Source organism: Papio anubis, chromosome 9 (genome assembly GCF_008728515.1).
Source record: "Papio anubis isolate 15944 chromosome 9, Panubis1.0, whole genome shotgun sequence".
Lineage (NCBI taxonomy): Eukaryota > Metazoa > Chordata > Mammalia > Primates > Cercopithecidae > Papio > Papio anubis.
The window spans coordinates 29506940-29619757 of record NC_044984.1 but is presented as its reverse complement, the minus strand read 5'-3'; the positions used below and the strand labels follow the sequence as shown (position 1 = coordinate 29619757).

Below are 112818 nucleotides of genomic sequence, written 5' to 3'. Positions count from 1 at the left end.
AATAGCTTTATTTTTTACAATCCTATGACATCACATACTGTGTTTTTATACTCTTAATCTTTCCTGTTTGCACAGTTAAATTCTTTAGCTTTAATGATCAGTGTTCCATTGTGAGCCTTATGATAACTATGATGTTATTTTATGTATTTTAAAGGTGAAACAATTGTTAGCATATACACAGGTATGGTGACTTATCCCTGTAATCACAGCACTTTGGGAATCCGAGGTGGGTGGATCACTTGAGTGCAGGAGTTAGACCAACCTGGGCAACATGGTGAAGCCTGGTCTCTACAAAAAGATACAAGAAATAAGCTGGGTGTGGTGTCGTGCCCCTGTAGTCCCAGCTACTCAGGAGGCTGAGGTGGGAGTATCACCTGAGCCTGGGCATTGAGGCTGCAGTGAGCTGTAATTGTGCCGTTGCACACCAGCCTGGGCGGCAGAGTGAGACCCTGTCTCAAAGAAAATAAAACGTTCGTCTGTATCACTTCTCTGCCAAATACTTACAAATAATTTTGATGAAAAATTTAGCTCTCTAGTTGCTCTATTTGCTACTCTATATCAGGGGTGTTCTTACTGACAACTTTTTGATTAGGGCACAGTAGCTTGGTTCTCATTTTTCAGCTTTTGGGCAAGTGGTGACAGCTTCCAGGTACAGCTCACTTGCTACCAGTGCAAGATACTAAATGCTAGATTATAAAATATTTGTATTCAATATTAATACTAAGAGGACTTAGCCTTACTAATTCTGTTTCTCAAGCATTATTCCTTTATTCATTTTATTTCAAAGACCCCAAACTTTGGTAATGATTAGTCTTTCAAATATTTGGGTTATCTGATTTGTATCTGACTCTGGGACTACAAAGATGAATGACATTCAAATATTCAGACACCTCAGGTATGTCCATTTCACCGAGAGCAAGTCTCTTCTTTAGTTATTCATTTAATTTTTATCACACTTTTCCTGCCCTCTGTCTGAAAGTGTTACTATTCAAAAACTAGATTTTTGGATCACTTCTTTAACTTTCTTATCTTTTCTCGTTTCTGATTTTTATTGGGAGATTTCCTTGACTTTATCTTCCTACCTTTTTATGAAGTTTTAAATTTTCATTAACATTCAAAATCTCTAAGTAGACCTGTTACCCGAATGTTCATTACATACAGTTGTCCCTCAGCATCTATGGGGGATTGTTTCCAGGACCCCTACAGATACTAAAATCTGCAAATGCTTAAGTCCCTGATACAAAAGGGAGTAGTGTTTGCCAAAAACCTCCAGACATCTTCCTGTATACTTTAGATCATTTCTAGATTATTTATAATATCTAATGCTGTGTAAATGCTATGTAAATAGTTGTTATACTGGATTGTTTAGGGAATCATGACAAGAAAAAATGGTTTGTACATGTTATGTATAGAAGCAAGCATCCTGTTTCTCTGAATATTTTCTATCTGTGGATGTGGGCAACCTGTGGCTATGGAGGGCCAACTGTGTATGTATTCTGTTCTTGTTTCATGATTGCGTTATTTTCTCATTACTCTAAGGATAGGTTTTTAAAAGATTTTTTGCCCTAAGTAGTCCATTTACTACACTTTTTCTATTCCATTCACTTATCTGCATTGTTCTATTTGCTCAGAATCTTGTGACTGTTTAAGAATGGAGTACCAACCCCACACCTATTGGGGGTCATCCTGGAAGGGTGTCCAAGAAAGTTGGAGACTCCAACTCTGGTGTGGGGTGTGGGGTGAAAAGCAGGTCAAATTCAGGTTTCAAGACAGCCCAAGCTCAGTACATTTTCCTGTCCACTGCCTCAGTTTACCTACATTCAGAAGATGGTCCAGGAAGAGTTGAGCAGAGTTGGCTCCAACACATTAGGGTGCTAAGAGCGAAACAGTTCCAAGCCTTCATCTTGCTGTATGCCAAAATCATTTATGTGTATCTTGAGAGATGGGGATGAGTGGATAGTGAGTGCGTGGTGGAGCTCTGAGGGGCCCTGTCCAGAACCCCATCTTAGCTAACAATTGTTTCACCTTTAAAATACATAAAATAACATCATAGTTATCATAAGGCTCACAATGGAACACTGATCATTAAAGCTAAATAGGAGGACTTCCTGCCTGCCCATGGCCCCCTCTGGCCCTCACTTGGCATGCACAGGTCACCGTCCATAGCAGTGATGCTTCATTGGTCCCAAGGTCTAGGTGAAGGGGAGAATTGACCATCCTATCCTAACCTCCTGGGGCCTTCATGCTTATGTTCTTGTTGAAACACAAAGCCCTCGAGATTCATGTAACTGTATGATGGAGAGAAAAAAGTACCTAATGTTTCCCCCAAAAGACAGTATATTTTGTACTTTGTAAAGTGTTTATTAAAATGAAGGGGAAAAAACAGAAAAAAAAAAAAAAATGGGTCACCAAAAAGATGACTGGAAGCTTGAATGTAAAAGGTAAGGCTTACTCATTTGGGGCTTCATGATAGCATTATTTTTTGTCAGGGTAGGGAACACCAATGTAGGGGTATGGAAGAGCATTATAAGTGGGACACAAAACGCAGAGGCCATAAGGATAATTTAAACACACAGAATTTATTCCCACAAGACTTTTGATTGGAGGAAAATATCAACGTCAAAAGACAAAATGGCCACCTGCAGTGGGAGGAAATCAATAAATAAAAAAGGGCAATGGATGTGAAGAGGCAGTTAATACATGAAAACATTTTCAGTAAGCATATGTAAGGTTTTAAGGCACATACTTTGGCAAGCATGTGGGGAAATGGGCATTCATGCTTTAGTTTGGAATAAGTATATTTTTGGAGAGTAAATTGGTGATGACTGTTAAGGTAAAACACACACACACACACTTTTGAGCCAGAAAACACACACACACACACACACTTGACCTAGAAATTCCACTGCTAGGAATTTGCGCTACAAAATAGTAGAACAGAATTGATAACATCTCATTTGTCTGAAAAATCTTAAAAGCATATATCTGATTGCTTGAACTTTTTTCTTTTCTGGTAGGAGGTACAAGAAATTTGAAGGTGTTGGCTTTAAGGAAAGGGTTTGGGACTTGTTGCGGGAGGAAGACTTGCTTTTCATTCTGAACTTTACTGTAGAACTTAAAAGGTATATATCACTTTTTTTGTTAAAAATTTTAAACTAAGAGATAAAATGGTAGATTGCTATGACACCTACTCTTCCTGTCTTTCTTTGGATAGAGTTTGAGGGTTTTTAAAATTATCAAGTCTGAGATAATACTTTAAAAAAAAAAGCCTAAGTATTTAAAAGCCTAAGTATTATCCACGTTACACTAATTTTTGCATTTCACTTAATACTTTACAAAGTACTGCCATATATGTAACTTTTTTGTTGTTTGTTTTTTGAGATGGGGTCTCACCCTGTCCCCCCAGGCTGGAGTGCAGTAGTGTGATCATGGCTCACTGCAGCCTCGACCTCCTGGGCTCAAGTGATCCTCCTGCCCCAGCCTCCTGTGTAGCTAGGATTACAGGTGCACACTACCACACCCAGTTAATTTTTGGGAAATTGTTTTTGTTTTCATTGTTTTTGAGACAGAGTCTTGCTCTGTCACCCAGGCTGGAGTGCAGTGGTGTGATCTTGGCTCACTGCAACCTCTGCCTCCTGGGTTTGTGCAATTCTGTCACAGCCTCTCAAGTAGCTGGGATTACAGGCATGCACCACCATGCTCAGCTAAGTTTTTGTATTTTTAGTAGCGACAGGGTTTCGCCATGTTGGCCAGGCTGGTCTTGAACTCCTGATCTCAACTGATCCATCTACCTCAGCCTCCCAAAGAGCTAGGGTTACAGACATGAGCTACCACGCCCAGCTGTTTGGGGGGTTTTTTAGAGATGAGGTTTCACTATGTTGCCCAGGCGGGTCTTGAATTCCTGGGCTCAAGTGATCCACCAGCTTCAGCCTTCCAAATTGCTGGGATTATAAGCATGAGCCACCAGGCCTGGCCCATATGTGTAAACTTATTTTTTCCTGACAGTGGCCCTGGTGAGGTGGATATTGTTTTAGGGGATAAGAAAATGGAAACTCTTGGAGACTGACTTTCTAAGGCCATTATCAGAAGTGCTGAGTTAGAGTTAGCTCTCTCAAGTCCAAATACAGTGCAACATTCTCTGCAGTATCTCCTTTAGCTCTCTAGTGCTGCAGCTGTTAACGTATTTTCCACTGCTGTCTCACTCATATGCTTTTGGTGCACTACGGCAAAGTAGACACTTTGTGAACTATACCAACCATTCAGTTGAGGTTGTCTTAAGTCATAGTTTCTCAAGAGGTCCTGAAGCTGAGGAAGAGGATAGCCTCTTTTTCAATATGAAAAGTGGAAAGCCCGAGGAGATGAAGAAACATCTTGAAGACAAATTTACTTGAAAGTAAATATTTTTTCTTCTGTCCTAGTTAATACTACTATTTGTACCTTGCATCCTTTCCCAACACTGCTATCATTGTAGCCTCTGGAGAAGAAAGTTGCTAGCTTCTGTTTAGAAACTTTGTAACACTGCTGTAACTCCTATTACTTTAGCTTATGTATCACTGATTTTTTGTTTTTTAAAAATTCCTCTTAACAATTTCTATGTATTTCATATTCTCTCTATATTATATATATAAATTCATATATATATATATGTGTATGTATACTCTCTCACATTTACAGTTGACTCTTGAACAACATGGATTTGAACTGCGCAGGTCCACTTACATATAATTTCAACCAAATGCCAATAGAAAATACAATTTTCGCAGGATATGGAATCCAAATATAAAGGAGGCCTGACTTTTTGTATCCTGGGGTTCTGCAGGGCTGACTAGAGGACTTGAGTATACACGGATTTGGGTATACATGGATGTCTTGGAACCAATCCCTTGGGCATACGAGCAGCTGTATTTCACGTGCTTATGATATAGACCTCTGCCAGTATAGACTTCTTTTTTTTTTTTTTTTTTTTTTTTGAGACAGCATCTCACTCTGTCACTCAGGCTGGAGCCCAATGGCATGATCTCAGCTAACCACAATCTCTGCCTTCTGGGTTCAAGTGGTTCTCCTGCCTCAGCCTCCCAAGTAGTTAGGATTATAGGCATGTGTCCCCACACCTGGCTAAGTTTTTGAATTTTTAGTAGAGACAGGGTTTCACCATGTTGACTAGGCTGGTCTTGAACCCATGACCTCAAGTGATCCACCTGCCTTGGTCTCCCAAAGTGCTAGAATTCCGGGTGTAAGCCACTCACCCGGCTGCTCAGTATAGACACTTGGAGCAGAGGTTTTTAATGATAAACTTGATAGTATTTAAGAGATGCATTATTAAACTTATAGATAGGATTTTTAAGTGTTGGTTTTTAACTCTCATTTTCTCTTTATGGATTAGATTCAAGCTTGTTAACACACACCAACAGATGAGCGGCTGCCAACAGATGGGGAGGACAGCTGTGTGATATTCCATTTAGATGACTAAAATGTTAAATCTCAAAAAAGTCCACAGTATCAGCGCTTGGAGTAAAATTTACTTGCTGTAATTTGAGCTGTAATCATGCCAGTTATTCTGTATGCTTTATTTCTAGAGTAATGCCATCCACTTCTATGATGTCAACTGCCCTATGTGCACATAAGACTTACAGCTCTCTTAACTCCATCCCTTTATTTCTTCCTCTTCCACTGGCCACAGCTTCCTGCCTCCTCACTCAGCTCATTGATGAGTTGTTCACTGGAAATCTCTAGCCATGTAAACTATAAGCACTTCTAGTTCAACACATCCAAAGGCTAACTCATCTTTCCTCCAAAATCTAGTTATTTTTCCCTCGTTAACGACTTCCATAGGTCATAAAAGCTTGAAACTTTAAAATTGTTCTTGACTTACCTTAGTTACTTTTTATACCTAACCCATCACAAATTACTGTTGATTCTTCCTGTGAAATGGCTTATGTCTTTTGACCTTCATGCCTACTGTGGATATCCTGTTTTGGACCCCTTCTCTCTCACATGTATTCATGTACTTATTCAGCCAGTACTGATGGATTGTTTATTATGTGTGAGAAGATGTCTGATTCGGCAATTTTCGATAGGGCCTCTCTTCTCTTAAATAGACTACAATGATGTATTTATTGCACATGTCCCATGGGTTTATCTCATCTAGTCCCCACAACAGTTCTTGGAAGCAGATGAGGAAACAGGCACAGAGAGGGGAGGCATATTTCAAACCATGATAATACAAGACAATATCACTGGTTCAAATTCTACCTGAAACGAGCTGAGGGCATCAATAAGTATAGAAATCCTCTCCTTATGCAAAGTGAAAAAAATGATTCAAACAATGAGTCATATGTAAGTTGAACATAAATTACAGTTTAGGGAAAGCCATTTTAAGACAATTGCCAAGAAATCTGAGAGCAAAATCTGAGAGCTCATGGCTTTTTCTGATCTTTCCTATTTTCTTGGCCACCCCTAATTTGATGGCATTGTATTTGAATAACTTGTCTTCAGTGAGTCTGTCCAAAACATTCAAAGTTTTCATGGGAACATCAGCTCTTTTTAATCACGTACTTTGGGTAAAATTTTTATTTTGATATAATTGTAGATTCACATGAAGTTGTAAGAAATGATACAGATAGATCCTATGTACCATTTTTCCAGTTTCCTTCAACAGTAACATCTTGTAAAACTACAGTACAACATCACAACTATGTACCATTTTTCCAGTTTCCTTCAACAGTAACATCTTGTAAAACTATAGTACAACATCACAACTGGGATATGGACATTGATACAGTCAAGCTACAGAACATTTCCATCATCAGAATTCCTCATATTGCCCTTTTATAGTCACACCCACTTCCCCCTTGCCACCACCTCCACTTTAACCCTTAGCAACCATAGATCGTTCTGTATTTTTTTAGTTTTAAGAAAGTTATATAAATGGTGTTCGATAAGATGCAACCTTTGGGATTGGCTTCTTTCCCTCAGCATAATTCTCAGAAGATTCGTCAATGTTGTTGCACGCATCATTCCTTTTTGTTGCTCAGTAGTATCCCATGGTATAGATGTACCATGTTTATTTAACCATTCACCCACTGAAGGATATCTGGATTGTTTCCAGATTTGGGTTATGATGAATAAAGCTGCATATACACTCACAAAGTTTTTTTTTTATGAGCACAAGTCTTCATTTGTCTAGGACAAGTGCTCTGGAGTGCAATTGCTGGGTCATATGGTAGTTGCATATTCAGTTTTTTAAAGAAACGGCCCAATTGTTTTCAGAATGGCTGTACCACTGTACATGTTACCACCAACATATAAGTGATCCAGTTTCTGTACATCCTCACCAGCATTCGCTGGTGTCACTGTTTTTGATCTCTCCTTTTATGTTATTGGAATAACTGCTTTAAGTCTCTCCCTTCTCCAAACTATCATCTTTAGTGCTATCTGAGTTCAGTTTTAGACATGTGCCTTAAGTGATTTGGGGGATAGATATTGGTAGAAATGTAATAGGCATTTGGATATATTTAGTTTAAGGGAAGAGACAGATCTGATAACCAGTTTTGTAAGCTGTCTTTGTTTAGTTGATGGTTAAAGTTATATAAGTGGATGAAATGACTGAAGAATGGGTAGACGAGAAAGAGAAGATGGCTGAGGACAGAGTCCTGAGAAGCGTCAAAGAGTTGGGCGATTGAGTAAACAAAGGACTAGGAATGTATTCTGTAAGAGAAAACAAGAAAAGAGGTAATTTAAAAATATTATGAATTATGATACCAGATATTAGAGGCTGGGTGTGGTGGCTCACACCTGTAATCCCAACACTTTGGGAGGCTGAGGCTGCCAGATTGCTTGCGCCTAGCAGTTCAAGACGTCTGAGAAATGTGGTAAAACCCTGTCTCTACTAAAAATAAAGCCAGGCGTGGTGGCATGCGCCTGTAGTCCCAACTATTCGAGAGGCTGAAGTGGGAGAATTACCTGATCCCAGGAGGTTAAGGTTGCAGTGAGCAGTGATCATGCCTCTGCACTACAGCCTAGGCAATGGAAGTGAGACACCCTCCCCCAATCTCTCAATCTCTCTCGATCTCTCTCTCTCTCTCTCTCTCTGTCTCTACATACACACACACACACACACACACACACACACACACACACACACACACACACGAGAGAGAGAGAGAGAGAGAGAGAGAGAGAGAGAGAGAAAACTTAAGATGAGAACTAAAAATGTCTCTTGCATTTGGTATGCCCCTAAAGGGGTCGGTGTTCATCTTTGCTTGGCAGTTTTAGTGGGAAATGATGGGGAGAAACCTGGGGATAGGTGGTTGATGCATAAATAGGAAGTAAGCTGACACAATGAATGAAGACCATTCTTTGGAATGAAGAGGAAAAGAATGAGCAATCATTAGCATTACTGAAGATTATTTTTTTGCTAGGGGAAATGTTTTTAGGCCAAGGTTGAATCAGTGGAGGGAAAGAGGCTGAAAAGGTAGGAAAAAAACTTACACATTGTCAACAATGAGCACATTATAATGACTAAAATTTATTTTAGTGAAAAAATGTATTTAAGAGAGGAGAGATTTATGGAACAGGGTCCTGGAGGAGATGGGAGAGAATTGGGTTCAGACTGGAGAGGAGATGAGAGGGGTAAGCAGAGATGAATTTGTTGTTGAGTTGAGCCTGAAGGCTTTGCTCATCTTTGCAGGGTTCGGTGAGAAGGCGTAGGGAGCTTGAGAAGAGTTCTGAGAGTTGAAACGCCACTGAGGGAATGGAAAATGGTGCTGATTAAAGGCAAGGAATAGGATGGTTGTGTCTGATTAAAGAACACATATTTGTAGTGATGTCAGTTTGCACAGTGGGTCAAGGCTAGAGTTAAGAAGCTGAATTGGGGGCTTAATAGCAGAAAATGATGTGTAGTGAGTAATGGATAGACTAAGAACTGAAATAGTGATTGAATTAGAATATAAGCTTAGAATTTTTGAGGAAGAGAGAAATGGAAGAATTGGTTCTAATTATAAAAGAGGATATTGGAGTTAAGATTTTCAGAGGTAAAAAAAAATTTTAGACAATCATGATGTCCAAGAGAGTGGTTTAGTGAAATAGTGTTTGTTCATAAGACTCTGTAGTGCTAAGGAGTTTCTATTTTATCTTGAAATTGATGAGAAATCAAGGAAGAGACATAGCAATATTAACCTTTCAGAAACTTTCTTTTGATGACAGTGTGAATAATGGATTAAAGAGGGGCAATACTGGAAGCAATTAGACATGTTAAATTCACTGCGAAGCACTTTTGCATCCAACTGAGGGGGAAGCTTTCAAGCCACCAAGTTTTCAGCCACATGTTTTCTACTCTGTCGATTGAACTCAGTTAATTGACCCAATCTATCTTAATTACCTGCTCCAGAAAAGATCATGTCCCCTCAGCTGTGTTTTGCCCACATCATCATCTTTACTAAATATAATTAGAACCCTCGCTTCTGGCTTAACCTCAGGAAAAACTAGCTCCTTAATATTTTCATGCCATTGAAATTGTGGCGCCAGATATGGCCACAGTGGATAGAAATAGTATAACTTTTCTCCTTACCTTTCACTACATTTTTGAGAAGGTCTGAAAATTTTTCATAAAACTCTCAGGCATGTAATTTTCAGTTTCTGTGACCTTTATCTTTCTGAAATGGGAGAGGTTCCCTTGTCCCCCTCACAGGGCGTGCATGGGGGGTGTGGCTCGCTTCTTCAGTGCCCCGCTGTTCAGACCTCTAGAGGCACATACAGAAGGGAAGGCTGTGGAGCTCCGACCCCTTGGCAGTGTCTACGGGTGAATGTTTACAGCTCCTGAAGCCCCAGTGGGTGTGTGTTACAGGCTGCTCTTTTAGTTTGTCTAGAGGGAGCTTGTGTTAACCAGCTCTATTAGACCTTCTACCTTGTCGCAAGGACAGCAAGCTTTATGTATCCTGGGTTCTTGCCTTGGTATACCAGAAGAATTGGATCACACGTGGGCTTGGAGAATGAGTGCAAAGTTTTATTGAGTGGAAGTAGCTCTCAGCAGATGAGGGGCCCAGAAAGGAAATGGTTTTCCTCGGGCTCTTTTCCGACTGCCCGGGCCAAACTCCGCATCGTTCTGCCCGTGGATGGTCTGCGGATGTGTCAGCGAGCTCCTCTTTTTCCACCCTTATGCTCCTCTGGACGTCTGGCTGCCTGTGTGCCTGCCTGCTAGGGTCTGGGGTTTTCATAGGCACAGGATGGGGGAGTGGCAGGCCAGGGTGGTCTTGGGAAATGCAACATTTGGGCCCGAAGGCTGGAGTGCCAGTCCTCACCTAGGTCGGTGGGGGTGGAAACCCAGCCAGGGACCACACTCTCCTCTACCCGGCACTTCACTTCCCCCATCCCTATTATTTAAAGGGACCACGCTCTTCTATTCCCAGCACTCCCCTATCATTTCTACACTGTAAATTTTTTTTGTTTATATTTGTCTCATCTCTCAGGTTGTGAGTTCCTTCACATTAACTTGCATGGAATTCATCTTGTTATAATGTGGTACCTAAAAATCCTAGTACTCTGGTTCAAAAATAAATGTTTAACAAATGTTCAGTGAAAGCGAATGAATGAATGATGACTCCCACACACGGAGGAACCCTGCTCACCTGTAAGGTACATGATTTGAAGGTTCCAACAAGTCTGTCTTGAAACAGGCCCAGTTGCGATGCCCATACAGTTCTCGGACTAACAAAAAGTGTCACACCATCCAGATATGCTTAATTTGGAAGCAGCTGTAAGGAGACTCCCGGCCAGCTCAAGTTTCCTCATCTGGCAAGAGGCGGGAGGCTGCTAATCGTACGGAAGCATGGCGGCCGCCTGCCTGAGTTCGGGAGCGCAGATTCCTCCTCGGGAAAGAAGCCGAGGCCGCTTTCCGTACAGCAGCATGGCGGCCGCCACCTGGAGGCGGTCATAGCATCACGCCAGGGGAAAGAGGCCGCCGTAAAGGAAGCTCTGCTTCCTCTTCTTCCTTCTCCCGCCTCCCACCGGCTGTCGTAAAAGGGTGAATGGAGAGCGAGTTGTGGGGGGGAAAAAGGGAGGACAGGGGGCGCGGAGTCAGAGTGGCGCAGCAAGTGGCCGCAGGTGGCGACGGTGGCGGGGATTGGGGTGTGAGGTAATCCAGGGGTCGCGGAAGAGGAGGCTGAGAGGGTCAAAAGAAAACTAAAGCTGCAGTCCGGCCTACTGGTCCGGGGGCCGCGGAGCCCCCACCCGGGGAGATGGACCTCAACCGGATCATCCAGGCGCTGAAGGGCACCATCGACCCGAAGTTGCGGATTGCAGCCGAGAACGAACTCAACCAGGTGAGGAGAGGGCCTTCGGCGCCCCTCTTCCGCCTGAGCGGCGCCCCTGCCGGCTGGCCGGGCTCCCCCTCCCCGGCGCCCCTCGTCCTCACCCCCACCAGGCTGGGGCTGACGCCTCACGGCGGGTCCCGCCCTCCGCCCCCACTGACACCCCCCCCCCCGGTCCAGTGGAGCAGGGCTCCCGGGATCTTTGCCGAGCAGCTCGCGCACCTGTTGGCCACCTTTGCACCTTTTCGTGTCGTCTTCCTTCTCCAGTGCAGTTTGTTCAGCCCACTTGCTCCGCAAGAAGCAGTTTTTGCAACCTGTGCTAGTGTTTTCAGGATGCGATTTCTTTTCCTTAAGTGCGCTGACTTGGGGAGCAGGTGGGAATTTTACTTACAATTCAAATCTGAGTTCATCTTTTCTCCAAACCCAGCCCTTTTTAGGTGTTGCTGTGGAGCACTCTGCCCACCACCTCCTCCTGTCGGGTTGGCAGGACTGTTTTGACACTGATTGGCCGAGTTTTGCGGAGCGCTGGGCAGTGCTGTTGGGAGAGTGCTCTGGGGAGAACAGGCAGTTTTCATGGTGGTACTGCTTTATCTAAGACACATTAAACCAAGATGTGTTTGGAGAAATTTCTTATAAATGCTAAAATGTGTAAGACTTTTCTTTTTTCCTCCGTCTCTTGTTCTTCCTGATTAGCCTTGACGTTTTTCCAGCGTTACCCCCACACTTCAAAATTTTAATGACCCCAAACTCTAGCTTATCTCTTCTTCCCTACCGGTACTTGAGAATCATAGACCCCTTACTAAAAAGTAGGAATTAAGAGCTACCCCTGGGATGGAGCAATAGCTGTTTTAGGTTGTGATAACCTGTAAAATGTAAATATTCCAAAATCAGCGTTCTCAAAGAGTTGCCCAGGACCTGGAGCTTCAGCATCACCTGAGAACTTACAAATTATGCAAATTATGGGGCTTCAGTCCAGACTTAAAGAATCAGAAACTGTGGGGGTGGGGCCAGTTGTATTTTAACTAGCTCCCCCAGGTGATTCTGTGCCTCCGGAAGTGTGACTAAAGTGTGATTGTCCTACGTAAATGTTTCTGTTGGAATTGACTTTAAAAGGCAGCTGCATGTTGGGAATCTTTGAAAGGGATTATTTTAATAGGTAATCTAGGTGGAGTTTGGAGTAGGTGTGAATGCAGGATTCCCCAGAGATAAAAAGGAGAGTGAAAACACTGCCAATGGAGAGGAGGCTGGGTTGAACTAATGCCCTAAGATGATGTATTGGTGCCTCAAAAAGAAATGGACTGTCACTTAGAATAGCGGGAAGTTAAAGTCAGTACCTGTCACAGACTTTGCAGAGTAAAAGTACTGTATGTTGGCTGGCTGGAAGAATAGTAATCCAGGGGTTAGTTAGGAAGAACAAAACGAGCTGAATTTGCAGTCTACTAGTATGAACAGGGGAGTTGGCCTGTTTATGACCCCCTTCTCACAATGAGGCCAGGTGTTCCTTTGATATCAGGTTACACTTCCCTGTCCTTCACCTAACCTTCATTTCTTTCTGATTCATCAGTATATAAGTACAGTTGATGTTATAGAAGTGGAAAAAGTACATTAGAAAGCCGGCAGAACTAGGAAACATTTAAGACCCAGTCCTATTTTTTTTCCATGGTATTTCAGACAAAAGCAGGCACATTCAGGGTGGTATGGCCATAGACTCTTGATGGTAGTTCAGTCCAAATCCATTCCATCATCACTCTGCCCTGCCCCATAGTGTCCCACCTCATCACAGACCGTGATTTCCCCAGCAATTTCTAAAGGTAGCTTATTGCTATAACACTCTTTCAGCATTTATATTTTACATAAAACATAGTGAAATGCTTTAAGGTTTTTTGAATTGGCTGTAAGTAGAACAAAATATAATGTCACCTAACCATGTAGTAAAACATGCTTATAATGATGGGTTTTGCATGCTTGTCCTTTGCCACCACTGTAACATCCGACTTTGTTGGATAAATGGGTGGGTAAATCACCATAAGTGGTTACGGTCCACCTCTTTGACTTTAGTCTAGATCTCCCCTTAGCAGTATGCTCTGCATAGGGAATGGGAGCAGCTTCTGCGGTATACTGATGGATCTGTCAATTGCCGTTTAGAAAAGTAAGCAGCTTCTGCACAATAGCCTGTGTTCCAATGGATAAATTCTCATTTGGAGCTATATATTTTTTTCAGGCCAGCATTCTTCTGTTACTAGTGACTAGTTTTCTGACTGCTATTTGTGATATTGTTTCTATGGGAAAATGTAGTTTTAGTTTTATCTCAGGATATTAAGAGTGAACCCTATACGTCTTTCTCATTTTCTATAGACCAGAAGTCCCATTAGTGGCAGCATAGAGGAATAGGAATGGGTAGGTACCTTGCTGAAGTAATTCATCCAGAAAGGTGTCGTCTTTTAATAAATTATCCTTCCCATGGCCTCGGTAGGGAAATGAGTTTTTACTTTCATCGCCAAGCTTTGGAATATCTGCTTTCCATGCATGTGTACATGCCATTTGCATTACCCTTTATTAAGATAATTTGTTTATATAATAGCACAGATATATTTATTGAGTTAATATATTGCAGATATTGGTATAAGAGTTTGTTCCCATGGAGCTGGGGATACAGACAAGTAACTTATATAATTTCAGGTCATAAGTGCTGTAAAGCCCAAGCAGGAGTGTTGGGATGTATAGCCATTCTCTGAAGAATGGCATTGAGTAGAGAGTTGGATGTTGTGAAGGAATGGGCCAGGCAAAGAACTGAGAGGAACAACGGTTCAGAAAAGGCCCTCAACTTGGCGTGCTGGAGGACTAGAAAGGTTAATGCAGCAGAGCAGTGAGTCAGAGGATGGGAGGAGACATCAGTTTTTTGCTTTGAGTTCTCATAAATGCAGCATTTAGTTAAGCAAACTGCTTATTTGCAGAAAACTTCACAGATACAAAATATCCTCAGGAAATCATTGAGAAATTAGTCTTGTTTATTTTTTAGAAACTCGAAGCCTGAAGAGGCACAAAGAAATTGGGTAACTATTTCTGAGTAAAGTAGTATGAAAATATATCTGATTTTATCTCTGAATGTTTTAGCTGGCCAAGCTAACATAGAATGAATCAATGCTGAAAGAAGACAAGGTTTCTGACATTTTTAAAAATGGCAGACAGTTGCAAAAAGGGGAGTTTCAAAATATGGACAATGGTAACAGTGTTGAAATAAAAGTAGTCTCTGCAATAGGTATATTACTTTCAAATAAGTAGCATTTATTTAGGTGTAAAGGTTATTTTGTATGTGTGGAATAAGATTTTTAAACAAATAATGGAAGTCAGTTTTTTTATGATTAGAATAAACTATATAGATGTTTTAATCTTAGATTCATGACAAGATCTTTCAGTATTTAGAAAGTTGTAAACATGAGTTACAATGCATATGTAGAAGGTGAAGGCTGGGTGAATCTGTATTAATTTTGCCTCCTATCAACTGTTGTTGGAACAAATCTGTTTTCTTAAAAACTGCTTTAAAATTCTGATGGTTTGAATTATGGATAAAAAAGAATTTGCATGCCACAGATTTGAGATCTGAAGACTACACAGGATGAAAGGAAGAACAATTATCATTCAGATGTTTTTGAAGGATATAGAAAGATTTGAAAAGCACAATGTTCTTGGATGAAAAGGATTAATACTTTAAAAATGCCAGTTGTCTCCAAATTAATTTTGTAATCAAACATTTACCTTCATAGATGCTATCCTAATTTAAAAAATGAGTAGTATGCCCAAACCTAGCTGTGTATTGAAAGGGATGCCCCCGTAGATCCAGGCTCTGAGGAGAGGGGTGGGCTAAACAGACTCTCTGGGGTCATTGTCTGGTTTGGCCTCACTGGAATTTGAGTCTTTTCAAATGAATGTCAGTGGACAAAGGCATATGTGGACTCTGGAATGTGACAGGACTGTAATATAGTCCAGGTACTGTACATCTGGATATAATGTGATCAGAAGGAGTGGATGCTCTGCATTTTTTTTGCTTTGAAGGTCCCAAACTCAGGAGCAGATCAAAGTAGAGCACACCTGTGGGGTGAAGTGACTCAGGCCACAGGGCAGAGCAGGAACTTCATCCCCACAGACTCACTTAGGTAGAGGGCAGCTGGTGATGACGGAGCGCTCAACACCGTCTCGTGAGTCACACTGTTCCAATCTGGACTGGCTTCTCTCCATTGCTCATGCTCAACTATGTAACATTATCTACTCTGTTTTGTTCTATTAGGTCTCCTATTTCCTGTAGCCTTTGTTTTTTTGTTTTCTGTTTGTCAAAAATACCATAAACAAAATTGAAGCACAAATGATCTAGGAAGAAATACTTGCCGTGTATAGGTCAAATAAAAGATTGAGATTTTAAATTCATAAATAGCTCTTAGCATTTCTTAAGAATAAAGCAAATACTCCATTTACAAAAGGATAAAGGGAGTAAGGAATTTGTAGAAAAAACAGCCAACAAAGAGGGAAATATCTAACCTCCTTAGTAATAGAGAAAATGCAATTGAGAATATTAATAAAACATTGAAGTTTCAAAGGAATGATGATACCTGTGTTAGATAGATGGACATTATCATATGCTGCTGTTGGGAGCATAAATTGGTATACTCCTTCTGGAGACCATTCTGACAATATGTTAAAAAAAATCATAAAAGTGTTCATATTCTTTTATTCCTCAGTTTCTGCTCAGGAAAATTTTTTGACTTGAAGTATTTTAGTAATCTTCATTTTGCCTGAAAGGTTTGTCTCAGTTTAAAAGTTTTTCTTCTATTTGGACAGTAATGTATTCAGTAACTGGTGCTAACTTATAAGCTACTCACTTATATTGCACTATTTTATAAAACATTTCTTTGTAATTTCAGTCCTACAAGATTATCAATTTTGCCCCCAGTTTACTTCGGATTATAGTCTCTGACCATGTGGAATTCCCAGTACGACAGGCAGGTGAGTTGGTTTTTTATCCTTTATAAATTTATTTGTAGGTGACAGTAGAATGAGAGTTTTATTTTAATTTGAAATATCTGTAATTTATTGAAATATTCGGAAGCACTCATGAAGTATTTCTAGTGACTTAAAAATTTACTTTCTTTTCCCTCAGAAATTTAGAGGTAGATACTGAGCTCTCAAATATCCTCTAGCTCTTTTTTTTCCCCCTCCTTTCCCTTCCACCCACCAATTCCTTGCCTCTGTAACTTTGCCCTTATTTTTGTTAGCTTTCTCAATTTTAATAGCTAATCTTCCTAATGTTTTATGATTTCTGGTAGCCTAGCCTCTGGGCCCATAGATTAAGACCATGAATTTATATATGTGAATTCAAGCTCTGTTACGTGGCAAATAGTGGAGGTAATGTGTTGCCCAGATGTTCCTAACCCAGGTGACTGCGGAGCAGGACTGTTTTAAATATGAAACTACTTTTAAGTCTGTGGGATCTTACGTTGTTTCATGATGTTGTATATTGTTCTTTTGTCTTGTTTTTTTATGGACTGGTCATTAGAGCCCAGAAGGTTAAAAATTAGAGCCTTAGAGTATCATGAATTTTCAGAAGATAATAAAAGCTAAAGGAGGTAAACGACAATAGCTAATTAAAAATATTTAAAAAGACTTGTTATGTAAGTGACATATACGCATAAGTAATTTGGACAATTTAGAAGAATACAAAGAAGGAAGTAAAATTACCCAACATTCATCACTCAGAAATGGCCATCACTACTCAAAAATGACCATCACTACTCAGAAATGACCATGATTAATGTTAGGTGAACATTAGCCTTTCCATGTGTTCAGGTAGAAGGATCAATGAACAGTTCTATAGAAATGGAGTCATAATCTACATGCTGATGAAAGTATTTAATTTTATTTGAACATAGAATAAAAAGATAAATATTAAGCTTTGGGAAGATTTGTAACACTATATATGATTTCCTAAAAGATCCCTTTGTGGTTAAGATAAAAAAGAAAATCCTATGGAAAAACACTGATGTTGGAATTATTTTTTGCTTTTATAAGGTTTACAAGACTTCTATGTAAATTTTTGAAACCATAATTTGCACTTGTTTCATCTTTGTTTTATAAAATAGGGCTGTTCTGAAACAACATTTTGTTGAATGGAACCTATTTTAAAAACCTAAGTGTTTATAGGGCCATTGTAAAGTTCCTATGAAGCATTTAAGAAATAACATTTTAAAAGATCTTAAAACAAGTTATTACATTAATGCCTTCCTTTAATGACATGGAAACATTAGAGAAACATAGTTTATATCTTACATTGTTCTTCACACACCCAAAGATGACTGCCATCAGCTTTGATGCATGGTTCTCCAATTCTTTTGTTTATATTACACGTGCTATTTTACAGTTTCCTTTTTTTCATTTAACCATGTACCCTTGAAGATTGCTCCAAGTCAGTGCATATACATACTTCATTCTTTATAACAGCTGTGCAGTATTTCTTTATATAAGAATTACCATGGTTTACTTAAACAATTTGATATTGATGGATATTTCCGTTATTGTCGTTTTTTTTTTTTCATCGTTGATAGAAGCAGTGCTAAATGAGTATCATTGGATGTGTATCTAGGTACTTATGGGAGTATTTTTATAGAATAAATTATAAAAAGGGGGAAATGCTAGGCTAATGGATATTTATGACATTTAGAATTTAGAATCTTCTCACTAAGTTGCTTTTGCTTACATTTTCTACCAGCAGTGCATTAGAATGCTAGGTTCCCCAAATCCTCACCAACTCTGTACAACTTAATGAAGTTTTGATGTAAAATGTAAACAGCATTGAAAGGCATTTTTTTCTTCATAATTTGTTTTTTTCGTAATTTAGATTTCAAATCTGTTAACTACCTTATAAAGTTTATCTTGGTGATTATTTCCTAACTTATTAGGACAACCTTCTTAGGGCAGCCATTTTTGTCATAGAATCTGAAATACATTTAAAAATTCTACATTATAACCTAAATTTAAGTGGTATTTATAAATTTTCTGCTCTGTTTAATCTATTATTAAAATATAAGGATGCTTCAAGACACCCAGACAGATAATTTATCATCTTTAGCATGACACTTAAAAAAGAATGTTGTGATTTTTGCTTTAAAAGAAAGCCTGTATAAAGCTGTAAAAAAATTATGCTAATGTTAAGTGGAAATACATCTGCAAAATACTTTTTCTCTTTTGTTTGTGGGCAATATAAAGTGTTCTTGCTACCATCAAGCGTGCTGACTGGTGAATGTCCTTTCTTAACCTTACTGTGAGTTTTCAAGAAACAGGAAAAATTCAGTATTTTGATGTTGCCAAGCAAAACAAAAAAATTTGGATGTTTGGTCTGCTGCTTTTCTTTTGAGGTGTTGATAAGCATAATAGCATTATTAATATTATATTCAGTGAAGGAAGCCTATCTTAAATTTAGGATAGTTATGATCTGGAATGTCAAGTCACTTTTGTTTCTAATTTTTTACTCCTTACCTCTGAAGAGAAGAGACTCTTTAGTAAAATTTCTCTAATATATGTAAATTTAGGCTCAGAAATGTACTTTCTTCAGTGCATTTTGGACTTGCTATGAGAAGCAGAGAGTAGTTTGGATTTAAAAGTGGTGGTTGAGAGGTATTAGACCTGAAGAGGTCATCAGTGGTGACAGATGTGGGACTGTCATTTAAAAAAATAGCATGGTTTTTGATTTCTGTAAGTTTGCCTCCTTCTTGTTCTTTCTTTTTGTTTGTGTTTCCAAAGGATGGACAGGGAGAAGATACAACAATTCATTCTGTGGTTATTTGTTCAGAGGTTATTTGTTAAGATTGACCTTAACATTATAGAGTGCAGAACCTAGAAATAAACAGAAAGATGCCTCTGTTTCTGATCAGTCCAGAAGCACTTTAAGAAACTTTTATTAACATTCATGCATTTTATTTGTAGAAAGCTTTGTAGTTTGTACTCAGAATGTATTTAATATTATTTTGATATAATTGACACATTTGTTGTCTAATCTAGCCTTTCACAGAGTAATAAGGGAGAGAAGAGCTACAAAATTACAATGAAAAACAGCGAGACTTAGAAACATCAACTCAAAAGCATGACATTCTGCCCACTGAGATAACAGTACTTTCTTCACTTTGAGGTTATGAAACCCAATTGACCTCTATAGTTGTGTTTCTGGGTCCAGAGCTTAAGTGATGATTCATTGTGCTGAAGGAGAAAAGTGTGTTTGTGTTTTAGAAAGTTAATTTCAACTTATGATGCTTAAAATGGTGAGTGGATTTTGTAGGAAAACTATCTTAGAGCAGCCATTTTTATCATAGAATCTGAAATACATTTGTAAAATTCTATATTACAACTATCCTAAATTTAAGTGCCATTTATAAATTTTTCTTCTCTTTTTAATCTATTATTAAAATACAAGGATGCTCCAAGACACCCAGACAGATAAGTAAGTTTAATACTTCCTTTATGAATTGGATTAAGATGACATTAGTCCTTTGTTTCTTAGTTCTGGCAAATGGTTTGTTACGTACTTGAATTAAATGATTAAAGGGAGGTTTTTAGATTATTGATTGATATGGTAACAGTTATCTTTGGTATTTTTCCTTTATCTTTAGTAATCCATAATTATCCATAATAGTAATTTAAATTTTCTTTTTAATATATTTTCAATTTTATTTTACCTAATTGTACATTTATTTAGGCATATATAAATTAGTCAGTGTGCTTTTTTTAAAAACCTATCTTGTTTGATGCACCATAATTTTTAAATTAAAACTTCTCAGCTGTAAAATTAATATTAGTAGTATTTAATGACTAAATCATAAATAAGCCCATGATTTTACCATGTCTGTATCTTTACTGTCTAAAGGTTGCTTTTTGTTTTCAAGACTAGTTCTATAGGGATCAAAATGATTTTGTGAATAATATAGTTGATTTTTCTTTTTGCAAAGATTAATCCTGTGAAATCAGGCTGGGTGTTCATGCCTGTAATCCCAGCACTTGGGGAGGCTAAGGTGGGTGGATCACTTGAGCCCAGGAGTTCAAGACCAGCCTGGGCAGTATGACAAAACCCTGTCTCTACAAAAATACAAAAAATTAACTGGCATGGTGGTGCACGCCTGTATTCCCAACTACTTGGGAGACTGAGGTGGGAGGATCACCTAAGCCCTGGAGGTGGAGGCTGCAGTGAGCTGTGATTGTGTCCCTGTACTCCAGCCTGGGCGATAGAGTGAGACCCTGTCTCAAAAAAACCCCCAAATCCTGTGAAATCAGTTTGAACTGCTGACACGTTGGTTCATATCCTTAGATCATTCATTCATTATTTTTTGAATAGTCTATACATTTTTATTGAATAGGTATTATTTGCCAGTCACTATTACATAATATAATAACTATACCCGATAAAACATGGTACTTAGTCTAGAGCCTGTGTGGTCTGAATTAAAAACAAGGGAAGAAAGAAAACCCTAACACACATCCCCCTTTATATAATTTTTGTTTTTACCCAAATAAATTGAAATCATAGATGGAACAGTTTTTCAGAACTTTAGCTACTCAAAACTAATGAAAGAGGAGCTTACAGGATGTCAAGTTCATAATTTCACTAAATTTCTTTTATGTTTTAGTTAATGTAGAACATATTGGTGTATTCTTCATGTTATAGTGCTTTTACTACCTAATTTAGCTTTTTTTTTTTTTTTGATGGAGTTTTGCTCTGTTGCCCTGGCTGCAGTGCTGTGGCATGATCTCGGCTCACTGCAACCTCCGCCTCCTGGGTTTACAGGTACCTGTCACCATGCTTGGCTAATTTTTGTATTTTTAGTAGAGACAGGATTTCACCATGTTGGCCAGGGTGGTCTCGAACTCCTGGATCAACTCAGGTGATCCACCCGCCTCGGGCTCCCAAAGGACTGGGATTACAGATGTGAGCCACTAAACCGGGTCACCAATATAGTTTTATGTTAAAAGTTAGGTGAAGAAAGAGTTGAGTGGGGAAAGAAGAGAAGCTTAAGGGAAGAAAGTTATGCTGCTTTCCAAATCACGTATCTTTATTCTTTATAGACACACACACACACACACACACACACACACACACACACAACATTATAAGTATTTACTTACATTCACTGTTCAACTGGGATGGTTAGAAAGCTTCACATTCTGGCCAGGTGCACTGGCTTCTGAGGTCAGGCTTCTGAGGTCAGGAGTTCGAGACCAGCCTGGCCAATATGGTGAAATCTTGTCTAACTAAAAATACAAAAATTAGCTGGGTGTGGTGGCACACGCCTGTAATCCCAGGTACTTGGGAGGCTGAGGCAGGATAATCGTTTGAACCCGGGAGGCAGAGGTTGCAGTGAGCCAAGATCTTGCCACTGCACTACAGCCTAGATGACACAGCAAGACTCCGTCTCAAAGAAAAAAAAAGAAAAGAAAGCTTCACATTCCTTCTTAAAATGCTGTAGCAATATGTCAGCCTGTTTCTTTCAGAAGGCTTTTGTTAAAAGTTGAAAACAATTAAAAAGAATAGAACAAAATCAGATTATGTATTTTGATAGATGAGAACATATAAAAATTTCTTGAGTTTTCCAAAAATTTTTGAAGACTGATGTTCATTTCCCTATTATATTTACAAGTAGTAAATATTTCAAAAAGGTTGGAGGAAAATTACCAATACTATAAAAAGCAGAGATACTCCAAAATGCTAGTATTTGATAGTAGCCAGTGGGAAAACAAAAAACCAAAAAAGCCACCTTCATGAAGGAAAGTAGAACTTTACCTGTTGTCACCTCAGAATTAGGCATTGCAAAAAGTGTGATTTTATGATCTCGAAGTATGTTTACTATGCATGATTTCTAGATAATTTTCCTGTCCTGTAAGCTCTGAATCTTGACTTAATGAAATATTTTCTGCTTAGACTAGCTGAAGTGAAACCTTTAAATTCTTATCCACTTGCCCTTCCTGATTTCGCTGTTTATACCTGGAAGAGTATCCATTTTTGCTGGGTTTCATGTTTAACATTGAAGGGTTTGGACTTTCATGCTCTATAAGGCTGAATTAAAGCCATTCTTTTTGGTACTGCTACATTAGCATTTTTTCTCAAACTCAGCTGCCATTTACCTGAAGAACATGGTGACACAATACTGGCCAGATCGAGAACCTCCACCAGGAGAAGCAATATTTCCATTCAACATTCACGAAAACGATCGCCAGCAAATACGTGATAACATTGTGGAAGGAATAATTCGGTCTCCAGATTTAGTGAGGTATGTGGTGCTATATCTTTAGGATTACTAGAAAGCATGAAATGCTTAGATCTGAGGGTAGGTGCTGTTGGATCTAATCCTCAGACTCCTGTTTCTTTTTCTAAAGAGGTAAAGTAATAAAGAGGGACACTCAAAGAATATTATTTTACTTAGTGGTCTTTGCATTTGTAATTCTTTGCCTCAAGATATTTTGGAAAAGATTTTGTTGCCATATGTTGCCACAAAAAGAGGTAAGATTAAAAAAAAAATCATACTTAACCAAAACAATTGTGTAAATCTTGCTACTTAAATGACCTTTATTCTTAGTAATGATCGCTTGACTTTTTTTACTACCTGCTTTTCTTTTCTTTGATACAGAGAGATTGATTCTGGGAATTTTTACCTACCACCTATCTTAATCTTTCCCTGTATTTTTATTCACATTTATGAATTGAGCATGTTTTCCTTCAGAGAAGACAGGATAGAGTAGGTATTAACTAGAAGAATTGTCTCCAGTTTTTGAAAATCATAGATTAGATGCCATAGAGCAGTAGTGTCCCTCAGAACTTTCTGCAGTGACAGTGTTCTGTGTCAGTGCTGTCTAATATTAGCCACATGGCATCAATGACTGTTGAGCACTTGAAATGTTGCTAGTGTAACTGAGGAATGGAATTTTTAATTCCATTTACTTTTGATTCATTTAAAGTGTGCATATGTAACTAGCAGCTGCTCTATTGGACAGAGCAGCTGTATAGTCAAAAATTTTGCAGTCTTAAAATTGGAGAAACAAATTCTTTTCAACACACAAGATAGTAATTAGGTATCTTTTGAAAATGCAGGGACAAACAGGTGAAAACAGTGGTAGAGGAATGAAACTTTTTAATGTCAAGAAGTTGAATATAACGTTAGCCCTGAGTATCTAATAGCCATCATGACATAAGCAGTGGAAAAGGAAGAAAGTACGATGGGTAACAGGAAGGAGAACAAGCATTGAACTCTTAAAGCAATTAATTTGTTAAGAGCAGAAAATAGGTGTACTGGTTAAAAATAAATCACTATTATTCTCATTGGTTGCCCAAATGCCAGTCATGGGACTGATACCCCTGTGGTACCATCATATATCCATTTATTTTCAAAATCTTACATTTTCAGATCTCCCTTAATCTTCGAGTGGTTCTACACAGTAATGCATGAAGGATGGCCTTTCATAACCATCCTTTGCTTGGAATGAGAAAGGACTGGGAGGATCAACCTGAAAATGAGATTTAAAAAAATGAAAAGCTTCAGTTTTATTGTATACAAATATGACATTTATTGTTTAAAGGAGCAGCTACTACTGGCACTAGAGGAGATTTTTATCTTTATTGTGGGACAGTTCTCTGTGGCTTTGCCCCTTTTATGTCCTTAAGGCTTAACTATAATCATTGTTGAAAGTTCTTCCGCCTGTTCTCAAAGTTTAGGAGTATTACAAAGGGATTTTTCAAATAGATTTGATAGTGTGAAGAAAAGGCATCATTTTGTTTAATTTTACGAGTTTAAGTGAATCTGAGTTACTGGTTGTTCAACTGAAAATGCTTTCTTTTTTTTAGTTGCATTGTGGAATCCTAATTTTGCCAGATTTGTTTCTTAACTATTTGAAAATGTCATGTAAGGTCATATTTGGTGATATCATTGAATTGATAGTTTGTAGAAAAGAAATTTTTGCCCCTGTTTTCTTTTCAGTTTCAGTTAAAGTGGAAATCTCATTGAGGAAATGATTACTGATCTATGTTATCAGATAACATATTTTAGCATTTAACTTTGTGGTTTTATTGAAGGAATATTTTCTTCCTCTGTTCTATGTATCTTCTGTTGGCTTTTTCATTTATTTCTTTGGAAGTAGCTCTTAGGTCTCCCCTTCAGGAATTGCCTCGCTAATACATGTTTCTTTCTTATACTCGGGATACACAAATTAGTATCTCAGACTGCTTTGGATAGATTCAACATACGGTGTTGGGTTTTAACTGATAAAGGATGAGTTCAAGGTTTTGGCCCATAGAGAAGCTTCCACAATTATGTAGGCCTTCTTTGTACTTACTTGTACCATCTTTAGACTAAGTTTGTCTGTTTGAAGTGTTATTTTCTTCCCCATTTAGGATATGGTAACCAAAATATGAGATATAATAAGCTGGGAAATTTTACAGAGCGGAGGTAGATTCTTTGCAGTTTTTTGAAAATTTTGAACTATTTAAAAATTTTTTTGAACTGTATTTAGGATAAGATAGCTTGAAAGGTTTCATTCATTTTAGGAACTCATCCATTCTGTTTATTTTCAGCAAGTTGAGCCACTAAAGATGTTTTTTTAGATATGTCTTTTCCCCTATCCCATGTATACAATTATATAATACAGGTAAATAGGAGATAACAAACTTTTATGTAAAATATTAGAAGGCTTTGAAACATAGTATTTATAACTACTTAGATTTTGGACTTTTCTTCCCTACCTTGTAGAGTCCAGTTAACAATGTGTCTCCGTGCCATCATAAAACATGATTTTCCTGGTCACTGGCCAGCAGTAGTCGACAAGATAGACTATTACTTGCAATCACAGAGCAGTGGAAGCTGGCTTGGCAGTTTATTATGTCTGTATCAACTGGTGAAGACATATGAGTAAGTTGGTTTCCATTGGCTGAAGAAAGCAGCCTTGTGTAACTTAGAAATAATTAAGTTGCATAGAGTGGTCTGTTGTGGATGTTCTGCACAGGTGATCAGATTAGTCTGGGAAATGTTGGGTTAAACATGCTTAAATGTGTTTATTTGCTGCAGTTATTGAAAGAAACTTTAATGTGCTGATGGATATTGCTAACCTCTGAGACAGTGATATAATATGAAGCACTTCAAAAACTTTTTAGTTGCACAGGACCATTTATTAACAGCTTCCTTGGAAACTCTGATACAGAGATACCTTAATACTTGTCTTCTGGGGAGTATGTTAAATAAAGCAAAACATGTACTTTTTTGGATGCAAGATAGAAAATGTTGACGTTTCTTTGCTAATGACATTCTTTTCCATAAAAGCAGTTTGGGTAGGTGGAGGACTAATATCACACTTAATAGTATTGCTTTCTGGTTTCTAGGAAGATTGCTACATGTGCATATAAAGTCCTGTAGTTCTCCTTTTAAACTGGTTAGTTCCTACCTACTCTACTTACGGAATTTTTGAAAATATTTCAGATTTATAGCAATTAAAGCGATCTAAGAGCAACTAAATTTTAAACTACTTTAACTGCTCAATTTAGGGTAATATAAGAAAAAAACATTTTCTCCCATATTTGTTACGTAGTTTGTCTATTTAAAATAGCATAGCAACTTGTATTTTATAGTACGAATTTTAGCTTGATGAAAATTAATTTAAATACTAGAAACATTCATGTAGGAAAAATGCAAAATAGTCTTGAATTGCTTTAAACTAGTCTAAACTGTGCCTAAAACAGGATGTGTTATTTTAAATTTCTTTTCGACTTAATTCTAGCAATTCAAACAGAAACTGTAAGCCAATGTTAATGATTTTGTTTTGTTAGTTTTATGTATTTAAAAATATTTTCTAATTTATTATTGATAGTTCTTTGGGTGGGAAAAATTACTTTTCTCTTTTTGTCTTTGCTCATGTAGATATAAGAAAGCAGAAGAGAGAGAACCTCTTATAATAGCAATGCAGATATTCCTGCCTCGTATTCAGCAACAAATCGTGCAGCTCCTTCCTGATTCTTCCTATTATTCTGTATTACTGCAGAAACAAATTCTGAAAATCTTTTATGCACTTGTTCAGGTAGGTTTCTGTTGCAGAAAACAAATATGGAGTCCTGTATTTCTGCCTGACACATGGAAAGTGCTCAGTAAGTATCACTTATTATTAAAAATTATTGTATATTCTCCCATATATTTCTTTAAAAAATGCTTTTGAGGAACAGGTTCACAGAAATTAATTGCCCAAGATCATCTCAATGGCAGATCTGCCCCTGTGTGCATTTCACTCCAGTGTCTGAAATCATGGGTAAAGCACAACCAGGGTAGGTAAACCTACCTGCTCTAAAACCTGATTACCTGATTACTTGACTTATCTGTTCTATAGCATTCCTGCCTGTAGATTAGTTATGAGAGAAGACGAAGGTAAAGAAGAAGAGAGTCCCTCTTCTATTGGGAAATCATATTGATGGTAGTTTCTTTGCATTTGACTCAAAGCTAACAGAAGATTTAAGGCTCATTTTCCTTGGTTTAAAATACTGCCTAAAAAAAAAAAATCTGAATGCTATAAGGGATACCAACATGGGAATCCAGAAAGATGGAATATGTTTGAAATATAAAAATATTTAACATCAAATCCTTGAAAGGCTTGGGTAAATTATTTAGATCTGATTGGAGGAAGAATAATTGTTTTCAGTCTTAACTGTTTGATGAATGAATTAAACTCTGTTACATGCTTTCTAGTTGAATTTGTCATGAGAAGAGGATGGTTTTGTTGAGCTCAAAAACCAAGATAGTTTGGATCTGTCTTTGGCTTTTTATTGACTTAGATACTTAAACTGTTTCAGAATATTTTACTTTTTCTTTTTTCTTTCTCTCTTTCTCTCTTTCTTTCTTTCTTTCTTTTTTTTCTCTCTTTCTCTCTTTCTCTTTTTCTTTCCTTCCTTCCTTCCTTCCTTCGTTCTTTCGTTCTTTCTTTCTTTTTTCTTTCGTTCTTTCTTTCTTTCTGTCTTTCTTTCTTTCTTTCGAGTCGGAGTCTCGCTCTGTTGCCCAGGCTGGAGTGCAGTGGCGCGATCTCGGCTCACTGCAAGCTCCACCCCCCGGGTTCACGCCTTTCTCCTGCTTCAGCCTCCCGAGTAGCTGGGACTACAGGTGCCTGCCAGCACGCCCGGCTCTTTTTTTGTATTTTTAGTAGACACGGGGTTTCACCATGTTAGCCAGGATGGTCGCCATCTCCTGACCTCGTGATCTGCCCGCCTCGGCCTCCCAAAGTGCTGGGATTACAGGCGTGATCCACCGCGCCTGCCCCAGAATATTTTACTTTAATAAAGATTTATATTTTTATTAAAGCCTCATCTTTTAAACTTTTAATAGGCATAGTCTGAGGCAGCGTTTTTTTTTTTCCCCCAGAGCAGACTTTTTGCAGGGAAAGAGAAGGGGGAAGGAGTCAAATGTGAGAGGAGGAGAAACTAGAATACTAGGAAAATATGTTCTCACTTGTTTTGAAATAATATTCAGAGGCCAGACTTCCCTTTTTTATTGAGAGAAACAGCTAGAAATTGGGAAGTAAGACAAAGGCTGATGAAATAATTTTTCTAAAACCTCTACCTCTAATTGGTTTGCTAAGAGGACAGAATCTACATATTTTTCTCAGTCTATACTTGTTAAAAACCTGAAAAACCTCAATATTTTAAACCATTTTGGTAATCTATTATGTACTAATACATTAATATTCTCCTCTGGGAAATAGAAATTTAGAAGGCATTAGGAGCCACTATTATAATGCTGACATAAGTAAAAAGCGATAATATGAGAAGGGGCAGACAATTTTGTTTTTAAAAGTATGAGCAGCCGGGTGTGGTGGCTCAAGTCTGTAATCCCAGCACTTTGGGAGGCTGAGATGGGCGGATCACCTGAGGTCTGGAGTTCAAGACCAGCCTGGCCAACATGGTGAAACCCCATCTCTAGAAAAATACAAAAATTAGCCGGGAATGATGGTGAGTGCCTCTAATTCCAGCTATTCCAGAGGCTGAGGTGGGAGAATCGCTCTAACCCAGGAGGCGGAGGTTGCTGTGATCCGAGATTGCACCATTGCACTCCAGTGTGGGTGACAGAGTGAGACTCTGCCTCAAATAAAATAAAATTGTAATACAACAGATGTTGTCTAAGTAGCATTTATAATATTTGTACAGGGCACGTGGATATTCTATACAGAAGCTCATCCTAACCCTCAGCCTACTTCTCCTCTGTTCCCTATATCAAATCCAAATGGCTCCCAAATACACTTAGAATAAAGTGTGAACTTCTTAATATAACCCATAAAGCCCTTCATCTCCCCCACCTTCTTCTCTTATTCCTACCTTTGTACATGTACAGTCATGTGTTACTTAACTCTGGGGATACATTCTGAGAAATGCCTTGTTAGGTAATTTTTGTCCCTGTGTGAACATTGTAGAGTGTACTTACACAAATGTAGACGCTATAGCCTACTACATACCTAGGCTATGTGTTGCTCCTAGGCTGCAAACCTGTACATGTTACTGTACCAAATACTGAAAGCAACTGTAACTCAATGGTAAGTAATAGAAAAGATACGCTAAAAATACAGCATAAGATATTTTTTAAAAGGCACACCTGTATAGGGTACTTAACATGAATGGAACTTGCAGGACTGGAAGTTGCTGTGGGTGAGGTAGTGATGAGTGAATGTGAAGGCCTAGGATGTTAGTCTGTGCTTACAAATGTTGAACATTTAGGCAACACTAAATTTATAAAATTTATCTGCAATAATAAATTACCCCTAGCTTACTGTAACTTTTTTACTTCATAAACTTTAATTTTTTTTTTTTTTTTTTTGAGACAGAGTCTCACACTGTCATGTGGGCTGGAGTACAATGGCATAATCTTGGCTCACTGCCACCTCTGCCTCCTGGGTTCAAGCAATTCTCCTGCCTCAGCCTCCTGAGTAGGTGGGATTACAGGCACTTGCCACCACACCTGGCTAATTTTTTGTATTTTTAGTAGAGATGGGGTTTCACTATGTTGGCCAGGCTGGTCTCAAACTCCTGACCTCGTGTTTCGCCTGCCTCGGCCTCCCAAAGTGCTGGGATTACAGGCGTGAGCCACCACGCCCAGTCAAACTTTAAAATTTTCAACTTTTTGACTCTGTTATACTAACACTTAGTTTAAAATATTAACGTGTTGTACAACTGTACAAAAATATTTTGTTTATATCCATATTTTAAAAGGTTTTATATTTTAGAATTTTTCTTTTTTCAAAGTTTTTCATTAAAAACTAAGACACGCACGTGTTAGCCTAGGCCTATGCAGGGTTGGGATCATCAGTATCACTGTGTTCCACTTCTATATTTGTCCCACTGGAGTGTCTTCATTTCAGGGGCAATATGGAGCTGTCATCTATGATAATAATGCCTTCTGGAATACCTCCTGAAGGACCTACTGGAGGCTGTTTTAGAGAACTTAAAAAGAATAGAAGTAGAAGGAGTACACTCTAAACTAATGATAAAAAGTATTGTATAGTAAATATATAAACTAGTAGCATAGTTGTCATTACCAATTAGGTACTGTATAAAATTGCTATACTTTATACAGCTGGCAGTGCAGTTGGTTTGTTTACACCAGCATCACCACAAATATTTGAGTAATGCATTGTGCTATGACTTTAAGATGATTACTATGTCACTAGGTGATAGAAATCTTTCAGCTGTGTTCTAATCTTACGGGACCATTGTTGTATATGCAGTCTGTCACTGACCGAAACATTGTTATGTCGTGCATGACTATATATATTTTTTCCAGTTTGAGTGTAAGCTTTGTGGGGGCAAAGATTGTCTATTTTATTGTCTGTAGTATGTAGCATGTTTTGTACTGAATGGATGTGGAGACAATATCCCTCTTCTGCACCTCACAGTACAGCAGAAGTGAGCCACATATCTGTGTAGTACAAAGTGGACTGTAATTATTATGCTACAGTGTAGAGGAAAGTAATTAAAAAAAAGTTTCATATAATGAGATAAAGATTTTCATCAAGGTAGTTAAAATGGAAAGTTTGACCCTCAAAGGGGTAAGTCGTAACAATCACTCACCTAGAGTCTCATGCTGAATAAATGAGACCTCGGTGTATTCATTTTTTTTTTTTTCCTTTTAAAAAGTAGACCCAAGAAACAACTCATGGCAGGTAGTCTTCTAAATTTAAAAAATTTAAGTTCTATATATGCATATGAATCTATTTTAAGTTAGGTTGAACCATATAAGATTGCTGTTTTCATTCTCAACTGTTAGCCCTTTCATATATTTTAGCCTTACAATATACATAAAATTGTTGTTCTTTTTGGATGGGAAGAATTATTGTTCATGTTGTTGTTCTTCTGTTTTCCAGTATGCATTGCCTCTTCAGCTAGTGAATAACCAAACCATGACAACGTGGATGGAGATCTTCCGAACTATTATCGACAGGACCGTTCCTCCTGTAAGAAAAAGCTTTTCCCAAGAAAAATAGGGGTGACGGGTTTGGAATATTTCTGGTAGACTAATTCATTATCCCTGCCTGCTCTTTGAAAAAATTTACTACTATAATAAAATAAATTATTAAAATAATTCATAATACCATATTTAGAAAGCTTAGATAAGCAATTTAAATCCTACCAAAAATGAAAACTGTTTTTAAAACTTTATATTTATTCCTCTAGTCTTTTTTTTTCCCTCTGCGTCTATACACAACATATTTAATTTATAAAAGTAGTGTATATTGGCTGGGCATGGTGTCTCACACATGTAATCCTAGCACTTTGGGAGGCCAAGCTGGGAGGATCACTTGGGGCTAGGAGTTCAAGACCAGTCTGTGCAACATAGTGGAACCTTGACTCTACAAAATGAAAAAAAAAAAAAAAAAAGCTAAGTGTGGTAGCATGTGCCTGTAGTCCTAGCTACTTGGGAAGTTGAGGTGGGAGGATCACTGGTAGTTTGAGGCTGCAGTAAACTATGCTTGGGGAACAGAGCAAGACCCTATCTCAAAAAGGAAAAAAAAAAAAAAGTATTTATTGATACTATTTTGAAATTCAGTTTTCACTTAAAACTTATAAATATTTTTATGATTATCAATGCTTTTATACTTTTTTTTTTTTTTTGAGACAGGGTCTCGCTCTGTTGCCCAGGCTGGAGTGCACTGGTGCAGTCTCGGCTCACAGCAAGCTCTGCCTCATGGGTTCATGCCATCCTCCTGCCTCAGCCTCCCGAGTAGCTGGGACTACAGATGCCCACCACCACGCCCGGCTAATTTTTGTTTTTGTATTTTTTTTAAGTGGAGATGGGGTTTCACCGTGTTGACCAGGATGGTCTCGATCTCCTGACCTCATGATCTGCCCGCCTTGGCCTCCCAAAGTGCTGGGATTACAGGCTTGAGCCACCGTGCCCAGCCTATACTGTCATTTTTGTTGAATGTTTTACTTGCTGGATGTTTAGGCTTTAATTTTTTAGTGTTTTAAGAATGTACTTAAATTTTTGTGCACATATATGATTATTTTCTTTGGATAAACTAGAAGCATGTAAGGCTTTTCACTAATCTTGCAGAGTGCTCTTCAAGAAAGTGTGCCCTCAGTTACACTTTAAGAAGCAGTGATTGAGAATGCCTGTTATGGGTACACACTTAATTCTATGTTTTTCCATTTGATAGGGAAAAGATGGTGTTTCATTTTTATCTGCAATAATACTATTTTTAATTTATCAAATTAGTTCTTATATCTATTAAAATTTTGGTTTGTCTTAAAATGTGCAGCATTGTTTCTGTTGTCCATATTGTGAGACAAAGTATTTTGACGTTTAACTTACATACATAAATGCACAGAACTTAATGACTAGTTCAGTGAATTTTGACATACACTTGTGTTATCACCCAGATAAAAATGTAGAACCTCTTCATCATCTCAGAGTTTCCTGAAGGAACCATGGTGTTTTGTATTTTGTCCTCTGCTTACTTAGGCCTTTCGAAGATAGGAGGTAAATGTGAACAGCGGCATTGGTTAGTTGAAATTTACTTTGCTTATTTAATTCCTACCTAGCAATCTATAAAGTAAGAATTTTCATTTATATAGCAATCTAACTTCACGTTTAATATGACTTAACCTATATCAAGATTTATCCTGCCTTTGTTATTCGCATAAATCCTTTTATTATGCAGAACTTTAATCTGGGTAATTTTGTCCTGTTAGGAGACTCTGCACATTGATGAGGATGATAGACCAGAACTGGTATGGTGGAAGTGTAAGAAGTGGGCACTGCATATCGTAGCTCGGCTCTTTGAACGGTAATTATCTGTTTATTACATTGATGATCATACAGCCAGTATCAGTATCAGATATGATTATTTGTCTTTAGAGCCACTGAGAACCAAGAGTCACTCTGTTTAAAGCAGCTTAATTTTAATTATTGGCTTTGAGATCATAATGAAGTGGGTGGTCTTTTCTGGATCTTTTCTATTCTTCTGTGAAAAACTTGGAAAAATAACATTGTTCAGCCCATTGGTAATATCTAAGAATTATGCAAGAAGCTGCATGGTCACTCAACTCCGTAATAATGTCAAATTTAATTTTAAAAGCATTTATTGAAAAAATGTATGTCAGTTGTAACATTTTGATTTCGAATATTCACCCTTTAGGAGCTTTTGGTTTAGCAAGTGAAAGCTTCTGTCTAAAACTTTACAGTATGGCCCATGGTCTAAGTACAGGTTATCTTGATTTCATTTTGTGGCTTGTGGGAAAAAAAGGCAGTGTTAGTTTTCTGTCCCAATAGAATCCATCTTTGAATAAGGGCCTATATTTAAACTAGCAAGCATGCTGTTTGTAAAATTCACGGTATTTGTACATTGTCTTTTTGTATTTTAAGATATGGAAGCCCAGGAAATGTCACAAAAGAATACTTTGAATTTTCTGAATTCTTTTTGAAAACCTATGCGGTGGGCATTCAGCAGGTAATAAACTTATGCTTTTAAAATAGAAGAAGGGTTACTACTGAAAGTAAAGTCATTTCTATCGGAAGTAGGTTACAAACATACTAATTCATTACATATTTATAGAGGATGAAAGGACAGTTCTGGGAATCTATTATAGTGCAATTAGTTTTAAAACCGAGTTTCCAGTGCAATTAGTTTTAGAACCAAATGTCCCAAGACAGCCACCACCAGAACTGAATCCTAGATTCTGGACTCAAACCTTTTAAGTTGATAGCGGTGTAGCAGTCACCAGTATTAGATTGGGCTCTTTTATTAATTCTCTGACCTCTTTGGAGTTTTTTGATCTTCATTTCTTCACCTCTTTGTTCTAAGTTTTTATTTTAGAAGACTTATATAATATGAATTGGTATAGGAAGAGTAGTTGAGCTTATTAGACGTCAAGATTCTTAGCTGAGAACTTAAACATTTCTATGGAAGTTTGGGAACCATCCTGTATAGTGAAAATTAGTTCCTGAAACAATCCAAGTTGATACAATGTTTAAAAATTTTAAAAGCTACAAAGGACAAGTGGTGGATGAAGACTGGTTGATCAGTGTTACCATTTAAATCATATTTTTGTTTATGTTTCAATAAAATTTATTAATTATTGACCACTGGCTGTGTCAGGACCATATTGAGGAAGCAAAGACTAATTAGACATAGGAAAAAGCTTTAATGACATAGAGGGTGTTGCTAGATTTTTTTTTTTTTTGAGATGGAGTTTCGCTCTGTCGCCCAGGCTGGAGTGCAGTGGCACAATCTCAGCTCACTGCAACTTCTGCCTCCTGGGTTCAAGCGATTCTCCTGCCTCAGCCTCCCAAGTAGCTGGGATTAAAGGCACACACCACCACACCTCGCTAATTTTTTATATTTTTGGGTAGAGGTGGAGTTTTACCATGTTGGCCAGGCTGATCTTGAACTCCTGATCTCAAGTGATCCACCCAACTTGGATTCCCAAAGTGCTGGTATTACATGCGTGAATCACCGTGCCCGGCTCTAGAGGTTTTTTTTAAAAAAAGCTCTTTATTGTCAGCATTATAGTGTTAAGTACTTAGAACCTGTCGTCTTGAGATGGAGTACTCCCTTTTATGGATTATCATTTTGCCTAGTAAAATGCTTTCTAAAAAGTACAGTGCAACAATTCAGGAAGGTTGTAGTTATATAGTTGAATTTCTCACAAGTTATTTTGTTCGCTGGTGAGACAATCTATAGGGAAAATTAGTGAATAAAACCAGGACAACCAGGAAACTGATCAGCTGTCTTCTGCCCCTTTCACTGCTGTCCACTACTGTTAAACTCCTTAAGGTATCTTAAAGTTAATTTCCACTTGAAGAGTGGTGAGTCGATTTTTTTTCAGTGTCATAAACATGTATGTGTGTGTATACATGTATACACACATATAAAAATGCCATTATATCCGTGTTATAAACTCTTGGTACCATGGTTATTTAAGGTATATATTCCTGATACTTAAAAATAGTTTTCTTATCAGGGACTCTTCTCTCCCCCACTGTTGTGTGGGGAGATAATCTCCCATTTCCCATCTCCCATCACCCCTACTTTGTTTGAGCCACATCTGTATTAGAAAGAATCATGTTCAGTATCATCCATTTCTAGCTTGCATCACAGAAAGGGTTTCTACATGATGATAGGACTTCTGATAAATTTGGTAAACCTGAGTTTTAGGAAACTTGAATAAAATCCATATTCTGGATTTATAAATTCTGTACCTATTTTGAAAGAATGCTTTTTATTTATTCAGCAACTCACTTATAAGCTTGATATGGTGAAGAGCTCTGGAGACCAGGAATTGGAAGGCAACTTTCTGTAGTGAAGAAAGTTGACTAAAGGTCCTTGAGCCAGTCAGAGCTGCTTTGGTGTGGTTCTTTCCTTCTAAATAATTTTTTAAATCAGTTTTTAAAAAATAACTTCTCAGTTGTGTTGTGTTTACAAAGACCTTCTGTGATCTGAGATTATAAAAGAAAATTCTCCCACGTTTTCTTGAAGGAATCCTGTGCTATCGTTTTTTGTCATTGTTAAAATATTTCCCCATCTGAGGTTTATTTCGGTATGAAGTTTAGGGAGTTAATTTAAATTTTTTCAGAGGGCTAATCAGTTGTGCCAAAACTATTTTTTGAACAACTTTTCTCTTCCAATTTGAAGGAGTCTTTATCAGATAATGAAACATCTTTGTGCTGTGTCTTGTTATATGGAAGTTTTTAATGTTTACTTAGTCAGATCTGTTATTGTCATTTTTTAAACAGGAGTTCTAACTTGTTTTGAAGAGCTAGCAGTGCAATAGAAATTTAGACTTTGCCTGGCACTTACAATGAGACACTGTTTAGTTCAATATAACATAGATCTGTCTAATAATTAAAACTGTTTATCTGAGCTTTCTTACAAAACATTGATTTTTCTCCCAAATCTGTTAATTTTTCTCTCTATGGATTTTGAATTTGAGGTCATGCCAAAAATGCCACCTCCCCCTTTTAACCTTAAAATTGTTTATGTTCTTCTATATTTTCTATTTTCTTATAGGTGCTACTAAAAATTTTAGATCAATATAGACAGAAAGAATATGTAGCTCCCCGTGTTCTCCAGCAAGCATTCAACTATCTCAACCAAGGGGTGGTTCATTCTATAACCTGGAAGCAGATGAAGCCACACATACAGGTTAGTGTCAGAGAGCAGCTCTCCAAAATTATTCTCTGGTTAAATTAGGTTTTCTAGACAAAGTTAGTATTACTACTCCTATATTTTACATTTTATATATACATTTTACCATTAATAATTTCTAATGAGTGAAGTCCTATGTCAGATATAAAGGGCTTAGAAATTTAAGCATTTGAGAAAAGTGAAGCCTTCAAGTTTTATGAGTTGGGAGACCTGGATTCACTTGATCTTGCTTAATCTCATTAAGCCTTATTTTCTCCTCTGTTAAGGCAGATAGTGTTTTTCTGTCCTTATCTAAAAGTTGCTAGGATCAAATGAGGTATTTTGTGTGAAAGCATTTTGAAAACTTACCAGGGCTCTGCTAAGGTAGTGTTATTTTGCAGGAATTGAAGATTGATATGTGACTGTTTGTATTTTGTAGGTATGAGCAAGGTTTTTATTTCTTTTCTTGGATTGTTAAGTTTCAATAGCATCATTGTTTCTATATCAATTGTTTGCCTAAAGGTAGAATTCAGCATTGTTATTTAGCTAAAGAACAAATGAGAATGGAAAATTATAGGCCACGAATAAATAAATACTTATTTGTATACAAATAATTGGATAATTCAAGAATGTTAGGAACTGAATACCTACTGTCTCCCAAACTGTAAATTCTTAAATTTTATAAATGACATGTGAAAAGAAAAATCTTTCACTTTGCTGTTTGCTGTCCAGGATAGAATTTTAGTGTTATTACCCGTCTTACCAACAGATATCTTTTCTTTGTTTTATGTAGACATCTTAATAACTATTTGCCTAATCACTTTGATCAAATAGTGATAATTTCTTTGCAATTAATAAAGATACTGATTTCATTTGCTGTGTTCCTGTAAAGTAAGGGTGAGTTGTGATAGCATTTCTTCTCTACTTCATACTTTTGGCTTTATTTTTATATAGCTGTAAAGTAGGAATAAGAAAATGCTGATCCTTAGGCTGAATTTTTTCTCTTAGAATTATTTAATTTGGATTAAGTGATAAGAGATGATCCTGTTTTTATATAAATTGTTAGCATAAAAGGGCTTAATAGAGCATTAGTAGCAGTGCACAGAGAGGCTAATAAATACGACTTTTCTCTAACTAAAACCTACATTTTGTAGAGTAGGAAATTAGTTTTTTTATTGAAATAGAAGTAAAGAAAATTTAATTTTTTTTTTTTTGAGCTAGAGTCTCACTCTGTTGCACAGGCTGGACTGCAGTAGCATGATCATGGCTCACTGCAGCCTGGAGCTCGTGGGCTCAAGAGACCCTCCAAGATGCATGCCACCATGCTTGGCTACATTTTTATATATATATATTTGGAGATGGGGTCTCGCTATAGTACCCAGGCTGGTCTTGAACTCCTGGCCTCAAGCGATCCTTCTGCCCTTGGGCTTCCAAAGAAGTAGGACTACAGACGTGAGCCACCATGCCTGGCCCTTTAATATTGTTAATACATGCACATTTAGGACCAAAATGGAAATGTTAAAAAAATTTTGAAATAAGAACCATAATAGTAAATATAACCTTGACTTGACATTTTATACACACAGAGTTTGGAAAACTAACATCATAAAGGCTGTCAACAAATACATTATTAGTATTCCTCAAACTTGAATAGCCTATACACATTTGTTACTTTTTTTTTTCTCTCATTTTAGAATATCTCTGAAGATGTGATTTTTTCTGTGATGTGTTATAAAGATGAGGATGAAGAGCTGTGGCAAGAAGATCCATATGAGTATATAAGGATGAAATTTGGTAATTGAGATGGTTTTATTCCTCATCAGTTCCTGCATATGTAAAGTAGTGTAACTAAATTTATATTTTTAAGCAAATTTTATTACTTTGTTAAATCTCCCACGTTCTGCTTTGCATGATAAAATCTGAAACTTTGAGAGTTTGATGTTATTTTGTTGAACTAGAGAACTTGAGATTGTTGGATGTGGGGGATGAAAAGCCACCTCATTCATCTCTCTTACGGGTGCTGAAGTTCCCATGGAGCCCTCTGTTACTTACGCTGTTGTGATGCTGATCTGCAGGGATTATCCCTTTTTGTGCCTTTTGGGAGACTCATTTATAGATTGGGTCGTACTCATGTGGGAAATACTTTGGATTTCTGCATATTTTAGGGTACCCCAATTTGTTTTGCTTGCTTATCTGAGAGACTAAGTGTTCCACAAGGGAAAGAAATTTCATATGGGGGCCCCACTGTGTATGGCCCAGTTCTTTGGGTGTCCTTTTAACTTGGATCTTCGTGGAAACTATTGAATTTTGTAGGTGGCCTGATTTATTCCCTTTTATTCCCAGTTTGTATTAATTGCTTCATGGACCACTCAAGCACTTAACATAGCAAAATATTAATTTGCATACCTATCTCCCACAACTTAGAAGCTGAGGACAGGAATTTTATCTTATTTATTTGCTTTATTTTGCATTTTCTATCTCTTCTACACCTCTGCATTCCTCCACTAGTGCTTGGCCTCCAGTATGCCTTCAATAAATTTTGAAACATGATTGCTAAATTTAGCACTGCATGCTGAAAGTGCTGTAACAAAGCAGTGCTTTCCCCTTAGTTGAGCCAGGTGTGTCTAGCTACATAAGCTAAACCTACTGGTACAGATGCCAGTTTTTTGGGCTGTGTTTTTGCAGAACTTTGTGTTTATATTATTTGATTCAGTAAGTGAGGACCCCGTTTTCTCTTGGAGACAAAGTATAAGAAAAGCAAATGAATGAGAAACATTTATCATCTACTTGATTTCTTTGTTCTTTTTCTTTTGAAAATCATTATTCATATGTGTAACTTATTATTTCCCTATTCTTATGCCTTTGTTTTTCTAGTTAGTTTTGAGTGATTAGCCAACCATTCTTCTCTTTCTTTTTTTTTTTTTTTTGAGACAGGGTCTTGCTCTGTTGATTAGGCTGTAGTGCACTGGTATAATCGGAGCTCGCTACAGCCTTGACCTCCCAGGCTCTAGTGATCCTCCCACCTCAGCCTCCAAGTGTTGGGGCCACAGGTGTGTGCCACCACACCTGGCTAATTATTTTTTGCAGAGGCAAGGTCTCCTTATATTTCCCAGGCTGGTTTCAAACTCCTGGCTCAAGTGATCCTCCAGCCTTGCAAGGCATTCTTTTAGTGTTTACTTCTTTTATAATACCTATGTGTTTTTGTGATGTACAGAGTATTTGTTTAGCTTTCAGAAAGTTACCATGATTTTATGTATTCTTCATATCTGATAAGATAGGTATTAATATCCCAGTTTTTAGAAAATAAGAACTCTATGTCTGTTGATTAACAGTGGGAATTTACATTTTATTGTTTAAAAGCGGATATGGGTAACTCAAGACTAACTAGCTGAAGTGAGTTTTCTTTAATTTTTCTTTCTGTAGACTGGAATGCAGTGGCTTTGATTTGATATGTGTATCTTACTTTTGGGTAACCATAGGGAAGAACAGTTACTGTATTTTCTTTTTATATGTTTGTCACTTGGAATTATTTATGTGAAACAAAGCATTCCTATCTAAATGTATTGACTGATTAATAATAATGTTTTAGTTTCTTTTTATCTACTCTTTAACCAACATCTCCCCATTTCCCCCAATAATGTTTTTTGATTTGGTAAAAACTAACAAGAGCTCAGGCTTTGATGTTAAGATAGCGTGGGTATGAATGCTGGTTTAGTCACTTACCTGTTGTGTGACTGTGGACAGGTTACTTAACCTCTCTAAAATTCAGTGATTTCAGCTGTCAAACGGGTGATGATAATAGTTCTGGGAGGATTAAATGGGATAATACACATGAACTGACTGCTTAGCATAGAATACTAGATGCTTCTAAAACTGTAGCATATGGCCTGGCACAGAGTAAGTACAGTACTCCAAAAATGTTCTTATTATGTTTGTATTTTATATTTTGAGGTAGACTTAGATTTGATTTTATCTTTTATATTTAAACAAGGACATATCAGATACCTTTCAAGATTTCAGTTTATTATGTAAAACTGCCTATTCTGAAATTTGTGAAAATATTCATGGTATTAAGTGATATGTTAAGTTTTAGATAGGTGTATATTCAACAAATATCCATTGATGACCTGGTGAACCTACGTATCGACAGAGCCAGGCATGGTCCTAGCAGTCCCTCAAGGCTTTTATACTTGCTGTTTCCCCTGCTTGGAGTGCTTTATCCATGGATTGCTTTCTCCCTCATTTCATTCAATTTCTGCTTAAATGTTACCTTAACAGAGTTGGAGAGGCTTTCCCTAACACCTTATTTAAACTAGCACCCCATGCTCTGTCACTCTGTCTTTTTATCCTATTTTACATTTGTTTTTAACCTGACTTATTATGTGTGTATATATGTACACTCTGTTTCTTTGTCTCACAACGTAAGCTCCATGAGAACCTTTTTGTTTGATCTTTGTATCCCAGGGTCTAGAATAGTGCCTGGCACATAGTAAGAACTGAGTACATTTTTGTTGTTTTTTGATAGAGATAAAGCACTTTTTCTGTTCTCAGTGAAACATATGTGCAAATGCATTGTTTTCTTCAATATAATAGTTTGAAAGGACAACCTGTAGAGTTTGAGGAACATTGTTTTGTGCAGGAGACAACAATGTTGTGGTGCCACTGTATATCCTTAGCTTTTTAGTGCTGTCAACCAGTGTCATATGTGGGTGGTTTTATATTTTTGGTTTGGAATAGCAGCCAGTCAGGTTTAAAATCTAGAATAAGTAATTATATTTTTGCTAACATAGTTTTAACCTTTTAAAATCTCAGATATTTTTGAAGACTATGCGTCTCCCACCACAGCAGCCCAGACTCTCTTATATACTGCTGCAAAGAAAAGAAAAGAGGTATTTCATTTTTCTTTTTAAATCCAAAATAAAAGTGGCCTGTGTTGATTTGATACTCTAGTATATCCCTGGTGTTTGAGAAATTATGTTGTTATTCATTATAACTTGTCACCTTAAGAATTTTTTTTTTTTTCTGTCCTGGTGAGGGGAAAGGGTATCATGGTTATTTTGTTTTCTTAATAAATTGTACTTTTCTTATTGAGCTTATAGTTGCTTGATAGAACATAATAAAATGGCTTTATTTTTAAAAATTTGTGCATCACAGTTAATACTATAGTAAGACAAAGTTCATGTAGACTAAAATGGATTCTTCTATTTCTTTAGGTGTTGCCAAAAATGATGGCATTCTGTTATCAAATCCTAACAGACCCGAACTTTGACCCTAGGAAGAAAGATGGAGCCCTGCATGTGATTGGTTCCCTAGCTGAGATTTTACTGAAGGTTAAGATAATCAAAATTTAATTTACTTAATAACATTGTAAAGCACAGGCAAATGAGAGAATATGAAAGTTATGGTTAATTTAAAGCTGGTGACTACTTCTGGATAATTGAGTTGACAAATATCCTCCTTTCTGTCACCTATTTCTTTAATTAAAAAGAAAATTTGACTAACATTTTCAGTATGAAACCGTTGCTATGTGAAGGGGATACAAAATATCTTATTTCTACAAAATCAATATCAAACTGATCTAAGGTAATATTTGTCTTGTTTTAAAACATGCAACATATAGGTCAAATAATTTCACAAAATTATAAGTAGAAGTATATTAAATGCAAGTCGTAGTAAACATACTTGATTAGGAAGTGATTCTTACATATGAAAAAGAAACTGATAAGTTGAAATTTGTTTCCTAATAGAAGAGTTTATTCAAGGACCAAATGGAGTTGTTTCTACAAAATCATGTATTTCCATTATTATTGTCTAACCTGGGATATCTTCGAGCTAGAGTAAGTGTTTCATATTTCTGTTAAATAAGTTTCTCATATTTCTGTTATGTATCTTAAATCTTCATAAGATAATTATTCAAATAAATGTTTTTGGATAAATTGACCTTTTACCACATATTGAGATGAAATAGAGTCAATTAGAATGTCTGCCTATGGTCACATCAGCTGAATAAAGGACAGACTATTAAAGAAAAAGATTTATGGGCCGGACGCAGTGGCTCATGCCTGTAATCCCAGCACTTTGAGAGGCTGAGGCGGGCGGATCACTTGAGATGGGGAGTTTGAGACCAGCCTGGCCAACATGGTGAAACCCCATCTCTACAAAAATACACAAAATTAGCTGGACTTTGTGGCGGGTACCTGTAATCCCAGCTACTAGGGAGGCTGAGCCAGGAGAATTGCTTGAACCTGGGAGGCGGACGTTGTGGTGAGCCAAGATTGTGCCACTGCACTGCGGCCTGGGTGACAGTGAGATCCTATCTCAAAAAAAAAAAGGAAAAGATTTATGGATTTTATTTCCTGCTGGTTTTATTTCGTTTGTCACCCTAGCCTCACTTGTTGCATATGTAAAACATGCAATGAGAAAGGTGATTTTATAGCAGTCATACAATTTAAATTCACAAATGGATTTATTTTGTGTATAAAATGACGTGAAATTCTGGATTAGCTAAGAACTTGAATTTGATTTTCAGTATATTAGGTAGATTTGCCTTAGTAAAATGGAGAGATTAATAATGCATGTGAAATTGTGCTCTATGTGTATATTCTTTTAGAATCAATGTATTTTATGGAGAAATAGAAACAGGACTTTTATTCAAGAGCCTAGTATTTCTCTTTGTAAATATATCAGCACAAAAAATGTCTTGCTTAAAACAACGTATATTAACAATGCCTTGTACGCTAGTAAGCATTTTATAAAATAATAGTTACTAGCGAGATATCTGGACAAATGTGGAGTAGGGACACTGAGAGCCCATGAGCATTTTTACAGTTGGGCTCCTACCTTTGAGAAGTTGTAGGAATTGTGATTCTCTTGCTAAAAGTCTTTAGTAACTAAAATTAATTTCTGTTGATTGTGTTTGATGCACACAGAGAGTAAAATATAATAATGATTCTGTGATCTAATAGTTAAAATGTGATCATCTATACCAGGTTTAAAATTTTTGGTACCTATGTGACTGAAAAAAAGAAAGTTTGCTAAACCAGTTAGTGTAAGGGAGAATAATGTTTTACGTAAGTGTGACAAATGAATTTCAGATACTGGTTTAGAGTTGCTTTTACATGTAATAAATTAATTATGAGTTATAATATTTATTAAAAGCATAAATAGATTTTTTTTCAAAGACATATTTGGCTTCTTTTTCTCTTTCCCATGAAAAACATTATTGCATATGGGTAATTTAGAAGTAATGAAAATGCCTTACTTGTAAAAAGGGGGATGTAGAAATTAGAAACTAAGGCTACTATATTACCCCAAAAGCAAACATTTCTTCATAGAATTGATGATATGTTACTAAGAAGGTCTTATATCTGTGACATTATTACAGAATGCTATAATCCTAATAGCTCCCTACTTACCTTTTTTAATAATACAGTCTTGCTGGGTACTTCATGCATTTAGTTCTTTGAAGTTCCATAATGAGCTCAATCTAAGAAATGCAGTTGAATTAGCGAAGAAGAGCCTGATTGAAGATAAAGAGATGCCTGTCAAAGTTGAAGCTGCCCTTGCTCTTCAGTCCTTAATTTCTAACCAGATACAAGGTAAAGCCAAAATACCTTTCAGACGTTTTCTCAAATAATTTCATTTACTTTCTTCCCTAATGAGGATGCATCTCCATGTCTGAGGGTTCAGGGTTTGGAATTCTGAGGTTTTGCCCTCTCAGAATTTTGTAGTTTATTCTTGTCCTTTTTAGGTGTTGCTATTGACTGTAGTTTTCAAAATTTTAGATTAGGAAACATGTTAATCATTGTGGGGCGCTAGGATAGGCTGGGTGTAAAGAGACCTGGGCCCAGTTTTGATTTTGCTACTAACTTGCCATGGAAACCTGGGCAAGGTGCGTGATCTGTCAAGGCTCAGGTTTCCACATATTTAAGTTTAGGGGAGTTGGACTGGATGACTTCACGATTCCTTTCACCTCTAGGATTCTGATTCCCCTAGTTTTGAAAGTAGCAAGTAGTATTTCTCATGAGTGATAACAGAGTCTCATTTGTTCAGAGTGTTCTGATGAAAGTTCAAATAAACCTTTGAAAGTAAGTTCAGCTTTACAAAGAACATGAACCTAGTTTGCCTCTATTCAACAGTGTTTCAGTGGGAGGATTGGATATTGTATACATGGCAAAGGAGGGTGGTAGAGATGGCCTGGGGCAGGGAAGGGGCCCCATCAGTGTTCTGGATAGTCTTCAAGTACATGATTTTTTTATAACTTGTCCTGAGAACTGATTCATGTTTTCCAAGTCATTCTGATGACCAAGTGTATGTATAATTAGAATTTCTCAGTGGGGACTATTAGTATTTTGGGATAGTTTCTGCACAGGACAGTTCTCTCCTGTGCAGAACTTCTTATTCTTATATTACTCTTGGGGAATTGATATATTGGTGAACATTATTTTGGTACAGCTTTGTAACTTACCACAGAGCAAGTGTGTATCTAGAACCTAATTTAGGTATTACCCTGGGTCACTTGACCTTGTGACCAAATTAATTCCTTTCATCATCTGGGCATGGTAATTTTTATTACTTTTGTTTGTTTTATTGAATTAGCTAAGGAATATATGAAGCCACATGTGAGGCCTATTATGCAGGAACTGTTGCACATTGTTAGAGAGACAGAAAATGATGATGTTACTAATGTCATCCAGAAGATGATATGTGAATACAGTCAAGAGGTAGCCTCAATTGCTGTTGATATGACCCAACACTTGGTAAGACTGGGCAGTTTTATGTTAATTTGGTTTAGAAACCTTGAGTAATCTAAATAAACTCCAAAATATGGAGTTCAGTTCTATTTGTACAGTCATGTGCTGCATAACAACATTTTAGTCAATGACAGATTGCGTATATGATGGTACACTCATAAGATTATAATACTGTAGTTTTACTGTACCTTTTCTATGTTTAGATACAGATATTCCATTGTGTCATGATTGCCTGAGTATTCACTACAATAACAAACTGTACAGGTTTGTGGCCGTGGAGCAGTAGGCTATGCCATCTAGATTTGCCTAAGTACACTCAATGATGTTCAAGCAAGGATGAAATTGCCTAACGACACATTTCTCAAAATATATCCATGTTAAGCGATGCATGACTGTAACTGAAATATTGATAAAAAAATTATTCTGATATTTCTATAGTTAATTAGACTTTAATAATAATTAGGATAATTTCTTTCATCTAGAATATTCTGAAATTTTATGATGTGCCTTCTAAATTTTTAATTTCTGGGCTTTGAATGAGGAAGTTCATTTCCTTCAGTTTGGGGCAATTTATTGTTTTACTTTTTTGATAAATTTCTCGTTACTATTTTTTTTTCTGTTCTGTATTTCCTGATGTGGAGAATTACATCTGGACTGTGTCTCTAATTCTTTTGAAAACTTTTCCTCCTGTTTTCTATGTCTGTTTTTTTTGTTTCATTTTCTAAGTGATTCCTTGACTTCTCAAACTTCTATTGTATTTTTCTTTTTAGTATTACTTGATTTCACTTGTCCTTGATTGTGATTTTACTTGCTTAGTGACAACTAGAAGTTAAATATTAGCTCTCTGGATATAATAGCTAATGTAAATAGCTATACTTAAAACATGACAGGTTCTGTTATTTTAAGAAGAGAGATGATTCAGTCAGCAAAGTGCAGACTTCAAAGTTTGGGCAATGTAGACTTTAGATGTGTGACACTGCCATTTTGCTTTTATAAAGGGGGAACATAACAGTACTAATGGAATACTTTAATGTTATTTTCATAGGCTGAGATATTTGGCAAAGTTCTTCAAAGTGATGAATATGAAGAAGTCGAAGACAAAACAGTAATGGCTATGGGAATTTTACATACCATTGATACTATCTTAACAGTTGTAGAAGATCATAAAGAGGTGAGATTTCTTTGTGGTTTATGATACAATAGTGGCATTTAACTGAAATTTATGTGATCAGTGGGCATGAATTTTGAAGTCTCCACTTTTAAACTGCTACTTAGTTATCTTGCTAGGCTTTAAAAATTGCCCTCACGTTTTAAAGAAACATATTTAAATGGCTAACATTATAATATTATATTGTAATATTTGTAATTTGTAATATAATGTAAATATTATGAAGTATATAGTATATCCCTTTATATTAATTTGAGTTCAGTTAAGCATATCTGCTATGTACCAGGCTAGGTTCTTGGGGAATACCAAATTGAATAAGAAATGAGCCCAGCTTTCTGGGAACCAACAATCTAGAATTCTTGGTAGAGAGTGACAGACAGCAGTCCAATCACAGTGGCAAGTGCTAGGTGATGGAACAGAATTCTGATATAACAAGTACTGTAAAAATGGAAAGGAATAAGTGAAAGAGCTGAAAAGCATACTCAACTGAATTCCAGAATGTTATTGGGATAAGGCTTTATACAGTTATTTATCTAGTGCTTTCACATCCATCAGCTGATATGATCTTACTAATGCCACCACGACATAGATAGCACAGGTAATGGTAGTCTGTTTTGCAGAAGCAGAAACAAAGTTCAGGTGGATTTAAGAAACTTGCTCATGGTCCCAGAGCTATTAAGTTGTACATTTGGGTTTGTAGTCAGATCATTTTGATAATGTATCAGTTTATCCCCATTTAAAACCTCCAGCTTCTTCCCAAGTATCCCATGGCCTCTCCTTAACTCAAATTAGATTTTTGTTCATTGCTTCTGTGAGTGCAAGTTGACTTGTTTGGCACTGATGGCAATTATTGTTTTATAAGGTGAACACTTAGGAAGCAGGTGCTAGTACTACTTTATTTATTTATTTATTTATTTATTTATTTATTTATTTGAGACAGTCTCACTCCGTCACCCAGGCTGGCGTGCAGTGACATGATCTTGGCTCACTGCAACTTCCACCTTCCAGGTTCAAGCAATTCTCCTGCCTCAGCCTCCCGAATAGCTGGGACTACAGGTGTGCACCATCACACCCAGCTACTTTTTATATTTTCAGTAGAGATGTGGTTTCACCATGTTGGCCAGGCTGGTCTTGAACTCCTGACCTCAGGTGATCCACCTGCTCCAGCCTCCCAAAGTGCTGGGATTATAGGCGTGAGCTGCCATGCCTGGCTGCTACCACTACTTTAAATAGCATTGTTAAACCATGTAGCTGTTGGTTTATCCTGTGTTTATCACGTGCCAATGGAAGATGACTTGGTTTTTATTTATTTGTTTGAGACAAGTCTTGCTCTGTTGCCCAGGCCGGAGTGCAGTGGCATGATCTCAGCTCACTTCAACCTCAGCCTCCCGGTTCAAGTGATTCTCCTGCCTCAGCCTCCCGAGTAGCTGCCTGCCACCCCCCAGGCTAATTTTTGTATTGTTAGTGGAGAAGGGGTTTCACCATGTTGGCCTGGCAGGCCTGGAACTGCTGACCTCAAGTGATATGCCCGCCTTGGCTTCTCAAGGTGCTGGGATTATAGGCATGAGCCACTGTGCCTGGCTGACTTGGTTCTTAAAAATGGCTTGATGCTCTTCTAGACTAGTCTTCATATGCCTAAAGGGCTTAATTTTTATTTTCTTTTTCATTATTTTATTTTTGCGTCCTTCTGTATTGAAACTAGGTGGTCCTCTTGGTAACAGTGAGATGTTCCAAATTAAATTACAAAATTACAAGTAAATTTAAGGGATCGTTCTTTTGTCTTATACTTAGAACTTGTATTTTAAATTTGAAGAAACCTTAGAAATAACCTCGTCCAGTTTTCACAAGTGTGTGTGGGGCATGGAAGAATGAGCTGCAGGGATAGTTTAAAAACAAAACAGCATCATTTTGTTTTTATTTTTTCTCTTGATATTAAATTTATTTTGAATTCCAAATAATATTAAAGGGACATGTGAACTTATTGTAATTATCAAGAGAGGCATGGGTGAAAATTGAGACACACTAATACAGCATCCTTACCTAAAGACAAAAAAAACCCACCTAAAGCCTTCAGCTAAATGGCTTTACCAAGGCCATGAATAATTACAGGCAAAACCAACTGGCATCTTGGTCTCCTGACCAAGATTTTGAGCTTTAACTTAGTAAAAGCAAACTTTGAAAAAAATATATCCTTAAAAGGAAAAAGCACATTTATGAAACACTGACAAATAGTGTATGAAACACAAGATTGTGAATCTAAAATAGGTGCTTAAGCATACGCATTTTTGTTTAATGATTTTAACCTTATTGACAGTTTTTTTAAACTGGGAAATTTTGGATCATTTGAACCTTAAGACAGTGGTTTAAGTTGAATATTAGAATATACTTGACAGTTGAAATAGGACGTTTACATGAAAAATGTAACCCGTCATGGATTTTAACTTATTTTAAAATATTTAATACAAACATATGTTGAAAAATTAAAAAGATGTGAAAAGAAGATTCATTGAAATTTTACCTTCTTACTCAACTCCCCAGCTATCTAATTCTCCTCTCTGAAGTAGCTATGTTTTTCCTTTTTTTTTTTTAAAACCAGGTTTTTGTGCCCTTCTAGAGATTTTTCTGTTAACATACAAGCAAAAAGTGAATGTGTATATTTGTCTTTTACGAAAATGATAGCATGCTATACACAGTTTTTATTTGCCATTTTTTACTAATATATCTTGGTGATCCTTCCATGTCAATAAAGTTATATATTTTTAATGGTTGCTTAATATTCCCTTGTATGATGTGTCAAATTTATTTCACCAGTCCCTGTTTAGTGGATGTAATTTAACTGTCTCTTGTTTAAATGGACATTTGATTGCTAGTAATCACAAACATTGCTGAAATGAATGAATGGCTTTTTACGTGTTGTTTTGCACACATAATATTAGTGTAAAGGGTAAATCCCTTGAAGTGGAATTGCTGGGTTGCATCGTGATTTGTATGGGTAAGTTTGAAGGGTGTTGCCAACTTGTCCTTCATTGTATGTACCATTTACACTCCACAAATCAATATACAAACAGGGTCTTTCTTCCCAGCCCCATAATTGTGATCATTGCCAGTTTTAAAAGGTCAAAATTGTTAATGTTGCACTTGGAATTTGTACTCTTACCATGTATTATAATGAACATCTTTTTATAAACACAGGCAAAGATTATTAAAAAAAACACACATTTGTTTTCTATTGTATTTCAATTAAAAAAAATTAATTTTATATAAGGGGAATTTGATCTTTGTGATCCCATTTGAAAATATTTCACTTATTTTTTTGACTTCCCAATGCCCCATGCAAAAGTTTTTAATTTTTTGGTTAGATGATTTCATTTTTTTTTTATTATTATTTCTGGGCTTTGAGTCACCTTCCCTTTTCAGGATTATACAAGAATTGTTTTTATTTTTTTTTTATGGTTTATTTCTTCACACTGAAATATTTTATCCATTAGGAATTTATTTTGGTATAAAATACATGGTAAGGAACTAAATCATTAAGTCTGTTATGGATTTAACCCCCATTTCTGTCATTAGTCTATTTTTCAAAATTTTCTGAGTATTCTTGCATGTTTACTTTTTCACATGAAGTTTAGAATTAACTTGTCAGGTTACCGTCTGAAAAATGTCCTTTTGATGTTTTTATTGGCACGATATTAAATTTATATATTATAATTTTAAGCTTAATATTTAAAATTTATCTTTAGATTACGCAGCAGTTAGAGAATATCTGTCTACGGATCATTGATCTTGTTCTGCAGAAACATGTAATTGGTAAGTTCAAAGGTTAAATAAAAAGATAAATTGAAAAAATTTTAAAAATTTGAACTCAAAGTATAATTTTAGCCCTTCAGATTTAACAAGATTGACAATTTGAGAAAGAGAAGCATAATCACTTTAATTTTTGGATGTACTTTCCAGTGTTAAATATCTGTATTTTCATTTAGAGATAAAAAAAATTATGCATCCAACGAAGAATTTTTGGTTTTGGAACTTTAAAGGACAGTAATTTTAAATTGTACATTGCTAGAAATGAACTGTGATGAGGTTTAGGTGAGGTTACTTTAATCTAGGATCGAAAAATGTTTAATAGGCATTTTTAAAAATCAGAAATGTGAAATGGCTGGGCACTGTGGCTCACATCTGTAATCTTAGTAGTTTGGGAGGCTGAAGTGGATGAACTGCTTGAGCCCAGAAGTTCAAGACCAGCCAGTGCAACATGGTAAAACACTGTCTCTACAAAAAATACAAAAAATTAGCTGAGTGTGGTGGCATGTGTTTGTGGTGCCAGCTACTCAGTAGGCTGAGGTGGGAGGATCACATGAGCCTGGCAGGTAGAGGGTGCCATGAATTGTGATTGTGCCCCTGCACTCCCCTTGGACAACAGAGTGGGATCCTGTCTCAAAGTATGAGTTAATTGTCCGTTGTCTGTTATGGTATCTGACTTCTGAGTAGAATCAGTAACCAAGTTAGATGTTACAAGCTGATGGGAATTTTGTAGAGGAGGTGAGTCTTCCATCGTATTCAAGCATTTTGAAGATGCTAGCCCCACGTCATGTGGGTGTGAGAGAGATGCAAGCTGTGTAGTACTCAGATAGAAGGATGCAGGAAAACCATGTCTCTGATTAAGAGCAGTTGTCTCCAGGCTTTTTATTGTTCACTCTTAGTAAAAAGTTGAGCATGCACTGCTAATATATGTGAATAATATTTTAAGAGTACTTGAATACAACATGGTAGATATAAACAGTGGAATACTATTCAGCCTTAAAAAGGAAATCCTGTCATTTGTGACAACGTGGGTGAACCTGGAGTACTTTATGCTAAGTGAAATAAGCCAGGCACAGAAAGACAGATACCACAAGATCCCAAACTCATAGAAAGAACAGAATTTAGTAGCAGGAAACTGAGGGAGGGGAGATGTTGGTCAAAATGGTGACCATAGTTAATAACAATGTATTATATACTTGAAAATTGCTAAGAGTAGATTTTAAGTGGTGTCACCACGAAAAGCTATGTGAAGTAATGGATGCCAGATTTAGTCATTCCACAAAATATACGTATTTCAAAATGGTGTATACTTCATATATACAATTTTTATTTGTCAATTCAAGGTATTTTTAAAAAGTACATCTTTCAATAAAAAGACCAGTGGTTGCCAGGGTTTGGGGATGGGGGAGGGGGCAGGATGAATAGGTAGAGCACAGAAGTTTTAGGCAGTGAAACTACTCTGTATGATACAATAATGATGAACAAATGTCACTATACATTTGTCAAAACCCTTAGAGTGAACAATGCAAAGAGTGAACCTTAATGTAAACTATGGCCTTTAATTAATAGTAAAAGAATTTCTGAAAGTTCTGTTTTGGCTTATTTCGCTTAGCATAGTGTGTCCATCTCTGTTGTTGCAAATAACAGGTTTTTCTTTTTTTTAAGGTGGACTAGTATTCTATCATGTATAAATACCACATTTTCTTTATCTGTTCATCTGTCAGTGGACACTTACGTATTTTCATATCTTGGTTATTGTGAAACATGCTTCAGTGAACATAGGAGGGCACATTATCTCTTCAAGATCCTGATTTTAATTCCTTTGGATATATACCCAGTACTAGGATGACTTGATCATATGGTAGTTCTATTTTTAATTTTTTGAGGAACCTCCATACTGCTGTCCACAGTGGCTATTTTTACTCTCTCACCAAGAGTATACAACAGTTTCCTTTTTCTCTACATCCCCTTCAGCATTTAACTTTTGTCTTTTTGATAATAGACATCCTCGTAGATATGAGGTGGTATCTCGTTGTGGTTTTGATTTGCATTTCCCCCATGATTAGTGATTTAAAATATTTTTTTATATACGTTGGCCATTTTTATATAATCTTTTGAGAAATATCCATTCAGTTCCTTTGCCCATTTTTAAGCTGGGTTATTTTCTTTCTACTGAATGATTTGAGTTCCTTATATGTTTTGGATACTAAATCTTCATTTGATACAGGTTTTAAATATTTTCTCTCAGTTTGGAGGTTGTCTCTTCATTCTGTGAATTGTTTTCTTTGCTATGCAAAAGTCTTTTAGTTTGATGTAATCCTATTTTTCTGTTTTTGCTTTTGTTGTGTGTGCTTTGGGATCATATCCTCATATGACAAAAAAGAAAAAAAAAAAAAATCATTCCTCAGACCAGTGTTCCAAGTTTCCATGAAGCTTTTCCCCTGTGTTTTTATCTAGTAGTTTTATCATGTCAGGTCTTAAAGCTTAAGTATTTAATTAATATCAAGTAGATTTTCGTATATGGTATAAGATGAGGGTCTAATTTGATTTTTTGCAAATGGATATTTAATTTTCCCAGTGCCATTTATTGAAGAGACTGTCTTGTCTCCATTGTGTGTTTCTGGCATCTTTGTTGAAAATTAATTTACCCTAAATGGGTAGATTTACTTTTGGGCTTTGTGATCGGTTCCATTGGTCTGTGTGTCTGTTTTTATACCAGTGCCATGCTAGAACTTTTAGAAATTCTGTATTTAGATAATTCATTTTTCAAATGATTTCCTTACGTAAATTATTTCTCAATATTTGTAATTTCCATTTTATTTTGCTAGCTTTTGAAGATATCAAGTTTTAAGTAATATTAGAGAAACTTTAATGAAGTTTCCAGGGTGAATGCTGGTTTTTATAAGAGAAAAACCTTTCAAGTTAGACTTCTTTGCTCAGTGATATGGTAGGAACTATTTGAAATTTTTGTTGAGGTTTGTGTTTCCTGGTTGTACGTGTAGATATAATTTACTTTTGACTGAGAATAATGATATTCGTGAGTATAAGAACATTTCCTTTGAACTCTTCTACTTTATAGTGGGTTTTATTGTCTTGATTAACTTGAAGAATACTGTATGTTTTACAGGTTTTGTAAATTGACAGAATACTGCCTGGTGTATAGTTGTTAGTAAAAGTATCAATTTGAGATAGGTAGATACTTTAGTCTGATATAATTGAGCTCTCTAAAGAATATTATTAATTACTTGTACATTTTAAATCCTCGACATGAAAGAGGAATGATAATCTATTCCTTCTTGTATCTATTTCTAATACAGTTTTGTAAATATATATAATAAAACAGAAACAACTTTATTTTTTCAATAGTATAGGAAAGTTTAGTGAAAACATTTTTGCCTTGCCTTATTGAACAGAGGGGCAGATCTTGGTAAGAAATGGAAGGTGGCAGATACATAGCCGAAGATACAAATACTGAGAAAGGGAAGTTTATGAGTACATTGGATAGAGGAGGACTATGTGTGCGTAGGTAGTCTAAACCCTCCTCTGTGTGGTCTTTGTTTTAACTTTTGCTATTTCCTAGCATTCTAACTAGAGATTTTCTTCCAGAATTCTATGAAGAAATTCTTTCCCTGGCATACAGTTTAACCTGCCACAGTATTTCCCCTCAAATGTGGCAGCTTCTAGGTATACTATATGAAGTGTTTCAGCAGGATTGCTTTGAATACTTTACAGGTATGGCTTTGACCATATAAAATTTTTGCTTTTCTGTGTCTAGATATTACTTCCTGTCGACACCTGAAATAAAAACACATACGATTCCAATATTGACCAGAAAATGTGTTTATTTCCCGGTCACATGAAAGCTGGGGCTATTGTAGCAGTGTTTTTCAGACCTAGGTATATAGGCAGAGGAGGTAGGCTGTATTTCTTATGGAGTCTTAAGTTAGTTTATGACCAGAACATATATCCATATGTTAATTTAATAAGTATCTTATGGACACCAACTATATTCCAAGCCCTATTTTAAGCTCAGTAATCCAGCAGTGAGCAAAATAAACAGCCTTTTCCCTTGTGAAGCTTACATTCTAATGGAGATGATGGGAGGGTAGGGAATCACTCAGACAAATGAGCAAGAAAATATAAAATATGTCAGATAGGGATGAGTGTGCAGTGGAAAAAGGGAAAAAATTCAGCACAATTGCTTCATAAATGATGAGCATCTTAGTCTTTCTGCTTTACATTTTCCCCATCTATAAATATACAGCAGACTTATTACTTTCATTTCTAGCCTTTTGTGGTTGCATGGGAAGATACTAATGTGTGGGTGCTACAGAAATGTGGTTTCAGTGGGAATAATTTATTTCTATTCCTGTCACTCAAGTCTCATTTGAATTTTTGATTTTTTTTCAGATATGATGCCTCTCCTCCATAATTATGTGACAATAGATACAGATACCTTATTATCAAATCCAAAACATTTAGAAATTCTTTTTACAATGTGTAGGAAGGTAAGCATGTCCTTATCTATTGTTGCAGTGGTTCTTGCTAATGTTTGCCTGTTTTGCTTCAGGATACTTTTTCAGTTTGTTTCTTATACATTTAGTTCTGCATTATCTTCATCAACATACATTCTTTCATTTGTATTTTCAAAAGGATCTTTGGGATTTGAAAGTTTCATATTGTGTGTTGTGCTTATGAATGTTTGCCACTTTTATATCTGCTTTTTACTTTGTGTTTTTTTCTTTTGGAAATGAATTTTCTACTTGATTAAAGAAAAGTGCTAGGAAAATTAACCACACATTTTGTTAATCAGTGACAAATGGAATGATCTTTTTTATTTTTTAATTTAATATATATATTGGAAGCCACTAGATGTAGGTAACCTGAGCATAAACAACTTAAGATAAAAATTGTAATAGTTGGAAAAGCATCATTTAACAAGAATCTATACTGTACAACCTACATAATGGCTACTGTTATCCTTATACATAAACATGATTGTCTACCATGTTGTCTTTGCCACAAGATAGATTTGGCCCACTATTGGTTATATTTTGGGATCTTTGGCTAAATAACGTTTTTCTTCTCCTTTAGGTAAATAAATAAACAAATAAATAAATGTCTGTATACACACACACATAAATGTGAAACTGAAATTATATTGCATAAAGCTGGCAGGCAGATTTTATAAAGCTGGGATAACCAGACACCAAGAAGTTTGGCCATAGAGTTGGGAGTAAAATAGCTAGTGTACAACGCCCACAACACATTTTTTTTTCCTCACTAGAAGGAGTGTACCCAAAATCTGGTAAGAGCTCTGTACTGATAATCAGTAGATCTGGTTTAGGTCTAGGTCTTAGTTTAGTTCTAAAGAGTCAGGGAAATTTTGGGAAGTCAGTAAGCTTCTTCAGGTATAAAGTGAAGGGGCTGAACTGTGAGTTGTAATGATTCATTTACCTCTGTGAATAACCCATGTTGTTAAATCATAATCACGTGGCAATCTTCAGTTTTCCCTGTTAGAGAGGTAGCTGATAGAGAAAGAGGGAAAGAAAACAAGTATAACAGTTTTGTGTATTCCATTAGTAATTCACAGCTTCCCTGTATGTTTGCAGATACAGTAAAATTGATACAATGATTTCCTTATACTTATCAAGTAGTTATAATATATTTAATATTTTGTGAATATGAAATACTAGTTTTAATACTAGCTAATATTTGAATTCTTATTATATATACCAGACATTTTCTAAGTACTCCCTACAATATTAACTTAACCTTTTGAGAGCATGAGGAAGGTATCACATTTGTATCAAAAGGAAACTATGACATAATTTCTTGCACTGTGCCTGAGGTTAGGAAATAGTTGTAATCACATAGCTACTATGTGTTGGAGGCAGATTTGAACCTAGTCTGACTCCAGAGCCCATTTTAAAAATTACAAGATACATTTTTGTTTTCTTTCCTTTTGGCAAACCAAAACGAAAGGCCCCCAAGTAAATGCAATTTTGGGAAAAGGGAGTAATTCTTTTTCTTTCTGTATCATACAACCCCGTGAAGTAGGTTCTTTTATTCCCATTTTATAGATGGGGAGAGTCAAACAAAGAGGTTACGTAACTTTTCTAAAAACACAGCTAATAAGTGGAAGAGCTGCGGTTTGAACCTAAGCAGCCTGGTTCCAGAGTCCATTCACATTTGGAAGCTAGACTGTGATACACTGTCGTAGAGATAGCATTTTAAATTTATGTAAATATAGTTGATTCTTGGCTTTGCCTGATATCTACTTACGATTCAGCTATTTTCCAGCTTCCAAAATGTTTATTGCTATTACCTCTACTTTTTTTCTTTGTATATGTACATCTTTAAAATCTCTTTACTGTCATTTTGATAGCATTTTGGGAGAGAATGAAATTAAATGGGAATGTTAAATCTGTCAGAATTATCTGGAATTTCTTAATTAATTTTTCTTAAATTTTATTTTTCTAGAAAAGTATCGAATCTAAGCTTTTAAATGTAAAGAATACAGTATTCTTTATAGTCTTATTTCTAATCTTTCTTTTGTCTGTATTTGTGTCTCTTTCCTAGTATTTTTAACATTTTGCTTTTTTTTTCCTTAAAAATAACTTACACAAAAGTTGCATACTTCAGTAAGTCTTTTTTCAATGAATATGTGTTTGGTTTCTCTCTGTTACGTCTTTTTGTCTATATTTTAAATTTCTGGCCCACCCTTATTTCTTTAAGTCTATTCTTTTTCATCTGAAACAATTTTTAATAGAAGCATGCTCTACTCTAGGAACTTTTTTGAGAATCTTATTATAAGGCAGTCATATTCCACATTTTATGTATGAACATGTACATTTTGGAATTGTTTATAGTAGTGAAAATACAGAATTAATAATAGGGAAACTGTCTGGTAACCTTGTTATATTCGCCTACTGTCATATTGTATAGTTGTAAATGGTTACAATGTCCATGAAAAATATTCCTAATTATGAAGTTCATGTTGGAGAATTGAAAGGTATATAATATGAAATTATGGTGGTTATGAAAAAAATGGGTTCATATGGACCAGGATTCAAAAGGAACAGAAAAATAGTTTCATTGTTTGATAAGATTATTTTGTTTTGTTTTGATTTCATTTTATAATTTTGGTGCCTTTAAAGGGAAGCTTCATTTATCTGGAAAATTAGCTTATGTAATCTACTTTATTAATCTAAGGTCAAATAGTGAATTATTGCTCCTTATAAGAAATGAGATGATAGATGGAATTTATTTTGGCCATTCTTCTTTGGGTTGGTGAGGTAAACTTGCACAGCAAGCAAAGCTATGGTTCCTATGGCTGAATTTATGTGGGACATTTGTGCATGTGGACTTGATTAACTTCTACGCAGTGCCATTTACTGCTGAGCTAAATTGTAATTACTGCAGGTACTGTGTGGAGATGCAGGAGAAGATGCAGAGTGTCATGCAGCTAAACTTCTGGAAGTCATCATTCTTCAGTGCAAAGGAAGGGGAATTGATCAGGTAAGCACCTTACTTGATGGTTACATTTGAAGTTTACATGCCTGCTTGACTTTTCGTTTATGAGGAAAAATGGAAAGGACAGCCTATAGATTGTGCTTTCTGGTACAAATCCTGTTTAAATGACAAAAAGAGCCAGGTAGTTTGGAAACTGTACCTTGCATTGTAGCTGAGAAAGGCATGCACAGAAAAATATGTAATAATGTAAGGGGCTATCAAAAAAAAATGAAGTGTGTAAATGCTACTCAGTTGGAGTCTCAGAGATTTTCATGTTCCCTTTGTTTTTGTGTATTCTATTTAAATATTCCTAGGTACCTTTTCTAACCAGAAATTAAGGTACTATAGAAAAAAGTATTTCTTGACCATTTTAAAAGGCTAAAATTTATACTTTATATTTTTCATTAAGTTATACATTTTTAATCTTGTTTTCAACAAAATTAATGCAATTTTTGATACTATTGTGATAAGTTGTTCAATAACTAAGAAAAATGTTGAAATATTCAAGTAAAATTGTGAATTTTTCTTTTCTATAAGTTTTGCTTTATGTATTTCTTATAATAGTTTTGAGATATAATTCACATTCCATACAGTTCACCCATTTAAAGTGTATACATACGTGGTTTTTAGTGTATTCAGAGAATTGTGCAACTGTTATCACAATTTTAGAACACTTCATCACCCCTCTTCCAAAAAACTCATTAACAGTCACTTGCCTCAAGCTCTGGGCGACCGCTATGGCTTTGTCTCCATAGATTTGCTTATTCTGGGCATTTGATGTAAATGGAATCATCTTATATGTGGTCCTTTGTGACTGGCTTCTTTCACTTGGCATAGGTTTTCAAGGTTCATCTGTGTGGTAGTGTGGATTGGTACTTTATTTCTTTTAATGCCAAATAATATTTCATTGTTTGGTTAAATCGCATTTTATCCATTCATCAGTTGTTGGTCATTTGGGTTATTTTTACTTTTTGGCTATTATGAATAATGCTGTTAGGAACTTTTGTGTCCAAGTTTTTGTGTGAATATGTTTTCATTTCCTAGGAGTGGAATATGGTCATTCTGTGTTTAATCATTTGAGGGACTGTCAAACTGTTTTTAAAGCAGCTGCACCATTTTCCATTCCTACAGCAATGATAGAGGGTTCCAATTTCTTTGTGTTTTTGCCAGCACTTATTTCATTTGTGAAGTAGTGTCTCATTGTGGTTTTTATTTGCATTTTTATGATGGCTAATGATCTTGAGCATGTTTCATGTACTGATTGGCCTTTTGTATATCTTTTTTTGGAGAAATGTCTAATCAGATCATTTTCTCATTTGTAATTACTTGTCTATTTATTGAGTTGTTGGACTTCATTATATATTCTACATTGAAGCCTGTTATCTGGTATCATTTGCAAAATTTTCTCCCAATTTGTCTTGATGGTGTCCTTTGAAGCACAAATGTTTTTAATTTTGATGATGTCTTTTTTTTTTAATTGCTTGTGGTTGGTGTCTTTTTTTTTTTTTTTTTTTTTTTGGAGACAGGGTCTCATTCTATCACCTGGGCTGGAGTAAAGTGGCACAATCTTGGCTCACTGTAGCCTTGACATCCAAATCCACCCACCTCAGCCTCCTGAGTAGCTGGGACTGCAGGCACGTGCTACTACACCTGGCTAATTTTCATAGAAAAATGCTGCGACTACAGGCATGAGCCACTGTGCCCGGCCGTTGTCGTATTTAAGGAACATTGCTAGCTCCAGTGTCATGAAGATTTATCCTCTTTTGTTCTAAGAGTTTTATAGTTTTTTTCTTACATTTAGAGACTCTTGATCTATTTTGAGTTAGTTTTTGTACATAGTGTGAGGAGGGGTCTGCATTTTAATTCTTTTGCATGTAGTTATGAAGTTGTTTCAGCACCATTTGTGGAAAAGACTATTTTTTCCCCCATTGAATTGTCTTGGCATTCTTGTCAAATCAGTTGACCACAATGTGAGGGTTTTTTCTGTACTCATTCTATTTGATTTATGTACTTATCTGTTCTTATTTCAGTACTGCATTGTCTTTATTACTTTAGTTTTGTAGTAAGTTTTGAAGTCAGGAGGTTTGAGTCCTGTAACTGCATTCTTTTGTGAGATTGTTTTGGCTAGTCAGGGTCCGTTAAATTTTCATACGAGTTTTAGGATCTGTTTGTCAATTTCAGTAAATAAGCCAGCTGGGATTGTAACAGGCATTGTGCTGAATCTATAGATTAGTTTGAGAAGTATTTCTGTTTTAAAAATAGTCTTTCAATCCCTGAACATGGGGTGACTTTCTTTTATTTAGGTTTTCTTTAATTTCTTTCAACAATGTTTGGTTGTTATCAGAGTACAAGTTTTTCAATTCTATTCCTAAACTATTTTTATATATTTTCTTTTTGATGCTATTGTAAATAGAGTTGTTTTATTTTCAGGTTTGTTGCGAGTGTATAGAAATATAATTGTTTTTGCATGTTTATCTTGCATCCTGAAACCTTGCTGAACTATTTTAATAGTGTTTTAGTGGATTCTTTAGGATTTTCTATAAACAGGATCGTATTATCTACAAATAAGTTTTACCTTTCCAGTTTGGGTGCCTCTTATTCTTCTTGACTAATTGCCCTGGCTAGAATCTGGAGTGCAATGTTGAATAGCTATGATGAAAAGAGACATCTCATCTTGTTCCTGGTCTTAGGAGGGAACACATTCAGTCTTTCACCATTAAGTCTGATGTTACCTGTGGGCTTTTCATATATGCACTTTGTCAGGTTCAGTTCTTGACTGTTGCTAACTTGTTGCTTTTATCATGAAAGGGTGTTGAATTTTGCAGAATGCTTTTTTCTGCATCTACTGAGATGATCATGTAAGTTTTTGTCCTTTTAGAATAGAGATGTATTGCCTTAATTGATTTTCAGATTTTAAATCAAACTTGCATTCCTGGTGTAAATCATACTTATCAAATATGATCTCTGTATATATTTCTAGATTAAATTTCCTGATAGTTTTTAAAAAGTATTTATGTGCATAAATACTATTGATACATAAGATATTGATCTCTAACTTTCTTTTCTTATGATGTTTGTTGTCTGGCTTTGGTATCAGTATTGTTGGACTCATTGAGTTGGGAAGTGTTCATCCTTTCTCTTTGTTCAAAGAGTTGTGAAGGATTGCTCTTCTTTTTTAAATGTTTGGTAGAATTTAGCAGCAAAATTATCTGGGCCTATTTTTGTCTGTGTTTTGTTTTGTTTTGTTTTGTTTTTGGTGGGTAGTTTTAAATGGCCAATTCAGTCTCTTTATTTGTTATAGATCTATTTGTAGTTTACATTTCTTTTTAAATTCATTTCAATAGTTTGCATCTTGGAATTTTTCAATGTAATTTATCTAATTCGTTGCATGTGGTTCATAGTATTTCCTTATGTCTTTTTGTTTCTGTAGGGTCCATAGTAATGACCCTGTTTTGTTCCTGGGTTTAGTTATTAGAGTCTTCTCTATTTTTTTCTTAGTTGAGTTAAAAGTTTATCAATTTTGATTTTTTCAAAGAGCTAACTTTTGGTTTTGTTCTCTATTTTTCTGTTTTCCATTTCATTAGTTTCCACTTTAATCCTTATTTTTTTCTGTCTGCTTGCTTTTCATTTAGTTGTTCTTTTTCCAGTGTTTTAAAGTAACAGGTTAGATTATTGATTTGAGATGTTTGCATACTTCTTAAGTCCAGAATTTCTGTTTGGTTTTGGTTCTCTCTCTCTCTCTCTCTGTTGTTTCTTTTTGAGATGAAGTCTTGCTCTGTCACCCAGGCTAGGGTGCAGTGGTGCAATCTTGGCTCACTGCAACCTCCACCTCCTGGTCAAGTGATTCTTGAGCTTCAGCCTCTCAAGTAGCTGGGATTACAGGCGTGCACCACCACACCAGCTAATTTTTGTTTTTTCTTAGTAGAGATGGGGTTTCGCTATGTTGGCCAGGCTGATCTCGAACTCCTGACCTCAGGTAATCCACCCACCTAGGTCTCCCAAAATGCTGGGATTACAGGCGTGAGCCACTGCACCTGGCCTGGTTCTTTTTTACAATGCCTGTATCTTTACTGAAATTTTATCTTTGAGATATTGTCTCATAGCTTTCTTTAACAGTAGTTTCTTTTATTCTTTAAGCATTATGATGGCTGATTTGCTGATTTCAAAGTTCATCTTTGTGGTGGGGTGCTGTGGCTCACACCTTTATTCCTAGCACTTTGGGAGGCTGAGGTTGGTGGATCGCCGGAGGTTAGGAGTTAAAAACCAGCCTGGCCAACATAGTGAAACCCTGTCTCCATTAAAAATATAAAAATTACCTGGGCGTGGTGGCATGCGCCTGTAATCCCAGCTACTTGGGAGGCTGAGGCAGGAGAATCACTTGAACCCAGAGGCAGAGGTTGCAGTCAGCCGAGATCGTGCCATTGTACTCCAGCCTGGGTGACAAGAGCAAAATTTCTCCATCTCCAAAAAAAAAAAAAAAAAAAAAAAAACACCAAAAAGCAAAGTTCTTCTTTGAGGTTTGTTTGGACCCAAGGGGCCTTGCTTTGACTGTCTCTTTTCTTGGCCATCTCTGGTGAACTGCTGGCCCATCTTTTTGCTCTCAATAGAGATTCCTCTTATTTACTTACCACCAAAATCTTCATTATTTTTGAGGATGACTTCTCCCTACCCCCAAGCTTTATTGGGGTATTAGTGACAAAAAATTATGACCTTTCTAAAAAATCATAAAGTATTACTGATATTTATTTAAAAGCTTTTTTTAATGGAGATTGGATCTCACTCTGTTGCCTAGGCTGGAGTGCAATGGTGCAATCATATCTCACTGTAACCTCAAATTCCTGGGCCCAAGTGATCCTCCCATCTTACCTCCTGAGTAGCTAGGACTGACTGCAGGCATATGCTACCAAGCCCAGCTCATTTTCAAATTTTTTGTAGAGATGGGGTCTCACTATGTGGTTTAGGCCGCTCTCTAACTCCTGGCTTCAAGTGATCCTGCTTCAGCTTCCCAACGTTCTGGGATTACAGGTGTGAACTACCACCTGTCCCCAACAGGTGAAGGCTCTTTTCCCCCTTTGTTATTATGTACTTTTTAGGTGTTACAGTGGAGGTGAAAAGAAATTATGATGTTAACAAAATAAGAAGGTAGTAAAGCACAAGACATGAATGGGGCTAAAGAAAGATTTAGTTCTGTTTACTGGATTTTGGAGGGTTCTGAGCAATAGGATTTAATAATGGAAACATAGGTTGGGGAGAGGTTCAGAAGGCTATAGAATAAATCCACGCCAAAGACTTTAGAATCCTTTAGAATCCATTCTGTACACCAGAAGCTGGCAAGATATGGCCTGTGCTGTATCACAATGTGGTGGAAGGTCAAAGGGGAAGTGGATACATGGGAAGGGGCAAAACCCAGGGGTGACCTTGCTTTATAACAACCTACTGTCATGGGAACTAGTTCTTTCCCACAAAAAGTAATTCAGTTGTGCCAGAATGATAGTGAGAACTCGCTCATTACATCAGAACAGGAGAATGGCCCCAAGGCATTCATGAGGGGTCGACCACTACCATGACTCAAACACTTCCCACGAGGCCCCACTTCCCAAAACCTGCCACATTGGGGATCAAATTTCAACATGAGTTTCGGGAGGACAAACCATATTGAGACCATAGCAGTATTCAAGAATTTGTGTATCAGAAAGTTAAGGACACAAGGTGATCGCTACGTTAGTGAGGTTACCATTACAGTGCACTCAAGTATAGCTGAAGGACTGTGTTGATTGGCATTCCATTCCTCTAAATTTCCTGTAAATTGGTGATTACATTTAGTGTTGATGGCGCAGTCTCAGCTCATGTACTTCATGGGTGATGGTGTGTAATTTTACTCGGAGGCACAGTATGTCTGGTGGTCTCTCATGATGTTAGTGTTGCTGATGGTGATCTTCTAATTCTGTCATTTCTTCTTTATTAGCTGAAATATTCCTATAAAGAGAAATGTTTTCTGATAAATTATCAGGTTACTCTGAGAAACAGCTTGAGTATTTCCCTTTATTTACCATTATTCAAGATAAGTTTCTTACCTTTCTGATCTCCAAAGATGATCAGTAAAATGTTATGTTATGTTGTTTGGTTTTTAAAATTTTTAGTATCCTTATGAATGTATAGATCCAAATTTACTCTATATGTTTCCGTGTATTTTAAGTATACATAGTTTCATTTTTGTCCAGTGGGAGCCTCTTAAATTTGTCTTAAGAGCCCTTTTAACCTGATTTTAATAGTCTTTGGTAGTTTCCTTGCTGTCTTGGTATGACTAGATATTCCAGGCTTATCTTATAGATGTCTTGTTCTAACCTGGGAAATGGTATTCAAGACTATGAGCTGGGCACAAGGGATATTCATTGCTATCCATATATATCTAAAATATATGTATGTATAATATATGTGTGTGTATATATATAATATGCATATAATATATACTATTTATATGTCAATTAATAAGTTGATAATTAGCTACATATATACTAATACATATTAATGTATGTAACTAATATATCACTATATATATATTCATTGATATTGGATTGGTCCGTGTTTCTACAAAATAGAGCCAAGAAATATGTTGTTTGGCTTTTTTAGTCAATAAAGCATTAATGTACACAGATAAATCTTTTTTTTTTTTAATTTTAGATGTGGGGGGTACATGTGCAGGTTTGTTACCTGGATATATTGTGTGATGCTGAAGTTTGGGTTTCTGTTGAGCCTGTTGCCCAGATAGTGAGCACAGTACCCAACAGGTCATTTTTCAACCCTCTTCCACTCTCTTCTTTACCTCTTTGGAGTCCCCGTGCCTATTGTTTCCATCTAATACACACAGATTTTTTTTTTTTTTTTTAAGATGAAGTCTCGCTCTTGTACTCCAGGCTGGAGTGGAGTGCAAATGGTGTGATCTCGGCTCACTGCAACCTCTGCCTCCTGGGTTCAAGTGATTCTCCTGCCTCAGCCTCCCAAGTAGCTGGGGTTACAGGCACCTGCCACCATACCCGGCTAAGTTTTATATTTTTAGTAGAGATGGGGTTTCGCCATGTTGGCCGGGCAGGTCTCAAACTCCTGATCTTGGGTGATCCTTCCGCCTCAGCCTCCCAAAGTGCTGGGATTACAATCGTGAACCACCGTGCCCTGCCACACACAGATGTTTCTAATTCAAATTCATGACTACATTCTTTATCCTTACTCTACTTGATACTGTTCTATATCTCCCACACCAAAAATTCTGGTTCTCATCTTAATTACTTGCTTGCTTTATCCCACTAATGGATACATTTACCCTCAGACTAATTATACCAACTTTGTTACCAAGAAAGGGTTACTAATGTTTGTTTTTTTAGTAGTTGTTTTTGTCTCTAAGCTATATTCATACACTAGCAATATACAGTGAAAATACAGTCAAATAATTAAAATTTAAAGTTACTAAAATAATCCTCATTTGGTTGATTCACTTACTTCATTTTATCTTAATTTTTAGAAATAGCTTAATTTGCACTCTAGCCTTGCTCTCTAGCAAGACTTTGTCTCCAAAACAAACAAAAAAAGAAATAGCTTAATTTTTTGGTAACGGATATGTAAAGCATAGACACAGTTCTAAGGTCTAATTTATAAGACAAGGTATATTCAGAGAAGTCCAGCTTCCACCCTATTCCTCTACCCTTCTTCTTCTGTTTCTTCCCCTAGTTTTAGTTCATCCTTTCATTAAAAAACAAAACAAAAACAAAAAATAGATATTCTCGCCTTGCCTTCTTAGGTAAATGGTAGCATACTATACATTTCCTGTGTTGCCTTCTACACTAAGTAACATATCCTGCAGATCACTTCATAGTAGCATATAGAGATATTCTGCATTCCTTCTGCAGCTGCACAGTGCTCTAATTGTGCATTTACGTAGTTGTCCAACCAGCCTCCATAATCGATTTTGTTTTAATATAATGGAATTCTTTTACTAGTTCTAAAACTTCACAATTCCTTTATGTTCTTATGGCTTTGTGTATAATAGTAAATATTTGTTAAAATGAAACTTTATTTTCTATTTATTTAAATTGACATAATCGTATGTTTATAGAATACATAGTGATGTTTTGATACAATGTGCAGTGATCTGATCAGGGTAATTAGCATATCCATTGTCTCAAACATTTATCATTTCTTTGTGTTGGGAACATTCAATGTCCTCCTCCTAGCTATTTGAAACTATGCATTACTGTTAACTATAGTCATCTCATAGTGCTATAGAACACCAGAACTTATTTCTCCCATCTAGCTGTAATTTTGAAACTTTAGTTTTAAAACATCTTGAAAAGAGCTTTTCAAACTTAATTTATATTTTCTTGTGGCTGCGTTTATCCACACCTAATTATTTGACCATGGTAATAATTTTTAACATAGCTTATATGTGTTATCTCAAATTAGAACACAGAATATGTTGTATCAGCATAAGTAGACGTAGAGTTAAACTAGTTATCTCATCTTTGTAAAGAGCTTTATAGTCTTAAAAGTATGTGTAGTCATGTATTTTGATTCAATATGTTATCCTAAACCAGACTAATAGTCTGCTGACCCAGATATATATGCCGTTTGGCCTACTAAAAAGAAAATAATAAATATAACTCTTAAATTTCTACACAAAACCTTGATTTTTTTAAAGTTTATTTTAAAAAGGGGCTTATAGTAAGACCTCAGATTTTATTTTATACAAATCATTTCAGCTCATCCCCTTTAACTGAAAGTAACTATTGTGAAATCGTTCCAGTAAAATTAGTTCATCAATATTGCACCTTAGAATTGGAGTCAGGTATTATTTTAATGTTCAGGCTCCACCATTTTTTCTTCAGCCTTTTTCATCTTATACCAACAGGAATTTTCTTTCTCAAAAACAATCTGATTACATCATAATTATTTTCAGTCCCATTTATTTCTTTCCAATTTAATTTGTCAAAGAAAATGACATGCAGTGATTTCACCTTAGATGTGCAAGTGGCTGTGTCCACATAGGGATTATTGACACCATTTGAGTGTGGACTCTTACAGGACAATCTTCAGCTGACTTTAATTTACTTAAGAAGGAAGGAGATTTTCTGGCACTGCTATAGTACTTATTTTTGTCTAGTTAGTCTCTCTAGGTTTTTATAATATAAATATTTTAAATAACTCTAAAATGATTTAGTCAAAAGTCTCATTGCCATTAAGACTGTCTTATTTATTGAGGACACTCTGCCAATATACAGCTTTCTATAAAAGTTACTTGGGCTATCTGTGTGGTTGACTCTCTTTTTCTTTTTGTCTTCTAGTGCATTCCACTCTTCGTTCAACTTGTTTTGGAGAGATTAACTCGAGGGGTCAAAACTAGTGAGCTTCGTACCATGTGTCTTCAGGTTGCAATTGCTGCCTTGTACTACAACCCTGATTTGCTGCTACATACTTTAGAACGAATTCAGTTGCCTCACAACCCTGGACCTATCACTGTACAGTTTATAAATCAATGGATGAATGATACAGATTGTTTTCTTGGGTATGTGTCTTTTGGGTTTTACACTTCTTTTCCGTTTCTGGAAAGTTTGCTTTTTAATATTTGCATATAATAGCATTAACAAAGATAATTTTCATGTCTTAGGAATGATTTTTTGTGTATTGTCAATATTTAATTTTTAGAGGATTAAGAATCCTTTTCAGCAGGGTAATCTAGTGGAAACAATGCAGGCTCTGAAAATTAGATGTAGCTCTTTCCTGCCTTTTTTTTTTTTTTTTTTTTTAAACATGAGTGTATCATTGTATCTCTAGGCAACAAGAATTAATTGTCTGTCTGGGTTCCATGATTAAGTGTCAGTGGGTAAAAACGTTCTAAATGGAGTCGGATTTCTAAGGAAGGTACCCCTCTGGCAAAGATACAATGTAATGTCACAGAATGTTTAACTCTTTGCAGATGTCAAGGATGCCTGTTCTCAAAAGTGGGGTCAGAAGGCTTGTTGTTTGTATCTCAGGTGCTGCGCCAGTAGGAGAATTTGGTTTTATGTGAAGCACTCTCGTAATTGTCAAAAATAGGAAGAGTGAGGCCGGGCACAGTGGCTCATGCCTGTAATCTCAGCACTTTGGGAGGCCGAAGTGGGTGGATCACGAGATCAGGAGATCGAGACCATCCTGGCTAACACGGTGAAACCCCGTCTCTACTAAAAAAATACAAAAAAAAAAAAAAAATTAGCCGGGCATGGTGGCGGGTGCATGCCTATAGTCCCAGTTACTCGGGAGGCTGAGGCAGGAGAATGGCGTGAACCCGGGAAGCAGAGCTTGCAGTGAGCCAAGATCGCGCCACTGCACTCCAGCCTGGCTGACAGAGCAAGACTCCGTCTCAAAAAAATAGGAAGAGTGAGATTCCAACTAGTGTTATGTGCCCACCTCAGGTCACCCAACACAGATTAGTCATTGTGTTATGCTAGAAATTGAGCTAGCTGTCTAATTTGTTTTAAAACACTATCTAATATTTAACTGGAAATGAATAGTATTGTTTTGTGAGAGATCATTTAGAAAAATTTCCTGAGAGGAACAGACTCCCCGAAGTAGTTAAGACATGCTGCCACAGGCAGGAGAAGATGGAGGCCTGGATTAGGATGGGGCGATAGGAATGGGGGAACATATTTACAAGCTGCTATGTGTGTTCTAATTTTTCTACTTGCAGGACACTGGAATTTATCCCTGATTGAGATTTGTTATTAAAACCTTGAAGGGAAGAACATACTTTCAAAGAAATTGTTCTTAAAGTTATCTCTGAGAAAGATTTAGGGAATAGAGATTTGGTCATTTAAAGTTAAGCAGTTAGTCCTCTTATGTCTTTATTAGCACTGGAAGCAATTTCCCTGCTATTGTGTAGACTGGGAGTCCTTGGGTTGTGCTTCCTTGGATTCTTTAGAGCCCTGCTTGATAATCATCTTTTCTGCTGTGATCCATGTGGTCTGTATTTAGGGGCTGCATGGATGAGAAGGTCTTCAGGTCAAGCACAGTTCTGTTTTAGCATAGTACTTGGGCATTAGTGACTTGAATCAATCAAGAAATGCAAATAATGAAGAATAACAGAAGCCTGTAGAATATTCATTATTGGATTTGTTCTATTATTCTCACTTTAAACAAATTGAATCACTGCAAGTGAATTTTTTATTCACACAATTTTAAGAATGTTTTGCCAATGTTATCTTTTAATTCTTAATTTTTTAGTTTTAAACAACTTAGAGGAAACATTTAGGAGAAAAATGTCTAATGTTTACTGGTCAAACTTTTTTCTTTCTGAATTTTCCTTATCCTTATTTTTTTTTTATGCTATTTTATAGCATAGGACTTTAGTAGACTATTTACATTAAGTTCAGCTGACTGTCTTACTAGATTCTGAGTTTTTGAACCATCTTTCACCTCTTAGGGTTTGGGTAGATTATGTGTGCTGAGAAACTTTGTAGATCAATCTAATGTTGGAAGAGTCTAAGAAACTCTTCCTTACCCCCGCCCCCATTGTATAGGACTTTTATGCTGTCAAATATAGGTATTTCTGCTTTATTAAAACTCCTTATGCCGAGGCCCATATATAACATTTATATTAATTATAAATTGATATTGTGGCAAGATTCACCATGTTAATTGCAGACTCCCAATAGGTCTTTGAAAATAATTGGTTTACAAAATTTGATTTACATAGGGTTTCATACAGTACAAAATGGGGAATGTTTCTGTATAATACCAACAGATGAACCTTAGAGTATGCCTTGGACATTTCTTTTTGTAGTTTCTCCAGAATTTGTTCTTTATTCCACTTCTCATGTCTACATTTTTTTTTTCTTCAAAATTTGCAGGCATCATGACCGGAAGATGTGTATAATAGGACTGAGTATCCTTCTGGAATTGCAAAATCGACCTCCTGCAGTAGACGCTGTGGTGGGACAGATTGTTCCCTCAATTCTTTTCCTTTTCCTTGGCCTAAAGCAGGTCTGTGCTACTAGACAACTGGTAAACCGGGAAGATCGTTCAAAAGCAGAGAAAGCTGATATGGAAGAAAATGGTAAAGTCTTCTAATTGAAATGAATGTTGCAATTGATTTTGATTTGTGTATGCACTTTATTTGAATACTATTCTATGTGGAGACATTAAACAGATTTACATTCTTCGGTCTGCTGCACATATAACAAATATTTTGGGCTTGGTTGACTTGCTATTAATTGTATCATGTGATATAAATTTAGATTTGTGCACCTTCTGACCCCTAATATACTCAGTGATTTTTTTTTTTATGGAGCCTAATAGATGTTGTTACACATTAGGAAACACATTTATAACAATCAAATGGTCTTGACTAAAAGTTAGCAATCTAGTATCTAATGTTCTTGTTTGTGCTAACAGCCTCATCAAGACAGCAGCCATGAGTTAAATGAATCATTAGATTAAGAGCTGAAGTGTTAGTACCACAGATTAGTAGAGAGTGTCTTTTTTTTCCTTTTTTGTAACGGTTCTTAGGTGACTCATTATCAACATTATATTTGAGAGATATATTTGCGAGTTAAATATAAATTAAGGGAAAGTACCTAAATGAAGTGGATTTACTTAATTGAGAATCAGAGTAAGATTGTTCGAGTTGAATATTAGACCTTTGTTTTGTTTAATGATGAGATTGCAGAGCTACTTGCTAGAGAGTAGGCAGTAGCATTCTCCAATTCCAGGTGGACTTTTTCCTCTCCTGGTTAAAAACAGAAACCTCGTTAGCTGAGAAAGATCAGAACTCTTCCTGGTAAACATATAGCTCTATTTTCGATGCTAAATTCTGTGATTTTAGCATGTATAGATTTAAAACACTTTTAACTGGCATCATCCCAGTTTGTTCATATACCAGGGATTATAAACTACCCTTTCTCCACTCCCCAGCACAAAATACAGCTTCTAATTTGTTTTTCTAAAATCTATGTAGGTCTTTTGAAGAAATAACTTCTTTATTAGAAGTGTTGCATGTGTGACTTTTGTTTTGTTTTGTTTTGTTTTTAGCTAACTATGTGTCAGCAGTTGTAGAATTGTTTTTTCAGGTGTGTTATCTCTAATTTCTTGGTTTGGTAACTCTTTATTGGCTTATACTATATGGCTTGAGGGAAAATTTCCTAGTAATATCCCAGACTTTCTTGTATTTCCTACTAAAGTATGGAATGATTAACTCGTGGAGGTATTTCTCAGTCTTTTTGTATTAATAGTTATAATTTGCCATGCATTTTTTCGTGTATTTGGTCCAAACTATGGTTAAGTGCCTTATTCCTAAAACTACCTAGTTCAATCTACCTGCTTCAGTATGATGTGTATAATAGAACTAGTTTTAGGTTAATGTTACCTGGTTTGGGTTTACTCCAGGATTTCTCTCTTATCTTGATTTTTGTTCCTCATTGACTGCCTTCCTGTTCCAGTATTTCAGTTACAATCTAACTGCTAGGAACAGATTGATACTGAAAATAGATACAGAATCCATGGTGATACATAATGTAGTTCAAGTTTTTAACTTTTCAAGCCACATGTAGCTAACTATTTTTCTTTATATTTTTGCTATTTCTTTTTATTATAAATTATCAAATTATATATTTGTGGAGTACAAAGTGATGTTATGATTTGTGAATATAATGTGGAATGATTAAATCAAACTAATATATCCATCACCTTAAATAGCCTTTTTAATGGTGGGAACATTTGACATTTACAGTCTTGCCAATTTTGAAATGTACGATATACTATTAACTCTATTCACCATGCTGTACAATAGATACCAAAAACAAAACAAAACAAAACAAAAACCTAATTCTTCCTGTCTGAGACTTTGTACCCTTTTACTAACATTCCCTCATTCCCACCACCTCCAGCCTCTGGTAGCCACCATTCTACTTTCTACTTCTATGAGTTTGATTGTTTTAGATTCTATATATAAGTGAGAACAGGCAGTATGTGTCTTTCTGTGCCTGGCTTATTTTGCTTATCATAATGTCCAAGTTCATCCATGTTGTTGGAAATGACGGAATTACCTTTTTAAAAGCTGAATAGTGTTTCATCTTAAAGAATCCACATTTTCTTTATTCATCTGTTGTTGACTTAGGTTGATTCTGTAACTTGGCTATTGTAAATAATGCTGATAATGCTGCAGTGAACACAGGGCTGCTGACATCTGTTCTACATACTGATTTCAAATATTTTAGATATATACCCTGAAGTGGGGTGGCTGGATCTGTATTTTTACTGTTTCTACTAGCAGAAATGATCTCATTTGGGCATTTCTAAGCAGTTTATAATCAACTCAGTTAATTAAGAGGACTGAATTCTCAATAGGAAGCCATTGTTTAACACCATGCACAGACTGTACAGTCACTTTTGTTTTAAACAAAGGTAATTTTGAAACATGCAATTGAATAATATTCTTGTATTAATGAACGTGCATAGCCTAACAGTAGTAATGTTCATCTGGATAACAGGTTTAGGGAACTTGTTTTCAGTGAGGAAGATAAGGACATTCTCAACTTAGCAAACTCTGCAGTAAAGATAAGGTTTATTTATTTTATTTTTTATTTTTATTTTTTGATTCTTCTCTTTACACCAGAGATAAGATTTATTTTTATTAAAATTTTGTGGAAGATCTTTTTCCTTTCCAGAGTATAGTTTTATAGTCTTTGGTTTTTGTCACGAAATTTTATATTTTGTCCGTACGTGTTTTGATTCTTTTTAAATAATTAATGGGTTCACAGAGGAGATTTCAAGTGATGAAGAGGAGACGAATGTAACTGCTCAAGCGATGCAGTCAAATAATGGAAGAGGCGAAGATGAGGAGGAGGAAGATGATGATTGGGATGAAGAAGTATTGGAAGAAACCGCGCTTGAGGGGTTCAGTACTCCACTTGACCTTGACAATAGTGTGGATGAATATCAGTTTTTTACACAAGCTCTGATAAGTATGTCTTTATTCCCCACATCTTCTGATATATTTTTTTTCTAAACTATTTCTTCACTTCTTCCTGTTTTGATATCTGCCCAAGATTGGTCTAGATTCTTTAAAAATTTTTTTTGTTTATTCCTTATGATAGAAATCCCCAAACAAACATATATGAAATGATACAAATTAAAATAATGAACACCTATCCCCCAATCCTAGCAACTTTCATCATTGAGAAGTAGCAGGGTGAACCTGTAGGTTGTCCTTGCAAAAGTAATATATGGAGTATCTGTGTATATTGTTCATCCTTTAGGCATAAATGGGCAAGCATTTTTATAGCAAAGAATGAAGTGCTTCAGGCATGTGTTGCTTAAAAATTGTAGCTAACAACCTATTAGTTATTCACAATCTGTAGAATGCAATTGCTAGCATAAGACAGTGACTTTTTACTATGTAAGTAATTTGCCAATTTTATACAACAAAGGACAGTTTAATTAGAGTTACAGGACTCATAAATGATTGGGGGGAGAAAATATTTGCCACATATGCATAATAGGCGTAATGTACACAGTGTACAGACGCCATCCTCAAATGCTTAAGACCAGTAACCTAGTGGAAAAATGGAAATGGAAAATTTACAGAATAAAAACAAGCCAATGAGGCTATTTAGAAAATTATTAATCAAATAAATTATTTTAAATCTCATTAATATAGATTATTTGTTTTATGGTTACATAGTATTTCCATAGTTATATTGTAATTTAGTTCCACTGTGGGACATTTAAGATTGTTTCCAATGTTTTTGCCATTATGAGGGTTATTAAAATGAACATCCTTATGCGTAAATGTTGTTACTAATAAGGCAATATTAGTAACAATTTTGTAGTGTTGCTACAAATAACATTAATGAAGAAAAAACTACCTAGATGTGTTTATTGAAATTCACAGGAATTGGAGGCAGAGAGCACAGGAAACTATATTCCAAAGCATGGCAAATATAACAGCATAAACGTGGAGATGGAAATATGGAAGGTGTGCCCTAGTGTAGTTCCAGACATGGCTGTGTCATAATCACCAAGAAAGCTTTTAGATCTTGAGTAGGATCTCAGGAGATGTATTTTTAAAGATGCTTCTCAAGTGACAAGCAGCTTTAAACCAGCATGTAGGGGCCACTGCTTAAACACTGAAGGAATACAGTTGGACTGGGCTATAGTGGCCTTGAATTCTGGACTGAGGTGGTCCATCCCATTGCCCATTGGAATAGTGTTGAAAGTTGTGTTCTGAGGCGGTGACCTTGTAGATGTGGTAAGTCATTTCAGGGGAGTTATCCGGTGATGGATTATGTGCAGAAAAAAACTGGAAAGGACTAGATGTGGGAGCCAAAGGAGATCACTTTATTAAGTTAGGTGTATAGAGACCTGGAATGGGGAGGGTGACATTTGATGGAAAGCAGCATATAGATAAAAGACAGTAAGAAAGAAGCAGAGCTTTGGGTGTGGAGAGGGCATGCTCAGAGATGTTAAAGAATGGACAGTAGTTGACTGGGAGACTAATAGAACTGGTGAGATAAATGGAGAGATAGAAGGTTTGGGAGGAAATTGTTAAATTTGGTTTTAGTTGTGTTGAGTTTGAGATGAGCTATTCAAATGGAACCGTCCAGGAGGCTTAGGGGAAGATTTTTGCTAGAGGTACAGATTTGAGTCCTTGGGGTAGTAGCAATGCTGAAGCTGCAGGTAGTATGAAAATTCCAGAGGAAAATGGTAATGAGTGAGTACAGGTGTTCTGGATTTTAGAGAACATCCATAGAAGACAGCAAAGGAGACAGAGAACTAGGCAGACTAGAGATTTGCAATATCGTTACCTTCCTTTGATATCCCACATAGCTGGGTACGAAGTGGGTACTCAGAAATAATCCTTTGTTGGCATAAGTTTCATTACCTTGTGTGTATTCATTACCTTGTGTGTATTGTAGTACTGTACTCTTTGTTACTGTCTGGGATAATTTCTTTGTAATTTGATCATGTTACTACTTGTTCTCTAAATTAATAGTCACTGTACCCTCCTGTCTTTTCCTCCCCAATTGCAACAGCTGTGCAGAGTCGAGATGCTGCCTGGTACCAGCTGCTGATGGCACCACTCAGCGAGGATCAGCGGACGGCACTGCAGGAGGTGTACACACTGGCAGAGCACCGACGGACGGTGGCAGGTCAGCCAGAGTAACCTCCAGAATGAAGTGCATGTGTCACAGTGCCAACAGTCAGCCTTATTTGATGAGCCAGGTGGCACCTAAACACTGTTTTTAAAATTGTTAGAGACTCACCCTTTAAGATAATAAGGAATTGTCATTATTGTATGGTTGTTTTAATCACTCATGATGTCTTAACTTTGCAAAAACCTGAACATTAATACGTATCTCCTAGTGGTGTTCTCATTCACATTCATATCGTATGTTGGAGGTAAAGGTACAAAGTAAGGGTTGGGATAAGTCTTGCCGAGGGAAATTTAATCAGCTGGATCGCTCCCCTAAACATTTCAGCCATGGGCCAAAGGCACTTGATGAATTCTTCCTAGGAGCTTGTATTCCTGGAAATGGAATGCCCTCCATTTCTCATTGTTGGGCTTTATTTGACATTGTTTCTTGTTGTTAATTTTCAGTTTTTAAGCTGGAGGAATTATTTTATGTTGATTATTATAGTTACTTGTAGATTGTCGTTAGAAATGATTTTGTAGTTACAAAAAAATTTTAGTAGGAAACATTGCAAACTAGACATCTAGAGTTTAGAATGCTGGTTCTTCTGCATGGACTTAGATCTTCAGTTCTGTGCAGATTTTCGATCGGCCCTCCTGATACGAGAAATCTGGGCCCTCTTTCAGCAGTAGAGACAGTGAAGTAGAATCCAACTCTGAGATGTGTTTTCTTTTTACTTGTTTTTTTGCAGATGTTCCGATGGTAGTGAACATACCACCTTATTGACATGGGTCTGTTATTCTTAGTTCTTCTTTGGCAGAATAACTAATACTACGAGTCACATTCTTTCACAGTTCTAAGCATATAAACAATCTGGCTCCTTTGGGTCATCTCCAACTTTGTCACCTTAAGCATTCTTTTTTTTTTTCTTCTCCCCTTTTCTTTTGAAAAATGCTAGAAGCAAAGAAGAAGATTGAACAACAGGGAGGCTTCACCTTTGAAAACAAAGGAGTCCTCTCCGCATTTAACTTTGGGACTGTGCCCAGCAACAACTGAAGGAAAGAACATCAGCTGACCAATTGTCATCACTGCATTTTATTTCACAAAAGGAGTGTGAGGGTCAAGGGGATGAAATGAGGGGGCTGCTTTCAGGGCCCTCCTGCTGTACCAGCTACCATCTGGCATTAGGCAGCACTTTTATCTACTCTTTCCCCTTTGACCTTTGTCACCCTGAAATATATATTTTAAACAGCTACTGTAAGTATGAAATGAAAGAAAAACAATCATTGGACTGAAAAGGACAAACCATATGTTCCAAAGGCTGAATGCCCAAGGTCGTTTTAGAGGATTGGATCGACTTGCACGTCTCAGGTTTTTGCCATGCAGAATCAATGGATTTATGCGGATAACAGTGCCTTCTGTTGTACATGAATTATCAGAAAAAAATTTTTGGAGTGCATTGCAATTTTTTTTAAAGCATAAAACATATTTCTAGATACAACATAAACCTTGGTTATATGTCGACTATTCTGCGTTTTACTCTGTGAATTTATTGTTAGGCAGTTACTGCAAGTCACTCTGGTTTCCAAATCTTCACTGCTCCCTCTGCTCACCCTGCTGCTGGGGGGCTTTTTTCAGGGGTTGTATTATAAAATATGCACTGGCTCTGGTTTTTCGTAAGATGTTTCGTGGCTTTTTAAAGAAGTGTCTTACTCCCTCTTCTCTCATTTTTTTCTGCCTTGAAAAGGGGTGGTATTTCTTTTGGGGTCAACAAATACACATACCAATTTCACTCCTAACCTTGTAAGTTCAGGACTCAATTTCTTGGCAGCAAGTGGCAGGGGCTCTTTAGTCAGTGGAGTCAGCAGTAAGTCGGAGTATATTCTGAATAATGTAATTATGCAATTAATTGATAATCATACCTAAAGCACATTGAACTTCTAAGAGAAAGGTGCTACATAAGCACACTGTCTTTCTGGATGGGGACTTGTATGTTAAATAACTTGTCATTCCAGCTGTGTTGGACCAGGGTCCAAAGCATTTTATAATGATGTATTTTTTTTTAATCTAGGAAAAAGACCCAAACAAATCTAACTTCTCGCTTTCTCACATCTTTGAATTTTCTCCTACCTGATTTGTTTGTGTCTTTATTATAGCTCAGTTTGACTTCTCAAAATTTTCAATGGTTGGGGTGGCTGCACTCTTAGGTGGCCTATAGGAAATATTACAGATGGAGATTGCATTGTTTTTCTGACCTGGTTCAAGACCAGAACATGGATCATAGGGTTTTTATTCAGCAAAATGAAAATGTATCTTCAGAACTTAACATATTACTAGATGTGATACAGATTTTCCTTTCTGTGAAATTGAAAATTCACAAAAATTCACAGCTTAAATTTCCCATCAGTGACTGGAGGAATTTTTTTCAGGTGCTTCCTATATTACCATCCCTCATGCATATTAACTCTTTAGAATTTTAGGTTAAGTAATCTCTATAGAAGTAGCCTGGAAAACCATGAGTTTTGGAATTCTGTGACCCCCTGCTTTCCTCTGCCCCTCCCTTCCCAAGGCATTGAAGCTGAATATGCCAACTGGCATTAGAAGCGAAAGATGGCATTGGGAGAAATTTTAGAGAGCTTTCAAACTCTTTATTCTCATGTTCCACATGGTCTAATTTTAACATAAATGGTATGCCTTCACACTGGATTGTAAAAGGCATGTGATTTTTGAGATTTTATTTTGTGATGTATTGTCTTCTGCAGTATCAAAGGGAAAGAGGTATTAATGTGCATCACCCTATCTTGTTTTTGAAGCCAGGGTAGTTGTATGATTTTGTTACCAGCAGTGATAACCTGAATGTGACCTGGTTACCTTGGAAATGCAGGAACTTATATGAATGTACTATAAAATAAAATGCGGACTGATTCCCAGGATTCTGAACTCTTCTGTGTGAAATGTTTTCTAAAATGTGGAGGTGCTTTAAGCAGTTGATAATAACCCATCAATATGTTTTCCTGACATCTGGGGACCTGAAGCACAGTGGACTGTAGGTCTGGGAGGGTAACCAGGGCTTATCAGGAACAGCTAATACATGGAGAGAAGTAGGGAGTGAGAGCCCATCTCATGAACCAGGAGGTCTGCACAAGGGTGTCAGAGCTCTCTGGAAAGGGACAGAGTGTTCAACCACAGCGGGACCTGGAAGGAAAAGAAGATATCACTAAAATGGTGCAATTTTCTGATGGGTCTACTACAAATTATTACTGGTCAAAACTGGACTGGTAATACGGTCATGTGTCAATAATGGATATGTTCTTATAAATGCTTCATGGGCATTTTGTTATTGTGTGAGCATCCTAGAGTCTACTTACACAAACCTAGATGGTGTAGCTTACTACACACCTAGGCTGTATGGGATAGCCTATTGCTCCTTGACTACAAACCTGTACAGCATGTTACTGTACTATACTGAATACTATAGGCAATTGTAACACAATGGTAAGTAATTATGTATCTAAACACAAAAGGTACACTAGAAATGTGATATAAAAGATAAAAATGTATGAATGGAGTTTGCAGGACTGAGAGCTGCTTTGAGTGGTGAGTGAACATGAATGTTTAGGACATTGCTGCACACTACTGTAGACTTTATAAAACTACACTTAGGCTACACTAAATTTATAAAACAATTTTCTTCAATAATCTTAGCTTACTGTAACTTTTTGTGAACTTTTAACTTTTTAGCTCTTTTGTAATAACAGCTTAAATCACATTGTACAGCTGTACAAAAACATTTTCCTTTTTAATATCCTTATTCTATGAGCTTTTGTCTATTTTTAAAATGTGTTTACTTTTTAAACTTTGTTAGTGACTAAGACACAGACACATTAGTGTAGGCCTACCTAGAGTCAGGATCACCAATATCCCTGTCTTCCACCTCCACATCTTGTCCCACTGGAAGGACTTCATGGGCAATAACATGTATGGAGTGGTCATCTCCTATGTAGCAATGCCTCCTTCTGGAACACCTACTGAAGGACCTGCCTGAGGCTGTTTCACAGTTAACTTTTTTAGTAAGTAGGAGTATGCACTAAAATAGCAAGTATAGTAAGTACTAGGTGATAGGAATTCTCCAGCTCCATTCACTTATGGGTCCACTGTCATTTATGTAGTCCATTATTGACTGAAGGGTCATGGAGCACATACTTGTACTTGCATGATGATAAGACCCATTACATTGTTAATCAGTGAAAATTCCTAAGAAAACAGTTATTTTAAATTGTCATTAAGTAATATAATGAATTATAGTACAGTTTGCTGTTTAGCAAGGGAGACTGAATAATCCAGGCATAAAAGGGAAACTTGGCCATGTATTAGGACCATGTATGTGCATGTGTGTGTATGCATGAATGTTTCATGCATTAAAAATTATTCCAGTTGAGCCTTAAATAGCCATCTTTTCTGTCCCACCTTACTCTCTCCATTGAAACTGCTGTACAAATGCTGCCTGGGTGGGTTGGGAACTTTCTAGGCAGTCTGCTAGCAAGAAAGGCTGCAAAATCAATAAATAAAGAGATGGCTTATACTCTGTAGTTAGACTATGTTTGAGGAAGAAGCACAAAGGGCAACTATGGCTGATCCTGTAGCCAAGAGAGGTGTGTAGGTGACAGAAGGCGTGTCTGGGTAGTCTGAGAGTCCAGGCCAGACAGCAGTGCAGCTAGAGGAAGGAAAGGGCTGTCTTGTTAAGAAGAGGGAGTGCAAGCCCAAATATCAAGGAGGAAGAGAAGAGGATGCACATGCTCCCTGCCGGACACATGGGAAGAAGCTCATCTTGGAGGTCATCCAACTTGAAAAAGATTTTCACAAGTAGATGGATGCCCCTCAAGAGCTGGAAATTGGAAACTTTCTTTAGGCTATGGAATATGCAGGGGCTGAGAGCAACTCGGGCAGAAGTGACCTTATGGAGACTTTCCCCACTGGACCTCCCTACTTATGAAGGGAAAACCTGGGGAGAAACGGCGCTACACAGTAGGGCCTCACAGGCACCTGTCCACTGTGGCCCAGTGTCCCAACACATCACTCTTAAGTTTAGAGTGACCCACCATTCCTACTGCCTAGTGAGTGTGGGCAGTACCCTCAGTTTCTCTTCCTTGCCAGTCATTTCTCTCCTGAGAACTGCCAGCAGCTGGACCCTCATCCCTCCTGATTTCCATACAGTTTATTTCCATACAGTTTGACATACAGCATGCCAATGAACTAGAATTCCTTCACATGTGGGTAATCCCTGCCATCGGAATGAGCTCTTTCCTCTTTTCCACACCACTGGTATGTGTTTTGTTTGGCCTTGAATTGCTCACACCATTGATTATAGACTTGAGGGCAGAGATTGTGCTTTATGTGGTATTAATATTTTGTAGACATGTTTTGTTGTCTTTCTAATGCCCTGCATCTGGTGGCTAAGCGTGGTCAATAGAATGAACACATGAACAAATGGATGATTGACGTTCTGCCAATGAGTTTGGGTCTTAGAGGCATCTTGGAGGCCACAAATAAGATCTTGGAGATAGGTTCCTGTGGAGAAAACAAGTGTGCAACAGCAGCTGGATGGTGAAGTAGATGTATGCCGCTGGAAGGGAGCTGTTGTCCGTGGGTCACTGTGCCCCCTGCTTTCTGTTCCTAAATCTAGTGCACAGTTTCTATGTGCAGCAGCATTCCAGGTAGGTTATTTTTTTCAGACCTCTCTTTCTGTAGTCTGCATGGCAAAGCACTTTCTTCTAACTCCAGCTGTTCTTTTCCTTTCCTTTCCCCTTATTTCCTCATTCTTCTCTATTTAATTTTTAAGCTTGTTCATCTTCACTCCACTTCCTCACTCCCCAGGCCCAAACACTTAAAACACTTACTATGTCTCACTGATTCGCTCTTCAAAATATATTTTGAGTCTCTGCTGCTCTCGATGTCACCTTAGTGTAAACTACAACCATTGCTTTGCTAGAATATTCTAGAATCTTCAAATATTAGCTCTTACATCTGCTCTTCTGTCCCATAGCACTATTCTTAACCTATTCACACAATAGAATGATTTATTCAAAATGCAAAATATTGATTGTATCAAAAACCTGATTAAGATCCCTTAATGGCTTTAGGATAAAGAAAATCCTTAACATGGGTCATAATGCCTTAAGTTTATTTTACTTTATTTTTAGAGACAGAGTCTCACTTTGTTGCCCAGGCTGGAATGCAATGGTGTGATCACAGTTCACTGCAGCTTGATCTCATGGGGTCAAGTGATTCTACATTAGCTTCCTGAGTAGCTGGGAGTACAGGCAAGCACCACCATGCCTGGCTATTTTTTAAATTTTTTGTAGAGACAGGGACTCAATATGTTGCCCAGGCTTGTCTCAAACTTCTGGCCTTGAACTATCTTTCCACCTTGGCCTCCCAAAGAGCTGGGATTGGAAGTGTGAGCCAGGGCACCCGGCCACCCTAAGTAATTTGGCCCTTCCTCAGCTATCTCATTGTGTGCAACTTCTTGGAAAGTACGCTCCAGTTGCCTTTTTTCACTGCCTCTATTTCACTGGTTTCTTCTTCCATTTGGTTCCTGGGCTTTTCTTTGATTGAAGGTTTTAAATTGCTGATTCAATCTCCTTATTTGTTATTGATCTGTTCAGGCTTTCTATTTCTTCTTGATTCAATCTTGGTAGCTTGTATGTTTCTAGGAATTTATTCATTTCTTCTGGGTCGTCCAATGTGTTAACATGTAATTGTTCATATTAGTTCCTTTTAAAAATTTATATGGCATTGGTTGTATCTCCTATTTCTGATTTTATTTTATTTTTTCCTAGTTAAGGGTTTGTTGATTTTGATTATCTTTTCAAAAAAACAAACTTCAGTTTGTCGATTTTTCTTTTGCTTTCTGGTCTTCATTTATTTCTGCTCTAATCTTGATTATTTCCTTCTTTCTGCTAGTTTTGGGCTTCTTTTTCTAGTTCCTTGAAGTATAATGTTAAGTTGTTGGAGATCTTTTTTAATGTAGACATTTATCACTATAAACTTCCATTTTAGCACTGCTTTTGCCACCTCCCATAAGTTTTGGCATGTTGTGTTTTTGTTTGTCTCACGATATCTTCTAATTTTTAAAATTTCCTCTTTGACCCAATGGTTGAATATATTGTTTAACTTCCATGTATTTGTGAATTTTTCCGTTTTTCTTTTACTGATTTCTAGCTTCATTTCTTTGTAGTCAAAAAAGATAATTGAAATTATTTCAGTCGTCTTAAATTTGTTAGAACTTGTTTCGTGACCTTGCATGTAATCTATCTTGGAGAATGTTTCATGTGCAGTTAAGAGGAATGTATATTCTGCTGCTGTTAGGTAGAAGGTTCTGTACATGTCTGTTAGGTCCATTTGGCCTACGGTGTTATTAAAAATAATTGTTATGTCTTCCTGTTGAATTGACCCTTTTATCATTATGTAATGACCTTCTTTGTCTCTTGTGACAGTTTTTGACTTAAAAAGTCTTTTTGTCTAATATAAGAAAAGCTGCTTACGCTCTGTTTTGGTGACCATTTGCATGATATGTCTTGTTTCATCCCTTCACTTTCAGCCTATGTATGTCCTTAAATCTAAAGTGAGTCTTTTGTAGACATCTTGTAATTAGATCTTGCTTTTTAATCCATTCAGCTACTCTATATCTTTGATTGGTGAATTACATTTAAAGAAATTATTGATTGATAAGAACTTACTACTGCCATTTTTGTTCATCGGTTTCTGTTTCGTGGTTCTTTTGTTCCTCTCTTCTCCTCTTGCTGTTTTTGTGATATGATAATTTTTTATGGTCATATATTCTGATTCTGTTCTCTTTTTTGTATCTGCTGAAGATTTTTCTTTGTATTTACTGTGAAGCTTGCATAACCCTCCTTAGAACTGTACCAGTCTATTTTGAGCTGATAACTTCAGTCACATACAAAAACTACACTTTTACTCTCCCATTCCCCACTTTGTTATTGATGTCAGAATTCGCTTTTTATATTGTGTATCCATTAACCAATATTTTGTGGTTATATTCTTAATACTTTTGTCTTTTATGCTAGGGTTAAAAGTGATTTATGCACCACCATTACAATATTACATTATTCTGTATTTGTCTATGTATTTACCCTTAGCAGTGAGATTTATATTTTCACATGCTTTTGTGTTCCTATTTAGCAAGAAGCTAATTTTCTTTTTTTACTAATACAAATTATGTACTTTTTTCAAAATAAGGAATTTGTTGTATATATGTATTACACACAGTTTTTCCAACCAGATAACCCAATGTTGGCCAATCCCAGTAATCAAAACTATAAATTTAATTTCATAATTTTTAGCTCCCTGCAGCTGCTGCTGTCAGACAACCCTCAGCTGGGTGGTGTCAGGGTTGGTAGCATTTTCAAATAAAACAATATATTTAACATCAATAGGTACCAGCAAGAAGTGTTTATTTCTTCATGAGGGTGTTGTCTATTTTGGGGGAACAAGACCAATTTTCATTTTACTAGTTAAATGGGTTGCATTTGAAACCTTTGCTGTGGTTTCATATTTCCAATGAGTGAGGTTTTAGACTCTTTACATTTGGTACTCCAAGTACCATTAATGGGATTGTGACTGGGTAGTATAGTCAAGTGATTCTCTGAAGGCAGAAATAAATAAGCAGATTGTTTACTTTTTCAGTATAACTCCACTTGGTAGGCTTTTAGCCTCTTCCTTCAACATAGGTTTAATAAACAGGGAATAATCTTAACTAGCCACCACTGCCAGGTGGTGCTACTTCCCTTACTGCTGTATCATGATCCTGCCACATTGTGTTAATCCTTACCAGTGGTTGTCCTGTGATTGGCTGCTGTATTATAGGCTGTGTAAGCAGAATAGTGACTCCCGTCCCACGACCCCCAAACACGCAAAGATGTCTATGTCCTAATCCTTGGAAACTGTAAAAATGTAACTTTACATGGAAAAGGGAAATTAAGATTCCAGATAGAATTCAGTTTGCTGATCAGCTGATCTTAAAACAGGGAGAGTATCCTGGGTTATCCACGTGCACCCAGTGTAATCATGGGGTTTCTTAAAAGTGGAAGAGGGAGGCAGAAGAGAAGGCTGGAGTGAGAACTGAGTCCATTATTGCTGACTTTGAAGATGGAGGAAGGGCACTGTGAGCCAACTAATGCAGGCGGCCTTTAGACGCTGGAAAAGGCAAGGAAACAGTCTCCTAGAGTCTCCAGGATGAAATGTCGTCCTACCAACACCTTCATTTTAGCCCGATGAGACCCATCTAGGACTGCTGACCTCTAGAACTGTAAGATGATGTATTTGTGGGTTGTAAGCCATTACGTTAGTGGTAATTTGTTATAGCAACAATAGAAAGTAAATGCACGGACTGGTGGAGGACAGATGCAGGAGAATTCTCATTTTTGAAGACTGAAGTATTGATTAATATTTTGGGCTGGACATTTAAATTTCTAAATCAAGATTATGTTTTACAATATTAAGTGATTTTGAGGCTTATTTCTTAAGCATGATCAGAAAATCCTCAGGTCTGCTAGGGATTGTTATCTAAAAGCAGTAAAAACTTTTTCCAGTGGATAAAATGTAAAGAGAGAATGGAAAACAAAAATAAATTTGCATTTTGATTACATCCCATGGGCTGTGATTGTTTAATGTACTTCTTATAATAGCATAGTATCTAAACAAATGCAAAATATTATAAATGTAATCATTTCATTCATCAAATATAACTTTAAGCAGTCATCTAATATCCTGTTTCTGAGCCTTGTTTGTAAGATTTCCTTTTAGTTCTGTGAGAACCTAAGATCCTTCCATTGAGTTCCTTTTCTACTTAAATTAGCTAGAGCAGCTGCTGTTGCTTACAACGTAGAATGCTAACTGATGTAGGAGACACACTAGCTCTTTGCATCTAGAGAGATGTGTGACTGCAGATGGATTATTATTCGCTTGTGATATCCAGCCTCCCAGATGGCCCCCAGTGATTCTTGCTATCCCTTGACTAATTCCCTTTCACATTGTTCTATGGTTGGACTGTGAGTTTAGAAGCATGCAGGAGAAGTTATGGGATGTCACTTCCAAGAATAGGTTATGAAAAACTGATTTCCATCTTGGGTGCTTTATCTGATATTATTTGCTCTAATGTCATGGCTCATAAGCCATGTCATGAACAGCTTTACAGAGAGGCCTACATCGTTTGGAACTGAAGCCTCCTTCCAGTAGACATATGAGTCAACATGGAATTAGACGCTTCAACCCTTGACAAGTCTTCATAAACTTAGCCCTGACTTGACTACCACCTCATGAAGGCTCTGAGTCATAATTGCCCAACTAAGTCACTGCTGGATTCCTGACTCTCAGAAACTGTGTGAGATAAACAATTATTGTTTTGAGCTTCTAAGTTTGGGGACCATTTGTTATGCTAATAAGAATAACTAATACACTGTTCATAAACTCACTTTGAGACGAGATAAAGCAGGGTAAAGGATGGAGCATTTTTTTCTTTTTTATGTTTCTAAAGAGCAATTTTTTATGTACTGTGAAGCTTAAGAGGAGAAAACTGGTCAGATTATCTGCATCTAGGTTGGGCTTAACTGTGACTGCAGAAATTTGGGAATTAGCCCTTCTGACAACTTAAGAAAGGGATTTGAAATTAATTAGACACATTATTAAATAGGCAGTTCATTATGTACTGTTTCAGTCAGTTTTGCTGCATAACAAATCACCCCAAAATTTGCTGGCTTTAAAAAAAAAAAACAAAACTTACCCCCTTCCCTGTTCTGTGCATTGATCAGGTGGTTCTTTTTCTTTTTTTTTTTTTTTTTTCTTTTTGTATTGTCAGGGTCTCACTCCCACAGCTGCATTTAACTGCTTGATTTCCTGGGGCTGGGCTCATCTGAGTCAACTAGGCCCCTCTCTCCATGTAGTCATTCATCCTCAAGGAAGAAGACCAAGGTTTTTCACATCATGACGGCCACTTCACAAGAGAGTGTAAATAGAAGCTGCCTGGCTTGTTATGGTCTAGCCTTTGAAGTCACAATATTACTTAGGTTGCATTCAATTTTTTTTTTTTTTTGAGATACGATCTCTGTCACCTAGGCTGGAGTGCAGTGGTGTGATCACAGCTCACTGCAACCTCTGCCTCCCAGGCTCAAGTGATCCTCCCACCTCAGCCTCCCAAGTAGCTGGGACTACAGGCACATGCCACCACGCCAGGCTAATTTTTTGTGTTTTTTGTAAAGACAGAGTCTCACCATGTTGCCCAGGCTGGTCTGGAACTCCTGGGCTCAAGCGATCCATCTGCCTCTGCCTCCCAAGTTGCTGTGATTACAGGTGTGAGCCACTGTGCCTGGCCTAGGCTAAATTCTATTATAATAAAACAAGTTCAGCTCAGATTAAAGGGGTAGAGAAGTAGACTCTACCTCTTGATGGGTGGGGTGGCAAAGTCACTTTGCAAAAGCAGGTGGACACAGGATATTGTAGTTCATTGGGAGCCATTATAGTAAAAACATGCCACAATCTGCATTCTCTCCCAATAATTCAAGTCCTTCTCAAGACTCGCAAAGTCTCATCCAGTTATGGCGTCATACTCAAATTCCATTATTTTATAATCTGTCTGCATTAGGTTCAAAAGTAGTTATGTGCTCTTCTTGATGAGGACACCAGAGAACTAAAAGAAGTTTACTGCCCTCCCCACCTCCATCCAACACACAAAGGTGAGGCAGAGAGAGAATATTCACATAGATATTCTCATAAAAAAAAATGTGAGAAATGGAAGGTACTTAGCAATGATTAGCCATAGGAATTTTGAAATCTATCTGGACACACATTGCCAGGACCCATTCCTTTGGTGACAGGGAATACTTGATGAGAACTCACTTCTGCTTCCTTGGAGTGATTGTGTAATCCTGTTTTTTCCCAGCTTTTGGCTCTGCTGTGATATTTGGGTTCTGCCTTCTGAGATGTCTTTTTCTTTCAATAAAAATGGCTCATCTTTGTAGTTGAGTAGACTTCTCAGCTTGTTTACCAACTATTAAAAATTTAGCTGCAAACTCTCTTCATTGTGAATGGTCTTTGTCCCTTCTAATTCAAACCAGTGGTGCTCTCACCAATATAATTCTCTCAGAAAATTTGTGGGTTTGCTACATGTCTTATTGGGGTTCACTCCATACTCCAAAGCCATAATTCTTTTTGAGACAAATCTCTCTAATTTGTCCCACAGGTGAGACAATGTTTTAAGGTTCTTAAAAATCCTTTTACCTTGCTGAGAAATGTCTGCTAGGTGCTCCCTTAAATCTTTCTGATGTCTTAGCAAAAGATCTTACCACTAGCCACATCTTTGATTTAGCTTTGGTCATCTCTTATTTTGATGATATTTTGCCAATTGGAGATATTAGAAATACTAAACAGTTTTCTTTGCTGATCTAGAACACCGTAGCTCTTCTATATTTTCTCTAAATTTGACTTGCAAACTGAATAATTCTTTTGTTTATCTTTTTCTTTCCATGCTGCATCATACACAGCTTAAAAAAAAAAAAAAAAAAAAACCAACTGATTCTCCCAAATTTTGCTTTTAAATCCCCTTTGCCAGACTCACAAATTTATTAGGTGGCTTTCTTAACCTTCTGAGTTACAATGGGCAACAGTTTTACTGATTTTTCCTCTCCTACAGAACATGGGTCATCCTCTCTCCAGTTTCTAATAGTTACCTAATACCACATGTTTAGTTTCTTATTTGGTATAATAGCACCCCACCCCTATCTCAGCCTTTGTTGCATAACCACTCCAAAATTTAAGGCTTAAAACAGCAATGATTTATTATTTCTTAGGGTTTTGTGGGTTGGTTGGATACTGCTGCTGGGCTTGCCTGTGGTCATTCATGTGGCTGCAGTCAACTGGCAAGTTGATGGAGGACTGGGCTTAGCTTGCATGCTGGGCCTCACTATTTGAATATTGATCTTCAAGGAAGCTAGGCTGGACTCCTTCACCTGGCAATGAGTGTGTTCCAAGAAAGCAGACATGGATGCTTGTAGGGGGCTTCTCCATAGCCCAGCTTCAAGTCACACAATGCCACTTATGCATCCTGTTGGCCAAGATGAGTCACAAGGCCATCCCAAATTCAAAAGGAGGGGACACAGACCACCTCTTGATGAAAGAGAGCATCTTCCTTTTTTTTTTTTTTTCTTTTTGGCAGAGTCTCGCTCTGTCGCCCAGGCTGGATAGAGTATAGTGGTGCAATCTTAGCTTACTGCAACCTCCACCTCCTGGGTTCAAGCTATTCTCCTGCCTTAGCCTCCTGAGTAACTGGGATTACAGGCTCACACCACCATGCCCGGCTAATTTTTGCATTTTTAGTAGAGATAGGGTTTTTGCCATGTTGGCTGGCTGGTCTCGAACACCTGAGCTCAAGTGATCTTTCCGCCTCAGCGTCCCAAAGTGCTGGGATTACAGGTGTGAGCCACCATGCTGGGCCTGAGATGGCATCTTCCTGAGGAGCCTGGGAAGATAGAGTTTACAGTCTGCTAAAATCATACATCTTGTGGGTATAGAAATCATCGCGGGGTCAGATGGTTCAATCAGCTCATGAAAAACAGCTTTCTAATTTCAGGGAAGCCTCTTTTAACTTCCCCTCTTCTTTTCTTGTCTTTTCTTTCTTTTCTGGTTTTTTTTTTTTTTTTTTTTCTTTTGAGACAGCGTCTCACTCTATCCCAAGCTGGAGTGCAGTGGCATGATCTCAGCTCACTGCAACCTTTGCCTCTGGGGCTCAAGCGATTCTCCTGCCTCAGCCTCCCAAGTAGCTGAGACTAGAGGCGTACACCACCACACTCGTTTTTTGTTTTTTTTGTGTGTGTATTTTTAGTAGAGATGGGGTTTCACCATGTTGCCCTGGGTGATCTCAAACTCCTGAGCTCAGGCCATCCACCTGCCTTGGCCTCCCAAAGTGCTGGGATTACAGGCGTGAGCCACCGCACCCAGCCTGCTTCCCTTCTCTTTTCTAAGGGAGAAGTCTGCTGGCAAATAAAAGTTGACATGCCTTCTAACATCATTTCTATCTCTTGTTACTGTTTATTTATCTTTGAAAGTGGCTGGCTTAAAGATACATATTCCATTTTAAAAAGCTATGATTTGGGCTAAAATAGCACACAAAGCTCAGAAAGCTCCAATATTTAGTAACTTGTGAAAATGTAGAAACTGTCAGAAATATCGAGTAAAGACGTAGTGAATAAGAGAGCAAGGGAAAGGTCCTTAAAAATAGAAATTGAACAGAAAACAAAGGATAAATATGATTTCCAGCATGAGTGTGAAAACACTGGTTTCTCATCTTGACAAGTGCGGCAGAAGCCTTTACTTTTGTTTATTTGGGGGCTACATAATGGAGTGTTTGTGTTATCTGAAATAGTTTCTTTCTTCTAACCTAGGTTCCCATATGCTCTCCTATGCTTTGCAATATAAATAAAGGCAATACATACTGAGCTGCTAGGAGAACAATAAGGCATTGTCCATACAAGAACACTGGAGAGACAATGCAGACCTCTCATGTGAAACAGAACTAGGCAATCTCCAAGACCCCTCCTCACCCCAAAATTCAATGATAGGGTAAAATTCAAAAGTGAATATAACTGAGTTTTCCTAAAATGGTCTTGGTTGTCTACTTTCAAACTAAGCTACATTTAAAAGCAGATATGACAATCTCAGATTCAGTCTGCATCTGTTTACAGATGTTATGCCTTTGTTCTCAGGGACTATCATTTTTATTTTTAGCCAGCTTTATTTTTTTAATATGTAAAACTTTCTGCAAATGAAAAGGCATGATCTAATTTATAGATTATATTTATATGGTCATAAAATCCCATTTGCAGCTGTGGCTGAATGAATTTCTCACATATTCAGGCATTATCTTGAGTTATACTTGTTAATACGCTCATTTGCAGTAACGGATGTGTCTGTTACTCAGTGGGTCAGCTCTACTAACTCACGCAACTGAGACAGTTCAATAGATCAGTTTAAAGTGCACGATAAACTTGCACTGCTGCAAAACTTTCTCAGAATCATTTGGGAGTATTCGTAAGCCTGGCATGCCTTCTGCCCTTGGGTTCGATTTTTGCCATCTCATGTTTATATTCAACTTAGAAATCTGCTTTTCAGAGATATCTGGGTTTAGAATTCACTGTGGGCTTTAAAGACAAGAAGAGAATTGCTCATATAATAACACAGGCTTTTGGCTCCTCAGATCTTCTGTTGAGCTGTGGCTTGGTGATGGTGACACTGTTAATTTTATTTTATGCAGAGAACCAGTAAGTTAGAGTAATGGGTTGTGCTGTCAATCAGGTTTAACAGAACCTCTATGAGGTTTTGCAAGGGAATGAAATCAACATGGTCCACTCGTACTATACCATGATCAACAGTATACCTTAATTAAGGAAACATGTTTTTTTTTTTAAATGCTGTAAAGTGCATTTCTTTATGGTGAATGTATTTTCCACTGCATGCTTTATATACAATTGTAAATGTGGTCCTTTGGGTATTAATTTACGGCCCTTTTAAAGCAAAGTTTAAGTATAGAGTTTAAAAACATATATATATGAGAGAAAGAGAATGTCTTAAAAATGGAGTGAATTGCCTTTGCATAATTTTCTCTTTTGAGAGCTGTAGAAATGTGCAGAAGTCACCAGAAATCGAGAAGAAAGAACGTCTAAAAGTCACCACAGAAGAATATGACTGTGAGCAGGGCTGTGGCCAGCTTCTGCCTTGGCCGTGCACACTGGGCAACAGGGGAGGGGGGTTGGGCTGTTTGTCTTCATCTGGGGGCCACCTTCATTCTCTGTTATTAATTCTGGACTGACCAATTCTTGTCTCCAGTATTTCAAAAAGTATTTTTGCCCATACACATTTCTTGATACTCTGCAAAACATTGTGGAATTTTAAACCGTTGTTATATTGTTTCTTGCCTTTAAAAAGAGCATTTATGAACCAACATGCCTTTTAATGGTCCTTGATACCATTTTTAACAAGTTTTGTGCTTTATCGTTCTCATTTATCTTCCATTTTCTAATTTTTCTTTCAATACCTCTTTATTTCCTTTTACTCCTATCTGAAAATTTAGTTTATATTAGAAACATACTAGCTACACATGCTAAGCTCATTAAATATCTACTAGAGTTTTAGAGATGGAATAATTCTTCGTGTGGTTCACCCTGAGTATTTTGACTATCTGATATAAAAGAAGGAACAGATAGAAGGAGAAGAGTAGATGTGGAAACAGAGTGGGTAATGGCATAAGTCATGCTGTCATCACTGGGAAGGCTGGGAACAAAGTCAAATCCTTCCAATGAAAAACTCTCCTAACCTACACACTCCCAAAGGCTTTGTGTGTATGCGCATATTGGGAGGTAGGAGTGGTGGTCACTGTGGTGGGACTGACGCCAGAGATGCCATATTTTTCCTTTGCACTTCTCCCCACCCCACTCTTGCCCCAGTGCTCTGCTTTGTGCTGAACACACAGTAGGTGGGACTTGTTGTGAGCACTTGTAGTCAGTACTTGTTATTTTCTGACTTGATTATCCATCACTTTTCTCAGTAACTACAGAACATAGCCAATAGGAGATCATCCTTACAGCCCTGAAGGGCAGAAAATGAAGTTGACTTAATCATCCACTTGTTAGTGCACCTTACTCTATGAACTCGAAATGCAGTGGAGAGAAAAGGGATGGAAGAAATCTGTTCATAATGAGCAAGCTAGGAGGACTGCTGCAAGGTGACTTGAATTTTTTAATTTAAATATTTTAGACATAAAAATGTATTAGAGGGGGTTGATAGCTTTGGAAGCTAAAGGCCGCTATCAGCCTGAGAGAGCAGTTCAAAAAAACAGCTTGAGAACACCAATCATTTGCTTATCTTTATTTTAGTTTCCAAAATTTCAGATGGACTTTGTGAATTGAGACTCTTAGAAAACTGCCAGTTTCTATGTTTTGATTTTCGTGAAAATCGGAACCAAAGAGGAGAAGGTAAGTGATGATATTTCTGGTTTAAGAAATTAAACCAAAGTGTCACGGTAGCACTGTGTACAGTTTCACATTCTTTTTTCAGAACATTAGCCAATAAAAAAATGACTCTGTTTTATAGAATATTATTTTCAGTATTAGATATTACTAATTAAGTATTAGACAGCGCTGTTTAGCAGAAAAAATGTGATTTTTCAGACAGCAGAAGTTGAGGAAATCTGAGTTTCTGCGTTTTGACACTGACTGGGTAGGAGTTTCTTTGTCTGCAGAATGGGGATTTGTAGAGGAAGACCTGGTTGCCTTGGTGAGTTACACCCTCTAATCATGAGCGTGACGTTGTATAAAAGGAAAATTATCTTTATTTTCGGTTTTCTTTTCTCTTTTACCTTGTAATTTAGCATTAAAAACAGGGAGAGAGCATGCCAGTCAGAATGCCTATTATTAAAATGTCAAAAAGCAACAGAGGCTGGTGAGGTTGCAGAGAAAAAGGAACACTTTTACACTGGTGGTGGGAGCATAAATTAGTTCAGCCATTGTGGAAGACAGTGTGGCAATTCCTCAAAGACCTAAAGACAGAAATATCAATGGGATCAACCCAGCAATACCATTACTGGGTATACACCCCAAGGAATATAAATCATCCTATTATAAAGACACATGCATGCCTATGCTCATTGCAGCACTATTCACAATAGCAAAGACATGGAATCAACCCAAATAACCATCAATGGTAGACTGGATAAAGAAGATGTGGTACATAAATACCATGGAATACTATGCAGCCATAAAAAGGAAGGAGATCACGTCCTTTGCAGGGACATGGATGGAGTTGGAAAATGTTATCCTCAGCAAACTAATGCAGGAACAGAAAACTAACACTACATGTTATCACTTATAAGTGGGAGTTGAATGATGAGGGGAGCAACCACACACACTGGGGCCTGTTGGAGGGAGGAGTAGGGGAAGGAGAGCATCAGAAAGAATGGCTAATGGATGCTGGGCTTAATACCTAGGTGATGGGATGATCTGTGCAGCAAACCACCATGGCACTGGTTTACCTGTGTAACAAACCTGCACATCTGGCACATGTACTCCTGAACTTAAAAGTTGAAAAAACAAAACAAACAAACAAACATTTTATATTTATAAAAATGCTCTATTCTTCAACGGGTGCTCTGTTCTTGAAAAATAGTGCAGCTGTGCCTCAGGCTACGCTATAACATTTTCAGAAAACCACAATCAAGAAAGTGTTGAAAAACAGGGCACTTAGATGTCTCCTCAGTAGGTAAAGGAAAGTTAAAAACGTTGAAACTAGTTGCCTGGTAAATTGCTGATTGGGGTGGGGATGACCATTAATGGGATTTTGAACTAGGCTTCTTTTTAGTCCCTAAGCCTCTATCACTTCCTACTGTGAATATAATTTTTTCCCCTTCTGCTAGGCTATGAAGGAAAGCAATTTAGAAGGGCAAAGTGGTTGTTGTCCCTGGGAGGTGGGAAGCTACAAGTAGCCAGCACTTCTGATAGTTCAGGGTGGTGCAGGATGGGATGGAAGCTGGCGGTGGGGATTCGGGAGCTCTGTCAACTGCCAAATGCTTGTCTGCATCCTCTGTCCCTATTTCCAAGATGTATTTAGGGAAAACTCTGCATGTATCTCCTCCTTAACAAGACCCCTTGCCCTTTTTTGAGATGGGGTCTCATTCTGTCACCCAGGCTGGAGTGCAGTGGCACAATAATGGCTCACTAGAACTTCGAATTCCTGGGCTCAAGTAATCCTTCCTCCTCAGCCTCCCGAGTAGCTGGGATTACAAGTGTGCAAGACTATGACAGGCTAATTTTAACAAGCCCTTTTGCACTGTTTGTTTCTCTTGGTTACTAGTCACACAGTTCTTATCTTTTCATGCTAGTAATTTTTCATTCAATACTGGAAATTGCGCAAAAAAAAAAAAAAAAAAAGTAATAGAGGCTCCTGTTGATGATGCCATTCAACAGAGGAAGTTCAAACTTTTCTTTGCTAAGAAATTAGAGTAGAAGAAAGGAAAAACTCATTTTAATCCAGTCAGGGACTGAGCTGAGTTGAGGTTAAATGGCAGTTTTGGAAAGATTTCATGGCTCGTCCCGTGTGTGCTCCAATACTTAGTGTGTGTCCCTTCAGAGTTTTTAGTTCAGAGATAGGTGGGTCTTTGTTGTCTCAGCACCAATGGACTGTGGGAATTTCTGTCCTGTCTTTCAGAGGTTTTCAGCTTAGCACTTGAAACTCCCACTGTGTACATCTTTGGAATTAGCTGAATGCCTTGAGAAGGGAGACCCGCTCTCAGGTTTCCAATTTTGTCAAACCAGGTTTTAAATGACCACCCAAAGCTGTGTTAGTTTTTCTGTCTTTCCAGCAGAGACCCTCTGTCCGGACCAAGACCAGATCCTCTGACTCTAGCCAGTGCCCAGAATTGGCAAATATCTCCCGGAGAAGGCAGCTGCAGATTCTCAACTCATTTATAAAAGGTTTGCTCTCTTCTTAGTCCCTGGAATTTCAGTCCCTCTAGTACCATTTACTTTTGCAGCTCTCTGATACATTAGAAGATACGATTTAAAAAAATTTATCAGGGTTTTGTAATTGTTCTCAGTGTGAGCAGTTTGCTGCTATGAATTCCATCATGTCCAGAAGCAGAAATATACCTAATTTATCATATTGTTTGTCTTTTTATGTGTGTTCTTATTTTTGCCCATTTGGTCTGAGTTGGACTTGGAGAAGTGAAATAAAGTCTCCTACTGCTGTTTCCATCTGTTTCTCCTTGTGCCTCCTGTGATTTCTGTTTCATTAACATTGCTGCCACATTGTTTAGTATAGAGATATTTATCACTGTTATATCTTTGTTTTGGTTTGTATTCATTAGCATTATAAAGTGCCTTTATATATTTATTATATCTTTTTAGCTTGAATTCTGCCTTCCCTCATACTGTATTATAAACACCACTTTCTTTTTGTTTTGTACTTTTCTCATATGTTTTGGTTCATCTTTTTATTTTTACCTTTTTTGAATAATTTGCTTTCAAGGTGTGACTCTAAAAAACAGCTTTATTGTGATACAAATGATGTACAAAAAATTGTACATATTTAAATACAATTTGATGAGTTTGGACATATGCATACACCCATGAAACCACCACCACAATCAAGGTAATAGACATTTGTATCACCTCAGAGTTCCCTTGTGCCTATCTCTTTTTTTTAGTGGATTTTGTATGAATGCTTAACATGAAATCTACCTTCAGCAAATTTTTAAGTGCACAATACATCAAAGTGAATCGTGAATAGCATAGGAATTGGATTTGCGACAGAGATTTGTGACTCAATCTGAAAATGTCTTTTCTTTTACTAGGTAAAAAGCTTACCTACATTCATTGGTATGGTCAATTATAGTTCTATAGTATTACATGTGTAACATTTAAAAAGTCTCTCCTCTGTGGCGTCTCTCTCTCTTTTTTGTTCTGGTGGCTGCATATTACACCTCGTCCTACTCCTCCTCCACCTCCTCCTCTTGCTCCTCCTCCTGCTCGTCCTCCTCCTCTTCTTTCTTCCTCTTCTTCTGTGAATCTGTCTGTTTCTGGACTTTTTTGGTTGGTAGGCTATTAATTACTGCCTCAATTTCAGAAGTTGTTATTGGTCTATTGAAGGATTCGACTTCTTCCTGGTTTAGACTTGGGAGGGTATATGTGTCCAGCAATTCATCCATTTCTTCTAGGTTTTCTAGTTTATTTGCGTAGAGGTGTTAGTATTCTCTCATGGTAGTTTGTATTTCTGTGGGATCAGTGGTGATATCCCCTATATCATTTTTTATTGCATCTATTTGATTCTTTTCTCTTTTCTTCTTGATTAGTCTGGCCAGTGGTCTATCAATTTAGTTGATCTTTTCAAAAAACCAGCTCCTGGATTCAGTGATTTTTTTGAAGGGTTTTTCATGTCTCTATCTCCTTCAGTTCTGCTCCGACCTTAGTTATTTCTTGTCTTCTGCTAGCTTTTGAATTTGTTTGCGTTACTTCTCTAGTTCTTTTAATTGTGATGTTAGGGTGTCAATTTTAGATCTTTCCTGCTTTCTCTTGTGGGCTTTTAGTGCTTAAATTTTCCTCTACACATTGCTTTAAATGTGTCCCAGAGATTATGGTACGTTGTGTCTTCGTTCTCATTGGTTTCAAATAATATATTTATTTCTGCCTTCATTTCATTATTTACCTGTAGTCATTCAGGAGCAGGTTGTTCAGTTTCCATATAGTTTTGCAGTTTTGAGTGAGTTTCTTAATCCTGAGTTCTAATTTGATTGCCCTATGGTGCGAGAGACTGTTTGTTATGATTTCCGTTCTTTTGCATTTGCTGAGGAGTGTTTTACTCCCAATTATGTGGTCAATTTTAGAATAAGTACAATAAGGTGCTGAGAAGAATGTATATTCTATTGATTTGGGGTGGAGAGTTCTGTAGATGTCTATTAGGTCCACTTGGTGCAGAGCTAAGTTCAAGTCCTGGATATCCTTGTTAACCTTCTGTCTCATTGATCTGTCTAATATGGACAGTGGGGTGTTAAAGTCTCCCATTATTGTTGTGTGGTAGTCTAAGTCTCTCTGTAGGTCTCTAAGGACTTGCTTTATGAATCTGGGTGCTCCTGTATTGGGTGCATATATACTTAGGGTAGTTAGCTCTTTTTGTTGAATTGATCCCTTTACCATTATTTAATGGCCTTCTTTGTCTCTTTTGATCTTTGTTGTTATAAAGTCTGTTTTATCAGAGACTAGGATTGCAACCTCTGCTTTTTTTGCTTTCCATTTGCTTGGTAGATCTTCCTCTATCCCTTTATTTTGAGCCTATGTGTGTCTCTGCACATGAGATGGGTCTCCTGAATACAGCACACTGATGGGTCTTGACCCTTTATCCAATTTGCCAGTCTGTGTCTTTTAATTGGGGCATTTAGCCCATTTACATTTAAGGTTAATATTGTTATGTGTGAATTTGATCCTGTCATTATAATGTTAGCTGGTTATTTTGCCCATTAATTGATGCAGTTTCTTCATAGCATCAATGGTCTTTACAATTTGGCATGTTTTTGCAGTGGCTAGTACTGGTTGTTCCTTTCCATATTTAGTGCTTCCTTCAGGAGCTCTTGCAAGGCAGGCCTGGTGGTGACACAATCTCTCAGCATTTGCTTGTCTGTAAAGGATTTTGTTTCTCCTTCACTTATGAAGCTTAGTTTGGCTGGATATGAAATTCTGGGTTGAAAATTCCTTTCTTTAAGAATGTCGAATGTCGAATATTGGCCCCCACTCTCTTCTGGCTTGTAGGGTTTCTGCCGAGAGATGTGCTTTTAGTCTGATGGGCTTCCCTTTGTGGGTAACTCGACCTTTCTCTCTGGCTGCCCTTGACATTTTTTCCTTCATTTTAACCTTGGTGACTCTGACAATTATGTGTCTGGGGTTGTTCTTCTCAAGGAGTATCTTTGCGGTGTTCTCTGTATTTCCTGAATTTGAATGTTGGCCTGCCTTGCTGGGTTGGGGAAGTTCTCCTGGATAGTATCCTGAAGAGTGTTTTCCAGCTTGGTTCCATTCTTCCTGTCACTTTCAGGTACACCAATCAAACGCAGATTTGGTCTTTTCACCTAGTCCCATATTTCTTGGAGGCTTTGTTCATTTCTTTTTACTCTTTTTTCTCTAATCTTGTGTTCTCACTTTATGTCATTAATTTGATCTTCGATCACTAATATCCTTTCTTCCACTTGATCAAATCAGCTATTGAAGCTTGTGCATGTGCCATGAAGTTCTCATGCCATGGTTTTCAGCTCCATCAGGTCATTTAAAGACTTCTCTATACTGTTTATTCTAGTTAGTCATTCGTCTAACCTTTTTTCAAGGTTTTTAGCTTCCTTGCGATGGGTTAGAACGTACTCCTTTAGCTCAGAGAAGTTTGTTATTACCGACCGCCTGAAGCCTACTTCTGTCAGCTCATCAAAGTCATTCTCCATCCACCTTTGTTCTGTTGCTGGCGAGGAGCTGAGATCCTTTGGAGGGGAAGAGGTGCTCTGGTTTTTAAAATTTTCAGTTTTTCTGCTCTGGTTTCTCCCCATCTTTGTGGTTTTAGCTACCTTTGATCTTTGATGTTGGTGACCTACAGATGGGGTTTTGGTGTGGATGTCTTTTTTGTTGATGTTGACACTATTCCTTTCTGTTTGTTAGTTTTCCTTCTAACAGTCAGGTCCCTCAGCTGCAGGTCTGTTGGAGTTTGCTGGAGGTCTACTCCAGACCCTGTTTGCCTGTGTATCACCAGTGGAAGCTGCAGAACAGCAAATATTGCAGAATAGCAAATATAGATGCCTGATCCTTCCTCTGGAAGCTTTGTCCCAGAGGGGCACCTGCCTGTATGAGGTGTCAGTTGGTCCCCTGATCCTTCCTCTGGAAGCTTTGTCCCAGAGGGGCACCTGCCTGTATGAGGTGTCAGTTGGCCCCTACTTGGAGGTTTCTCCCAGTTAGGCTACACAGTCTGCTGAAGCTGCACCCAAAGCTTCCCCTTCCCCCAGGTGCTCTGTCCCAGGGAGATGGGGGTTTTATCTATAAGTCCCTGACTGGGGCTACTGCATTTATTTCAGAGATGCCCTGCCCAGAGAGGAGAAATCTGGCAGTCTGGCCACAGTAGCCTTGCTGAGCTGCAGTGGGCTCCACCCAGTTGGAACTTCCTGGCTGCTTTGTTTACAGTGTGAGCATAAAACTGCCTACTCAAGCCTCAGCAATGGCGGACGCCCCTCCCCCCACCAAGCTCCAGCATCTCAGGTCAATCTCAGACTGCTGCTGTAATGGCAGTGAGAATTTCAAGCCAGTGGATCTTCGTTTGCTGGGCTCCATGGGGGTGGGGCCTGCTGATCCAGACCACTTGGCTCCCTGGGGCTTCAGCACCCCTTTCCAGGGGAGTGAACGGCTCTGTCTCGCTGGCGTTCCAGGCACCACTGGGGTATGGAAAAAAAAACTCCTGCAGCTAGTTCTGTGTCTGCCCAAGTGGCCACCCAGTTTTGTGCTTGAAACACAGGGCTCTGGTGGGGTAGGCACCAGAGGGAATCTCCTGGCCTGCAGGTTGTGAAGACCACGGGACAAGCGCAATATCTGGGCTGGAGTGTGCATTGTTCCTTGGGTTCAATCCCTTAAGGCTTCCCTTGGGTAGGGGAGAAAATCCCCCATCCCCTTGCACTTCCCAGATGAGGCAACGCCCCACCCTGCTTCGCCTTGCCCTTTGTGGGCTGCACCCGTTGTCCAACCAGTCCCAATGAGGTGAACCAGGTACCTCAATTGGAAATGCAGAAATCACCTGCCTTCTGCATCAATCTCGCTGGGAGCTGCAGACCAGAGCTGTTCCTATTCGGTCATCTTGCCAGCAGTTGACTGATAGTTTCTTTTACTGTGCGGAAGCTCTTTAGTTTTATTAGGTCCTGGTTTTTAATATTTTGGTTGCAGTTGCTGTTGTGGTCTTAGTTGTAATTTCTTTCCCAAACCTGATATTCTCTAGGTTTTCTTCTAGGATTTTTATATATAGTCTGAGGTCTTACCTTTAAATCTCTAATTAATCTTGAGTTAACTTTTGTATATGGTGACAGGTAGGGGTCCTGATTTATTCTCCTGCATGTGGCTAGCCAACTATCCTGCACAATTTATTGAATAGGGAGTCTTTTCTCTTTTGCTTGTTTTTGGCAACTTTGTTGAAGAGCAGATGGCTGTAGGTGTGTGGCTTTATTTCTGCATTCTTTATTCTGTTCCACTGGTCTAGGTGTCTGTTTTTGTACCAGTACCATGGTGTTTTGGTTACTGTAGCCTTACAGTATAGTTTGAAATCAGGTAATGTGATGCCTCTGGCTTTGTTCCTTCTGCTTAGGATTGCTTTGGCAATTTAAAGAATGCTAAAAATAGGCCCCCAATCTCTCCTGACTTGTAAGGTTTCTGCTAAGACGTCTGCTGTTAGCCTAATGGGGTTCCCTTTGTATGTGATCTGACCTTTTTTTGCTACCTGCCTTTAAATTTTTTTCTTTAGTGTTCACTTTGGACAGTCTGGTGACTATATGCCTTGGTGATGTTGTTTTGTATAGTATCTTGCAGGTGTTCTCTGGATTTCTTGTATCTCGATGTCTATCTTTCTAGCAAGATTAGGAAACTTTTCTTGAGTTATTCCCTCAAAAATATATTTTCCAGATTGTTAACTTTTTCTTCCTCTCAAGAATGTTAATAATTTGTAGATTTTTTCACTTTATGTAATTACATATTTCTTGAAGACTATTCATTTTTTTCATTCATTTTCCTTTATTTTTGTTTGGCTGGGTTAGCTTGAAAGACTGGTCTTCAAGCTCTGTAATTCTTTCTTCTGCTTGGCCCAATGTATTGATAAAGCTTTTAATTGTATTTTGAAACTCCTTAGGTGAGTTTTTCAATTCCAGAAGGTCTGACTGATTTCTTTCTTTCTTCCTTTCTTTCTTTTTTTTCTTTTTTTTTTTTTTTTTGAGACAGAGACTCTGTCGCCCAGGCTGGAGTACAGTGGCAAGATCTCGACTCACTGCAACCTCTGCCTCCTGGGTTCAAGCTATTCTCCTGCCTCAGCTTCCTGAGTAGCTGGGATTACAGACATGTGCCACCACACCCAGCTAATTTTTGTGTTTTTAGTAGAGATGGGGTTTCACCATGTTAGCCAGGCTGGTCTCGAACTTCTGACCTCAACTGATCTGCCCACCTTGGCCTCCTAAAGTGCTGGGATTACAGGCGTGAGCCACCACACCCAGCCCTGATTAATTTCTTTTTAGGATGTTTATCTCTTCATTCGTTTCCTGGACATTGCTTTAGAAGTTTCTTTGTGTTGATTTTTAACCTTGTCTTGGATATCATTAAGTATTTTTTTCTTTTTTTCTAGTCCATGAATACTTTATCTGTCATTTCTTAGTTTCAATTTTGGTTAGAGACCATTGCTGGAGAGCTAGTGTAATCCTTTGATGGCATCACTACATTCATATTTTTTATGGTACCAGAATTCTTGCCCTGGTTCCTTCTCATCTGAGATGCTGGTACTTACAATTTTTGTAGTTATTTTCTAGCAGGTAGAACTTTTCTTTTCATTTCTTTTCCTATATTATTATTATTATTATTTTCTCTTTCCTTTTTTTCCATCTCTCCAGCAGGTATAACTGTAGAGAATGTTGAGTAGGGTTGTTTGGCTTTGCTTCTATAGCTGTGTGCACTTCCGATGGCAAATTTTATATTGGGCTGTGCAGTTCAAACTCTAAGCCTGTAGATGGCACTTATAGGTATGAGTTGGCTGCAACCAATTTGGGGATATACTTGATCCTTGTTTACTGGGAGAAGCTCCCTGTTGCTTCAGGCAAATAGGCTGATCCATGGAGTGCCGTGTGGTCTGACCTTCCTGTTCAGCCCCTGGTGAGTAGGGGACAAGATGGATGGAGCTGGACCAGGCGAGCCTGCCTACAGGCTTCAGGAACAAGCACAAGTGCTGAGGGAGAATTCAGTGGGCAGCCATCAAGTACCTAGAGGTGCACCTAGGCATGGAGCTGGGAAACCTCTTCAGCTCCAAGTTCACTGTACAGGGATGGGGGATGGTCTAAACTCCTTATCCAGGAGAGAGGGCACTCCAGGTGCCTGGAGATCTGCCTGGGTGTGGAGTGAGGAGGTCCCTGCTTCACCAGGATCTCAATATAGGAAGGGTGGCATAGGTCAGAATGCCAATCCAGGTGAGTGGGTACTTTGAATACCTGGAGATCTGCCTATTGTGGAGCAGAGAGAACCCTGTTCCACCACAATCTATGCCCAGGAAGGGCGAGGTGGCTCAAGTTGCTGAACTAGGCAAATGGGTCCTCCAAGTGCCTGGAGATCTGCCTGGGCATGGAGCAGAAAGGGTCCCACTGTATCTTGATCTATGTCTATGAAGGCTGGGGCAGCTCAAGTTGCTGGTCCAGGCAAACAGGTACTCCAAATGCCTGGATTTCTGCCTGTGGGTAGAGTGGATAGGGACCCACTGCACCATGATCTCAGGGGAGCAGGATGGGGCACCCAGATATGGCATGCACAGACTGGTTCCAAGTCACTAAACTGACCCTGGCTGCAGGTCTTGCTGCTCAGGACAAACTGCAGTGGTAGCAGCTCCCATCCCACCCTAGTCTTGCAATGGGGAAGAACACAATTCCAGTGCCTACTGCTGAGGTACTTTTCATAGTTCTAGCTCTGGAGACCCCTACCCCACTCTAGAGCAGGCACACCAGTCTCTGACCTGAGACTGAAATGCCTGCATGGCTATACTGCCAGGTTGCTAAAGAATGGCTGACTTTATGTTCCTGGGTTAAAAACACATTCTGCTCTCAGTCGCAGGTCTGGGAAAATGCCTGCAGTGTTCTCCAGTGTCTTTTTCTCATAGAATCTCCAAGCTCCTCCCCAGGCTGGCTGCAAGACTTAGGATAAACAAGGTGTCCTCCCTTGGCCTGGGTTGCTCGGATCCCCAGTGGAAAGGTGAGTAACAGAAGGAGGCTCTCTGACTCTCTCACATACTGGGGTTTCACTCACTTTTATCAGCCAGATGCTGTCATGGGGTCTGTTTGCCCACATTTTCCTCTCTGGGATCTGAGGTGCCTGTCATGATTCTGGTGGATTCCCATTTTCCTTCTTAAATTAATGCTCACAGAGTTGATCTTTATGCACTATCTTGCTATTTCCAAGTAACTGAGGCACGCTAAAAGTGTGTAATCCACCATCTTGCGAAAAAAAGCCCATTACTCTTATTGTGGGTCTTGGGTGAAGAATTGTTTTTCTCTTGCTACATTTAAAACTTTCTCTTTATCCTTTGTTTGATTTTGATGTGGCTAGGTGTGGATCTGTTTGAGTTTATCCTACTTAGAGATTGTTGAGCTTCTTGGATGTTGAGCTTTTTGGATGTGAAGATTAATGTTTTTCATCAAATGTAAGTTTTCAGTCATTATTCACATTTTTTCTGCTCCTTTGCCTTTTTTCTCTATGTATGTCACCTTTGTGTAGCAAAAAAGAAAAGGCATACATGACTGGATTAGGGGCCTTATCACATGTCAGGGGCCAGCTCTGCAAGTCTTGTACTTTGGAAAAAGAACCAACTAGCCTGTTCAGCGATACAAATGTCAGAAAGTCGAGAATGCCTGGGTTTCAAATATCTAAATAGACTATAGAGGAGATATGTTTGGTGAAGGAAATCCTTTCCAGAATCCTCCAAATCATAATGTAAATGGTTGTCTACTAATTCTCAGCCCTTAAATCTAGTCCTAGTAATCCCTGATAAACTGACCCATACAAGATGGGAATGCCTACCATGAGATGCTGAGATGGGATATGACAGTGCCAACAAAGGCTGCTGCTGTAATGTGATCTCTCCAGATGGGTTCTTTCATCTTAGCTAAAAAGGTCAGTCCTATGATCTCATTCTTCTTTTGCAAACACTGCAGTAGTTGACTTTATTATAGGGATTAAGATCTATGATCTAGGTGATGTAATGGCAACAATCCTTTCCTAACTCTATATTGAATCAATAACTGCTATTTGCTTTGATATAGTTAAATGTGAGGGGGTAGTTTATAGAACCCTGAATTTCAACAACGATAATTGTTATATTTACAGTGCAGCTGTTGAACTGTTAATCCTTCTTTATTATGGTTTTATAGAATTGAATGATATTAAATGACTCTGAATACAGCAGGCATGACTTTTCATTTGTCTGTGCTATATTAAAGATTATGTATTTTTAAATCTTGATAACACTCAACCTTTGAATTACAAACTAGATAGTTTCATGAAAAATCAAGAAACTTTAAAATATAGTAAATAATATAACCCACAGGCAATTTGTGTCAATTTTTAAAATATTTCTTTCAGAACCTTTATAATCCCTTAATGATAAGTGATATCTGCACATGAATGCTGCCCTTGAAAGGGGTTCAGTGTTATTTAAAAAAACAACAGCATGAATGTTTTTCTTCCCTTACTAAATTTAAATCAACATACTCTTAAAGCTGAGAGGATGAAGTGAAGAATAGTGGGTGGGTGAGGGGAATTAAAAATAAGTGCTCTAAAAATCCAATGGTGCCTGAAAGGATTTAAGACAAAAATGTGAGAGCACATGAGGTAGTAGGTTTACGTTGTGCCAAAGGAAATAATAAGACTGCGTATTTGTTATTTCAGGAAACACAGCACAATAGCAGCATTACTTGTATCATCCATGTTGAAGTCACAGGCCTTCCCCACTCACCACTGCCTACCACACCTACAACTCTCTTCTAAAAAAGCCAGGGAAGCCGGATGTCTTTGTGGGGTATTGGGCAGAACTGCCCTGCATGGGAACTCCACATGGGGTGGTGAGAAATTGATCAATTTGATCCTCTTTCTTAATAATAAATATGGATTTTGAGAGATACACATAAATGGAAGTTACACTCCAATATTTTCTGAGATATGTGCTGTGTTCCGTGAGCTCTGAGGTGTAGCCAAGTCTTTGAGACCAAGAGTGATTGCATTAGTCCATTTTCATGCTGTTGGTAAAGATATACCCAAGACTGAGAAGGAAAAGAGGTTTAATTGGACTTACAGTTCCGCATGGCTGGGGAGGCCTCAGAATCATGGTGGGAGGCAAAAGGCCATTCTTACATGGTGGCGGCAAGAAAAAATGAGAGAGAAGCAAAAGCGGAAACCCCTGATAAACCCATCAGATCTAGTGAGATTTATTCACAATCACGAGAATAGCCCGGGAAAGGCCAGTACCCATGATTCAATTACCTCCCCCTTGGGTCGCTCCCACAACACGTGGGAGTTCTGGGAGATACAATTCAAGCTGAGATTTGGTGAGGACACAGCCAAACCATATCAGTGACTGTCTAGCCAGAAGGGAGATGGATGACTTGAGACTTAATATGCTCCTGAATTTTAGTGAGATATCCTTGCACTGAAAGTACTGGCCATGTCTCTTGTAATCCTGAAAAGCCATTTTATACATCAGACACTGGGCCTCCACTTCTGGGTCTCTATCTTGTGTTACATGTTTCTTTCCATGCCAGAGAGAGGAAGTTGCAGAGGGAACAAAGAGAACAAACTTCGGAGTTCTCAAGACTTAGATTCAGATTGACTCTTCCTGCTGAGCTGAGTGTCAGCCACTGTCAGATCATTTAGTTTAGATAATGAGTTCCTAAGAGGGTTAGAGTTCCTAAGAGGGTTCAGTAAAATCATAATGTATCAAGTACACCAATATAATCTGGATATTTGTCCCCACCCAAATCTCATGTTGAAATGTAATCCCCAGTGCAGGAGCCTGGGCCTGGTGGGAGGTGTTGGGTCATGGGGGCAGGTGCCTCATGGCTTGGTGCTGTCCTTGCGATAGTGAGTGAGTTTTTGTGAGATCTGGTCATGTAAAAGTGTATGGCACCCCTCACCCCCACTCTCTCTCCCTTGCTCCCACTCTTGCTATGTGATGTGTCTGCTCCTGCATTGTCTTCTGCCATGAGTAAAAGCTCCCTGAGGCCTCCCAGAAACTGAGCAGATGCTGGCACCTTGCTTCCTGTGCAGCCTGCAGAACTGTGAGCCAATTAAATATCTTTTCTTTGTAAATTACCTAGTCTCAGATATTTCTTTATAGCAAAGCAAGAGCAGACTAATACACATACTAAGATTTTGAAAGTAGTTAATGACTTTACAAATGTTATTGATTATGTTTCATGTCTTACCTAATCAAGTGTCTCTAATATTGTCTTTTATATATTTTTGTCTCCCCTGTGTGGCCAGTAAGATGTAGGAGCCCCAGAAAGTGTTTAATATGTGTTGCACTTATGATCATCTTGAAGTCAAGACTCCTGTAGTTCATTTAGCAGTGGGGCCATATTCAAAGAATAGTTCAAAGAGGAATTCAGATCATATACAAATCAAATGCAGAACTTGAAGACAGGTTTTACTAAGATTTCCTTTTTCTCATATTCTGTAGCATCTGGCAACTCCTGAGGCCTGTCACTCTCCTTCCACAGAAGGACCCTCTCTCACTATCCCTGGCCCACCCCTGGTCTCTCTCCAGCCCACTGCTCATCTAGCTCTAACCGACTTCTGCCAGCTGTGCCCTGGGCTCTCATAGTCTGCAGGTGTGGGATCCTTCTTCACTCAATGCCTCCTGGGAAGAGAAGCCCCTCTTTACCCTTACTGCCAGTTTCACCATTCTTCAGTGCCTTTTCCTCATTCTGCCTCCCAAGAACCTTAATCTTGTTCAGAAGGAGAAGAGGGGAAGGAACTAAACAGTTTGCAGAATCAGAACCTGATTTATCTGGCAGGGAAAAGGGTTGAGAAAACTTACCTGTATGTTTGTCATTTTTATCTTATCCCATAGAATGATTGGATGCAGAATAATAAAGTCAGCAAGTATGTATTGTGTTCCTATTGGGAAGCTGGTTCTAGGAATGAGCTGAAAGGAGTAAACTACAGCCCTGCCCTTAAAGACCTTGTGCTGGGGAATTTTCACAGTGCTTAGCACATGAGGCTGGGCTACTCCAGAAACACTTGTAGATGCTGGAGAGAGTGAAGGATACTGTAGCACTTTAAAAATATTGCAGAATAATTTACTTAAAATGAATTCTCCTTTTTAAGTGTGTAGTTCAATGAGTTTTGGCAAATGTATTGTCATCTAACCATCATTAAACTCAAGATACAGAAACATCCATCACCACCAAGAGTTCCTCTGTACTCCTTTTCAGTCATTCCCTTCCACTACCACCAACTTCTGCCGACCACTAGTCTATTTTCTACCCTTATAGCACTGTCTTTTCTAGACTGCTATATAGATGGAATGTGGAATATGTATACTTTTGCATACATGTATTAGTAATTCATTCTTTTTATTGCTGAGGAATATTCCATTGTACATATATAGCATTATTTGGTTATCTCTTCTCCAGTTGAGTATTTGGGTTGTTTCCAGTTTTTGACTACTCAATATAGCTGCTATGAACGTTCATGTAGAGGCCTCTGTGTAAACATAGGTATTTGTTTCTTTTGTGTAAATACCTAGGATTTGGATTGGTGTGTTGTATGGTAGGTGCATTATTACTTTTACTAGAAGCTGCCATACTGTTTTCCAATGTGGCTGTATGAGGGTCTAGTTGCTCCATAGCCTTGCCAGCACTTGTGTTGTCAATCATTTTGATTTATATTGTATTGGTATGTAGAGGTACCTTGCAGTTTCAGTTTGCATTTCCCTGATCCATAATGATTTTGAGCATCATCTTTTCACATGCTTGTTGGCCTTTTGTATATCTTCTCTGATGAGGTGTCCAAATATTTTGCCCATTTTTCACTAGGTTGTTTGTCTTAATATGAGTTGCATTTTTATTATTGAGTCATTATTATTGGGTAAAGAGTTTTAAAAAATATATTCTAGATATAAGTTCTTTTTGTGTTTGGAAATATTTTTACCTAGTCTATGGGTGATTTGTCTTTTCATTTTCTTAAGAGTGTTTTTCAAATAGTAGTAGTGTCTAATTTTGATGATGACCAGTTTAATAATTTTCTTCTTTTGTAGTTTGTGCTTTTTATAGTTTAGGAGAAATCTTTGCCTAACACAAGGTCAATGTGTTATGGGTTGAATTGTATTCCCCCTGCCCCCCAATTAACATGTTGAAGCTCTAACCCCCAATAAGCCCTAAGGTAAGGTAAGGTAAGCCCTACGTTAGAATGTGACCTTGTTTGGAAATAGGGTCTTCACAGAGATGATCAAGTTAAAATGAGATTATTGGGGGTGGATTCTAATCCAATAGGACTGGTGTCCTTATGTAATGGGTATATCTGAGGACAGATACACACACAGGGAGAATGCCATGTAAACATAAAAGCAGAGTTGGGGGGATAATTTACAAGCTGAGGAATGCCAAAAGTGCCAGGGAGTACTAGAGGAGGAGAGAAGCATGGAACAGATTCTCTCTCACAGTGCTCAGAGGGAACAGCCCTGCCGACACTTTGACCTTAGACTTCCAGCCCACAGAACTGTGAGATAATACATTTCTGTGGCTTCAGTCCTCAGTTTGTGGTACTTAGGTCTAGCAGGCTTAGCAAATAGTCACTAAACCACTAAGATTTTCACCTATTTTTTTTTTTTTTGGCTAGAAGTTCTATGGTACTTTTATAAGGTCAATCTGGAAGAGGTATGAAAAAGTTCCTGAGATCAAAATGATTTCAGAGGGTCTTTAAAGAACTAGGTGATACTTGTAGCAATAAAGCTTTTGTTGGAATAAAGATTATGCCTTGTTCCTGGCAAGCAGAGAGAGGAGGATTTCATCTTTGTGTACACAAATTTGATTAGACTAAAAACTCATAAAAGTTTGGCATCTGTCTCACTGTAACTAAATGAATTAGAAATATATTTTTTTGGACCAAAAGCTACAGTTTGCTGAACCATCATTCTTTTGTTTTATTTTAAAGGAATTTGATGCTGCTAGGTAGTACCCAAATAGAAGGTTTTGGAATTAAGGAGCAAAAGTCCTGAGCTGGGTATTTAGTAACTATGATAGGTAAAGAGGCTTGCATTAGGCTTTTAGCAGAGGGCATTGACTGACTGGTGTCTCAGCAGTGTTGGTACCATCCTCTATTTAACTGACCTTGAAAACAGAAAATTCAACTAGATTTTATGGAGGGCTTATATATACTCAAGTGCTGTCAGGGTAGATAGAAGTCTATGAGATGAAGACCCAATGCTTAAGAAATCTATAGCACATTAGATTCTAGCTACTCTTATATACTGAAGTAATTCTGCATTTCTCATGCCTTTTTATGACAGTTCTGGGGGATCAGTCCCATGCTGTAATGCTCAAAGAATTATAAGCATGCTAGATGGCAAAGAATGCCAACAAAGGCTTGCTGCAGTATTCCACAAAAAAATATGATAAGTGGATGAGAATGATGATACCCCATTTCTATGAATCAAATAGAAGGGGAGTATTATAATTGTTTTGCAAGTGAGGAGACTGAGTCAGAGAGAGGCTAGAAGGATCTGCCTAGACATACTAGTAATAAGTATTTAGTAAAGGCTTTCAGCTGCAGCTTTTTTTCTTCTTAAGATTCTGGTCATGAGTATCTTCTTTTCTATTACAAAATTTTGGTTCATCAGGCTGTGTGGAAGATTACTGTTCAGCAAATTTCCAGTCCTTCCCTTGCCTCAACCTCTGTGGGTACCTTCTCTCCTTGGTGCGTGTGCTTGACTTTGGGCTTAGCCACCTGGATTGCTTTACCAATAGGATGACCACAGATGTGAGCAGAGGCTTGGAATGTGCTTGCATATTTAGGTGTGGTCTCTTGAGCTCCTGTCTTTCACTATGAACAGAATATGCTGTGAGTACTGCTAATCTAAGAAAGACAAGAGACATGTGGAAAGGCCTGGGCCCAGCCATGGAGCTAGGAGTCAGGCTCAGCCAAGCCTAGCCCAGGTTAGCCAAACCCACAGGTCAGTAAATGAGTGAGTAACAGATGGTTGCAAACCACTGAAATTTCTAGGTTGTTTTGTTAAATACCCTTGTTTTGGTCATACTAAATTAATACACACTTTTGTAAAGGTGCAACATAGTTATGGGTGGCGTATTGCAGCACACAATGCTCATGTACGACATATACTGGAAACAGAATGAGAATGGAGAAGCCTTGATGAAATGAATGGCTTGAAGAAATGGCACAGGACTGGAAATCAGAAGACCTGGGCTGTCGTGAGGTTTCGACCTTCTATTCTTATGAAGTGTTGACTCTGTGACAGGTGTGTTTCTAGCAGTTTTAACTTATCCAATTCTCACAACAATTGTTTGAGGTAAATGCGTTACTATTCCCACTTTTAGGCTGAGGAAATTGAGGCACAGAAGGATTAAGAAACTAACCAAGATCTCATAGTGAGTAAGTAGCTGAACTGAGCTTGGTAACAGACAGTGTCATGGATGCCTCATGTGACACCCAGATTTCCTATTCAGAACTGAAGTGCTCACTCCCTCAGCCTCTGGGAGAGCTGGCTCCTGGTGGCTGTCAGATGTGTCGCTCTCTGGGCATTGTTCTTGACCAAAGGGAGCTGCCTTGCCCAAAGTTAGATCCTTTATTGGGGTTTGCCCATAACCAATATCTGGTCAATGTATGGACTAATGGCCTGATCAAAACCCTTTGCAACTTGAAGTCCCTTTCCAACTCAAGGGCTCTTTGCAAGATCAAATTCGTCCTGTGTAGCTCCTTCATCACCTCTGCCCAACCCGGCTTCTCTCATTTTCTTACAGGTATTGGTTTTGAAAATGGTCCCAAGGAAAGCTGCATACAAATATCCACCTCAGAGTCTAATTCCAAGGAACCCAGTCCAGATGGCTGCCTTCCAGAGTCTGGGTTCTCTGCCGCTGTTTGATATTGTAAGTCACCACTCTGAGTTGCTCTGGGATTATAGGGAAACAAGTCAAACTCAGTGTTACTTAGACTCTCACTCAACAATCATGATGTGTAGGTTTTGCTCCACACACTAAGCAAGCAATCAATTCTGCAGGGGACACTAGCTGGGGGTCCTCTAAATCAATTCACTTTGACACTATCTACCTGGAGATAGCATCAGATCCCACTGGTTGAGGGCTCAGTCTGCAAGACTGCCCCCATCACTGATGCTGACTGCAAGCCCCAGGTTGTTTTACCTGTGCTTCTGATCGACCAGCTATAAATCAGGGTTTCCACAACCCCCTCCTCAGGTTCGATTAATGTGCTAGAGCAGCTCATATAACTGAGGGATATGCACATTTACCTTTACTGGTTTATTATAAAGGATATTACAAGGGATATAGATGAGTGCCAGATGAAGAGATGGATAGGGAAAGGTGTAGGGGAAGGAAGAAGAATAGAGCTTTCATGCCTTCTCCGTGTGCACCACCATCCAGGAGCCTTGGCTATGTGGAAGCTCATCTGAACTGTCTTTTTGGGTTTTTGTGGAGACTTCAGTATGTAGACACAATTGATTAAACCATTGGCTATTGGTGATCAACTTAACCTTCAGTCCCTCTCCCCTCCCTTACAGTTTGGGGGGTGAGGTTGAAAGTCTCAACCCTCTAGTCATGATTTGGTCTTTCTGATGGCCAGCTCCCATCCTGAAACTATGTAGGGATGGCCAGTCACCAGTCATCTCATTAGCTTATAAAAAGCACTTTTACCACTTCGGAGAGTCCAAGGATTTAAAGAGTTACATGCCAGGAAACCTGGACAAAGGCTAATATATTTTACAATATTACAGCTTCATTATTAAGTGGGGAGAATAATACTGCCTTATTTAGAGGATTAAGAGTGGTAGCATTTTTCATTCATTTTCACTCAGCCCCACCCTTTCCCATTCCACTGAGGCTGTTTCCATGGAGGTCATCAATGACTTTGAATGGCAAAACCATCAATGACTTTGAATGGCCAGTATAAAATATTGTTTATACTGGCCTATCTGCATTGGATGCTACCATCACTTTCTCCCATCTGTTCTTGGGAAATTTTATAATTGTTTCCCACAGGATTCCAACTCTCCTTTTATTCAACTAACATCTACATATTTGTAGCTCCCTACCCCAACTTCTTTCCCAAGCTGGCTATTTTATAAGCAGCTGAGTATGCAATGTCATTTGATGTCTCCCAAGTTATTTAAACAGCATTTCCAAAACTGAAATCATTGTTTTCTTCACCATTTTCTCTGCTCCTTCTTCTATATTTTTCTTTCATTAATGATACCATCTTTCTTTTCTTTTCTTTTTCTTTTTTTTTTTTTGAGGCAGGGTCTTGCTGTGTTGCCCATGCTGGAGTGGAGTAACCTTGGTTCACTGCAACCTTCGCTGCCTGGTCTCAAGTGATTCACTTCAGCCTCCCGAGTAGCTGGGACCATAGGTGCATGCTGCCACACCTGGCTAATTTTTGTATTTTTTTGTGGAGACCAGGTTTCACCATGTTTCCTAGATTGGTCTTGAACTCTTGGGCTCAAGTGATCCTCCTGCCTCAGCCTTCCAAAGTGCTGGGATTACAGACGTGAGCAACCGTGCCTTGCCTGACACCATCTTTCTAGGTCATGATACAAATACAAGGATATCTTTCTTGAATGCTCTTTCCTCATCCTCATACTAAAGCAATAAGTCTTGCCACTTTTATCCATGTCCCCAAAACTTCTCCAATATGTCCATCTTTTCTGTTCCTCCTATGATTGTCCTGCTCGAAGCCCTCATCATACCTTATCTGAACTAGGTCAATAGCCTCCCTAATGATTTTCTTGCAACCAACCTTGCTTTCTCAAAGCCATCCTTCAAAACATAGCCTAAGTGGTCTATCTAAAAGGAAAATCTGATTGTGCCAGTTCCCCATTGTCTATAGGGTAATGTCCAATCTTTTTTTTTTTTGAGACAGAGTTTCACTCTTGTCGCCCAGGCTGGAGTGCAATGGTGTGATCTCGGCTCACCGCAACCTCCAGCTCCCGGGTTCAAGTGATTCTCCTGCTTCAGCCTCCCAAGTACCTGGGATTACAGGCATGTGCCGCCACGTCCAGCTAATTTTGTACTTTTAGTAGAGACGGGCTTTCTCTGTGTTGGTCAGGCTGGTCTCGAACTCCTGACCTCAGGTGATCTGCCCACTTTGGCCTCCCAAAGTGCTGGGATTACAGGCATGAGCCACTGTGCCCGGCCCCAGTCTTATAATAGAAAGCTCTGTATGATCTGGCCATATAGTACGGTGGCTCAGATGTAGGTTTTAGAGTCAGTCAGATTGGATTAGGGCCTATTCTAATTGCAATTGTGTCATTTTAAGAGACTCTTGGCTCTACTGCTCATTAGTTGTGTGGCTTTGGGCAAAATACTTAACTTTTCTGACAGAATGAGAATGTAATAAAGATTTCTACCTGTGATAGTTAATCACCAAATACCCACACACTTCCCTAGATTTCTCAGCCTTTCCTGAAGTTAAGTCAGGGTCATGTGGCTACTTCTGGCCAATTGACTAGAAGTAGAGCTGATGTGAGCCCTGTGACCTTCCACCATCTTTCTCTTTTCTTGCTGTGACCACCTTGGAGATGTTCAGGATGGCACAGCTGGTTGAGGTAGGCAGAGTGCCTGACCCTCATTGAACTTAATGGGTTATTTTTCAGTTTCATTATTGTATTAAGCCCCTGAAATTTCAGGGTTTTTCTATTTAGGCAGCATTAATAACCATGACAAACTACCCCACTGAGTTGTTAGAATGGATCAGCTGAGATAATGCATGAAAACATGTAGCACCCTGCTCAGTACAAATCTTCTTATCCTGTCTTGAGTTCCACATGCCTGCATTTCTGAGTTACTTTATACACCATTCTTTCTCAAACCTTCATGCTGTTCCTTGTGCCTGAAATGCTCTTCTGTGACTCACACA

General features: G+C 37.7%; 1 protein-coding gene and 1 long non-coding RNA gene across 5 annotated transcripts; one reads left to right on the top strand and one right to left on the bottom strand.

Moving 5' to 3' along the window:
* Positions 1–8507: 8507 nt before the first annotated feature.
* On the bottom strand, positions 8508–10895 carry LOC103875698. The gene is made up of 2 exons (XR_634590.4): positions 10626–10895; positions 8508–8744 (listed from the first exon to the last, which is right to left on the bottom strand). It is a non-coding gene; the product is annotated as an uncharacterized LOC103875698 (long non-coding RNA).
* IPO8 (importin 8) lies at positions 10889–77292 on the top strand. 4 transcript variants are annotated; one of them, XM_017945766.3, is made up of 26 exons: positions 10895–11318; positions 16223–16304; positions 19762–19788; positions 22450–22606; positions 25076–25234; positions 26237–26393; positions 30708–30797; positions 32536–32630; positions 33209–33293; positions 35853–35987; positions 37664–37763; positions 40782–40858; positions 41183–41299; positions 41717–41806; positions 43402–43567; positions 44568–44728; positions 45768–45893; positions 49631–49697; positions 53298–53423; positions 54102–54199; positions 57117–57212; positions 66539–66759; positions 69080–69285; positions 71987–72190; positions 74261–74377; positions 75318–77292. In XM_017945766.3, exons 1-26 carry the CDS (start codon positions 11235–11237, stop codon positions 75413–75415), a joined length of 3141 nt encoding a protein of 1046 aa, XP_017801255.2. In that variant the 5' UTR covers positions 10895–11234; the 3' UTR covers positions 75416–77292. The 4 variants fall into 4 exon arrangements, with proteins under 4 accessions (XP_021777845.1, XP_017801255.2, XP_021777846.1 ...); XM_021922153.2 differs by lacking the exon at positions 19762–19788 and having other exon boundaries at positions 10889–11318; positions 75318–77284; XM_021922154.2 differs by lacking the exon at positions 53298–53423.
* Positions 77293–112818: the final 35526 nt, after the last annotated feature.

Excerpts from the sequence above, each read along its gene's own strand:
- IPO8 (XM_017945766.3), top strand. The coding sequence starts at position 11,235 with ATGGACCTCAACCGGATCATCCAGGCGCTGAAGGGCACCATCGACCCG. Across the intron at positions 35,988-37,663 it reads AGATGAAGCCACACATACAG|AATATCTCTGAAGATGTGAT; the intron begins GTTAGTGTCAGA and ends CTCTCATTTTAG. Across the intron at positions 41,300-41,716 it reads TAGCTGAGATTTTACTGAAG|AAGAGTTTATTCAAGGACCA; the intron begins GTTAAGATAATC and ends GTTTCCTAATAG.